Source organism: Ranitomeya variabilis, chromosome 1 (genome assembly GCF_051348905.1).
Source record: "Ranitomeya variabilis isolate aRanVar5 chromosome 1, aRanVar5.hap1, whole genome shotgun sequence".
NCBI lineage: Eukaryota > Metazoa > Chordata > Amphibia > Anura > Dendrobatidae > Ranitomeya > Ranitomeya variabilis.
In genome coordinates, this window is record NC_135232.1 from 499,597,414 (window position 1) to 499,741,592 (window position 144,179).

The 144,179-nt window shown below is 45.0% G+C and overlaps 1 protein-coding gene across 1 annotated transcript; it reads right to left on the reverse strand.

Moving 5' to 3' along the window:
- Positions 1–48,093: 48,093 nt before the first annotated feature.
- Positions 48,094–102,879, reverse strand: ABHD8 (abhydrolase domain containing 8). Its single transcript, XM_077252191.1, has 5 exons — positions 102,598–102,879; positions 60,353–61,097; positions 57,212–57,382; positions 53,913–54,129; positions 48,094–49,006 (listed from the first exon to the last, which is right to left on the reverse strand). Exons 2-5 carry the CDS (start codon positions 61,087–61,089, stop codon positions 48,854–48,856), a joined length of 1,278 nt encoding a protein of 425 aa, XP_077108306.1. The 5' UTR covers positions 61,090–61,097; positions 102,598–102,879; the 3' UTR covers positions 48,094–48,853.
- Between the last annotated feature and the right edge of the window lie 41,300 nt (positions 102,880–144,179).

Sequence of the window (144,179 nt, forward strand, 5' to 3'; positions counted from 1 at the left end):
TTTTCAAGTTGCTGTGGCTGCAGGTCTGGTGGCTGATCGGCAACACATGCAGAGCTATCCGAGCACGTTCGCTGATCACTAGTGGCTACCATTAAAGGTGATGCGGTCCATTGCTGTTCCAGTCCATCTGGTATTTGCCAGATGGCTCGTTCAGCCTTGCATGGAGCTATTATATAGATTTGTTTTTTTAATTAACCATTTCCTCTATTTAGGAAGATCAAATAAGAATGTACGTAATTAATCATACAATTACTTTGTACAGAGTAGAAATAAATGTATTAAAGAATACAGTCATATTCAATTATGCAAAAATGAGAAATCAATTATAACAAGATAAAGGTCTTTAACTTTACATAAAAGTTTTAGTCTGTGCCTTAAGAAACACACCGTTACATAGGATTATTCATCTTACAAATTATGTTATACCATATAGAAAACAGTCTGAAATGTCTGAAATCAACCTAAATAACTCGAATAATATTGGCACATATCAAGTGCGCGTGATACAAGCTATACAATCTTCAGACAAATTTTATGCAAGTTGCAGAGTTCATAGTGTAAAATTTTACACTAAGTCTAGAACTCCAAAGATAATACAATTATGCAGTATCAGGAGAGAATGAGTATGATTTATGTAAGGGTAGTCCAGAAGAATAAAGCTTGTAAGAGTGTACAGATAGGCTAACCCATGACTAGGATTGGGGTACATCACAAGAGGACAGACACTGAATCTACACACATAGACAAAATTGTTGGTACCCTTCTGACAGAGTGAGAAAAGCCCACAATGGGCACTGAAATAACTTGAAACTGATAAGGTATTTTCAATTTAAATTTACTAAATATCAACTAATGAAATGCTTTTAAATTGTGGTTCAATAGATACCTTTTGCTTCAAGTGACCATCGTAGGCTTTTCTTACTTTAAAGGAAGCCTGTTACCAGAAATAACACTATTAACCTGCAGATATGGGGTTAATCTGCAGGTTAATAGCGTTACTAACCTGCCTGGCGCCTGCTCGTAGCCGAATTCTGAATGAGAAAATGAACTTTATTCTCCCTGGAGGCGTTTCAGTCAAAGGGGGTGGGGACGGAGCCGGTTCAGTCACTCCTCTGAGTATACAGAGCGGGGGCTGTAACAGCGCTCCCATCCCTGACTGACACTCGCTCTGCATGGGGACCGGCTGTCATTCAGGGCTTTGGGGAGCGGTTACAGCCACCGCTCAATACACTGAGAGGAGTGACTGTACCCGCAGTGGCGCCACTCCGTGACTGAAACTGGAACGCTGCCTTGGGGAGTAAAGTTCATTTTCTCCCTGCAGTGTAGGGACCCGGCAGGTTAGCAATGCAATTAACCGTCAGATTAACCCTATATCTGCACGTTAATAAAGTTGTTTTCTGGTGATAGGAGGCTACGTTTAACAGGAGGGTACAAACAATTTTGTTTATGTCTGTATCTGTTCTATTAGCTAAGAGATGGTCATTTAATTTTCCTGAGGGTCCACATGAGAGACCATCACTGTTGTGAAGGGCCAAACCAATAGGCTAAAATTAATTCTGCTCTATATTAATATAAACATGTTAATTGTAAACTCAGTACACTGACACACCCTTATGCACTGTATGAGATGCATACAACCCCTTTTATACAGTATGAGTCCACATACAGCCCCCCATATAGAGTATAAGCCCACACACAGTCCCACTAAATACAGTATGAGGCCACAAAGACGCCCTATATGCAGTGAGACCACACACAATCCCCCTTCATTCGGAATGTTTCCCCACATAAACCCCTATATACAGTATGATCTCCCATACAACCCCCTATATATACACCTACATTCACACATATATAAAGAAGAAAAACACATACGCACCTTGCTCCCTTTCCACCAGCGCTTTGCCTCCAATCTTTGTTATTTGTGAGTCACCCGTCAGGTCCTGGGGTACTTGGCACCGGGTCCGGTCACAATTAAAGGGGGGGTCACGGTGGCAGCGACCGGTCCATGTCCTGGGCACTCAAGAAAAGGGGAAAGGTCTTTAAGGGGTATTTTGGAATAAAGTCTATTCGTGACGCCACCTGTGGTTCTCAGTCAGAGGGGACTGACGCTGCTTAAAGAGGTCCTCTGGGGTGATGTTGCGGCAGCAAGATGGTGGCGCTTCCCACAGGTGAAGCAGGGTCCCCAGGGCTCCCAAGGTGTATGGCAAGGATGGTTGGTTGCCGGTAAATAACGGAAGACACAGGGTTGCAGTCATTATCTGGTATACTGAAGTAGTAGTCAGCCTCAGTCCAGGGTACCGGCAACAGGTGCAGAAGGAGTCCAGGCAGCCTGAAATCAAGTAGAAATCCCCTTGGCAGGTCAGGTTGGGAGCCTTCCACTATGCCCTGGTTTTCTGGTCACTTGCTATCTGTAGCTTGCTGGCAAGGCACCCCTATCTCCTGTCCTGGGACAGTACCTGCACAGTAGGCAACTTGAGCTGTTATCTTAGAGCCTGGAGTCACCGTGTCAGAGACCCTAACTCCTCCTGTACCTCAGGTTTAGTATGGGCAATTTACGTATAGTCCGGGCAATTTACGTATAGTCCTATGCCCTCCAGTCCTACTGTGGACCTTGCAGTTATCCACAATCTCAGGCTCCCGGTGCTTGGTTTCTGTGCTCTGGCTCACAGGAGGCCCAATCGCCGCCACCTTGAGCTCCTAATCACTCCTCTGAGCTCCTTTCCTGACTCTTGTCATACACAGACTGACTAACTCCTCCAGACCAGGATGGAATTCAGGTAAGTTCCCCTCAAACAGGGTTTTGAGCTCTCCCTTCTGGCCTGGAGTTAGAATGTGTTGTGAGCACAGTTTACCTGCCAAAGGGATCCCACTTGTCTCCAAGCATGGCACTACCCTCCCCGAGAGGAAGGCAGCACCACTGTGGTACCCGAACTCCTGGGGTGCCACATTTGCACTCACCCTCTGCCCAGCAGGCGCAATGTGGTGACATCTGCTGTCTGAGTCGCATACGCTGAATGCTGGAGGCTCCCTCCTTTACCATTATATTCACTGCTTTTTGCATCCTGAGGATAGCAATGATATCGAGATACCGAACATGGTGCGGCTTGTGGGTCAGTGTTTACAGCCCTTCAGCTTTCTCAGACTGTGGGCCAGACTGTAACAGCCAGAGGGATGGACTTTACCCAGGAATGTATCAGCTCCATCCCATTCTTCCCATCTATAACTTTTCCTACCTTTATTATATGCAGCTGTGATCTTCTGTCTGAAGCCCAGCCCAGTTCATGCGCTAATATGTAGACACAAAATCTCTTTCCTCTGAACCACAAGATGACATCCTCATCTATCAAGTCTCTTCTGTTGTATCTCAGATTCCTCCCTCCATTTCTTGCTGGAGTGCTGCTTCAATTATAGAATATCAGTGGTTGTGTTGATGATACAAGTCACATGATATCATAGAGATCAAATTACATTTATTATATGACCTTACAATTTTTATGACATAGAAAGTGGCATACCACAGATTCTAAATCTAAAACTACCTGTCTTGTTTCACTTGTACCTAAGAGATTATCCCCTTTACACCCGAAGGTGGTTTGCACATTAATGACCAGGCCAATTTTTACCATTCTTACCACTGTCAGTTTATGGGGAACCAAAAATAATCCAAAACAATGGACTGACAAATAATACTAGACACAAAGTATTCCAATAAAATTGCCTTTATTTCACAAAATGTGGCAAAGAGTGTTATTATTAAAAGACATGTGCACGTATTAAGAATGTGTGTATATATGGGAATACAAAAAATAAATAGAAGAAAAAATATATAGTGTATGTACATAATATGCTAAGAGTGACGGATCAAAAAGAAAGTAATTGATCACATAATAGATAAATTTAAGATAAATAATCGCAAAAGGAGCCATATGAAATTGATTAAAAATTAATGTCAAAATATACTAAGAAAAAATAATTAAAAAATAAAAACAAGAATAAATAGTAAATCACATCATCAAAAAAAGTGTGTACTCAAAAAAGTAAACAAGGAAAATAAACACATGAACATGTGAGGAGAGAACACTCTTCAGTGGAAATAATATAAAGTGCACAAGGGCAAAATCTGGAACTGGAGGGATCTATTCATAAATAATCAGATTAACCATGTGTGGTGAAAACACTCAATAATCAGAGCCATATAACATGCATAAGTGCCAAAATATACTCATAAAACTAATGCAGCATATAAAGTGCATAAGATACCAACATGAAAATGCTGATTCAATAGAGGGGCAATGGGGTGTCAAGTGACACCATTTTGGAAACTAGACCACTCAGGGGACTGATCTAGATGTGTGATAAGCACATTGAACCCTCAGATGCTTCACAGAAGTTTATAACCTTGAGTCATAAAAATAAAAAAAATCACAGTATGCCCATAAATATGTTTTTAGCCTCAAGTGTTGCATTTTTATAAAAGTAACAGGAGAAATTGCACCATCCAATTTGTAAAGCATTTTCTCCTGAGTATGCTGATACCCTATCAGAGGGAGAGAACTACTGTTTGGGAGCACGGCAGGGCTCGGAAGGGAAGGAGCGTCATTTGGCTTTTTGAATGTAACATTTCCTGGAATCATCAGCGGACGTCATGTCTCTTTTAGAGAGCCCCTGATGTGCCTAAACAATGGAAACCCCCTAAAAGTGACCCCATTTTGGAAACTAGACCCCTCAAGGAATGTATTTAGATGTGTGGTGAGCACCTTGAACACATAGTCCGGGCAATGGCACAGTTATGCAATCCTAAAAAGAAAGACACCACCGGATCACAGGTCAGACGGTGTCCACAGTGACTCCATCTGCCTCATTATAGGGAATCTTCCATCAAGGGTTCAGTCTGAATCATGTATTTCACAGATTTACAAGGGAACCCTGCTGTAAGCTGTCAGCGTAGAGCGCAGGTTAAATGTGCGCCTAGCCTTACTGTGATCTTTGGGAAGCAGAATGAAAAAATCAACACCAAGTGAGGAATTGTTTTTATTTATTTTTTTCGCCATTCCTAGTGCAGTATAAGTGATTAGATGACTTTATTCTATGGGTCAGTGGGATTACAGAGATGCCACATTTATAGTGGTTTTTTATGTTTGGCTGCTGTCACACACTAAGGCCTCTTTCACACGTCCATGAAGGGGTCTGTGCAAAGGTCAGTGTGTTTCCACTGACCGTGTGTCCATGGGCAAAACATGCTGATATGTCTGTTTTTTACCGTCAGCACAGAAGGCAAAACATCCTACACACATGCACACAGAGAACACACATTGATGTCCTCCGTGTGACACACATCGGCACCGGGGAACAAACGCTAAATAAAGCCCTGTTCCCCGGCGGAAGGTGCTGAAGCTAGCTCTCATCATTCTCCCCTGCTCTGCCGGTGATCTGCGGGAGCAGAGGATAATGATGAGAGTTACAGTGCCTTGCGAAAGTATTCGGCTCCCTGGAACTTTTCAACCTTTTCCCACATATTTGTATACATATTCCCCAAAACATATTATTTGATACAAATTGCATTGCATACGTATGCCTTTATATGCTAAATTGCATATTGCGAAAAAAAGCGACTCTAGAATATATGCTATACAGAAAAAAATTGAGTCTTGCTAGATAATAGAAGTATATATAAACACATTTTATTAGTTAAATAAATCACACAAAATATTGTTATAAAATGAGGCTTGAAAAGAGCACAAAAAATAGCCCAAAGTGTAACAGAGCAATAAATAAGTAACAAACAATGTAACAATATACCGGGTAAGTGACAAATAGTCCAAGTTAAATAGGAGCTGGGTACAACCTTAAGACGTATAGGGTAAATGCATATATAGCTAGTGATGTCGCTATTGCAGAGTCTCTGTCTGCAGATACAGAGAATGTCTCACCAATTATATCAAAGGGAGATATGTATCACCCCTGTGGTTACCAGTGACCACAGAGTTTGCCCCCCTTAATATAAATCCAATCGGCTCTAAGAGCACCTATACATACTGAGACCTGCACAGCACTAATAGTAAAGAGTTGAAAACTAAATTACCCATCATAACGTCCAGGCAGTTGCGCCGCAGCTCCTTCCCCAACGCACGTTTCGGAAATACGTTTTCCTTTTTCAAGGGGCGTGACTTGTGGGGTAAAAAGGTACTCCCTTTATACTGCATGTTGCTAACCACATGGTGGTAATAAACCTATGGAAGCCTGCCTATTGCGCACGCGCATCCCCGCCGAACCGCCAAGCGCCGCGCCCTCAGACACACCTCCCATCTGTCAGGTCACGTGGGGCGGCCGGCGCCTGGCCGTCACCAAGCAACAAAACAAGACAGGGGCGGTCCAAGCGCGCGGAGCAAATGACGGTCACGGCGAGGAAGCGCGCATGCGCATATCGGCACGGTGATCCCGAGACTAGAAGCGGACATAAGGAGCTGAATGGCATGGTAAAAATTGTCCTTAGATGGAGGATAAACGTATATAGTAAATCGGTTCCAAGTATCAGCGCTAGTATCAATAGATAATTTGTATAAATAATTTGTATAAATAAACACGGACATTGGAAACTGGATACCACAAATATACAAAACTAAAACTAAACTAAAAGGCCATATGTATGTCCTGACATTGATTTCACTAACAACATAATTGCAAATAAGCAAATAGTTAAAGCAGTCCACGGGGTGCTTAGTACCGGAACTAAGTCCAGGAACATAAACATTTCTTCTTTAGTCCTTTTCAGTCATAGGCCGATGGCAAGATGTTCATAGGGATAGTAGAGGCTGGTGTTAGCCATAGGAGGATATACATTGGACATATAAATGATGACAGATAAAGTCACTACAAAGGGGGAGAAAAACAAATGATTAAAAACAATAAAAGTCACGACATTTAAAACCATCAAGTGGCAAAACGGTGCAGGGACTTCTGAGGCAGAGGCATGAAAATGGTAATGGTGGTAAAGATATTACTGACAATGATAATAATGATAATAGAGGCATTTCCGATAGTATTAAAGAAAAGATGCAAATCCTTGAGACTCGTTAAGACCAATAGGGGACATCGTGTCCAAGATGGTAATCCACCTACATTCCTTCTGGGCAAGGAGCCGTTTTATGTCACCCCCACGGATGCCCCCCTGTATGTGCTGTATGCCTCTGACCATAAATGACTTAGGGTCACATTGGTGAAATAGTTTGTAATGCTTTGGTATTGTTTTCAAAGTCATAAGGTCTGTAGTTGTTGCTGCCGCAAGGATATCCCGCACATGTTCCCGTGTCCGTATACGTAATTGGCGCGATGTAAGGCCTATATATATTTTTTGACAACCACAAGTGGCATAATAAATCACTTGGGTCGTAGCACAAGTTATATGTTGCCTTATTGTAAATTGACGTGCACCATTAGAAGACAAAAAGGTAGAAGTGCGTAAGATATTCTTGCACGCTATACAGGTACCACATGGGAAGCATCCTTGTGGGGGGCCCCGAGTATTGAAGAACCTTTTTTCCAATTTTGGAACATAGTGACTCTGAACCAGAGTGTCTGACAGATTTTGTCCTCTCCTAGCTGTCATCAAGGGTGCTCTAGATAGAAATCCTGATAATACTGGGTCAGTCTGTAAAACATTCCAATGGCGTTTGAGGCATTGTCTCATTTGTGCCCATTGGCCGTTGAATGTAGATATAAATCTGACTGGTTGGTCATTTTGAGTTATTTGTTGTCCTTTTTTAATTTGAGGATGCAGGAGGGCAGTACGATCACTCCTCTTGGCCTGCATATAGCCCCTTCTGATGTTTCTACCACTGTACCCACGCATCCGAAATCTCTCCTTGAGGTCATTGGCCTGTTGTTCAAAATTTGCCTCAGATGAACATAGTCGCCTCATCCTCAGAAATTGGCCAACTGGGATGGCTCTGATGGTAGATGCAGGGTGACTAGAGCTAGCATGTAGTAAAGAGTTGACCGAGGTGGGCTTCCGGTATACATCAGTTTGTAGTTGGAAAAATTAATCAACTGATATTTTGATATCCAGGAAGTCCACCTCGGCCCTACTATATTTATATGTCAACTTGATATTAAATAAGTTGCAGCTCAAGTCATCCATGAATTTTTTAAGTTGTTGCTCACTCCCCTGCCACACAATAAATAAATCGTCGATGTATCGCAGCCAGCACTGCACATGGTCCGCGGCCTGGGCGCCCTCCCCCCCAAAAACCTCCCTCTCCCAAAAACCCAGAAAGAGGTTAGCAAAAGAGGGCGCTCAGGCCGCCCCCATGGCAGTGCCGCACTGCTGCAAATAAAAAACATCGCGAAAAACAAAAAAGTTGTGGGTTAGGATATAATGGAGTAACTCTAAAACTAGATCACATAATGAGCCATCCCAGTTGCTATTCATGAGGAAGAAGCGACAAGCTTCTAGTCCATCTTGGTGTCGGATGCATGTGTACAGCGATTCTACGTCAGCCGTAACAAGTAATGTGTCCTGATCTAATGTCATACCATCTATCCTGGCCAGGACGTCCATCGTGTCACGTGCAAAGGAGGGCAGGGCCTCAACCAGAGGTTTTAAATAGTAGTCTATGAATTTGCAAATTGGTTCACACATTCCCCCAATGCCGGACACGATGGGTCGTCCTGGCGGGTTCACTGGATCTTTATGGATTTTTGGTATGAAATATATTGTTGGAATTCTTGGATATTTAGTTAATAACCCCTCCAGGATCTTTTTAGGGATGATCCCTTTATCAAAGGCCTGATTTAAAATTAATTCCAATTCGGCCGAGAACGCCACAAGGGGGCTACAGTCAAGACGGCGGTATGTTTTTTTGTCCCTCAGCTGTCTTAGGGCTTCCCTCTCATATTGGTCCTGTGGCCAAATAACTATGTTCCCCCCCTTGTCAGCTGACTTTATGACGACATCATTATAACTTTGAAGCTCCCTCAGAGCCCTACGTTGATGACTCATGAGGTTGTCATTTTTATATGTCATAGGTATATGTTTAAAGTCATCCATCACTAACTTAGTGAATATCTCCACTGCTGGACATACTGACAAGGGGGGAAAACATTTAGACCGTGGATAGATGGACTGTGGGAACGTACCTGCCGGTAGTGAATCCTGTTCACTCAAGAGATCTTCAAGAGCCCGGAGTGCCTCTGCCTCAATTTGATCACTCTGGTCAGTCACACATGTTCCTTTTGTGTGTAGTTTTTTAAGGATTAGTTTCCTTGAAAACAGAAAGAGATCCTTTATAGCTGTGAAAGAATCGAAGTTATTAGTGGGTGAAAAATTCAGACCCATAGAGAGAACCTCTATCTGGGCCTCGGTGAGTACATGTGCAGATAAATTAATTACCTCAAGATGGCTGTTTTTATTTCTTTTATCCTGTCTGTAGAATTGTGTAATTTTACGTTTAACCACCTGAGTATCCTTATTTGGAATCATTTTGTGGGGGTCCGTATTTTTGTTCAGAGATTTAGAAGATTCCTCACTTGAGGCCTGTGATGTCATAGATATAGATACGGACGCAGATCTTCCCCTAGATCTCCTCACATAACTCCTTGATTTTCGATTCCATTTATACATTGTATTGGATTGTTTGTCACCAATATCTCTCTGAAATTTTGTGGTCTTAATTGTACAGATATCTTTCTCCCATTTCTGGAATTCAATATCGATATCTTGATTTAGTGTCCGTAACTCAATTTCTGAGAGTTCTTGTTTTAATGTATTTTGAACTATTTCGATCTCTTGGTCCAGGGTATCTATGGTGTTCTGATTGTGTTGTGCTAATAATTCCATGAATCCTCTGGAGCACACATTGGCACATTCTTCCCATTTTTGTTGGAAGATGATATCTTCCACTTCAAATGACGGAAAGACTTGGACACGAAGTCCCCTTGGTGTCAAACCTGTCTCAATATATTTAGTCAGAAATGCCCGATTCCACCAAACCTTAGTACGTTTGTGAAGTAAATCCTTAAGCCTCTTGGTTGCCTCATGAATGTCCCTACTACCGGTCGCCACCGATGTCTTGGATTTGTCACTGAACACCTCATTGATTCGAGTAAGCCAAACTTGCTCACGTGCTCTATAATCCATATTAGTTTTGGAGCTTGAAGCTGTGAGAAACACAGAAAGCATTAATTGTATACATATTCCCCAAAACATATTATTTGATACAAATTGCATTGCATACGTATGCCTTTATATGCTAAATTGCATATTGCGAAATAAAGCGACTCTAGAATATATGCTATACAGAAAAAAATTGAGTCTTGCTAGATAATAGAAGTATATATAAACACATTTTATTAGTTAAATAAATCACACAAAATATTGTTATAAAATGAGGCTTGAAAAGAGCACAAAAAATAGCCCAAAGTGTAACAGAGCAATAAATAAGTAACAAACAATGTAACAATATACCGGGTAAGTGACAAATAGTCCAAGTTAAATAGGAGCTGGGTACAACCTTAAGACGTATAGGGTAAATGCATATATAGCTAGTGATGTCGCTATTGCAGAGTCTCTGTCTGCAGATACAGAGAATGTCTCACCAATTATATCAAAGGGAGATATGTATCACCCCTGTGGTTACCAGTGACCACAGAGTTTGCCCCCCTTAATATAAATCCAATCGGCTCTAAGAGCACCTATACATACTGAGACCTGCACAGCACTAATAGTAAAGAGTTGAAAACTAAATTACCCATCATAACGTCCAGGCAGTTGCGCCGCAGCTCCTTCCCCAACGCACGTTTCGGAAATACGTTTTCCTTTTTCAAGGAGCCTCAACACCAAGTGAGGAATTGTTTTTATTTATTTTTTTCGCCATTCCTAGTGCAGTATAAGTGATTAGATGACTTTATTCTATGGGTCAGTGGGATTACAGAGATGCCACATTTATAGTGGTTTTTTATGTTTGGCTGCTGTCACACACTAAGGCCTCTTTCACACGTCCATGAAGGGGTCTGTGCAAAGGTCAGTGTGTTTCCACTGACCGTGTGTCCATGGGCAAAACATGCTGATATGTCTGTTTTTTACCGTCAGCACAGAAGGCAAAACATCCTACACACATGCACACAGAGAACACACATTGATGTCCTCCGTGTGACACACATCGGCACCGGGGAACAAACGCTAAATAAAGCCCTGTTCCCCGGCGGAAGGTGCTGAAGCTAGCTCTCATCATTCTCCCCTGCTCTGCCGGTGATCTGCGGGAGCAGAGGATAATGATGAGAGTTACAGTGCCTTGCGAAAGTATTCGGCTCCCTGGAACTTTTCAACCTTTTCCCACATATCCTGCTTCAAACATAAAGTTACCAAATGTAAATTTTTTGTGAAGAATCAAAAACAAGTGGGACACAATTGTGAAGTTGAATGAAATTTATTGATTATTTTAAATTTTTGTGGAAATTCAAAAACTGAAAAGTGGGTTGTGCAATATTATTTGGCCCCTTTACTTTCAGTGCAGCAAACTCACTCCAGTTCATTGTGAATCTCTGAATGATCCAATGTTGTCCTAAGTGCCTAATGATGAGAAATATAATCCACCTGTGTGTAATCAAGTCTACGTATAAATGCACCTGCTCTGTGATAGTCTCAGGGTTCTGTTTGAAGCACAGAGAGCATCATGAAGACCAAGGAACACAACAGGCAGGTCCGTGATACTGATGTGGAGAAGTTTAAAGCTGGATTAAAACTTTAAACATCCCAAGGAGCACTGTGCAAGTGATCATATTGAAATGGAAGGAGTATCATACTGCTACGGCTGCGACCGTACATGCGGCCGAGTCGACGCCTCCACGTCGCCAAACATAACAAGAGGCGAGCGTCCCTAGTGGGAACAGAATGTGGACCCACTGGACCACATAGAGTTACCTGGACCTACCCAGACTAGGGAAGGGCAGTGAGCAGCGTCTGTGGCAGCTGAGCATGTGGAAAAGATGGCGATATGCAGAACTATATTACACCGCACAACTTCAGGTATGAAGAAACAAAGTTTACTCAAATGAAAACACTACATAACAAAACATAATGTCAGGATCCCAATTCCACACATCAGTATAGGGTACACGTCTCAGCATAACAGACGAAGGCAGGAGGACATCACGGGTTGATGAAGTCCAGGGTTATCTGGCATAGGCATGCTAGGACGGCCTCTCTCTCTCTCATGCCTCAGGCGCAGCACAGGCTCAGCAGGAGAACATCAGACACTGACCTCAGACGGACTTCTGACGATGGCAAGGGTCATCACGGGTTGATGCAGTCCAGGGTCATCTGGCACGGGCTTACTAGAATGGCCTTCTCAGACCTCAGGCATAGCACTGGCTCAGCAGGAGAACATCAGACACCGACCCAGGACAGACGTCATCACAGGGTGGACCCCAGGGAACCAGTGGAACATCGGGTCACAGGCAGAACATCAGGACATCAGACAGGCTGGACATCAGGACATCGGACACAAGCTGGACATCAGGATATCGGACACAGGTTGGACATCAGGACATTGGACACAGGCTGGACATCAGGACATCGGACACAGGCTGGACATCTGGGACACTGGCGTTGCAGCCCGGGTCATCGGCTGGGACACTGGCGTGGCAGCCCAGGGCATCAGGATATTGGACACAGGAAGGACATCAGGACATCAGACACAGGCTGGACATCAGGACATCGGACACAAGCTGGACATCAGGACATCGGACACAGGCTGGACATAAGGACATTGGACACAGGCTGGTCATCAGACACAGCATAGACATCTGGGACACTGGCGTGGCAGCCCAGGTCATCGGGTCATCGGACACAGGAAGGACATCAGGATATCAGACACAGGCTGGACATCAGGAATACCAGATAGACATCTGGGACACTGGCATGGCAGCCCAGATCATTGGCTGGGACATGGATGGCACAGGACCAGGTAGCGGTGGTCATCAGATTCCTAGCTACGGCTGTCAGGCTCTGGGCATCGGACCTAGGAAGGAACTAAAGCGTGATGGTGCAAGCACCGCCGGACTGGAACTGGGCCAGACGGGGTTAGCACCGCATTGACAGACGTCATCACAGGGTGGACCCCAGGGAACCGGTGGAACATCTGGTCACAGGCAGGACATCAGGACATCAGACACAGGCTGGACATCAGGACATTGGACACAGGCTGGACATCAGGACATCGGACACAGGCTGGACATCAGGACAACGGAAACAGGCTGGACATCAGGACATCGGACACAGCATAGACATCTGGGACACTGGCGTGGCAGCCCAGGTCATCGGCTGGGACTCTGGCGTGGCAGCCCAGGACATCAGGATATTGGACACAGGAAGGACATCAGGACATCAGACACAGGCTGGACATCAGGACATCAGACACAAGCTGGACATCAGACACAGGATGGACATCAGGACATCAGACACAGGCTGGACATCAGGTCATCGGACACAGCATAGACATCTGGGACACTGGTGTGGCAGCCCAGGTCATCAGGTCATCAGACACAGGAAGGACATCAGGATATCAGACACAGGCTGAACATCAGGAATACCGGATAGACATCTGGGACACTGGCATGGCAGCCCAGGTCATTGGCTGGGACACTGGCGTGGCAGCCCAGGGAATCAGGTCATCGGACACAGGAAGGACATCAGGACATCAGACAAAGGCTGGACATCAGGAATACCGGATAGACATCTGGGACACTGGCATGGCAGCCCAGATCATTGGCTGGGACATGGATGGCACAGGACCAGGTAGCGGTGGTCATCAGGTTCCTAGCTACAGCCGTCAGGCTCGGAGCATCAGACCTAGGAAGGAACTAAAGAGTGATGGTGCAAGCACCGCCAGACTGGAACTGGGCCAGATGGGGTTAGCACCGCATGGAAGACTGAGCACAGCATAGTAGGAGCTCAGCAAGAACACCGGACTCCATCTTTAAAAGATGAGCCCTGAAAGTTCAGTCACTGGGTGTGGGGTGTCAGACACAAAAGGACTTCAGGAACATAACACAATGGACACAGTTCAGACAGGATCAGGTACTAGATATGCAGCCACCAGAATAGGCAGGTCTGGGTACTCTGCCCCCAGATTAGGCAGAAAAACAAAACACAAATGGATCTGGATATGCAGCCTCCAGGATAGGTGGGTCTGGGTACTCTGCCCCAGATTAGGGGGAAAACCAAAACACAAACGGATCTGGATATGCAGCCTCCAGGATAGGCGGGTCTGGGTACTCTGACCCCAGATTAGGCGGAAAAACAAAACACGAATAGATCAGGATATTCAGCCTCCAGGATAGGCGATCTGGGTACTCTGCCCCCAGAACAGGCGGAAGACAGGTATCAGCTCACCCAGAACATACTGCAGACAGAACAGGAGCTGGATACCTTAATCACAAGGTAAGACACAGAAACGCAATGCAATGCTCTGGCAACGCCCAAAAGGAAAGAGGGAGTTTATATAGAAGCTGCCCCTCAGCGATAGGCTGAGGAAAGCAACACAGGTGCACACTCAAACCCTGATAAAAGCAGGGTAGGTGTGGCCGTGCGTACCCTAAGCACAAACAGAAACCATTACAGCACAGATAGAACAGGAACTGTGGCTTAGGGCACCTGGCAGTGACTGGACTGGATGAACTGCAGAGATCGACAGCTGAGGTGGGACAGTCTGTCCATAGGACAACAATCAGTTGTACACTGGACAAATCTGGCCTTTATGGAAGAGTGGCAAGTTGAAAGCCGTTTCTCAAAGATATCCATAAAAAGTGTTGTCTAAAGTTTGCAACAAGCCACCTGGGAGACACACCAAACATGTGGAAGAAGGTGCTCTGGTCAGATGAAACCAAAATCGAACTTTTTGGCAACAATGCCAAACGATATGTTTGGTGTAAAGGCAACACAGCTCATCACCCTGAACACAGCATCCCCACTGTCACATATGGTGGTGGCAGCATCATGGTTTGGGCCTGCTTTTCTTCAGCAGGGACAGGAAAGATGGTTAAAATTGATGGGAAGATGGATGGAGCCAAATACAGGACCATTCTTGAAGAAAACCTGTTGGAGTCTGCAAAAGACCTGAGACTGGGACAGAGATTTGTCTTCCAACAAGACAATGATCCCAAACATAAAGCAAAATCTACAATGGAATGTTCACAAATAAATGTATCCAGGTGTTAGAATGGCCAAGTCAAAGTCCAGACCTCAATCCAATCGAGAATCTGTGGAAAGAGATGTAAACTGCTGTTCACAAACGATCCATTAAAAACCTCACTGAGCTCGAGCTGTTTGCCAAGGAAGAATTGGCAAGAATTTCAGTCTCTCAATGTACAAAACTGATAGAGAGATACCCCAAGTGACTTGCAGCTGTAATCGCAGCAAAAGGCGGCTCAACAAAGTATTAAGTTAAAGGGGCCGAATTATATTGCATGCCCTACTTTTCAGTTTTTGAATTGCCACAAAAATTTCAAATAACCAATAAATTTCGTTCAACTTCACAATTGTGTTCCACTTGTTGTTGATTCTTCACCAAAAATTTTCAATTAGTATTTTTATGTTTGAAGCATATGTGGGAAAAAGTTGAAAAATTCGAGGGAGCCAAATACTTTCGCAAGGCACTGTATAATAAAGTCCGAACGATGACAGCAGGTGGGTGTTTTTGGGACTCTTGCTCCCATCGTCCAACACCTGACGCCGCTAATAATAATGACAGTAGGAGCGGATGATCGGGGTATCCCTCAGCTGTTGCCTGCGATCTAACAAAATAAATTAATGAAAACCCTGATTTTCTCGAACCAACCAGGCAAACCCCCCAGCTGTCAGCTTCAGCAAAGGTTGGTTATCAAGAATAGAGGGGTCCCCACGTTGTTTATTTAATTATTTATATAAATAATTTAAAAAAACGGCGTGGGGTCCCCCCAATTTTTGATAACCAGCCTTGATAAAGCTCACAGCTGAAAGCTGGTATTCTCAGGCTGGTAAGGGGCCATGGATATTATGGCCTAAAAACAGCAGCCAGCAGCTCCCAGAAAAGGCGTATCTATTAAGCAGGTTGTGGGATGCAGTGACAGACAAGAGGCAGAGCAAGGGTTAACAAGATGTAACAATTTAATGAACAAGGTATTCACTCCTCGCAGGGAGGTTAAGGTTAAAAGAAGGATTATAAGGATAACAGTTTTATTACCGCTATCTGTAAAACAATAGCAGTCCAACGAAAGAACTCATCATGTCCTGTATGGTCCTTTGCAGCAGATGATCCCGCAGGAGGGAAGGTTGTAGAACTGGCAGCGGCCGGGCAATGTCCTCAGATGGGGTCCTTTAAGTGATGGTCCGTCTTCTGGCTGCAGCGGTTGGTCTCTGGTACCTTCTGCTGAGCCCCTAGTCCTTAAGCACCTGCGGCCGAAACAATCAAGGCCATGGCACTCTCAGAGTCAAACATAAGCAGGAGGGAAGCAAGTGGCAGGCTAGGCCGCAAAAGTCTTTCTGATACTTGGCCTTCTCTCTTCTGCACGGGCGCGGTACTCACAGTCACTGAGCGCACGGCACTTCTGTCTCTGGCAGCTACTGAGAGCACGGTACTTCTCTCTACAGCTAATGAGCGCATGCTACCACTCTCTACAGCGGTCCCGCTGGAGGCAGCGGGGCTCAAACAACGCAGCTCATCACCGCGCCAGTGCTCAGAGGACAGAGCACGCTGCTCACCCGGCTGCGCACTGCTGCAGATGCACGCCAAACTCCCCCCCCCCAGCTGCACAGCATTTCTTTTTAAGCTGCCCCTCCTACCCGGGTAATGAGGTTGGTCCTGCTTTCTCATTCCTTCCTCCAGACAAAAAGGGAGTCAGCCTCAACAGTTCCGGACCCGGCTCAGTACAGGTACCCAGGGTCCAGTCTTCCTCCTTATGCGGCGCCCCCACTGCCGCAGGGCCGAGGGGTACCCGGTACCGGGCCTGCGAGTCTCTGCTCTGGGGTTGTCACGGCGGCTAGGCCCAGTCCGTGACCCTGCCGTGGGGCGCGCAGTGAAAGATATGATGGATAATGGTGGTGGTAGTGATGTTGTAGCAGTGAGGCTGTGGTGGTGCGGTACAGTAAATAACGAGGACACCAAGTTGCAGTCTCTTTACCTCTTTACTGAAGATCTCTGGGTCCTCAGTCCGGAACACGGTTCACCAGGCTGCGCAAGTCCGGCCGGTCCAATGGCACCTCCAGAGTTCTCTTCACAGGTGGAAATCGGTGCCTTCCTTCTAGCGCTATGTGTTGTGGTCCTTCCCTGCTGTGCTTACGGAAAGTCCCCCACAACTGTTGTGTCTGTTTCTTAAGTTCTCTCACAACTCGATTAGATGATGTTCTGCTAATCCTCTGTCCCTCCCTGGTGTTCTGGTTGGGACGGCACCCGTTTGACGGGTAGGCTCGGAGCTCTTCCGGGACCCTAGAGTCGCCCCTCTCCACAAGTTGCCCCCCAAGACTGCATAGGTGATATGTGTTAGACAGCCCGCCTTAGATTGACTGTCCTGCCGCTGTTTGGAGTATTGCTTGAAGCTGAATGTTATTCTACTCCCTCGGCGTTCCGGCCACCGGTAGTGCGCCTCAGTAGGATGTTGCTTCGGTCTTACAGCACGACTCCTACTGGTATTTCTCCTTTGCGTGATCTCGTTTCTCACTCAGCACAATCTATCTCTCTTCTAATCCTTTCTTGGGCACCGCCGCTACCCGGAGCAGGCACGGTCCCGTTACGTTCGTTCTTGTTGCCAAGCCTCTGTCAGGATCCCACCCCTGACAGAGACCCTACTGTATCTTCCCCTACAACACCCTCTGCCACAAGGTGTTGCCTGGTTCCAACCCAGTCAGCTTTCTGATCTAACTTCCTGCCTGACCCCCAGTTTACCCACTATGGTGGGGAGTGGCCTAATGAATAGCACCCTTAGCTCCCCCCGGAGGCCCAGCTGTGAAATGTATTGGTGTCTGTGATACCTGATCAGATGAACTCCTTCAGTGCCATCAGACGCACCATAGCTCCCCATAGTGGCGGAGCCACAGTACTGCAACGACCAGGACTCTGGGGCGCTGCACTTACACTCCCCCTCTCGTTTAGCGCGCCATTCGACGGGTGAGAGTTCTTGTAGCCTCTCAAATGATCCGCTGCCAAATAAACTGGTCTTGCTCGTATTGTTTGGGAGGTATTCCAGCTGTTGTTCATTCTGTGTGGCGTGAGAGAGGCTGGGTAGTTGAGTCAGGTGGGACAGTTGAGGACGGGGAAGCGTCCGGGTTCGATGGAGCAGCCATATCGGGAGTTTCAGGTCCTCGCACTTCCTCTGTGTCAGTGGGTAACAGACCGTCGAGATCAGAGGGTAAGGCAGATTCTTCTTCTTCCTCACAATCGAGGGTTGCTGGAATGGGCACTTCGGGAACACTTTGCGCTCCTCCTTCCCTTTTGGGATCTCGTGACAGGCACGGGCGTAGCATGCTTCGATGGACTACCCAGGTAGAACCCCTTCTTTTCTCTCAGACTGGACTTCACAGACGGGTCCATCAATTCCAATTCGGTGTTTCACTTGCTACGGAGTTTGTTCCCAATGATGCTCTAACTTGCCTCGAGGTTGCTTGTCTCGACCAATACTTGGTTCCCAGCCTTGAGAGCTGTCCCTCGCAGAGGCATCGTCTCATGGTGCTCAAGTTCCCGAAACCTGGTCTGTACTAGTTGATGCAGAGTCTGCGAGCGATGGCGATATTCATGGACCCAGGTGGACATCCGCCTCCGTGGGTAGTCCTCCTCTGGGTCTAACTCCAGCTCGGTAATCTTTCATCCTTTTTGGCTGAACAGCAGGGTGTATGGTGTGTATCCAGTTGTACTGTGCACTCGGTTGTTGTACACCTAGACCAACTCAGCTACATACTCGGGCCAACAGACTTTTCTGTCTTCCTCCAACGTTCTGAACATCTGAATCAATGTCCAGTTTAAAGGTTCACAGGCTCCGTTCCTCTGCGGATGGTAAGGTGTCATTCTGGACTTTTCAATCTGATACAGGCAGTGAAGCTCTTCCATCACTCGACCTTGAAAGCAGAAGCCTTGATCGGAATGAATTATTTTCAGGCAACCGTACACCCGGATGAAATCGTGGCAGATGACCTGCGCCGCTGACTCAGCTGTCTGATCCCGGGTCAGAGTCACCACAGTGAACTTCATGAAGTGGTCGGTCATCACAAGGCAATGTTCGTATCCGAGATGAGAGGGACCTACAGTCAAGTAGTTGATCATTAACTGTTCTAGAGGTGTAGAGGTCACGATGGTCTGCGTAGGAGCCCTGTGTTCAGGAGGTTTGGCTAATTCACAACTTTGGCATTGTTTTCAGGCTTCCTCCACCGCAGTCTTCAAACGGGGATGATAGACCAACTTCTGCAGCCACTGGAACATCTTCTCCAGGCCAAAGTCAGCCCCTCTTTCATGAGCTTCTGTGGCAACTTCACTAATCAACTTTTCTGGGAGCACCACTTGCCAGGTGACTCCCAACTCTCGTACCAACTGCACTTTCCGATACAGCAAGCCATCTTCCAATTGGAGCCTCTCCCACTGCTGCATTCACAGGGATAAGGTGTCTCTTTCACGTCAGCTGGGAAGTTGTTTCAAAGCCACCCATTGCCTCAACTGAGCAAGCTCTCTATCTTTCTGCTGGAGCCGTACACAAGTCATCACCAGGTCATCCTAGCATGTGATGCCGCTCCAATCTGTCCCTGCATTGCCGCCAATGTCCTGGTGAGGTTTTGAATTCTGGGGATCTCTTCTGCCTCCAACTTTTCATCTCGGTTAAGTCCAGGTCGCTTGTGAGTCACTCTGAACAAAACATCGGCATGTGTATTCTCAGATCCTCTTCGATATGCGATCTTGTATCGGTATTTCGCCATACGGGCCACCCATCCCTGCTTCAGAGCCCCGAGTTTCACATTTTCTAGGTGGGCCAGAGGATTGTTATGGGTGCGTACCAAGACTTCGGACCCTGATAGGAACCCAGCGAATTTCTCGGACATCGCCCACACTAGCGCCAGTAGTTCCAGCTTGAAAGAACTGTGGTTACCTGGATTTCTTTCTGAGTCATGGAAAGATCAGCTCGCATAGGCAATCACTCGATCTTTTCCATCCTGCACCTGTGAGAGCACAGCTGCTAGTCCATGTAAACTTCCATTGGTGTGAATGATGAAAGGTTGAGAGAAGTCTGCATAGGCCTGCATGGGTGCTTCAGTCAAGGCCATCTTTATTGCTCAGAAAGCTTCTTACTGGCTGTCTCCCCACTGGATGATCGGATTCTTTGCACCTGACGGCACACCCTTCAAGAACTCCAGCAGCAGGTTAGCAATACGAGTGAAGTTTTTCACGAACTGTCAATAGTATCCAGTAAGTCCCAGAAAGGCCCGGACATCCTTCAGTCTTCGGGGTGGGCCAGTCCTGCACTGCCGCTATCTTTTCTCGCGCAGGTCGCACCTCCTTGGCAGATACAACATGCCCCAGACATTCAATTTGCTTACGGTAGAGGTAGTTGCATAGACAATGATGTCATCCAGATAAATAAGGGTGGCTTCGAAGTTCAGGTCTCCCAAAGATCTTTCCATTAGTCATAACCCCTTCATGACCTTGGGATAACTTTTTTATTTTCCCGTCAGTATGGCCATGTGAGGGCTCATTTTTTGTGGGTCGAGTTGTACTTTTGAACAACGTCATTGATTTTACCATGACGTGTACTAGAAAATGGGAAAAAAATTCCAAGTGCGGTGAAATTGCAAAAAAGTGCAATCCCATGCGTGTTTTGTGTTTGGCTTTTCTGCTAGGTTCACTAAATGCTAATACTGACCTGCCATGATGATTCTCCTGGTCATTATGAGTTCATAGACCCCAAACACGGCTAGGTTATTTTTTATCTAAGTGGTGAAAAAAAATTCCAAACTTTGCTAAAAAAAATTAAAAAAAATTGCGCCAATCTTCGATACCCGTAGCGTCTCCATTTTTCGTGATCTAGGGTCGGGTGAGGGCTTACTTTATGTGTGCCAAGCTGACGTTTTTAGTGATACTATTTTGGTGCAGATACGCTCTTTTGATCGCCCGTTATTGCATTTTAATGCAATGTGACAGCGACCAAAAAAATGTAATTTTGGCGTTTTGAATTTTTTTCTTGCTACGCCGTTTAGCAATCAGGTTAATCCTTTTTTTTATTGATAGATCGGGCAACTCTGAACGCGGCGATACCAAATATGTGTATATTTTATTTTATTTTTATTGTTTTATTTTGAATGGGGCAAAACATTTTATTTATTTCATATTTTTTTAAATTTTTTTTTACTTTTGCCATACTTCAATAGCCTCCATGGGAGGCTAGAAGCTGGCATAGCCTGATCGGCTCTGCTACATAGCAGCGATCATCAGATCGCTCCTGTGTAGCTGAATTACAGGCTTGCTATGAGCGCCGTCCACAGGGTGGTGCTCACAGCAAGCCAGCATCAGTAACCATAGAGGTCTCAAGGACCTCTATGGTTACTATCCTGATGCATCGCTGACCCCCGATCATGTGACGGGGTCGGCGATGCTCGCATTCCCGGCCACGCGGCCGGGAGCGGTAGTTAAATGCCACTGTCAGCGTTTGACAGGGGATCTGACCTCGGACGTACTATCCCATCCGAGGTCAGAAAGGGGTTAAAGGTCCCAGGGGCATTGGTAAGACCAAAGGGCATCCGACTGAATCCAAACAATCCCATGAGTAGGATGAATGCCGTCTTTGATCGATCATGTTCAACCATGGGCACCTGCCAATATCCACTGGCTAGATCTAGGGACGAGAAATACTTTGCTTTCCCCAAGGCAGACAATGATTCTTGCAGCGTGCAGGCATTCAGTCACCTATAATCGACACAGAAACACAGGGTCCCGTCCTTCTTCTGCATCAGCACGATGGGAGCTGCTCACAGACTTTGACTTTCCCAAATGACTCCACTCTGCAGCATATGTGATAACATTTGTTTCACCTCCAGATCCATCTGAGGCTGAATCTGGCAGTATCTTTCCCAGATCGGTGCGGCACTTCCTGTGGGTACCTTGTGAGTTATGGCGATGACATCCTGGTAACGCTCTAGCACAGCTTCCACTTGTTGTACCTGTTGTGGGGAGAGCCCCGACAGTTCAGCTCGCATTTCTTCCAGGATTCGACACCCCTCTTTTGTGCTTCCAGGCGAGTACTCTGGGGCCAGGGTCACAGATACAGTCCATGGATCTCCTTGTCTCACTGATAACTGGACAGCCTCTGGTTGCATCAGTTCTTCGGGCATGCCCAGCACCTATGCCTCTTCACTCTTGGGCGAGAGGGTGAGGCTGTCTCCCCCTAAGTTGACACAACGCACCACTACATTACCGTCACAGACTATGGCTAAGGTTCGAGCAATGAGGAGTCCCGGGGGTATTTGATCCACTACGGTAGGCTCAATCTGGACTTTCACTCCTTCAAGCGGTGTGTAGGCCCGTACAGGCAGCGTGAGTACAGTCTGACCGGACGGTTAGGACAAGTTTAGCAGAGGCGGGGACTACCACCTTCCCCAAGACCTTCCCTGCACTGGATGTCTCTTGGGCCTGGGCAACTCATATCAGTTATTGAAACACTTGCCCATTGGCCGAGAAAATCTTCTGACAACTCACTGAGTGAGTGCCCTCATCTGGGCGTGAGGGGTGGGGACAACAAAAAACAACTTGCGCAGATTGAAACAAAATGGATAGTCATGTTGGATTGTATGACTCCTAAAGGACTCAATGAATCCTTGAGCTTTGCTCCGTACCTTTAGCCATCTATTATCTTTGGGCTTTTTCTATATGGGTTCCCATCATTAACCTGCCAGATAAATTTCCTTGTTTTTAAAATTATTTTTAACTATTGTTGTCTTTGTTTCTGTGTTATCAGTAATTATCTTTACCTGCGGGTTTTTCTGCTGACTGCTGCCTCTCTCCTCCTCCGGTCATTTGGATTTGTCATCTCAGTGCTTCCATTGTCCTTTGGGACACGGCCATCTACGTGAACAGAAGCTGGTTATTGTGCTATTTGTACATTATTAAAGGACTCATTTGATTGCCATCTATGTCGCAGGATATAATTATATTATGGCATTTAAACATGTTTGTACCGTTGTATAAGATGTTATTAATTTTTTTTATTTATTTTTTTCTTTTCAATCTTCTTTTTTCACTTTGAATAATGTAATTGCTATTTTGCTATGATCTTTATGGGAATCTATCTCCTTATCCACGTAACATCATTATATAGTACACACCAGCAGCTCTCCCCTATTTGGGATTTGGTTTAGTTATGCCATATCTTTTGTTAGGACATATGGGGATATTTTGGTCCGGTTTCCGGCCAGTACCTTTGCAGCGCCCCAGAGTCCTGGTCGTTGCAGTACTGTGGGTCCGCCACTAAGGGGAGCTATGGTACGTCTGATGGCACTGAAGGAGTTCATCTGACCAGGTATCACAGACACCAATACATTTCACAGTCGGGCCTCCAGGGGGAGCTAAGGGTTCTATTCATTAGGCCACTCCTCACATACTGGTAAAACTGGGGGTCAGGCAGGAAGTTAGGAGAGAAAGCTGACTGGGTTGGAACCAGGCAACACCTTGTGGCAGAGGGTGTTGTGGGGGAAGATTCGGTAGGGCCCCTGTCGGGGGTGGGATCCTGACAGAGGTCTGGCAACTTGAGAGAACGTCACGGGACCGTGCCTGCTCAGCATAGCGGCGGTGCCCAAGGAAGGATTAGAAGCGAGATAGATTGTGCTGAGTGAGAAACGAAATCAAGGCAATAAGGAGATTACCAGTAGGAGTCGTGCTGTAAGACCGAGGCAACATCCTACTGAGGCGCACAACCGGCGGCCGGAACGCCGAGGAAGTATTCATACATCTAGCTTCAAGCAATACTTCAAACCAACGGCAGGACAGTCAGTCATAGGCGGGCTGTCTCACCTAAATCACCTACGAAGACATAGGGGGCAACTTGTGGAGAGGGGCGACTCTAGGGTCCCGGAAGAGCTCCGAGCCTACACGTCATACGGGTGCCGTCCTAACCGTAACATCAGGGAGGGACGGAAGATTAGCAGAACATCATCTAATCGAGTTGTGAGGGAACTTAAGAAACAGACACAACAGTTGTGGGGACTTTCCGTAAGCACAGCAGGGAAGGACCACAACACATAGCGCTAGCAGGAAGGCACAGATTTCCACCTGCAAAGAGAACTCTGGAAGTGCCATTGGACCGGCCGGACTTGCGCAGCCTGGTTAACCGTATTCTGGATTGAGGACCCAGAGATCTTCAGTAAAGAGGTAAAGAGACTGCAACCTGGTGTCCTCGTTATTTACTGCACCGCACCACCACCACATCCATCACATCTATTACTGTACGCCCCTCAGCAGGGTCACGGACCGGGTCTAGCCACCGTGACAACCCCAGAGCAGAGACTCAGAGGCCCGGTACCGGGTACCCCTCGGCCCTGCGGCAGTGGGGGCGCTACACCTTTGACAGTATTTACTGTCTCTTCACGATGTACTTCCTTTAGTGGCCGTGCGCATCGCCCGGCTGATGGGCGGCCCCTTCATGTGGGATATTTTCCGGCGCGTGCGCACTGAGCCTGACGCTCTGCCTCCATGGAGGACCTTTCTGTCGCCGTGCGCATGCGCCGCTAGCGCCACTGCTATTGGCCGGACATGGACATGTGATGGAGGTCAGGCAGGTTATTAGCAGGTCCTGCTTGCCCCTTACTCTATACTTCCTTGAAGAAGCGGCGTGTTTTAGCCGCGAAACGCGCGTCGGGGACGTCACTCTGGCGGGATCCCTCTCCTCTTTCTCCCCTTCGATTTGGTAAGCTGACCTAGGTTTACTTGTGACTCCAATACATTGATTTGTGGTCTTGGCACCTTATTATTTGATTAGCTTGCCGCTGCATTAGGTTACACCTTATGGTAGGGGCTCATTGTATATTCCCCTCCCAGGGTTATCATGCAGCATGGGGGGTTTTTGAGGGGTGGGTTCTCCCTCTATCTATGCTAGTCATGGGACTACTATGCACTTTAAAGTATTACTGATTAATGTTTTTAAATCTTTGTATCAATAAAAGCAGTTTTTTATATATCATGCTCCGGGTTCTCCTATCTTTGATCAGAAGAGTTCCAAGATCCTTTAGTACATTCATCCCAAAAGTCACGGCGGGGCCATTGCCGGAGTCTCCAGCAGTTAATACAATTCCTTTTTGGCCCACATCTTTGCCACACACGGTAACCTGCATCCAGACCACCCCTGCGAACGGGGAGTTAATCATTGGGCCCCACTCAGGCCGTGTCACCTCCAAAAAATGACGTCTGGAGTAAGTTTATGGCATGGTAGTCACTTAGGAGCTGGTGTCAACTAGACAGCGGACAGCCCGACCATCCATTTCAGCCCATATGAGAGGAATCAGGAAAATCAAACTTGTGGGACTGCCTTCTCTCCTTCTTGGCTGCTCAGGCTCCGGGTGGTGTCCTCCAGCCATGGAGCCCACTAGTTTAACGACTGGCGAGTAAGAGGCTTACCCGTCGGGTGCATTCTCGGGCATAATGTCCAGTGTCGCCGCATCTAAAGCAAATCAGCCATCTCTCTGATAGGGATTGTCCCATTCCCTGATGGAGCTCGGGGTCGGTTTTGCCTTTGGCGGAGTCTGGAATCACCAGGGGTCTTTTTTTAAGTCAGTCCACTCTTCCTGCATGTCCTGGATATCCTACCAAATTTCTCTCACCCAACCTGGTTCAGCTGCAGGCAGAGCGGATACCTCCCTGCTCCGGCCCTTCCCTGACGAGGCCGCCATTCCCTTCTCTTGCTCGCGCGCATGTGCTTCCATCCCAACTTCCAGAAAAGACATACGTGGATTGGCTCACAAGTGCTCTTGCAGAGCCTGTTTAAGCAGCGCATGCCTCAAGCCTGCTACGAGTTGGTCCCTCAATATTACATTGGGGGACCAACACCCATATCATCCTGCTTAACGATCACGGCGTAGATCTCCTGTAGCGCGTTCATATATTGGGTCACAGACTCCCCCTCCCTTTGGACACGGCTAAACAAGCGCATTCACAATTCACCAATGGTCCGTCTTCTGGTGGCAGCGGTCGGTCTCCGGTACCTTCCCCTGAGCCTCTAGTCCATAAGCACGTGCGGCCAAAACAATCAAGGCCACAGCACTCTCAGAGTGAAACATAAGCAGGAGGGAAGCAAGTGGCAGGCTAGGCCGCAAAAGTCTGTCGGTACTCGGCCTTCTCTTCTCTGAACAGGCATAGTACTCACAGTCACCGAGCGCATGGCAATTCTGTCTCTGGCAGTTACTGAGCGCACAGTACTTCTCTCTACAGCTACTAAGCATGTAATAAAGGGCAGACTAGTAGTTGTGGCTGAACATTTAAGGCTTGTGTCACGGATCCCAGGGATACCTTAATCATCCCCACCGCTCACACCAATTTGTCATGAACCGGGGTTGTTTGGAACATGCAGCCCTCTGGGGCCCCCCTTACCCTCAGGTCAGACAAGGTACTGCATTAGGATAATTAGTCACCAGAAAGGCTGCCTTACTTTGTACTGGCTAATGGGCACACTACAGCGAGGGTGATATAACTACTCCCACTCAGGCGAGAACAATAATTATCAACGCTGTCCATCGCTACAAAGTCTCCCAAATGCACAGGACAAATCCGCTGCCACCAGCTCCGATTTCTTAATTAATAACGGGTCTGGAGCCAATCCAAATTAGTAGAGGATGTGACAGTACGTTATAGAGCAAGTAGGGACGAAGCTAGTAATTTTATATATATTACGCCAAAAAGGTAGGCAGTGTTTACAGAAGTATAAAAAGATATTATAAAAGTAGACAAGTATCATTTGTACAGTACAATTACAAATAAAATGGGATTAAAGTTGAAAACCACTTACAGTTCGTTATGTCATTTCATCTCATGGCAGACCATGTGGCTCGGGCGACACATCCAGATGCATTACAGATGGGTCTCGCAGCTAGACCCTAGACAAAAGACTAGTGAAGACTGATGCCTCACTCACTTATCTCTGTGCCCAAAACCAAGGCACACCCCCTGTGGTGACCTCACTCAGAGGCTGAATACTCCCCTTTCTAGAGTTATGACAAGCCATTTCTATACATAACTCGCTGTATGAACCTCGGAGACGAATGGCACAATGATCATGAAGCTCACCACGTCATGGAGTTTCTTTTAAGTATAAACAAGGCGTAGATATATGACCCGCTTATGGAGAAATCCATTCCTTGCATTTCATTGGCTTAGATCCTAGCGATTTCAGTGAGTTATAGATTTCTCGGTGGATATTCGGAATATGTAACCCTTATATTTCTATCTCTGATCGGTGCCATTATACATAACTTTTCAAGAACAAAAGAGTTCCATGCGGTTTGAAAGTTGCTGCACTAGTTATAGCTGGTATTAGGCGGCAGGGGGGATGAGGGGTTTAGACAGCAGACTGACACAAAGCCATAAAAATTCCTCAGTGATTCTAGTGAGTGTTGCTGGCATGCTGGTCTCACATTACAGCTGTTGTGAATTTGGTTTTTGGGCTCCCCCGGTGGTCACTGGTGGGACTGGACTTGTGTGCTTCACTTTCTCTGTTCACCTGTTTCCATCAGGATATGGGAGTATCCTATTTAGCCTTGCTGCTCAGTTATTCTAGTGCCGGCCATCAATGTAACCAGAGCCTTTCTGTTGTATGTTCCTGCTTCTAGACTACTATCAGCTAAGTTGGACTCTTAGTCCTAAGTTTGTTTTGCATTTTTGTTCCAGTTCACAGTTATGTTATTTTTCTGTAGCTGGAAGCTCTTGTGGGCCGAAATTGCCACTCCGGTGTCATGAGTTGACACATGAGTCTTAAAGTAATTTCGGGATGGTATTTTAATAGGGTTTTCAGCTGACCGTGAAGTTCCCTATTGTATCTTCTTGCTACCTAGTAAGCGGACCTCGCTTTGCTGAACCTACCTTCATACTGCGTATGTCTTTTCCTCTGAACTCACCGTCAATATATGTGGGGGGCTTCTGTCTCCTTTTTGGGGGAATTTCCCTAGAGGTAAGCCAGGTCTTTCTTTTCCTCTATTAGGGTTAGTTAGTCCTCCGGCTGGCGCTGGGCGTCTAGGGATAAAACGTAGGTACGTCACCCGGCCACTGTTAGTTGTGTGATAGGTTTAGCTCACGGTCAGCTCGAGATTCCATCACCCAAGAGCTGTTCTGTTATTTATGTTCTCTGACGTCCCCTTGCCATTGGGAACCATGACAGTATGGCCGGCCAAGGGTTAAAACCGTTGGCAGAAGAAAGGAGAGAAAAAGAAGTCTGCAGATTTTTTTTTTTTTTTTTTTCCCTCTTAGCTTGCTCTATAGTTGACTTAGTTGCATTTCTGCTCTAATTGCAGCCTTTGTCTCTCTCTCTCCTTCTAATCCTTGAATGGCTCTGATCTCACCTGATTAAAATGGATCCTCAGAGTTTGGCTACAGGTTTGAATAATCTTGCTACGAAGGTTCAAAATTTACAGGATTTTGTTATTCATGCTCCTATATCTGAACCTAGAATTCCTATACCAGAATTTTTCTCCGGGGATAGATCTCGTTTCCTGAATTTCAAAAATAATTGTAAATTATTTCTTTCCCTGAGATCTCGCTCCGCTGGAGATCCCGCACAGCAGGTTAGGATAGTAATTTCCTTGCTGCGGGGTGACCCTCAAGACTGGGCATTTGCATTGGCACCCGGGGATCCTGCGTTGCTCAATGTGGATGCGTTTTTTCTGGCTTTGGGGTTGCTTTATGAGGAACCTAACTTAGAGATTCAGGCTGAAAAAGCCTTGATGGCCCTATCTCAAGGGCAAGATGAAGCTGAAATATACTGCCAAAAATTTCGTAAATGGTCTGTGCTTACTCAGTGGAATGAGTGCGCCCTGGCGGCGAATTTCAGAGAGGGTCTCTCTGATGCCATTAAAGATGTTATGGTGGGGTTCCCTGCACCTACAGGTCTGAATGAGTCCATGACAATGGCTATTCAGATTGATCGGCGTTTGCGGGAGCGCAAACCTGTGCACCATTTGGCGGTGTCTTCTGAGAAGGCTCCAGAAAATATGCAATGTGATAGAATTCTGTCCAGAAGCGAACGGCAGAATTTTAGGTGAAAAAATGGGTTGTGCTTCTATTGTGGTGATTCAACTCATGTTATATCAGCATGCTCTAAACGTACAAAAAAGGTTGATAAGTCTATTTCAATTGGCACTTTACAGTCTAAGTTTATTCTGTCTGTGACCTTGATTTGTTCATTATCGTCAATTACCGCGGATGCCTATGTCGACTCTGGCGCCGCTTTGAGTCTAATGGATTGGTCCTTTGCCAGGCGCTGTGGGTTTGATCTAGAGCCTCTGGAAGTTCCTATACCTCTGAAGGGTATTGACTCTACACCATTGGCTAGTAATAAACCACAATACTGGACACAAGTGACTATGCGTATGAATCCAGACCATCAGGAGATGATTCGCTTCCTTGTGTTGTACAATCTACATGACGTTTTGGTGCTCGGATTACCATGGTTACAATCTCATAACCCAGTCCTTGACTGGAAAGCAATGTCTGTGTTAAGCTGGGGATGTCAGGGGGCTCATGGGGACGTACCTTTGGTTTCCATTTCGTCATCTATTCCCTCTGAGATTCCGGAATTTTTATCTGATTATCGTGATGTTTTTGAGGAGCCTAAGCTTGGTTCACTACCTCCTCACAGAGATTGCGATTGTGCCATAGATCTGATTCCGGGCAGTAAATTTCCAAAGGGTCGTTTATTTAATCTATCTGTACCTAAACATGCTGCTATGCGAGAATATATTAAGGAGTCCCTGGAAAAGGGACATATTCGTCCTTCTTCATCTCCCTTAGGAGCCGGTTTTTTCTTTGTATCTAAAAAAGATGGCTCTTTGAGGCCGTGTATTGATTATCGACTCTTGAATAAAATTACCGTCAAATATCAGTATCCTCTGCCACTGCTTACTGATTTGTTTGCTCGAATAAAAGGGGCTAAGTGGTTCTCTAAGATTGATCTCCGTGGGGCGTATAATTTGGTGCGAATTAAGCAGGGGGATGAGTGGAAAACCGCATTTAATACGCCCGAGGGCCATTTTGAGTATTTAGTAATGCCTTTTGGTCTTTCAAATGCCCCTTCAGTCTTTCAGTCCTTTATGCATGACATTTTCCATGAATATTTGGATTAATTTATGATCGTGTATCTGGATGATATTTTGATTTTTTCGGATGACTGGGATTCTCATGTCCAACAGGTCAGGAGGGTTTTTCAGGTTTTGCGGGCTAATTCCTTGTGTGTGAAGGGTTCTAAGTGTATTTTTGGGGTTCAAAAGATTTCTTTTTTGGGGTACATTTTTTCCCCCTCTTCCATTGAGATGGATCCTGTCAAGGTTCGGGCTATTTGTGATTGGACGCAACCTTCTTCTCTTAAGAGCCTTCAGAAATTTTTGGGCTTTGCTAATTTTTATCGTCGATTTATAACTGGTTTTTCTGATGTTGCTAAACCTTTGACTGATTTGACCAAAAAGGGTGCTGATGTTGCTGATTGGTCCCCTGCTGCTGTGGAGGCCTTTCGGGAGCTTAAGCGCCGCTTTTCTTCCGCCCCTGTGTTGCGTCAGCCTGATGTTACTCTTCCTTTTCAGGTTGAGGTCGATGCTTCCGAGATCGGAGCTGGGGCGGTCTTGTCGCAGAAAAGTTCCGACTGCTCCGTGATGAGACCTTGTGCGTTCTTTTCTCGAAAATTTTCGCCCGCCGAGCGAAATTATGATATTGGTAATCGGGAGCTTTTGGCTATGAAGTGGGCTTTTGAGGAGTGGCGTCATTGGCTTGAGGGGGCTAGACATCAGGTGGTGGTATTGACCGATCACAAGAATTTGATTTATCTTGGGTCTGCCAGGCGCCTGAATCCTAGACAGGCGCGCTGGTCGTTGTTTTTCTCTCGGTTTAATTTTGTGGTCTCATACTTACCAGGTTCTAAAAATGTGAAGGCGGATGCCCTTTCTAGGAGTTTTGAGCCTGATTCCCCTGGTGATTCTGAACCTACAGGTATCCTTAAGGATGGGGTGATATTATCTGCTGTTTCCCCAGACCTGCGACGGGCTTTGCAGGAGTTTCAGGCGGATAGACCTGATCGTTGCCCGCCTGGTAGACTGTTTGTTCCTGATGATTGGACCAGTAGAGTCATCTCGGAGGTTCATTCTTCTGTGTTGGCAGGTCATCCCGGGATCTTTGGTACCAGGGATTTGGTGGCTAGGTCCTTCTGGTGGCCTTCCCTGTCTCGAGATGTACGAGTTTTTGTGCAGTCTTGTGATGTTTGTGCTCGGGCCAAACCTTGTTGTTCTCGGGCTAGCGGATTGTTGTTATCTTTGCCTATTCCGAAGAGGCCTTGGACTCACATCTCTATGGATTTTATTTCTGATCTCCCTGTTTCTCAGAAAATGTCTGTCATCTGGGTGGTGTGTGACCGTTTTTCAAAGATGGTTCATTTGGTGCCCTTGCCTAAGTTGCCTTCCTCATCCGAGTTGGTTCCTCTGTTTTTTCAAAATGTGGTTCGCTTGCATGGTATTCCGGAGAATATCGTTTCTGACAGGGGGACCCAGTTCGTGTCTAGATTTTGGCGGGCATTCTGTGCTAGGATGGGCATTGATTTGTCTTTTTCGTCTGCGTTCCATCCTCAGACTAATGGCCAGACTGAGCGAACTAATCAGACCTTGGAGACTTATTTGAGGTGTTTTGTGTCTGCAGATCAGGATGACTGGGTTGCCTTTTTGCCGTTGGCGGAGTTTGCCCTCAATAATCGGGCTAGTTCTGCCACTTTGGTTTCTCCTTTCTTTTGCAATTCGGGGTTTCATCCTCGTTTTTCTTCCGGTCAGGTGGAGTCTTCGGATTGTCCTGGAGTGGATACTGTGGTGGATAGGTTGCATCGGATTTGGGGACAGGTGGTGGACAATTTGGAGTTGTCCCAGGAAAAGACTCGGCATTTTGCTAACCGCCGTCGTCGTGTTGGTCCTCGTCTTCGTGTTGGGGACTTGGTGTGGTTGTCTTCTCGTTTTGTCCCTATGAGGGTTTCTTCTCCTAAGTTTAAGCCTCGGTTCATCGGCCCGTATAAGATTTTGGAGATTCTTAACCCCGTGTCCTTTCGATTGGACCTCCCAGCATCTTTTTCTATCCATAATGTCTTCCATCGGTCATTATTGCGCAGGTATGAGGTACCGGTTGTGCCTTCCGTTGAGCCTCCCGCTCCGGTGTTGGTTGAGGGTGAATTGGAGTACGTTGTGGAGAAGATCGTGGACTCCCGTGTTTCCAGACGGAAACTTCAGTATCTGGTCAAGTGGAAGGGCTACGGTCAGGAGGATAATTCTTGGGTGACAGCCTCTGATGTTCATGCCTCTGATTTGGTCCGTGCCTTTCATAGGGCTCATCCTGATCGCCCTGGTGGTTCTTGTGAGGGTTCGGTGCCCCCTCCTTGAGGGGGGGGTACTGTTGTGAATTTGGTTTTTGGGCTCCCCCGGTGGTCACTGGTGGGACTGGACTTGTGTGCTTCACTTTCTCTGTTCACCTGTTTCCATCAGGATATGGGAGTATCCTATTTAGCCTTGCTGCTCAGTTATTCTAGTGCCGGCCATCAATGTAACCAGAGCCTTTCTGTTGTATGTTCCTGCTTCTAGACTACTATCAGCTAAGTTGGACTCTTAGTCCTAAGTTTGTTTTGCATTTTTGTTCCAGTTCACAGTTATGTTATTTTTCTGTAGCTGGAAGCTCTTGTGGGCCGAAATTGCCACTCCGGTGTCATGAGTTGACACATGAGTCTTAAAGTAATTTCGGGATGGTATTTTAATAGGGTTTTCAGCTGACCGTGAAGTTCCCTATTGTATCTTCTTGCTATCTAGTAAGCGGACCTCGCTTTGCTGAACTTACCTTCATACTGCGTATGTCTTTTCCTCTGAACTCACCGTCAATATATGTGGGGGGCTTCTGTCTCCTTTTTGGGGGAATTTCCCTAGAGGTAAGCCAGGTCTGTCTTTTCCTCTATTAGGGTTAGTTAGTCCTCCGGCTGGCGCTGGGCGTCTAGGGATAAAACGTAGGTACGTCACCCGGCCACTGTTAGTTGTGTGATAGGTTTAGCTCACGGTCAGCTCGAGATTCCATCACCCAAGAGCTGTTCTGTTATTTATGTTCTCTGACGTCCCCTTGCCATTGGGAACCATGACATACAGCCATATAGCAGGGGGGAGGGAGGAAGAGTGGCTTAGAATTCCAGCCTCATGCGGGCAGGCAGAGGAAACTGCAGCTGAGAGCCCTGTATGTGTAATTGAAGTAATGAGAACTTCTTCCTATTTCCTGACAGCTTAGCACACCCAGGCCATACTGCACTGTCCCTATCAAAATGTAGTGTGACATACAATACAGCAGCATGAGATATATGAAAACACGCAAACAATGGTGTATAGTGTATATATATATATATATATATATATATATATATATATATATATATAACTATCAACAACAGCAGGAGAGTTTAAAGGGGTAAAACACTCAACCCCTTACAAGCGCATGGTATCTCTCTCTACATCGGTCCCACTGGAGGGGGGCAGGGCCCAAACCAAGCAGCCCGTTATGGCACCGGTGCTCAGAGGACAGAGGTTACGGCACCGGTGCTCAAAGGACAGAGCACACTGCTCACCCGGCTGTGCGCTGCTGCAGATTCGCGCCAAACTCCCCACAGCTTCGCATGCTTTTCTTTTTAAGCTGCCCCTCCTACCCGGGTCATAAGGTCGGTCCGGCTCCTCATTCCTTCCCCCAGTCAACAAGGGAGGCAGCCTCAATAGCTCCGAACCTGGCTCTGTACAGGTACTCGCGGTCTGGTCTTCCTCCTTACAGGTGCACTCCTAACTGCCTGAATACTTGAAAAGAGTTCCGCTGCATGAGCCAGCCTGATAGGCTTACGTATGTGGCATCACAACTGTGCACCAGATTACTATGGTAACTAGCGATGAGCGAATATACTTGTTACTTGAGATTTCCCGAGCACGCTGGGGTGACCTCCGAGTATTTTTTAGTGCTTGGAGATTTAGTTTTCATCGCCGCAGCTGAATGATTTACATCTGTTAGCCAGCATAAGTACATGTGGGGGTTGCCTGGTTGCTAGGGAATCCCCACATGTAATGAAGCTGGCTAAGAGATGTAAATCATTCAGCTGAGGTGAGGAAAACTAAATCTCCCAGCACTAAAAAATACTCAGAGGTCACCCGAGCGTGCTCGGGAAATCTCAAGTAACGAGTATATTCGGTCATCACTAATGGTAACCCAACAAGCAGTGGAGCAGAGGGAGTTGGCTGCTGGAGAAGGACAACAAAAAGCTCAAAGCTAGAGCCAGTTCTGGTGATTACAGGTATACATATATAGTGAAATGACTCATTCGACAGGAATGTACTGTGAAGCCTTTGAGAACAGATGCTACCATCTAGTGATTAGAGGTAGGAACCAAAAAGGACACAAGAACTAAATGGAGGAGGACTGTGTCAAGGGGATGAAAGGAGATACTAGATGCACAGGGGGTCATGTGATCTGGTGTGACGCAGCAGAAAAATCTAAAAGCCACAGGGGGCAGGACAGGAGTTCAGTCATCTCATGGATTTTTAACAAGTCACCTCTGGAGCAAGGCCTGTGCTGGCTTACAGCCCAACCTTGAAGAAGCATAGTCGGAAATGCATAACCAGTATCGGAAGTCGGTGAAACAAGAGGCGAAGAGTCATTCCAGAAAATAAGAAAATCTGAATGAGGAGACCTAGTTAAATGGACGGAACCTCGACTGTGAGTAGAGGCTTGGTTAAAGCGTTGGAATCTTGATTGTATGAGCAGAGGCCTGGTTTAAGGGATGGAATCTTGATCGTGTAAGCAGGAGGCTCTGTGAAATTAATGAAGCCTCGATTGAGTCAGCAGATAGGGACGTGGGTTGTCTCTTAGGAACTGAAGACAACGGGAACAGGTGTGTGTCAGATGTAATTGTCCGCAGCCTGCAGACTTGCAGCCTAGTAGGAGTACATAGTACGGCCTGGAAAGGTGACCAACATTAGAAACTAAAGCCGCCAGGAGAAGGCCCCTACGGATTCAACTCGGACACTAATGGTTGGCAGTCCAGTGTATCCTTGATATTATAATCTAGTGTATATTCATACTAAAGTTATACTGTATATAAAGAATACTGATGCTATGGTTGTAATTGCATACAATATATGCTCCTAGTGAGTAGCTCTGTAGGAGTATAACTGAGTCACGCAAGGTGTATTAACTTGACAGTGCTAATTTGTATTATGGAAAGTTAAGGAAATCTAGTCACACTGGTGTCACACTTCTTAGTGCGGTAATGCCAGGATTATTATTTTATAACGCAGTGGTCAGGACACCAGGGTCAGAATTAGGAACAGACGGTAACCACTAGGCCAAGAAAGATTGCAGGATTTGTGCTGTATTTTTTGCATTTTTATTAATATACAAACTGCCAATTTTTTGTTATTGCACGTTGTCTTGTTAAACTTGTACATAGGTAACTACTGAATAACTTGTTTAATTGTACCACTGAGCCTGCGTTCTTTGTGCTGCTGTATTCCTGCACCTGTTAACACTGGTACATTAGGAAATATTGCATCAGGTGATCCCCTTATAATTAAAGTGCAGTGAGAGCCTCTATCTTTGCCTAACAGCAGCACCCGAAGCTGTGCTGTTAACAATTTAAATGGCGAAATTATGGCAGGACACTGAGGGGTTACCATAGCCGACGGGGGAATGCTGAAGATGCCAGTTCTGCTATACTGGTATTCCTGTGAAGCTTAGCTTCATAGGAGACTGCAATTTTCACTACATACTGCAATATTGTGGTATTACAGTATATAGTATGAACAATCAAATGATTGCTGGTTTGTGTCTTAAGCGGACTAAAAAAATAAAATAAAAATGGCAACAATTTGACTCTCATTTTCTGCTATTAAAAATAAAAAAATCATATTTGGTACAACCGAGCACATAAAAGTCCAGTCAATCAAAATATAAAATTAATTAACCAGTATGGTAAATGCCATGAAGAGGACAAACATAAAAACTCTAAAATTACATGTTTTTTTGGGTCACCTACCCATAAATTCAAGCTTCAGCCTAGGAGAGTATTAACATTAAATAGGTTCCCAGCAACCGGAGATCACCTTGTTGGCTGCTGGACATGCATGAATTGGCCAAATTATGTGCTAAGCATCTCCATTTTTTCTCATTATCTAGAGCAGTAATGCAATTCAAATTTCATATATTTCATGTTAACATGTAGTAGCACTACAGAGTGCAACTTTATTTGTTACTATTAGTTTGTACCTGTACACACCAGCTTTTTATTTGGAAGTGACAGTCAGTATTTTGTTATTTGCATATTGGCTCTCTGACAAAGCACTCCACCCACCAGCATCTCTTGGTTTTAATTGCAGAAGGATCCTACCTACCCATAAATGCAAACTTCAGCCTAGGTTCCCAGCAACTGGAGATCGCCTTGTTGTTGGCTGCTGGGCACACATTAACCCCTTCAAGTCGCGGCCCTTTTTCATTTTTGCGTTTTCGTTTTTCACTCCCCTCCTTCCCAGAGCCATAACTTTTTTATTTTTCCGTCAATATGGCCATGTGAGGGCTTATTTTTTGCGGGACGAGTTGTAATTTTGAACGACACCATTGGTTTTACCATGTCTTTTACTATAAAATGGGAAAAAAATTCCAAGTGCGGTGAAATTGCAAAAAAAGTGCAATCCCACACTTGTTTTTTGTTTGGCTTTTTTGCTAGGTTCAATAAATGCTAAAACTGACCTGCTATTGTGATTCTCTAGGTCATTACGAGTTCATAGACACCTAATATGTCTAGGTTATTTTTTATCCAAGTGGTGAAAAAAAATTCAAAACTTTGCTTAAAAAAAAAAAGTGCAATTTTCCGATACCCGAAGCGTCTCCATTTTTCGTGATCTGGGATCGGGTGAGGGCTTATTTTTTGAGTGCCGAGCTGACGTTTTTAATAATATCACGTTTGTGCAGATACATTTTTTTGATCGCCCATTATTGCATTTTAATGCAATGTCACGGCGACCAAAAAAACTTAATTCTGGCATTTTTAATGTTTTTCTCGCTACGCTGTTTAGCGATCAGGTTAATGCTTTTTTTTTATTGATAGATCGGGCGATTCTGAACGTGGCGATACCAAATACGTGTAGGTTTGATTTTTTTTATTGTTTTATTTAGGATGGGGCGAAAGGGGGGTGATTTAAACTTTTATGTTTTTTACATTTTTTTCATATTTTTAAAAACATTTTTTTTTTACCTGTGCCATGCTCAATAGCCTCCATGGGAGGCTAGAAGCTGGCACAACTCGATCGGCTCAGCTACATAGCAGCGATCATCAGATCGCTGCTATGTAGCTGAAATGCAGGTGTGCTGTGAGCGCCGACCACAGGGGGGCGCTCACAGCAGGCCGGCATCAGTAACCATAGAGGTCTCAAGGACCTCTATGGTTACTGTCCTGACACATCGCCGACCCCGATCATGTGACAGGGGTCGGCGATGACGTCATTTCCGGCCGCCCGGCCGGAAGCTTTAGTTAAATGCCGCTGTCTGCGTTTGACATCGGCATTTAACAGGTTAATAGCGGCGGGTGAATAGCGATTTCACCCGCCGCTATTGCGCGCACATGTCAGCTGTACAGCTGACATGTCGCGACTTTGATGTGGGCTCAGCGCCGGAGCCCACATCAAAGGGGGATTCACGGCATGCGCAGTACATGTACGGCGCATGTCGTGAAAGGCTAAATTGGCCAAATTACAAGCTAAGCATTTCCATTTTTTCTTATCTGTAGTAATGATGGAAATCAAATTTCATACATCAAATATCATATATTTTATGATTACATGCTATAGCACTACCGAGTTCAACTTTGTTTGTTATGTATAGAGATGGCTACTCTTAGTTTGTACCTGTACACACCAGTTTTTTTGATTTGGAAGTGCCAGTCAGTCTTTTGCTATTTGGCTCTCTGACCGAGCACTCAGCATGTTACATAGTTACATAGTTATTAAGGTTGAAGGAAGACTGTAAGTCCATCTAGTTCAACCCATAGCCTAACCTAACATGCCCTAACATGTTGATCCAGAGGAAGGCAAAAAAAAACCATGTGGCAAAGAGTAACTCCACCATGGGGAAAAAAATTCCTTCCCGACTCCACATACGGCAATCAGAATAGTTCCCTGGATCAACGTCTTATCAAGGAATCTAGTGTATATACCCTGTAACATTATACTTTTCCAGAAAGGTATCCAGTCCCCTCTTAAATTTAAGTAATGAATCACTCATTACAACATCATACGGCAGAGAGTTCCATAGTCTCACTGCTCTTACAGTAAAGAATCCGCGTCTGTTATTATGCTTAAACCTTCTTTCCTCCAGACGTAGAGGATGCCCCCTTGTCCCTGTCAGCGGTCTATGATTAAAAAGATCATCAGAAAGGTCTTTGTACTGTCCCCTCATATATTTATACATTAAAATAAGATCACCCCTTAGTCTTCGTTTTTCCAAACTAAATAGCCCCAAGTGTAATAACCTATCTTGGTATTGCAGACCCCCCAGTCCTCTAATAACCTTGGTCGCTCTTCTCTGCACCCGCTCCAGTTCAGCTATGTCTTTCTTATACACCGGAGACCAGAACTGTGCACAGTATTCTAAGTGTGGTCTAACTAGTGACTTGTATAGAGGTAAAATTATGTTCTCCTCATGAGCATCTATGCCTCTTTTAATACATCCCATTATTTTATTTGCCTTTGTAGCAGCTGCCTGACACTGGCCACTGAATATGAGTTTGTCATCCACCCATACACCCAGGTCTTTTTCATTGACGGTTTTGCCCAGAGTTTTAGAATTAAGCATATAGTTATACATCTTATTACTTCTACCCAAGTGCATGACCTTACATTTATCCCCATTAAAGCTCATTTGCCATTTATCAGCCCAAGCTTCTAGTTTACATAAATCATCCTGTAATATAAAATTGTCCTCCCCTGTATTGATTACCCTGCAGAGTTTAGTGTCATCTGCAAATATTGAAATTCTACTCTGAATGCCCCCTACAAGGTCATTAATAAATATGTTAAAAAGAAGAGGGCCCAATACTGACCCCTGTGGTACCCCACTGCTAACCGCGACCCAGTCCGAGTGTGCTCCATTAATAACCACCCTTTGTTTCCTATCCCTGAGCCAGCTCTCAACCCACTTACACATATTTTCCCCTATCCCCATTACTCTCATTTTATGTAACAACCTTTTGTGTGGCACCGTATCAAAAGCTTTGGAAAAGTCCATATACACTACGTCCACTGGGTTCCCTTTGTCCAGTCCGGAACTTACCTCTTCATAGAAGCTGATCAAATTAGTCTGACATGAACGGTCCCTAGTAAACCCGTGCTGATACTGGGTCATAAGGTTATTCCTCTTCAGATACTCCAGTATAGTATCCCTTAGAATGCCCTCCAGGATTTTACCCACAGTAGAGGTTAAGCTTACTGGCCTATAATTACCAAGTTCAGTTTTTGCCCCTTTTTTGAATATTGGCACCACATTTGCTATACGCCAGTCCTGTGGTACAGACCCTGTTATTATGGAGTCTTTAAAGATTAAAAATAATGGTCTATCAATGACTGTACTTAGTTCCTGCAGTACTCGGGGGTGTATCCCATCCGGGCCCGGAGATTTGTCAATTTTAGTTATTTTTAGACGCCGCTGTACTTCCTGCTGGGTTAAGCAGGTGACATTTAATGGGGAATATTTATCACTAGTCATTTTGTCTGCCATGGGATTTTCTTTTGTAAATACTGATGAAAAAAAGTCATTTAGCATATTGGCTTTTTCCTCATCCTCATCCACCATTTCCCCCAGATTATTTTTAAGGGGGCCAACACTGTCATTTTTTAGTTTCTTACTATTTATATAGTTAAAGAATATTTTGGGATTATTTTTACTCTCTCTGGCAATGAGTCTCTCTGTCTCAATCTTTGCTGCCTTGATTTGCTTTTTACAGAATTTATTTAATTTTCTGTATTTATTTAATGCCTCTTCACTACCTACTTCCTTTAATTCTCTAAATGCTTTCTTTTTGTCCCTTATTGCGCCCCTTACAGCTCTATTTAGCCATATTGGTTTCCTCCTATTTCTAGTATGTTTATTCCCATACGGTATATACTGTGCACAGGTCCTATCCAGGATGCTAATAAACGTCTCCCATTTTCTTTGTGTATTTTTGTGTCTCAGGATATCGTCCCAGTTAATTGCACCAAGATCCTCTCTCATCCGTTGGAAATTTGCCCTCCTGAAGTTTAGTGTCCTTGTCACCCCTCTACTACACATCTTATTAAAGGAGACATGAAAACTTATTATTTTGTGATCACTATTCCCCAAGTGACCCCCAACCCTTATATTTGATATGCGGTCTGGCCTGTTGGTTAATATTAGGTCTAGCAGTGCCCCCCTCCTTGTTGGGTCCTGAACCAGTTGTGAAAGGTAATTGTCTCTCATAGTTGTCAAAAACTGATTACCTTTGCTGGAACTGCAGGTTTCTGTTCCCCAATCTATTTCAGGGTAGTTGAAGTCCCATATAATAATGACTTCTCCTTGAGTCGCAGCTTCATCTATTTGCTTTACGAGGATATTCTCCATTGCTTCCATTAGTTTTGGAGATTTATAACAAACCCCTATCAGTAATTTATTATTTTTTCCCCCTCCCCTTATCTCCACCCACAGGGACTCTACATTTTCATTAAATTCACCTATATTATCATGCAGGATGGGTTTTAAGGAAGATTTTACATATAGACACACCCCTCCCCCTCGCTTATCCGTACGGTCATTTCTGAACAGGCTATAGCCCTGCAAGTTAACAGCCCAGTCATGGCTCTCATCCAGCCATGTTTCAAATATCCCCACCATGTCATAATTATGCTCCAACAACATTAGTTCTAATTCATCCATTTTGTTGGCGAGGCTTCTGGCATTAGTATACATGCACTTGATGTTACTCTCTGTACCTCTATTCTTTCTTAAATTACTAACTGTTCTAACCCCACCCCCCATGCCACCGCCATCCCCAACTTCCTTATTTGTGCCCAGGTCTCTATCTGCACTATCTTCCCCTCCTATAAAATGAATACCCTCCCCCCCAATCCCTAGTTTAAACACTCCTCCAACCTTCTAACCATTTTCTCCCCCAGCACAGCTGCACCTTCCCCATTGAGGTGCAGCCCGTCCCTAGCATAGAGCCTGTAGCCAACTGAGAAGTCGGCCCAGTTCTGCAGGAACCCAAACCCCTCCTTCCTACACCAATTCTTGAGCCACTTATTAACCTCCCTAATCTCCCGTTGCCTCTCTGGCGTGGCACGTGGTACAGGCAGTATTTCGGAAAATACCACGTTGGAGGTCCTTGCTTTCAGCTTGCAGCCTAATTCCCTGAAATCATCTTTAAGGACCTTCCACCTACCTCTAACTTTGTCATTTGTGCCAATGTGCACCATGACCGCTGGGTTCTCACCAGCCCCTCCCAGTAATCTGTCCACCCGATCAGCGATGTGTCGGACTCGAGCGCCAGGTAGGCAGCACACCGTCCGACGATCCCTGTCTTTGTGACAGATTGCCCTATCTGTTCCCCTAATAATTGAGTCCCCCACTACCAGCACCTGTCTGGCCTGCCCTGCTCTCCTATTTCCCTCCTTACTGGAGCAGTCACTCCTCCGGCTTTCAGAGGACATGCCTGGCTGCAGCAGTGCTACCCCTGTACTGGCACCCCCCTCATCTGCCAACTTAGCAAACTTATTGGGGTGTGCCAGATCAGGACTAGCCTCCCTGGCACTCTTCCCTCTACCCCGCCTTCTATCTGTCACCCAGCTAACTGCCACACTGTCCTGCAGCTCCATCCTACCATCCCCCTCCTCATCTATCCCATTGAGCGTCTGCTCTGTGAGCAGAAGACTCCTCTCCATATTGTCTATGGATCTCAGTGTTGCCAGCTGCACATTTAGATCCAGTATCTGGGTTTCCAAATGCACAATGTGCTCACATCTCGCACAGCAGTATGCACCCTCGACCGGCTGGTCAAGGACTGCATACATGTGGCAAGATGTGCACTGGATGGCATTAACAATTGTGGAGCACATTTCCTAATGGGGATTGCACCACACAGAAATGTTAATTAAAAATAAATACAAAGTATTAATTAAAAAAAACAACAACAAAAAAAAAACAGAAGCAATTCCTCCCTTGGAAACTCCCTGATTCCAAAGTCACTGAATCACAAGTCACACACTTACCGCCGTTCACACTTACGCTCAGGTCACACTCAGCTCATTCACACTCGCTGTGCTGAAGATTTATAGTTTTTTTTTTCTCTCTATCTCCCCTCAACAGCAATCAACCTTGCTGTTCAGATGCACTTCCAAAAAGTGGTGGTTTTAATTACAGCAGAAATCTATCTACCCAAAGATGCAGGATTCAGCCTAGGATAGGATTCACATTAGGTTCCAGCAACCCAAGATCGCCTTGTCGTTGGCTGCTGGACACGCATTAATTGGCCAAATTAATAAGAAACTCCATTTTTTCTTATTATCTATAGCAAAAATGCAAATCAAATTTCACATATTTCATGATTACATACTGTAGCACTACAGAATTCAACTTTATTTGTTTGTTATGTATAGAGATGGCTAATCTTAGTTTGCACCAGTACACACCAGTTTTTCTGTTTGGAAGTGACAGTCAGTCTTTTGTTATCCGTATATTGTCTCTCTGCCTGAGCATTCCACCCACGAGCCAGTGGTGGTTTTACTTGCAGCAGGGACCTGCCTACCTATAAATGCAGGCTGCAGCCTAGGAGAGGATTCACATTAGATAGGCTCCCAGCAAATGGAGATCACCTTGTCATTGGCTGCTGGGCACACATGAGTTGGCCAAATTATATGCTAAGCATCACCATTGTTTCTTATTATCAATAGCAGTAATGCAATTCAAATGTCAAATATTTCATGTTTACATGCTATAACACTGCAGTGTGCAACTTTATTTTTTCTAAAGTCTGAAGTGGGCTTCATCAGTGAAAATAACTTCACCCCAATCTTCTGCAATCCTATCCCTCTACTTCCTGCAGAATGTCAGTCTGCCCTTGATGTTTTCCTTGGAGAGAAATGGCCATCAATTTCTACATGATAAAATTTTTTCAAATGAAATGTAAAAATGTCTAATTTTCAACTTCTGATACATTCTGTTGTGAATAAAATATGGCTATAAGAGATTTCCAAATCATTGCATTTTTGTTTTCTTTACATTTTTCCCAGCGTCCCAACTTTTTTTAAATTGGGGTTGTCACTAATTTAGCTTTGACCATAGCAAAATAGGAAAAAAATATTGATGTTGTAAGCTTGGATTTACCCAGGGAGCCTGAATAATCTGTATCAGTAAAGCCTGTGGGACTCAATGGAAATTCATCGTTCCTAGAATCCTTACGTTTTATGTTGGAGGACATTCCTCCAGTATCCCATAGACAGTTTTTGAACATAACAACATCATGTCGCCTGTAACTCATGCAGCGAATCTTAATAATTTGTGTGCCCAACTGCATTCAGCTTGGCAGAATATTCCTTACACAACCACTAATAACTAGTGATGAGCAAGTATACTCGTTTGCTCGGGTTTTCCCCAGCACGCTTGGGTGACCTCCAAGTATTTGTTATTGCTCGGAGATATAGTTTTCATCGCCTCAGTTGCATGATTTATGGCTTCCAGTTACGCTGAATACATGTGAGGAATGCCTGTTTGATAGGAAATTCTCACATGTATTCAGCGTATCTGGAAGCCGTAAATCATACAACTGAGGCGATGAAAACTAACTCTCCGAGCAATAACAAATAAACGGAGGTCACCCGAGCGTGCTGGGGAAAACCCGAGCAACGAGTATACTCGCTCATCACTAATAATAACCTCAATGATCTCATGCCAAGGCATGTAAGTGCGTGTATTTCACTGCACATACTTGATACTGAATAAACTGAAATTTCTTGAAAATTCTGTTTCCATAATTTAAATATCATAAACATATTTATCGATCTACTGATTCCCATAATTCCACAACCTTGCCTTCTTGTTATTGCAATTTCACTGTTGAGTGGAGTGTGTGTGTATACAGTATACGTATTGTACTACGCAAGAAATGCTGCACAATGAGAATGCTTTCAAAAATAGAAGTGTTAATATTTTATCTTTAGCAATTAACAAAATGCAGAGTAAATAAATGAAAAAGAAATGTAATTAAATCAATATTTTGTACGACCACTCTTTGTCTTATATACAGCATCAACTATGTTAGTCACACAAGGTCAGGGATTTTGGAGGATTTTAGTCAGCTGTATGAGTAATCATTTTTACCAAAGAGGTGATAATGATCATTATTTTCATATGTAGTACAATCGTTAACTGAAACAAAAACAGCTGTGTGGGAAGCATAAAACTGGATGAGTATCATAGGTCATTCAACAAGGCAAAACTGGCAAAACTGATCACATTATAGAAAACACATGGTAGTCATACTGCAAAAGCAAGGCCTCTCCCAGGCAAAGATTTCAAAGCAGGCAGCAGTGAAGCACGGTGGAGGTTCCTTGCAAGTTTGGAACTTCATTTCAGCAAATGGAGTTAGGGATTTGCTCAGAATTAATGATGTCCTCAATGCTGAGAAATACATGCAGATAACTATACACTGCTCAAAAAATAAAGGGAACACTAAAACAACAGAATATTACTGTTAGACAATCAATTTCACATGCTGATGTGCAAATGGAATAGACAACAGATGGAAATTATTGGCAATTATCAAGACACACTCAATAAAGGAGTGGTTCTGCAGGTGGGGACCACAGACCACATCTCAGTACCAATGCTTTCTGGCTGATGTTTTGGTTACTTTTGAATGTTGGTTGTGCTTTCACACTCGTGGTAGCATGAGACGGACTCTACAACCCACACAAGTGGCTCAGGTAGTGCAGCTCACCCAGGATGGCACATTAATGCGAGCTGTGGCAAGAAGGTTTGCTGTGTCTGTCAGCGTAGTGTCCAGAGACTGGAGGCGCTCCCAGGAGACAGGCCAGTACACCAGGAGACGTAGGAGGGCAACAACCCAACAGCAGGATAGCTACCTCAGCCTTTGTGCAAGGAGGAACAGGAGGAGCACTGCCAGAGCATTGCAAAATAACTTCCAGCAGGCCACAAATGTGCATGTGTCTGCACAAACGGTTAGAAACCAACTCCATGAGGATGGTCTGAGTGCCCGATGTCCACAGATGGGGGTTGTGGTCACAGCCCAACACCGTGCAGGATGCTTGGCATTTGCCACAGAACACCAGGATTGGCAAATTCGCCACTGGCGCTCTGTGCTCTTCACAGATGAAAGCAGGTTCACACTGAGCACATGTGACAGATGTGACAGTCTGGAGACACCTCGGAGAGCGAACTGCTGCCTGCAACATCCTTCAGCATGACCGGTTTGGCAGTGGGTCAGTAATGGTGTGGGGTGGCATTTCTTTGGAGGGCCACACAGCCCTCCATGTGCTCGCCAGAGGTAGCCTGACTGCCATTAGATGCCGAGATGAGATCCTCAGACCCTTTGTGAGACCATATGCTGGTGCGGATGGCCCTGGATTCCTCCTAATGCAGGACAATGCCAGACCTCATGTGGCTGGAGGGTGTCAGCAGTTCCTGCAAGATGAAGGCATTGAAGCTATGGACTGGCCCACCCGTTCCCCAGACCTGAATCCGATGGAACACATCTGGGACATCATGTCTTGCACCATCCACCAACGTCACGTTGCACCACAGACTGTCCAGGAGTTGGCGGATGCTTTAGTCCAGGTCTGGGAGGAGATCCACTGAAGTTGGACCAGCCTGTAACTTCATTTTCCACTTTGATTTTGAGCATCATTCCAACTCCAGACCTCAGTGGGATATTAGTTGTGATTTACGTTGATCATTTTTAGGTTTTATTGTTCTCAACACATTTCACTATGTAATGAATAAAGATTTACAACTGGAATATTTCATTCAGTGATATCTAGGATGTGGGATTTTAGTGTTCCCTTTATTTTTTTGAACAGTTTACATCATGCCATATCATCAGAGAGATGTCTGATTGTTTCCAAACATATAGCCTATGTCATTAACCAGTTCACGCTGAGGCCATTTTCTGTTTGAAGGCTTGTTTTTTTGCGGGACGAGTTGTACGTTTGAATGACACTCCTGATTTTACGATATAATGTACTGGAAAATGGGAAAAAAATTCCAAGTGCGGTGGAATTGCAAAAAAGCAATTCCACAATTGTTTTTTTTTTTTTTTTTTATCATGTTCTCTAAATGCTAAAACTGACCTGGCAATATGATTCTCCAGATCATTACGAGTTCATGGACACCAAACTTGTATAGGTTCTTTTTTATTTAAGTGGTGAAAAAAAAATCCAAAGTTTGTTGAAGAAAAATACAATAAATAAATTGCGTCATTTTCCAAGACCCATAGCGTCTTTATTTTTTGAGATCTTAGGCTGGGTGAGGGCTTATTTTTTGCGCGCCAAGAAGATGCTTTTATTGATGCCATTTTGGGGTAGATGCGATCTTTTGATCGCCAGTTTTTGCATGTTAATGCAATGTTGCAGCGACCAAAAATAAGTAATTCTGGCATTTTGATTTTTCTTTCTTGTTAAGCCATTTACCGATCAGATTAATTCTTTTTATATATTGATAGAGTGGATGATTCTGAACTTGGTGATACCAAATGTGTTGGGGGGGGGGGTAATTGTTTTATTTTGAATGGGGCGAATGGTGCGAATGGTGGTGATTTAGACATTTTTTTTTTTTTTCTTTCTATTACTAGCTTCAATAGTTCCCATGGGAGACTAGAAGCTGCGATCATCCCGTTGCCTGTTCTACACATAGCAGGGTTTTGTGTAGCTAAAATGAACACCTACTATGAGTGCCCAATGCTGGGGCGCTCATAGCTGTCCAGCTATGACAACTACAGGGGTCTCCTGCTGACACCGGGCTGTCATGCCAAGCCATCGGCAACCCGTGGTCATGTGACATGGGTGCCGATGGATGGAGTTTCATAGATTGACAGCAGCATTTAACATGTTAACAGCTGTGGGTTGATCGCGATTAAACCCGCGGCTGTTAGGGGCACAAGTCAGCTGATGAAATCACTTGACATGTGCCAGAAAAGATGCAGGCTCATCTCCGGAGACCACATCAAAGGGGGAGACCCGACATGTGCCGTACATGTACACCAGATGTCATTAAGGGGTTAAGAACTATCTTCATCGTAAAGAAGGAGAAGCCCTGCAAATAATGATATAGCCCCCACAGAGTCTTAATCTCAACATCATCAAGTCCATCTGGGATTACATGAAGAGACAGAAGGATATCCATAAGTCTACATCTACAGAAGATCTGTGGTTAGTTCTCCAAGGTGTACTTAGAAGAGTTGTCAAAGGGCCGTCACACCTAATGTTGATTTGACTTAGATTTGTTTTGTTCATTCACTTTGAATTTTGTTGATTGATCAAAATAAATTATTATCAGTATTTTTTAAACCATTTTTACTTTCTTTATCATACCTGCCTAAGACTTTTGTACAGTATTATGTGCATATCTTTAGATCACTGTATAGTATTGTAGTTTGACGTGTAAGCATTCATTGACAATGCCCTGGCTAATTCTGATTTGCAGCCCTTTTATGAAGTCATGGAGTCAGAGGGCACATTTGATGCCCCACAATATATCGGGTTGATCAATGCTGGTCTGAGATTGATGAGCCAATCATATGTAATCACACCACAATTATTTTCAGAGTCTTAAAGAATGAAAAGTCAGAAACGTTTTATAAATGACATATTTACTTTGATTTAATACTGCCTTCAAACATCATCCATTTTTACAACAGAAGAAGGAAAAGGACAAGGCAGTCATCTTAAATAAGAGCCACAGAAAATACTTTATCAACATAATTTATATCTCTTTACTTATCTTCTATGTGATTTATGCAATTTCTACAAGTAGTCTCTTATTATCCATTGGACCTGACACAAATATACACCATTACTTAACCATTGTTCTGCCAGAGATTGAGTTTGGCAAAAAAGGCATAAGTAGCCATCTGCCTTCACGATTACTTTACAGATGGATTATATCATGATATCTTTTAGTATAAATCTGCATTCTCAGCTTATACCAATGCTCAGCATTTGAAACCATTCCTCTTATACGACCTGTGACCAGCAAGGTTCTCTAAAAGGTAACATACCACAATTCTACAATATTGGTCAATCTGATGTGTTACCCACAAGGGACCTTCAACAACCACTATTCGTCCTGCAAATTATTATGGCTGAATAGGAGGTCGAATGGTGGGGGACCTCTTTTAAAATTGTATTATCTACATTTCCTGAATTGTCAGCAGCAATATTCTCCCTGGACACCATCTGTGCTGTGAACCAAAGTCTAAAACCTTGGCCAGTTGCTTGCGACCATCGGACGTCTCATCCAAACGAAGACTTTTAGCTTCGATAGCTTTTCGAGCTATCACCAGAAAAGTCTCTTCTGTTTCTCCTTAAGTTCAACAATGACTTTCCTCTTCACTCGTTCACAGCTTCTTCTGCACTTGTGTTCTGTGCCTCTGGCTCCCATAAGAAGAACTCATGAAGCAAAGTGTTAACGGTTTCTGGACACTCCAACATGACCATGTGACTTCCCTCTTCTATGATCTTTAGAAAGCTGACTAGAAGGATCTGGGGGTGTGAATAAAGGAAATGTGTCATCAAAACAAAAACACAAAATCGTCTAAGAGAGACAAAGTTTTTTATTTACATGCTTCATTACAAATGAATCCTGAGTCTCAGATACAGTGCCTACAAGTAGTATTCAACCCCCTGCAGATTTAGCAGGTTTACACGTTTGGAATTAACTTGGCATTGTGACATTTGGACTGTAGATCAGCCTGGAAGTGTGAAATGCACTGCAGCAAAAAAGAATGTTATTTCTTTGTTTATTTTTTTTTTTTAAATTGTGAAAAGTCTTTTTAGAGGGTCATTTATTATTCAACCCCTCAACCCACCAGAATTCTGTTTGGTTCCCCTAAAGTATTAAGAAGTAGTTCAGGCACAAAGAACAATAAGCTTAACATGTTTGGATTAATTATCTCTTTTTCCAGCCTTTTCTGACTATTTAAGACCCTCCCCAAACTTGTGAACAGCACTCAAACATGGTCAACATGGGAAAGACAAAGGAGCATTCCAAGGCCATCAGAGACAAGATCGTGGAGGGTCACAAGGCTGGCAAGGGGTACAAAACCCCTTCCAAGGAGTTGGGCCTACCTGTCTCCACTGTTGGGAGCATCATCCGGAAGTGGAAGGCTTATGGAACTACTGTTAGCCTTCCACGGCCTGGACAGCCTTTGAAAGTTTCCTCCCGTGCCGAGGCCAGGCTTGTCCGAAGAGTCGAGGCTAACCCATGGACAACAAGGAAGGAGCTCCGGGAAGATCTCATGGCAGTGGGGACATTGGTTTCAGTCAATACCATAAGTAACGTACTCCACTGCAATGGTCTCCGTTCCAGACGAGCCCGTAAGGTACCTTTACTTTCAAAGCGTCATGTCAAGGCTCGTCTACAGTTTGCTCATGATCACTTGGAGGACTCTGAGACTGACTGGTTCAAGGTTCTCTGGTCTGATGAGACCAAGATCGAGATCTTTGGTGCCAACCACACACGTGACGTTTGGAGACTGGATGGCACTGCATACGACCCCAAGAATACCATCCCTACAGTCAAGCATGGTGGTGGCAGCATCATGCTGTGGGGCTGTTTCTCAGCCAAGGGGCCTGGCCATCTGTTCCGCATCCATGGGAAGATGGATAGCACAGCCTACCTGGAGATTTTGGCCAAGAACCTCCGCTCCTCCATCAAAGATCTTAAGATGGGTCGTCATTTCATCTTCCAACAAGACAACGACCCAAAGCACACAGCCAAGAAAACCAAGGCCTGGTTCAAGAGGCAAAAAATCAAGGTGTTGCAGTGGCCTAGTCAGTCTCCTGACCTTAACCCAATTGAAAACTTGTGGAAGGAGCTCAAGATTAAAGTCCACATGAGACACCCAAAGAACCTAGATAACTTGGAGAAGATCTGCATGGAGGAGTGGGCCAAGATAACTCCAGAGACCTGTGCCGGCCTGATCAGGTCTTATAAAAGACGATTATTAGCTGTAATTGCAAACAAAGGTTATTCCATAAAATATTAAACCTAGGGGTTGAATAATAATTGACCCACACTTTTATGTTTAAAATTTATAAAAATTTAACTGAGCAACAAAACTTTTTGGTTTGTAAGATTTATGCATCTGTTAATAAATCCTGCTCTTGTTTGAAGTTTGAAGGCTCTAACTTATTTGCATCTTATTAAACCTGCTAACTCTGCAGGGGGTTGAATACTACTTGTAGGCACTGTATATGAGTATCAATATACTGCAGTAAAGAGAATCTAAGCATCGTACAAGAAATGAACAGTAGGCCCCGATTCATCATTTGGGAGGTTACATCCTTCTTTTGTCTTGTCCGTCTTTCCTTTGCTGAAGAATTTTGCACCAAATTCACTAAAATGATGCGGAATGTTCAACGCACAAATTCAAAAATGCCCTTGTTTTTCATTTCTGCTTATTTTGCACTTTTTAGAGTAAAAAAGTCACAAGACCTTTTAAAATTTTGCATACTGGTCTGCAAGAAGTAAAAAAAAAAAGTTTGGAGTAAGTTTGCGCAAAAAAAGATAGTGATTTTTTTACGTCACAAAAGATTTAATCAAGGCATTAGGAAGAAAAAAGTGTCAGCAAGCTTAAAAAAAGATGCAAAGTAAATAATGATTTAGGCAAAAAAAATAGCAAAAAGGAGAAAATGACTTAAAAAAAATTCAAAACTCAATGATGAGTCAATCCCCAGGACAGTAAAGAATCTGCAGTCCAGTGTTTGTATAAGGTACTTCTAGCTTTAACCACAAGGAGTCTCTAACGTTACATGATGAATAGCGTGAACTGTAGCAACTCAGGGCTTCATTTCTCAAACCTGTGTCTCTATTTCAAGCTTCGTGCAGAAAACCTTTCCCAACATGTCTTTTATATCATCTAATGGTAAAAAAAATGCTTGGCCAGACATTTCTGACCTGACCGCTATGTAGATTTAAAGTGATCCTGTCAGCTGACACATGCTGCCCAATCCGTTTCATAGAAAAACATATGTTAAAAGCCATCGGGGACAGAGATCACACTGTAGACTAGTCAGATAAGTGAATCTCCCCAACAGCTTCTCTACACCCACTGCCCTGGATTGACAGGACTCTACCAGTATGCACATTTAGGGGAAGACCTGTTACTCCAGGACAGCAGGTGGGGAGAAACCGCAGGTGACCCGCCTGTCTGACTAGTCTATAGCGCAAATACAACTCAGAATGGGCAGTAAGTTATACCGCCACCAAAATGCAAGTGAACCATCAATAAATTAAAATAATTATTTTTTGTTGAAAAGAATTAAAAATTGTATAAACAGGTCACATATCCATTACGCACATAAACGTACCCCAAGGAGGAAAACACTAACGGACCAAATAGTAACAGATAACATTCAATTATATTTAAGGAGATAGTAAACATATAAATTGCAATTTCAACAGGTTCACTAGTTGCTAAAAGCATCCATTTTGTTAATTTGGCAATTAATATATATTCCTATTGAATCCAAGTGTAAACATTTAAACAAAGTATGATTCAATCTTCAAATCAAATTAATGAAGTAGGGTAACCGTTAATGCAAAATCATAATAACCCCTATAAAAACAGATTTATATAGGTGTGACCTTTGTTTAGATATAAGGGATCCTTTAGTTTGGTATCTGGGTAGAGGGACCCAATTGGTTCCGCAGGGTATATCTACGGACCCTAGGGCAAGCCATCGTTGAGCGGGGGTGCCACATCGTCCCCCTGGGGTGCCAATCCCCGCAGTCAGGAAGGTAACAGTATAGGCACCATTCTAGGGAATTATATTCAAATTATCCCCAATACCAGTTTTTGTTCAAGGTGTTCGTAGTTTTGTGTGGTATGGCCACAGGTTGGTGGCATTTTAACATTAATGAATAAAATCTGTTTTTATAGGGTTTATTATGATTTTGCAAAGTATGATTCAAACATTCCGCCCCCGGAACAATAAAAAGGGCGAAACATGCGTCGGGGCACGGAGGGTCACCATCAGACCACGGACATCACTTTTTACATAGTTTAAGGAGGTAATGTTACCCATGTATTTCCAATACGGATTTTTTTGAATAGGCTATTTTCTCTTCAATGTTTGAATCATACTTTGTTTAAATGATTACACTTGGATTCAGTAGGAATATATATATTAATTGCCAAATTAACAAAATGGATGCTTTTGGCACCTAGTGAACCGGTTGATATTGCAATTTATATGTGTATGTATAGATGGTATCTCAGAAGTGACTAGCTGGATGTACAATAGTTTATTATCTCCTTAAATATAATTGAATGTTACCTGGTACTATTTGGCCCGTTAGTGTTTCCCTCCTTGGGGTACGTTTATGTGCATAATGGACATGTGGCCTGTTTATACAATTTTTTATTCTTTTCAATAAAAAATAATTATTTTTAATTTATTGATGGTTCGCTTCATTTTGGTGGCGGTATAACTTTCTGCCCCTTCTGAGTTGTATTTGTCATTTAGAAGTGCCATTTGGTATATTTTGGGACAATGATTAAAATAGTCTATAGCGCAGTCTAGATTCCCGGCAGCTTTTAATGTACGGTATGTTTTTCTCTGAAATGCTGCAGAGATTCAGAGTGTGAGATGCACGGATTGGGCAGCATGTATCAGCTGCACGTTCACTTTAAAGGGAACCGGTCACCCTCAAAATCGAAGTTGAGCTAAGCCCACCGGCATCAGGGGCTTATCTACAGCATTCTGTAATGCTGTAGATAAGCCTCCAATGTATCCTTGAAAGACAAGAAAAAGAGGTTAGATTATACTCACCCAGGGGCAGTCCCGGCCCAATGGGCACCGCGGTCCGAGTCCGGCGCCTCCCATCTTCATAGGATGACGTCCTCTTCTTGTCTTCACGCTGCGGCTCCGGCGCAGGCGTACTTTGTCTGCCCTGTTGAGGGCAGAGTAAAGTACTGCAGTGTGCAGGCGCCAGGCCTCCCTGACCTTTCCCGGCGCCAGCACACTGCAGTACTTTTCTCTGCCCTCAACAGGGCAGACAAAGTACGCCTGCACCGGAGCCGCAGCGTGAATACAAGAAGAGGACGTCATCGTAAGAAGATGGGAGGCCCCGGAGCGTGACGCCCATCGGACCGGACCGCCTCCCCAAGTGAGTATAATCTAACCTCTTTTTCTCATCTTTCAGGTTACATCAGGGGATTATCTACAGCATTACAGAATGCTGTAGATAAGCCCCTGATGCCGGGGGGCTTAGCTCATCTTTGATTTTGGGGGTGACAGGTTCCCTTTAAAGATTAGAGTCCATTTTACAAAATTTGTTACACAAGCATTTTCTGTGGCTACTATAGGCAAGAGATACCAGTGATGACATACAATCCAAAAGTATGACCTTCATTACAAGTGTAGCAATTTTGAATCAATTTACCTCTGCCATCCTTTGGTCCTCGTCTAGTGGAACAAACTTGTCATGCATGCCATGAACCAGCAGGATTGGGACAGTTAATTCTGCATGGTAAACCTCATCTCCCTCTGGCCAGTACTGGCCGCTCATCATGGCTCGTAGTACAAAGGATGACACATTGAAGGCATTACCCTCTCGTAAGAGCTGCTTCTCTTTGGCACCTTGTCGAGCAAAGCCAGCCCTAGCATAAGATAAAGAAGGGATTATAAAGACAATTCACATTCAGTGATCCAATCATTTTACTATATCTTATTGTGCACTCTTTTCTTTTGTATAGGCACTTTTCAATTTCTTAAAGATGCCACTTTCTAAAACAATATGCTGATAAGAAATAACTAATAGTATTTTGCCCATATATTATGAAAGTCAATGAACATTGTTTTATTCATTTAAATAGCTGTTCCTATTAGATCATCTGAAGGATTAATTGCTTGTGTAGATTTATACGGTCTGAGAATCAGCTGTTAGACCACCACCTATTTCACACAAACTATTTATTACTTGTGATAAATATTATTTATGCAGAACACTTTTTGAAGGGGTTGCCCGCTACTAGGACAACCCGTTCTTGATCTAAATGTTTGGCACCAATAAAATAAAAAAAGCCTATACTCACCTCCCGTGCCAATGCTGTTCCAGCTGGGTAGGCACTCGCGCTCCCAAAGTGTTACAACACGTGAGCCTGGCCCAATCAGCGCTGGTGTCATTGTCTCTGCCTTCAAACATCAAGAGGAAGTGAGAGCAGCCCTGTCTTCCTCATGATGTTCAATTTGTCTGAAGGCGAGGCCAGTAACGCCAGCACTGATTGGGTGCCTGCCTCACGTGTTATAACCGCACAAGGGCCCCGGGAACACGAGTGCTGACACTGGTGGAACGGCACTGGCACGTGAGGTGAGTATAAGCTTTTTTATTTTATCGGGGCCAAGCCTGGGGTATGACAATGGGTTGTCCTAGTAGTGGACAACTTCTTTCATTATTATTTGAAATGACCACGTAATTTAGTTGCCTTTTCCACCTTGTTGATCAGCAAGATTCCCTGCTGAAACTTCTGCCCATCACTATGACACTAGTATAGTAGGTAATTGGACACCATAACGCTTTTGCAACATGATGCCTATAATGGAGACTCCTGATGAGCTGCAGTGTGGTCACTACTATACAAATTTAGAAAGGATCACTGTATTAGGAATTAGAAATGCTAGAGTAGTTTTTTAAGATTCTGTCACTTGGAACTATTTTTTTTAAATCAGGAAAATAAATCTTAAAGAAAATGTTACATCTTAAACAACCCTAAACTATCATACTATTATTCCGTGAAGTAATTTCCATTCACCCTCCAGTAGACCTGCAAAAAGTCTGTGCATTGCATTATATTACCTGGACTCCTAAGCTCAGGCAAGCAGGGCAGGACTCCTGGATGCCTCATTAGCATAGAGAGTACACTTTACTACAGGGATGTAAACGTGAGTACAGGGAAGAAGAACTTGTCAAGTACTTCATGCTGTCCAAACCACGGGCAGCATGAATCAGAGCTTGGCTGAATGATTGCAGGCAGGCATATTTTCTTAGAAACGTTCTGGTATTTCAGAGAAAATCTAATTAGAGGATCTGTACAGACACCATAACCAGAGTCCAGACTAGTCCAGGGCCGCCCCAACTGGATTTTTACTAGCGCTGCTAGCGGTGATTGCAAAGTCTCTCAATATGTGAGAATTCGGTCAATTACCTACGGAGGTTATAATAGTCTCATCTCCTGCTGTAGTGCCCGGTTGGCTTTTCTAAATTTATTTAGTTACAAGATCTAAAACACCCTGGTGTTTCAGAGAAGAATAACATTCAGCCAAACTCAGATTCACGCTGACCATGGTTCCTCTTAAAAAGCCTTTCTGGACACAGATAAATAACAATCACTCGAGGAAAACCTCTACCATTTTCTAATAAACTTTAGCCCAATTTCATAAATGGAAATCTATCAGCAGGATTTCAGACCCCAACCTATTAATATCCACATTTAGTTCTTTCAAAGACAAGTCCAGCAATACCTATACATGGCCAGATTGTAACAAGGCCATCTCCTCCTCCTTGACTGACAGTTCCTTTGCCTGAAGTCACACAGCATACAGGCTGATGGTGAAGCAGGAGGAGGTGATGCCGGGTGAGGAATAGAGCTGCAGTGATATAGACTTTCAGATCTTCAGCCTCATTTGTATATCAATTTAAATGCTGACTTCTCAGTAACCGAGGAACAGACTGGCCATAGAAAGGTATTGCTGGACTTGTGTTTGAAAGCGCTACATGCACATATAAATAGTTTGGGGTGTGAAATCCTACCAATAGATTCCCTTTAAGAATGACATTTTGTACACTAGTCTAAGGGTGCTTTCATATTGTATTTAGGCACCCGTTTAGTAGCTCACATCGGAGCTTGCGTCTGAGCCCCTGCAAAATGGGATTTCAACGTACGCGACGACAGGGCCTTAGACTATAATGGTGTTGGCACAGCGAATGTGCACTGTGACGTACATCATTTTCAGGTATGTACACCTACCATTATAGTCGATGGCCCCATCAGAGCATACGTCCGAATCCCGTTATGCGGGAGGTTCAGACATAAGCCCCAACGGGGCCACCGAACAGGTTCCTGTACGCAATGTGATGAATGGAGCGCCAGAGCATAAGCCTGTGCATAAACATGTGCATCTTTAATTCATTTGATGTATATTTTTACTGTCTTGGGCAACCATTTCCGTGTTGTAAATTTTGATTAGCCATGCCCAGATCCACCTGAACTCCGCCAACGTTTCCAAAAGTTGGTGGGGCTGGCTGATATTGGCATAAAATTGGCAAAAATCACAATATTAATGTGCAACATGAATTTGCACCAAAAAATTATGACATTTCAAGCATTTTTAAGTCAAAATTCCAGCAAAAACGGGTTCATGAATTGGCTCATTGTGATAAAGTTTCTTACCAGTTTGCTGTCTATGAGTGAGAACTCTCGTTTACAACCAGAGGAAGCAAACCTGCTCATAAGAAGCGGACCACATTGTCTCCTGTCCAGGCAATACTCTCTAAGATAAAGAACATTGACTCAAGACTGAGACATTGAAACAAACGATGTAAACCAGGTACTCTCACACCGCTGGTTGTGATATTGAAGAGTGTCTCCCCAAGGAAGAAACTGAAGTTAAGAAATGTATAATTTGGTAGTGAGCTAGGAAAGAAAGGTCACAGTAGGTACTAAATGATTCAATTCTACTCACTTGAGGAAGCTCCACGCAAGGCAAGGAGACAGACAATGCAACACACAAGTCGGCATGTTGAAGATGGAACAGAGGCTGGGTTCAAGAGCTGTGGGACCACCACCATTTATCATGACCACCTTGTGGACCAAATCAGGAAACTCATGGGCCAAGAAAGTGCAAAAGGAGACTCTGTAAGCCGGAAAAATGAGAATGTTGAAGTGTTACCCCAACTAAATAATCTGAATGCTTCACTATGTATATCACCATCAGTGATTTAGTACAAGAATAGCATAAAAATATTGTCATACATAACACACTACAGTAATACATTCCAATGGTAGCAAGGTGATTAGCAGTTAACACATGCTTATCATATCCATGCCTGTGCATTAACTTTGCCACGTGCATACTGGTAGTAAATGCAATGAATGGTCTGTTTGTATTTTTTGTTTCACACATAGCCATAGTCATCTATGTATGATTCATTCTCATTACTCTGCACAAGTAGGATCCGACAAATCATACTGCATCATCACAAATGCAAACCATGTGATCTTTCATTCATGTTTGTGAAATACAATGATGCTCATAATGGGAACTAGCAGAACGGATGCCATATGTATAGCTGTCATTGTCCTTAAACACTTGGCTGGATTTCATCATTTTCACCCAGTATAATGCTTTTAATAGACAACCCAATAAAAACCGATGATCTTTGTGTTATTCTTTCATAACAGATAATCCTTTATTTTTAAGCAATATATTTGCAGAATGCTTTTCAATGAAAATAGACTTTACCATTTCCTAACCAATAATAGATTCTTACTGCATTTAGTGTAAAACACTAAGTTCCCATTTATTTTATGAAATAATGTATAACTTGTCCTAGTTAGGATGATCCTTTTACAACGGAATGGAGGAGTTAAACTTTCCATGAATTATTAGCTTTTATTATTTCTCAACCCCCGATTCATCATTGTTGATTCTCCACTTTTCTGGAGTAATTTACTAATTTTGGCTTTTGTATTTGCGCCTTATTCTTTATATGTTTCACTCCACTTTTAGGGTATGTGTACACGTCAGGATTTCTTGCAGAAATTTTCCTGACAAAAATCTGGACATTTCTGCCAGAAATCCGCATGCATTTTTTTTGCGCATTTTTTATGCGTTTTTTGTGCCTTTTTTTTTGCGGAATTTTTGCGTTTTTTTCCTGACACTCCAATTTAATGGGAAATCCGCAAAAAATCCGCAAAAATAATGAACATGTTGCTTCTTTTTCCGGAATGCGTTTTTTTCCGCAAACATTTGCACAAAAAATGCGGAATGCATTCTAAATGATAGGATGCATAATGTATGCGTTTTTTATGCGGTATTATAGCATTTTTATTGGGGAAATCCGCAAAAAAACGCAAAAAATCCTGAAGAAATCCTGATGTGTGCACATACCCTAAAACTTGTCTTTCTTTTTTTAGCCTTTTTTGTTTTTCCTCAACAGCTTTATTTATCCAGGTATTTTAAACAGATTGACGAAATTAGACTTTTACCAAATGTCATGTTTTTTGGCACATATCACTCCAAACTCTCCTTGGAGTATAGAAGGTTCCGGAGGAGTTTTCATTGTAGCATATTTTTTCTACATTTTGATGCTGAAAGGTTTCAAAAACCATTTTAAGACTAAACAAAAGGGAATTTTTTGCATGGAATTCATGAACTGGATCCATCATTTTTAAGAGTTTGGCGGAAACACAAGACAAAAAAAAGTGACTTCAATGAATCACAAATGATGAATAATGCCGCATGTCAATAAATACATTTTGTGAAAATGATTAGCAAATATCTAAGCAACCCATTCATTTACATGGGTACTGTGTAATGCTAGTATATTCCTGTTTCTTTCAATATAGTAAAATATAAAACACATCATAAATTTGGCATGGTCATAGCTACGCACAGAATAAATTAAATATATAAACTTAACACTGTAAATGTCGTAAAAACAACATAAAAAAACAATTGTGAAATTCCTATTTTTGTTTTTCAGTTCCACCCTACAAAGAGTGTTTTCTTAGACAGTTATGTTGATGAGAATTTTAAATATAATGGCACTAGGAAGGCAGGGAAGAAAAATAAAATAAAAACCTGAAAACTGTGTACATTCTCAAGGGGATAAGTTACAGGAGTAAATGATGCCTGAAAATTAGAGCAGTGCTTGGCTGAGTTAACACAGTTCTGGATCTAGCAGATGAATCACATAGATAAATGATGACGTGGTACTACTGCATTCACAGCAATTCCGAGTTATCACCTAAAAGATGGCAGAAATTGTAAAAAAATGCATCTATACTTTCTGCTACTTAGTCAAAAGTCTTAGAAATCTGACTGTGACATCAAAAAAGATTGTGCAGTCAGTACAAACCAAAAATGTTAAAGTGGCGTCCAGTGAAGATAAATTATATCCTATTCGCAGGAGAGATGATAGTTTGCTAATTGGCAGTTTTATCCCGTTATCCCCATTTAGAATAGAGGGCAATGCATATGCCCAGCAGACACTTCATTCATTCCCTGTGAGTCTGCCGAGCATTCTACTCAACTTTTTCTGGCAGCCCCAGGAAGAGTGAATGGATCGACGGTTGGCTATGCACGTTGCCGCGTTATTGTAAAGTGCGTAATGGGGATAAAGGCATCCAAATCTGCCGATCTGGCGGGTCACCCACTGATCTATAAGTAAGGGCTTGTTTCCATTTGCGAGAAACACGTCCGTGTCTCGCATGTGGAAACCAAGCTCTGGCGCCGGCACTTGGCAGCAGAGCGTGCGGCCGCATAGGAACACATGGAGCCGCACGCTCCGCTCTGGAGTGCCGGCGCCAGAGCTTGGTTTCCACATGCGAGACACGGACGTGTTTCTCGCAAATGGAAACAAGCCCTAATTGCCTAACTTCTAGATCGGTGATAACTTATCTTCACTGGACAACCTCCTTAAACTATGTTAAAATCTAATGCTTTCAAATATAGATTTGAAGAAATGCATCAAGTACATTATATACGATCCTTGAAAAACATGCTATTGATGTGTCCCAAAGTAAGTATAATACGAACAATGAAAGCAAATGAACACATTCACAAGAAAATCTAAAAATGGATTTTAGTTTTCTATCTTACCCATACGAATGTCCCACCAAGATATTTCTCTTCTTGCCATAGCGCTTGAACACACATTTCATGTCCTCAGCAAGAGCATAAAAGGTATAAGCAGCACCTATCTGTGGTGCTGCACTTGAACCATGTCCCACCAAATCAGGTGCTACAACTTCATACCCAAGTTTTGAGAAGAAATCAAGTTGCTCTTTCCATATGTCAAGAGAGCCTCCAACACCATGAATGAAGAACAGAACTACATCGGAATGTGTGCCTTTGCAGCTAGTAACACGTCTTTGGCAGTCAACCTGCACCACTTTCTTCGGCTTACGTTTCTTGCGCCTCCCAGGTGGTAATTCATTCTCTTTTCCTGCAGCACTTTCATTACCTGTGCTGGTATAATCTGAAAGCTCCACTTCCAATGTTCCAGCTGGTTCAGTATTCCCATTGCGGCAGTGCAAGATCTCAGAACGAAGAGCGGTACCAAGATTTTCTATCACGAGCTGCCCATTGCGATAGACAGTTATTCGACGCTTGCATTGGATCTGTCCACGGCCTGGTTTCTTCACTTCCTCTATGTCCTCCTCCGCTCCAGCTCCTGATCGAGAGGGCAAGATGTGTCGTACTCTTAAAACACGGCCTGGCTTTACCTCGACAAAATCGAAACCATCGCTGGTTTCGGAAATGTCTGCAGGACCCACAGAATTTGGTGTTTTGCCTGTTAGGCAGTACATTATACGTTCTGCTATGCTGGTCAACATGGTGTGTCCTATAATGAAAAAAAATAAGGCATCAATTGTGATCTCTGACGATTACCATCAGATTTGGAACAGTGTTGAAATACTTGATTGTTTCTGTAGAAGCATAGACTAAAATAATGAATTTAAATCATTAGTCAAAAAGGGGTCACACTGTGGCTTGGTGGTTTTCATTGTTGTCTTTGGTCGTAGTTTTGTATCTGACCAACTTGGACTACATCTGCATGGAATTTCTATGTTCTCTGTATGTTTACATACAGTTGGCATTCTCCAGCTTGATCCCACAGTCTAAAAGCAAATGTGTAGGTCATGTGGCCTCTTGTGAAATTGGCTGTAGTGTGTGTCCATCTCTGAGATAACAAAATTGGTTTGGATACGGGGACTGGGAGTAGTGAGAATCATTTTATAGCACAATGGAATGGGTATATTATATAAGAAATGTGTATACTGAATTAGAAATAATAATAAATATGAAAAAAGGAACAACTAGCATCTGCTTTGAGAGTTGCTACCTCAGTGTTGTAACAATAAAGGCCTGGGCTGCCTGATACGTGCAAAAAAAAAAATACAGTAGCTGTACGCACTGTACTTGACTTTCAATAACAGTGGTCTTCAACCTTTGGCTTCCAGCAGTCACATGCTGCCAGTTGCAGTTGTTTGAAAGCTATACATTAGGAACTACTTTTCTGTATGATGGATCTGTCCCATGAATAGCTTTAATCAATCATCAGCTTTCCACTGTTCAGTCTGATTTTCCTGTTTGCAGTTGACAAGAACAGTAGAACAATTGTCCAGAAAAGAACCAGAATTATATGCAATAAATACAGCCTATTATCTAGGACAAGCAACACTGTTCAAAGATATTTAATGAGCTTCAACTCAATCCACAAAAAATGGCACCACACAGGTCCATCATCTGTCAATGGAAATATAGGGGGCTTCCACGTTACTAGTAGCACAAAAGCTCTGGAAAAGTGAAATGGCTCTTTGCCCCCCAAAACAAATTCAGCAAATTCTGCGCGCTCCCAACTCCAAATGCCCCCTCCCTTGTGATCTCCATAGTGTGCCTAAACCACATTTAGCATCCACATGTTTGTAGCGAAGAGAGCCCACCTAATTTACAGGTGTGTGTTTCTAAAACCATGAGCTGGGCATAATGTACTGGTCACTACAATGGCAGTTTGCAATTTTCATTCATCAACATCCACTGCTGCTTGTTTCTGGAAAACACCCATGGAGTCAAAATCGTCACTACACCTGTAGATAAATTCTCAAAGGGGTATAATTTCTAAAATAGGGTCTCTTGAGGGGGGATTCTGCTCTTCTGGCACTTAGAGACTCTGTATATGGAGTTTGCAAACAATTGTAGGAAAATCTGTGCTCCAGGAGGCAAATAGCGCTCCGTCCCTCCCGCATCGTATGGCTAAGCAGTACTGCACAGCCATATATAGGTATGTCTACATTAACCCCTAACCGACATCGGGTGTAATAGTACGTTGATGTCGGTATCCCACCCTTTGATGTGGGCTCCGGCGGTGAGCCCACATCTTTCCCGGGACATGTCAGCTGTTCAAAACAGCAATAACCACGGGTGGAATTGCGATCCATCTGCAGCTATTAACTAGTTAAATGCCGCTGTCAAACTCTGACAGCAGCATTTAAATGGCGCTTCCGGCAATCGTGCTGGAAATACGCACACCGGTGACCTGCGTTACGTGATCGTGGGTCACCGGTGTGTCGGCATGACAACCCGAGGTCTCCTGAAGACCTCTATGGTTGTCAGCGCCAGATTGCTGTGAGCGCCACACAGTGGTCAGTGCTCATAGCAACTCAGCAATTCTACTACATAGAAGCGATCTGACCATCGCCTCTATGTAGCAGAGGGGATAGAGTTGTGCCAGCTTCTAGTCTCCTATGGAGACTATTGAAGCATGGCAAAAGTAAAAAAAAAAAAATGTTTTTAAAAATATAAAAGACATTAAAAAATATAAAAGTTCAAATCACCCCCCTTTCGCCCCATTCAAAATAAAACAGTAAAAATTAAATCAAACATACAAATATCTGGTATCGACACGTTCAGAATTGCCTGATCTATAAAAAAAAAAAAGGATTAACCTGATCGCTAAATGGCGTAGCGAGAAAAAAGTCAAAATGCCCAAATTACTTTTTTTGGTCACCGCGACATTGCATTAAAATGCAATAATAGGAAATCAAAAGATCGTATCTGCACCAAAATGATATAATTAAAAATGTCAGCTCAGCATGCAAAAAATAAGCCCTCACCTACCCCGAGATAACGAAAAATAAAGACGCTACGGGTTTTGGAAAATGGCGCAATTTTTTTTTTACAAAGTTTGGAATTTTTTTCACCACTTAATTAAAAAAAGAACCTAGACATGTTTAGTGTCTATGAACTCGTAATGACCTGGAGAATCATAATGGCAGGTCAGTTTTGCATTTAGTGAACCTAGCAAAAAAGCCAAACAAAAAACAAGTCTGGGATTGCACTTTTTTTGCAATTTCACCGCATTTGAAATTTTTTCCCGCTTTCTAGCACACGACATGGTAAAACCAATGTTGTTCAAAAGTACAACTCCCGCAAAAAAGGAGCCCTCACATGGCCAGATTGACGGAAAAATAAAAAAGTTATGACTCTGGGAAGAAGGGGAGCGAAAAACGAAAAAACAAAACTGAAAAAAGATCCAGGGGGTGAAGGGGTAAACAGAAATTGTGGGACAAATTTTGGTGCCATTTTTCCCATTTCTCAGTGTGAAAAAGTAAAATCTGGGGCTAAAAGAAAATTTTGGTGGTAAAAATTTATTTATTTTTTTCTTCACTGCCCAATGGTATAAAATTCTGTCACCCACCTGTTATGTCAATATGATTACTGCATCTAGATGAAATCATTGAGAGGTGTAGTTTGTAAAATGGTGTCTCTGCTGTTTTGGCAACTCAGGGGCTATGCCAATGTGACATGGCACCGTCAAACCAGTGCAGCAAAATCTGAACTCCAATATGATGCTTCTTCCCTTCTGAGCTTTGCACTGTGCCTCAAAAGTACCGTATATACTTGAGTATAAGCCGAGAATTTCAGCCCATTTTTTAGGCTGAAATTGCCCCTCTCGGCTTATACTCGAGTTATACCCAGGTGTCGGCAGGGTAGGGGGAGCGGTAGCTGTGTAATCATACTCACCTGCTCCTGGCGCGGTGTCCCTGTTTCTCCGATGCCGGCAGCTTCTTCCTGTATTGAGCGGTCACATGGTATCGCTCATTACAGTAATGAATATGGACCTGACTACACTCCTATAAGGGTGGAGCCGCATATTCATTACAGTAATGAGCGGTACCATGTGACCGCTCAATACAGGAAGAAGCTGCCGGCGCCAGAGAACCAGGGAAACCGCGCCAGGAGCAGGTGAGTATAACGCAGTGCGCGATATTCACCTGCTCCCCATTCCACCATCGGCGCCGCTGCGTCTTCGTGTCCTCTGCAGTGACGCTTAGGTCAGAGGGCGTGGTGACGCGATTAGTGTGCGTGCCGCCCTCTGCCTGAACAGTCAGTGCAGAGGACGGGGAAGACACAGCGGCGCCGATGGTGGAACGTGGAGCAGGTGAATATAGCAAGTGACGGGGGCCTGAGAGGTGAGTATGTGATTTTTTTTTTTTTAATCGCAGCAACAGCATATGGGGCAAATGTCTGTATGGAGCATCTTATGGGGCCATGTGCAGCATTATATTGGGCAATTATCTGTATGGGGCCATGTGCAGCATTATATGGGGCAAATATCTGTATGGGGCCATGTGCAGCATTATATGGGGCAAATATCTGTATGGGGTCATGTGCAGCATTATATGGGGCAAATATCTGTATGGAGCATTTTATGGGGCCATGTGCAGCATTATATGGGGCAAATATCTGTATGGAGCATCTTATGGGGCCATAATCAGCATTTGTGGAGCATTATATGGGGCAAATGTGTCTATGGAGCATCTTATGGGGCCATAATCAGCATTTGTGCAGCATTATATGGGGCAAATGTGTCTATGGAGCATCTTATGGGGCCATATTCAGCATTTGTGGAGCATTATATGGGGCAAATGTGTCTATGGAGCATCTTATGGGGCCATAATCAACATTTGTGCAGCATTATATGGGGTATATTTTAATATGGAGCATCTTATGGGGCCCATCATAAACTGTATGGAGCATAATATGGGGCGTATTTTGTATGGAGCATCTTATGGGGCCCATCATGAACTGTATGGAGCATTATATGGGGCTCCTGATTCAATATGGATATTCAAAAACACTTAACCTACTGATGTCTCAATTAATTTTACTTTTATTGGTATCTATTTTTATTTTTGAAATTAACCAGTAGCTGCTGCATTTTCCACCCTAGGCTTATACTCGAGTCATTAAGTTTTCCCAGTTTTTTGGGGCAAAATTAGGGGTCTCGGCTTATACTCGGGTCGGCTTATACTCGAGTATATACGGTAGTTTTCAACCACATATTTGGGGTATCGGAGTACTCAGGAGAAATTTCACAACAAATTCTGGATTTTCCTCCACATATTGGGTAGGGGCGTACTCAAGAGAAATTGCATCATAACTTGTATGGTACAATTTCCCCTGTTACCCTTATGAAAAGGAAAATTTGAGGCTAAAAAAAATTTTCACAGCTCAATGTTACAAACTTCTGCGAAGCACATCAGGGGCTTTCCAAACACAACATGGCATCCACTAATAATTACAGCAAATTTTGCATTCAAAAAGTCTAATGGGGTGCTCCTTCTGAGCCATGCCATGCACTCAAACAGTGGTTTTGCCCAAAATATAGGGTATCTGCATACTCATGAGAAATTGCAGAACAAATTTTGGGGTCCATTTTTCCTGTTACCCTTATGAAAATAAAAAAAAATTGGGTCTAAATTTAAATTTTTGTGGGAATTTTGTGAAAAATTCATTTTTTCCTTCCACATTCTAAAGATTAACTTCTTGAATGTGGTTTTGAGCACAATGAGGGGTGCAGTTTTTAAAATGGTGTCACTTTTCGGCATTTTCTATCATATAGACCCCTCAAAGTGACTTCAAATGTGATGGTGTCCCTAAAGAAAAGGTTTTGTTAATTTTGTTGAAAACATGAGAAATCACTTTTCATCAATTTTTAACCCTTATAATTTCCTAACAAAAAAAAAAGTTTCAAAACTGTGCTGATGTAAAGTAGACATGTGGGAAATGTTATCTATTAACTATTTTGTGTGACATATCTCTCTAATTTAAGGGCATAAATATTAAAAAGTTTGAAAATCGCTAAATTTACAAAGTTTTCACCAAGTTTCAGTTTTTTTCACAAATAAACGCAAGTTATATCGAAATTTTTTTACTATTATAATGAAGTACAAATTAGACTAGACCACCAGTCCAAAGATTCACTAGAACTACTGGTATAGTCATTTTGACTACTTTCACTTTTTATTTCTCTTCTGTGACTACATTTTTCGGAATTCCGGCTTGAGACTCGGTGACTTTTCCTAAAATAGGATGTTATAAAAGATTTTGTGACAATAAATAATTTTGGTGAAAAAATTGCGCGTTTTTTTCACAATTTACCTTAACTACTAAAGGTAGTCATTTTGACTACCTACTATATTTTGCTGTCCTTTTGTCACTAAATGTTGCTGTAAAGTTTTGTGCATAATTTTTTCACTGTATCTTATTTACCCTGATATTCATATAGATGTAGTTCAATTCAGATGGCAACTTTTCACATTTTCCTTGTGTTAGGCTACTTTCACACTAGCGTCGGTACGGACCCGTCGCTGTGCGTCTTTGGTTATTAGTTGGTTGAAGCATTCACCTATGTTGTTTTGCTGTGTCTTTAGTGTACTTATTTTCTTGGTGTATTTCATCTGTACTTTTTAACAATTTTCAATTAAAGGTTAAATTTTAACTTATTATTCCCACCCTGCTTAATATACAATAATCTTTGGACTGGTGGTCATAGTCTAATTAGTTTTTCTTGTAAGTGGCATGGCTGGATTCTTGACTAAGGGGATAAATACAGATACATGAGTGGCTGAGGCCAAAGAGGTCTTCTCAGACAAGAATTTTGTACAACCCAAATATACACCATCTTATAATAATGCTTGCAAAGAATTGACTAAAGTGTATAAGAATCAGATTTGTAGTTGGTGGGAGGTCCAAAGACTGGAAAACTACTTAAAGGGGTTGTCCACTACTTTCAATTAACCCCCCAATGTACCCCCCCGGGGCCCCTAATGAATTGTGCCATTACCTTCTGTTGACGTTTTCGCCTGTGAGCGGCGCTATTCCTCCTGCTGAGTCCGGGTCACATGACCCCCAGACTGCAGCCGCCGCTCATTTCCGCCGACGTCACGTCAATTTCCAGGCTCTGAAAATTGACGTGACGTCAGCAGCAGGCGTGACCAGCCCCCACAGTCAGCAGTCACTCAGCAAGAGTGACTGGGCTGTGGGCGGTGCTGGGGGCTGCCTGCAGGGCTGTGCTGGGGGCGGGCGGGGCTGTGTGTGCTCACTGCTCAGTGCTGGGATCATGATGTGTGGCTGGGCTGTGCTTCGGTCGCCGGGGGTCTGCCGGTGTTTCTGCCCGCCGGTGCATGTGCCCGCCGGCGCCGGTGCTTGTGCCCGCCGGCGCCGGTGCTTGTGACCGCCGGTGCTTCTGCCCGCCGGCGCTGTGTGTGTGTGTGTGTGTGTGCCGGCGCTGTGTGTGCGTGTGTGCCGGCGCTGTGTGTGCGTGTGCCGACGCTGTGCGTGTGTGTGTGTGTGCCGGCGCTGTGCGTGTGTGTGCAGGCATCGTCCGATGGGACTACAAGTCCCATCGGGCTCTGCCTGCTACACTGACAGTGAGTGACACATTAGCCAATGATGGGACAGTAGTAGTCCCATCATCCGGCTAATGTGTTGAATGTAAAAAAAAAAAAAAAACACAGTACATACATACATACAACACCATGCGACGACATGCACCATGCGACGACATGCGACAACATGCACCATGCGACGACATGCACCATGCGACGACATGCACCATGCGGCGACATGCGACATGCGACACATGCACCATGCGGCGACATGCACCATTCGACGACATGCACCATGCGACCACATGCACCATGCGACGACATGCACCATGCGACGACATGCACCATGCAACACATGCACCATGCGGCGACATGCACCATTCGACGACATGCACCATGCGACCACATGCACCATGCGACGACATGCACCATGCGACGACATGCACCATGTGACATGCACCATGCGACGACATGCGACATGACCATGTGACGATATGCACCATGCAATGACATGCGGCATGCAACGACATGCGCCATGCGACGACATGCACCATGCGACGACATGCACCATGCGGCGACCTGCACCATGTGATGACATGCGCCATGCGACGACATGCACCATGCGACAACATGCACCATGCGACAACATGCACCATGCGACGACATGCAACAACATGCACCATGCGGCGACATGCACCATGCGACGACATGCACCATGCGACGACATGCACATGCGTCAACATGCGACATGCACCATGCGTCGACATGCGCCATGCGTCAACATGCACCATGCGTCAACATGAGACATGCACCATGCGACGACATGCAACACGCACCATGCGACGACATGCACCATGCGTCGACATGCACCATGCGTCGACATGCACCATGCGTCGACATGCACCATGCGACAACATGCGACATGCACCATGCGACGACATGCAACATGTGACATGCGACATGAAACATGCCACATACAGTACGTACATACAACAGACATACAGTACATATAACATAGATTACATACTCACCATCACTTGTCACTTTGATCCCCGAAGCCATTGTCATCTGTAAAAAATATTAAAATAATAAACAACCAATATACTCCCTGATCCGCAGAAATCCAATTAAAACAAGTGTCCCACGACGATCTCCCGTGGAGAGCAGGAGCCTCTGCTGATGCAACCACTCTCCAGGGGCTCCAGGAACACAATGAGGGGAGGAAGGTATCCTTCCACAATGTATTCCCCACAATGTATTCCTACACCCCTGTGAGAAAATAGTCCCTAGTCTCACTTTATGGCATGCTGTATGAGAAAGTTCCCACGCAGCTTTTTGCCATAAAGTGAGACCAGTGAACTTTAGTAACCTCAGTGATGCACTACAGGAGCCATTGTCTTCTGTCAGTGTGTCACTGAGGGTCCTATAGAGCAGTGACACCACCCAATGTCACTGTTCTATAGGGGAGATCGTCGTGGGACACTCGTTATTAATTGGACTACAGCGGACAGGTAGTATACGGTTTATTATTTTACTTTTTTGCAGGTGCTGGAGTATGGTAAGTATGGTTAAATGAAGAATATTAAAATACTTTTTCCTAATGTGTGTGTGTTTCATTAACCCTTTTTTAGTATTGGATTAATAATGGATAGGCGTCTTATTGACGCCTCTCCGTTATTAACCCGGCTTAATGTCACCTTACAATAGCAAGGTGACATTAACCCCTTATTACCCCATATCCCACCGCTACACGGGAGTGGGACTGAAATACATGGCACTTTAATACGTGGCACTGAAATACGTGGCACGTGGCAGTTACGTACGTGGCACTGAAATATGTGGCACGTGGCACTGAAATACGTGGCACTTACATAGGTGGCATTTAAATCCGTGGCACTTAAATCCGTGGCACTTACATACATCGCACTTGCATACATGGCACTTAAATACGTGGCACGTGGCACTTACATACGTGGCACTTATATACGTGGCACGTGGCACTTATATACGTGGCACTGAAATAGGTGGCACTTAAATCCGTGGCACTGAAATACGTGTCACGTGGCACATACGTGGCACTTACATACGTGGCACTTACATACGTGGCACTTACATACGTGGCACTTAAATCCGTGGCACTTAAATCCGTGGCACTTACATACGTGGCACTTACATACGTGGCACTTACATACGTGGCACGTGGCACTTACATACGTGGCACTTAAATCCGTGGCACTTAAATCCGTGGCACTTACATACGTGGCACTTACATACGTGGCACGTGGCACTTACATACGTGGCACTGAAATACGTGTCACGTGGCACATACGTGGCACTTACATACGTGGCACTTACATACGTGGCACTTACATACGTGGCACTTACATACGTGGCACTTACATACGTGGCACTTACATACGTGGCACTTACATACGTGGCACTTAAATCCGTGGCACTTACATACGTGGCACTTACATACGTGGCACTTACATACGTGGCACGTGGCACTTACATACGTGGCACTTAAATACGTGGCACTTACATACGTGGCACTTACATACGTGGCACTTACATACGTGGCACGTGGCACGTAGCACTTACATACGTGGCACGTGGCACTTACATACGTGGCACTTATATACGTGGCACTTATATACGTGGCACTGAAATACGTGGCACTGAAATACGTGGCACTGAAATATCGTGGCACTATGTCAGAAAATGTTCATTAAACGGTTAGGGGTGAGGTTAGGGGTAGGGTTAGGGTTTGGATCCCTTTATCACCGTGATGGTGGTGGGTGTTTTTTCAGTTTTTTTTCTATAAAAACGCATCATCGGTGAGGGTGGAAGATATGGTTATCGCAATCCCAGTGATGACATAACCAAAGTAAAGACCATAAATATAAAGTAATGAACAAGTACTGAACAATCCCTTTAATATATGATACTAAAACTGTTTTGAATCTATAAAATGCACAGTGTAGACTACAGTCTACAAATCTGTAATTTCTCAGTGTGAATGCAGATTTTTGGTTACTCATATTACACTCAGAGTGAATACAAGGATGTGATTTGAATACTCCCAATGTTGTCACCACGGTTTCTCTCACGGAGAATTTGTGTCAGTGTCATTATGTGAACCCTGTGGACAATCAGTGGCTGCTTCACTGTCTTCGCCTTAGGAAGAAGTGGCTTACATTTGGTAATTCTTAAAAAAAATGCAGCAACACTCACTTCCTACAGATATGAGTTTGCTTAGAAGGTGGTGAGAGTGATGCGGCCACTGATTGACCACAGGTACAATCGCTGCGAGACACCGCGCCGACACTATTGGAACGTGCAGGCACTGGAATCTAGTAAACATACAGACTGAGAGGGGGTTGTTAGAATAGTGGACAAACCCTTCAAAGTTCTATATGTATGTATATATCACTGCAACAAAATATTAAAGTGTATGTATATGAATCAATAATTTATTCCATACATACACATAGAAGTATATATTGGTGTGTATATAAAAGGTGTGATCGCATATTGGTGCAATCTGTGCAGCTAAAATGCAATGGGGGCCATTTCTACCTCGAAAGCAGGTGGAATTGTGACTTAGGATGAGCTGTTATTTCTGCAAATGGCCCATATATTGTTTCTGAAACTGGGGCCTCTCCTGTATATGAGCACAAATAGTGTAAAATAAGAACACACATAATATATATACATGCACACAAGCGTATGTAGATGGACACATATAACCACACATGTACTGTGTAATTTACATATCTAAGACATATACGCAGTAGGATCTCTTTACAGTATATCATATGTATACTAAACTATATATACTATGAAATAGATGAGAAAGAAAAAAAGCTCAAAGCTTGATCACCATGGTTGTGCAGTTCTTGGTGCTGCTTTACAGCTTGTGACCAAGATGTGACCTCTCCTCATCAGCCTGAAGAGAGAGGAGGGAGAGGAGGGAGGGGTTTGGGTGTGTTTTGGAGTGGGTGTGCTAAGTTCGGGCTTAGAGGACAGTGCAAAGCATCATGGAACTTGTAGTATTAGGGCACAATAAGGAAGTAGTCGATTAACCCCATGAGAGCTGAATCCAGCACTGAAGATGTGCTGCTACAGCATGATAACAGGTAATATTGTTAAAATAAACACAGTAGATGTTTTCATTGGCACATAATAGCAAGATTTATGAAAAAAAAAAAAAAACTTTATAGTAGTGGACAACTTCTTTAAAGGCAGGTATAGTTCCCTGACACTTAAGATTCAATTTACAGCCTGGTTTTAGATATAGGAACTCCGTCTTAAGTGAAAAGTGGGAAATGGAAGCCACCTTGAGCTCCTTGAGATTTATGAACCTCCTATTGGAAGAGGAGAAGAAGACATTAATCACCCTGGGGGAAAACCTCAAGGAACAAATAGAAATAACTAAAACATTCTCAGGTGAAACAGATTTTGCAGCAAAGGAGACTACCTTACAAAATTCTATTGAGAGATATCAGTTCCATTTAAAGGAAAGGAAACATAGAAATTTTGTGAGAGACTTACAAGAGTTCAAAGACAACAAGGCATACCAACTTCCATCTAATAGACATCCTGTAAGAGTTTTCGAAACAGACATTTCCTCAACAGACACGGACCTTTCCGACTCAGACACACGCCCAAAAAATACGAGAGGGAGACAGAGGGGGAGGGGCAACCAGAGGGGGTGCCCTAACGATAGGACAGGAAACACACGTTTTTTTAGATCGGGACTACTCTCTGCGAAACAGGCCCAACCCGAACAACAATTAAAATCTTTTTCAGCCCCCCCAGATTATTAACCTCTCCTCTAGAAATTTAAATGATGACACAAATTCTGAATAAAGGTTTGAATTTTGTGCCCACATCAAATTTTCAATTATTTGAAAGCATAAAAGACCTACATCTTTTCACAAGGAAATTAAAGTGGAATTTTTTTTTTGTAAAAGAGGACGAACGTATTTGTAAGGAAATGGACATCCCAGATTCTCTTCTGGGAGATGTCAGATTCCTATATGTCTTTGGCTATTAGTTGGTTGAAGCATTCACCTACGTTGTTTTGTTGTGTCTTTAGTGTACTTATTTTCTTGGTGTATTTCATCTGTACTTTTTAACAATTTTCAATTAAAGGTTAAATTTTAACTTATTAGTCCCACCCTGCTTAATATTCTAATGAAGTACAATATGTCGCAAAAAACAATCTCAGTATCAGTGAGATCCGTTAAAGCGTTCCAGAGTTATTATCTCAAAGTGACCGTGGTCAGAATTGTAAACTTTGGCCTGGTCATAAAGGTGAAAGCAGGTTTGAAGGGGTTAACCTTACTTTTATGGGCTATGGGTAAAAAAATGTTCAATGAAACCGAGTCTCACCAAAATTTTGGAAACCGCTCTTGTGTTCAGTGAGACATTGATTAAAATCTTACCTATCAACATGGCATAAATGATATAAATGGTACATATGGCACTTATCCTTATGTTTTTCATTTAGCTGTAATCTTCAATTACGCTGTTTCTAGGTGTCACTTAAAATGTAAGAATCTTTCACCTCCTCCACAATACACAATGTTCAGACTTTTCCCATTTGCAATTTAAACCCATCTAGAATCAGTCTGCATTTCTGGCAGATACTGTATTCACAGCTTATTATATTAAAAGAAATATCAACTAGAACACGTGTTATATTTCTCAGATACTTAAAGATTCGTAGAAACACTTTTACAAGAGACAAGTCAACAACATTGGACCAACTATACACCTTGGGCAAGTTTGCTGTACAATTTAGAACATTACAAGAAAAATAATTACTGCACTTTCTACATGATAGTAAGGTACATGAAACTTACCTGGGTGGACTCCATCATAGAGCCAGACTGTAGCCACTGCAGTGTGCCTTAAGGCCCCGTCTCACATAGCGAGATCGCTAGCGAGATCGCTGCTGAGTCACTAGTTTTGTGACGCAACAGCGACCTCCATAGCGATCTCGCTATGTGTGACACGTACCAGCGATCAGGCCCCTGCTGTGAGATCGCTGGTCGTGTCAGAATGGCCTGGACCTTTTTTTGGTCGTTGAGGTCCCGCTGACAGCGCTGAATCGGTGTGTGTGACACCGATCCAGCGATGTCTTCACTGGTAACCAGGGTAAACATCGGGTTACTAAGCGCAGGGCCGCGCTTAGTAACCCGATGTTTACCGTGGTTACCAGCGTAAATGTAAAAAAAAAAAAACAGTACATACTCACCATCTGTTGCCCGTCAGGTCCCTTGGCGTCTGCTTCCTGCTCTGACTGACTGCCGGCCGGAAAGTGAGAGCACAGCAGTGACGTCACCGCTGCGCTCTGCTCTCACTGTACGGCGGCTCAGTCAGAGCAGGAAGCAGACGGCAAGGGACACCGAAAGGCGAGTATGTACTGTTTGTTTTTTTTTGTAACCAGGGTAAACATCGGGTTACTAAGCGCGGCCCTGCACTTAGTAACCCGATGTTTACCCTGGTTACCCGGGTGCTGCAGGGGGACTTCGGCATCGTTGAAGACAGTTTCAACGATGCCGAAGTCGTTCCCCTGATCGTTGGTCGCTGGAGAGAGCTGTCTGTGTGACAGCTCCCCAGCGACCACACAGCGACTTACCAACGATCACGGCCAGGTCGTATCGCTGGTCGTGATCGTTGGTAAATCGCTATGTGAGACGGGGCCTTTATGCAAGGGAGATGTAGCTGTCAGCCTGCATTTCTGTGCTCAATCAATACTTACTGAACACTATGCAAACATAAGCTCACCATGAGAGTGCTAGGCATAGCATGAGCTCTCTCACTTAGTGCCTGCATTGGTGACCTTGGATCCACATAAGCTTAACCATCAGAATTTTCAGTATAGTGCATCATTTTGTACACAACCAGTCTACTGTGTGAACTTAAGTACTGACCTTTGTTTCTAACCTTGTTCCACACTTACTAATTGCCACTGATATTGAACAGTTCCAATTAAACTGGTGTTGTGATAGGTCAAAATAGGTGAAAATTGTGCCCAATGCATGGAAATTGTGTTTTTCTCTTTTCCTAGGTATCCATCTTGTACAGTTTTGGTTCAGTTCCTTAACGATACACCCCTGACTTTAGCTTTCAAAGGCCGGATCCACAGTTATAGTATGTTAGCTTTCATTGCTGCATCTGGATAAGCGGTTGTACTTGAATGTCAGTGGACACAAACAGTTCATTCAAAGATCAACTAGCATGGAGGCTTCTACTCAAATGTAATCATGCCAAAAATAAATGAACTGATTCTATTATATAACATTAAAATAACCAGATAACCAGATTGGAAGTGTTTCCGCACTCTCTGGAAATATGACACGAGTTATAATAGATAACATTGCAGGTTTATTGTCGACACATTTCAGAGTTCCCCGACACTTTCCCCAGGACAACCATACAAACCATACAAAAATAGTCTATTGACTATTTTTGGATGGTTGTCCAGAGGAAGGCGTTCATTTACTCTGAAACGCATTGACAATAAGCCTGCAATTGTATCTACTATAACTTGTCTCATAATTCCAGAGGGCACGGAAACACTTCCAATCCGATTACTTTAATTGATATTCTATGGAAGCTTCTGCATCTGGTCTTTAGGTCCTTTAAATATTTTGTCTCACACAACTTTACAAGGTGAGCAGTTTTACTTTTCGTTCATCAAACTTTTAACCAGGATAGGATCCTATTGCGCTCTTGCAATTCTTTATACACTGCTCAAAAAAATAAAGTGAACACTAAAATACCACATCCTTGATATCACTGAATGAAATATTTCAGTTACAAATCTTTATTCATTACATAGTGGAATGTGTTGAGAACAATAAAACATAAAAATGATCAATGTAAATCAAAATGAATATCCCATGGAGGTCTGGATTTGGAATGATACTCAAAATCAAAGTAGAAAATCAAATTACAGGCTGATCTAACTTCAGTAGAAATGCCTCAAGACAAGGAAATGACGCTCAGTAGTGTGTGTGGCCTCCACATGCCTGTATGACCTCCCTACAATGCCTGGGCATGCTCCTGATGAGGCGGCGGATAGTCTCCTGAGGGATCTCCTCCCAGACCTAGACTAAAGCATCCGCCAACTCCTGGACAGTCTGTGGTGCAACATGACGTTGGTGGATGGTGCGAGACATGATGTCCCAGATGTGTTCAATCGGATTCAGGTCTGGGGAACGGGGGTCTGAGAATCTCATCTTGGTACCTAATAGTAGTCAGGCTACCATTGGCGAGCACATGGAAGGCAGTGCGGCCCTCCAAAGAAGTGCCACCCCACACCATTACTGATCCACTGCCAAACCGGTCATGCTGAAAGATGATGCAGGCAGCAGATCGCTCTCCACTGCGTCTCGAGACTCTGTTACATCTGTCACATGTGCTCAGTGTGAACCTGCTTTCATCTGTGAAGAGCACAGGGCGTCAGTGGCGAATTTGCCAATCCCAGTGTTCGGTGGCAAATGTCAAGCATACTGCACAGTGTTGAGCTGTGAGCACAACTGTTGTGAATTTGCTTTTTGCTCCCTCTAGTGGTTACTAGTTTTTTGACTCTGGTTTTTCTGTCATTCCTTTTATCCGCACCTGGGTCGTTAGTTAGGGGTGTTGCTATATAAGCTCCCTGGACCTTCAGTTCAATGCCTGGCAACGTAGTTATCAGAGCTAGTCTGCTGTGCTCTTGTCTACTGATCCTGGTTCCAGTTATATCAGCTAAGTCTGCCTTTTGCTTTTTGCTTTTTGTTTTGGTTTTGTATTTTTGTCCAGCTTGTTCCAAATCTATATCCTGACCTTTGCTGGAAGCTCTAGGGGGGCTGGTGTTCTCCCCCCGGACCGTTAGACGGTTCGGGGGTTCTTGAATTTCCAGTGTGGATTTTGATAGGGTTTTTGTTGACCATATAAGTTACCTTTCTTTATTCTGCTATCAGTAAGCGGGCCTCTCTGTGCTAAACCTGGTTCATTTCTGTGTTTGTCATTTCCTCTTACCTAACCGTCATTATTTGTGGGGGGCTTCTATCCAGCTTTGGGGTCCCCTTCTCTGGAGGCAAGAAAGGTCTTTGTTTTCCTCTACTAGGGGTAGCTAGATTCTCCGGCTGGCGCGTGTCATCTAGAATCAACGTAGGAATGATCCCCGGCTACTTCTAGTGTTGGCGTTAGGAGTAGATATATGGTCAACCCAGTTACCACTGCCCTATGAGCTGGATTTTTGTACTCTGCAGACTTCCACGTTCCTCTGAGACCCTCGCCATTGGGGTCATAACAGTTTGCCAGGCCAGTATTAAATGTTTAATGCATTGCAGAAGAGGGATTATAAGAAAGAAGATTCTGAGTTTTTTTTTTGTTTTTTTTCTCCTTCCCCTTTACCTCAGAGTGGCTATGCTTGCTGCAGACATGAATGTCCAGACCTTGATTACAAGTGTGGACCAGCTGGCTACTCGTGTGCAGGGCATACAAGACTATGTTATCAGAAATCCTAGGTCAGAACCTAAAATACCGATTCCTGAACTGTTTTCCGGAGACAGGTTTAAGTTTAGGAATTTCGTGAATAATTGTAAATTGTTTTTGTCCCTGAGACCCTGTTCATCTGGAGATTCTGCTCAGCAAGTAAAAATTGTTATTTCGTTCTTACGGGGCGACCCTCAGGATTGGGCTTTTTCGCTGGCGCCAGGAGATCCGGCATTGGCTGATCTTGATGCGTTTTTTCTGGCGCTCGGTTTACTTTATGAGGAACCCAATCTTGAGATTCAGGCAGAAAAGGCCTTGCTGGCTATGGCTCAGGGGCAGGACGAGGCTGAAGTGTATTGCCAAAAATTTCGGAAGTGGTCCGTGCTGACACATTGGAACGAGTGTGCACTGGCCGCTAATTTTAGAAATGGCCTTTCTGAAGCCATTAAGAATGTTATGGTGGGTTTTCCCATTCCCACAGGTCTGAATGATACTATGGCACTGGCTATTCAAATTGACCGGCGGTTGCGGGAGCGCAAAACCGCAAATTCCCTCATGGTGTTGTCTGAACAGACACCTAATTCGGTGCAATGTGATAGAAAAACCGCAAATTCCCTCATGGTGTTGTCTGAACAGACACCTGATTTAATGCAATGTGATAGAATCCTGACTAGAAATGAGCGGAAAATTCATAGACGCCGGAATGGCTTGTGCTACTACTGTGGTGATTCTACACATGTTATCTCAGCATGCTCTAAACGTATAGCTAAGGTTGTTAGTCCTGTCACCGTTGGTAATTTGCAACCTAAATTTATTCTGTCTGTAACTTTGATTTGCTCACTGTCATCTTATCCTGTCATGGCGTTTGTAGATTCAGGTGCTGCCCTGAGTCTCATGGATCTCTCATTTGCTAAGCGCTGTGGTTTTACTCTTGAACCATTAGAAAATCCTATTCCTCTTAGGGGTATTGATGCTACACCATTGGCAGCAAATAAACCGCAGTATTGGACACAGGTTACCATGTGCATGACTCCTGAACACCGCGAGGTGATACGTTTCCTGGTTTTACATAAAATGCATGATTTGGTTGTTTTAGGGCTGCCATGGTTACAGACCCATAATCCAGTCCTGGACTGGAAGGCTATGTCAGTCTCAAGTTGGGGCTGTCGTGGTATTCATGGGGATTCCCTGCCTGTGTCTATTGCTTCTTCTACGCCTTCGGAAGTTCCGGAGTATTTGTCTGATTATCAGGATGTCTTCAGTGAGTCTGAGTCCAGTGCACTGCCTCCTCATAGGGACTGTGACTGTGCTATAGATTTGATCCCAGGCAGTAAATTTCCTAAGGGAAGACTGTTTAATCTGTCGGTACCTGAACATACCGCTATGCGTTCATATATCAAGGAGTCTCTGGAGAAAGGACATATTCGTCCGTCTTCTTCCCCCTCTTGGTGCGGGATTCTTTTTTGTGGCAAAAAAGGACGGATCTTTGAGACCTTGTATTGATTATCGGCTTTTAAATAAGATCACTGTCAAATTTCAGTATCCTTTACCGCTGTTGTCTGACTTGTTTGCCCGGATTAAGGGTGCCAAGTGGTTCACCAAGATAGACCTTCGTGGTGCGTACAACCTTGTGCGCATTAAGCAAGGTGATGAATGGAAAACCGCATTCAATACGCCCGAAGGTCATTTTGAGTACTTGGTGATGCCTTTTGGGCTCTCCAATGCGCCTTCAGTTTTTCAGTCCTTTATGCATGACATTTTCCGGAAGTATCTGGATAAATTTTTGATTGTTTATCTGGATGATATTTTGGTTTTTTCTGATAATTGGGATTCGCATGTGGAGCAGGTCAGGTTGGTCTTTAAAATTTTGCGTGAAAATTCTTTGTTTGTCAAGGGCTCAAAGTGTCTCTTTGGTGTACAGAAGGTTCCCTTTTTGGGGTTCATTTTTTCCCCTTCTGCTGTGGAGATGGACCCAGTCAAGGTCCGAGCTATTCTTGATTGGACTTAGCCCTCGTCAGTTAAGAGTCTTCAGAAGTTCTTGGGCTTCGCTAACTTCTACCGTCGTTTTATCGCTAATTTTTCTAGCATTGTGAAACCTTTGACGGATATGACCAAGAAGGGCTCCGATGTAGCTAACTGGGCTCCTGCTGCCGTGGAGGCTTTCCAGGAGTTGAAACGCCGGTTTACTTCGGCGCCTGTTTTGTGCCAGCCTGACGTCTCACTTCCCTTTCAGGTTGAGGTGGATGCTTCGGAGATTGGGGCAGGGGCCGTTTTGTCGCAGAGAGGCCCTGGTTGCTCTGTTATGAAACCTTGTGCCTTTTTCTCTAGGAAGTTTTCGCCTGCCGAGCGAAATTATGATGTGGGCAATCGGGAGTTGTTGGCCATGAAATGGGCATTTGAGGAGTGGCGTCATTGGCTCGAGGGTGCTAAGCATCGTGTGGTGGTCTTGACTGATCACAAAAATCTGATGTATCTCGAGTCTGCTAAACGCCTTAATCCGAGACAGGCCCGCTGGTCATTGTTTTTCTCCCGCTTTGATTTTGTTGTCTCGTATTTACCAGGTTCAAAGAATGTGAAGGCCGATGCTCTTTCTAGGAGCTTTGTGCCTGATGCTCCTGGAGTCGCTGATCCTGTTGGTATTCTTAAAGATGGAGTTATCTTGTCAGCTATTTCTCCGGATCTGCGACGTGTGTTGCAGAGATTTCAGGCTGATAGGCCTGAGTCTTGTCCACCTGACAGACTGTTTGTCCCGGATAAGTGGACCAGCAGAGTCATTTCCGAGGTTCATTCCTCGGTGTTGGCAGGTCACCCGGGAATTTTTGGCACCAGAGATCTGGTGGCCAGGTCCTTTTGGTGGCCTTCCTTGTCAAGGGATGTGCGGTCATTTGTGCAGTCCTGTGGGACTTGTGCTCGAGCTAAGCCTTGCTGTTCTCGTGCCAGCGGTTTGCTCTTGCCCTTGCCTGTCCCGAAGAGACCTTGGACACATATCTCCATGGATTTCATTTCTGATCTTCCGCTATCTCAGGGCATGTCCGTTATCTGGGTGATATGTGATCGCTTCTCCAAGATGGTCCATTTGGTTCCTTTGCCTAAGCTGCCTTCCTCTTCCGATCTGGTTCCTGTGTTTTTCCAGAACGTGGTTCGTTTGCACGGCATCCCTGAGAATATTGTGTCAGACAGAGGATCCCAGTTCGTTTCCAGGTTCTGGCGATCCTTTTGTAGTAGGATGGGCATTGATTTGTCGTTTTCGTCTGCTTTCCATCCTCAGACTAATGGACAGACGGAGCGAACCAATCAGACTTTGGAGGCTTATTTGAGGTGTTTTGTCTCTGCTGATCAGGACGATTGGGTGACATTCTTGCCGTTGGCTGAGTTTGCCCTTAATAATCGGGCTAGTTCCGCCACCTTGGTTTCGCCTTTTTTCTGCAACTCTGGTTTCCATCCTCGCTTTTCTTCGGGTCATGTGGAGCCTTCTGACTGTCCTGGGGTGGATTCTGTGGTGGATAGGTTGCAGCAGATCTGGAATCATGTGGTGGACAACTTGAAGTTGTCACAGGAGAAGGCTCAGCGCTTTGCCAACCGCCGCCGCGGTGTGGGTCCCCGACTACGCGTTGGGGATTTGGTATGGCTTTCTTCCCGCTTTGTTCCTATGAAGGTCTCCTCTCCCAAATTTAAACCTCGTTTTATTGGGCCTTACAAGATATTGGAAATCCTTAATCCTGTATCTTTTCGTCTGGATCTTCCTGTGTCGTTTGCTATTCACAATGTATTTCATAGGTCCTTGTTGCGGCGGTACATTGTGCCTGTAGTTCCTTCTGCTGAGCCTCCTGCTCCGGTGTTGGTTGAGGGCGAGTTGGAGTACGTGGTGGAGAAGATCTTGGATTCTCGCCTCTCCAGGCGGAGGCTTCAGTACCTGGTCAAGTGGAAGGGCTATGGTCAGGAGGATAATTCCTGGGTGATCGCCTCTGATGTTCATGCGGCCGATTTAGTTCGTGCCTTTCATTCCGCTCATCCTGATCGCCCTGGTGGTCGTGGTGAGGGTTCGGTGACCCCTCACTAAGGGGGGGGTACTGTTGTGAATTTGCTTTTTGCTCCCTCTAGTGGTTACTAGTTTTTTGACTCTGGTTTTTCTGTCATTCCTTTTATCCGCACCTGGGTCGTTAGTTAGGGGTGTTGCTATATAAGCTCCCTGGACCTTCAGTTCAATGCCTGGCAACGTAGTTATCAGAGCTAGTCTGCTGTGCTCTTGTCTACTGATCCTGGTTCCAGTTATATCAGCTAAGTCTGCCTTTTGCTTTTTGCTTTTTGTTTTGGTTTTGTATTTTTGTCCAGCTTGTTCCAAATCTATATCCTGACCTTTGCTGGAAGCTCTAGGGGGGCTGGTGTTCTCCCCCCGGACCGTTAGACGGTTCGGGGGTTCTTGAATTTCCAGTGTGGATTTTGATAGGGTTTTTGTTGACCATATAAGTTACCTTTCTTTATTCTGCTATCAGTAAGCGGGCCTCTCTGTGCTAAACCTGGTTCATTTCTGTGTTTGTCATTTCCTCTTACCTAACCGTCATTATTTGTGGGGGGCTTCTATCCAGCTTTGGGGTCCCCTTCTCTGGAGGCAAGAAAGGTCTTTGTTTTCCTCTACTAGGGGTAGCTAGATTCTCCGGCTGGCGCGTGTCATCTAGAATCAACGTAGGAATGATCCCCGGCTACTTCTAGTGTTGGCGTTAGGAGTAGATATATGGTCAACCCAGTTACCACTGCCCTATGAGCTGGATTTTTGTACTCTGCAGACTTCCACGTTCCTCTGAGACCCTCGCCATTGGGGTCATAACACACAACCCCCTGTTAGGGCTAGCGGAACGCACCGAGTAAATAGAGATGTTTTTATTGATATTGGTGCGCTCGCAGCCTGGGGTCCACCGTGCAGGAGTACCTGCTGCTAGCAAATGGCGGCACTATATGGCGGTATGGACTAACTCAGTTAATTCCCTGAGTAGCCGTGAAAGCAAAGCACTGTGCCCTGCTAGACTTCACAGAGGTACAGGCTAACTGCCCAAACAGAGAGCAGTCAGTGGTCACGCATGCACACAAAACTCCTCGCTGGAGGTGCCAGCATTCTAGGGGCTTATTTCAGCCAGGTCCCTGAATACATACAAACACAAACTCCTCGCCGGAGGTGCCAGCATCTAGGGGCTTATTTCAGCCGGGTCCCTGAACACACTCTCACGTGACCACACTGGCGCAAAGCACATAACAAAGAACAATACTAGCACGGCCATGCGAGCCTTAAATAGTTGCAGCACGTACAGGACCTTCCTAGAAGGACCAATGAGAGGCTGCCACAGATCGTGAGCACCTACAAGACCTTCCTGAAGGACCAATGGCCTTAGCTGCAGTATCTGATCATGTGACCCTCGATCTCCACTGAGAGATCTTACTCTGGGCATGCTCAGAACGAGAAAAGCAGGACTTAGTCCCAGAAGCGTCTGCTCGCCGCTGCCCAGCACTGACTTCAATGGCAGAAGCAGGAAAGGCAGCAGTAACTCTTTGTACAGAGTCACACTGAGCGAGACACTGGGACCGACGTCTCCGCTGAGTAGGCTCCACTGCGGCAGGAGAAGAATGGGAGACCGCAGCAGAGATGGCCCGAGATTCCCCCTGTGCAGAGGCGGGAACTCGACCCCTAACATTACCCCCCCCTCCTAGGGCCCCCCTCCTTGGGCCTCGCTACGTTCGAAGGCAGCAATGAGCTGCAGAGCCCGAATGTGCTCCGCAGGCTCCCAGGACCTATCCTCAGAACCGTAACCCTTCCAGTCCACCAAATAAAATTTTTTGCCACGAACCACCTTGCACCCCAAAATAGCGTTCACCTCGTAATCGTCCGTAGATGAAAACGATGTCCCAGCAGATGACTCAGAAAACCGGGGACATGTATACGGGCTTAAGGAGGGACACATGAAAGGTGTCGGTGATACCTAGGCGTGGACGAAGGGCTAGACGGTAGACCACAGGATTAACCTGTTCGAGGACCTTGAAGGGACCCAAGTAGCGAGGAGCAAACTTAGTGGATTCAACACGCAGCCTGATGTTACGAGCGGAGAGCCACACTAAGTCGCCAGGAGCAAAGGTCGGGGCAGGGCGCCGATGTGCATCGGCAGAGGACCTCATTCTCTCCTTGGAGGCCCGGATGGCATCCTGAGTGCGGTCCCAAATGTCTCGTGCCTCCACTGCCCAGTCTGCCACCCTGGAGTCAGCAGAGGACACGGGCATAAGCACAGGAACCCGCGGATGCTGGCCGTAATTAAGGAGGAAAGGAGTCTGACCGGTGGAGTCGGCTACAGCGTTGTTAAGGGCAAACTCTGCCCACGGTAACAAAGATGCCCAGTCATCCTGCCTGGCAGAAACAAAATGTTGTAAATAAGTGACCAGAGTCTGATTGGCTCTCTCAACCAACCCATTCGTCTCGGGATGATAAGCCGAGGAGAGATTTAACTCAATACTGAGTAGACGACAAAGCTCCCTCCAGAATCGAGATGCAAACTGGGGACCCCGGTCACTGACAATCTTGTCCGGCATACCGTGTAAGCGAAAGATATGCTTGATGAACAAGGCTGCCAGAGCCCGTGCAGAAGGTAGCCGTGGAAGAGGCACCAAATGAACCATTTTGGAAAAATGGTCGGTGATCACCCAGATAATGGTGCAACTACGAGACTTGGGTAAGCCCACCACAAAGTCCATCCCGACCATCTCCCAGGGCCTGTCCACCAGAGGCAGAGGGTAAAGCAACCCAGCTGGCCGTTGCCGAGGGGACTTGTTCTTGGCGCAAGAGACACACGCCCGAACATAATCTGCGACATCACGAGCCATATGCGGCCACCAGTATGTCCTCGCCAGTAACTCAGATGTCCTTTTGGAACCAAAATGTCGACCCACCCTAGACGAGTATGCCCAAGAGAGAACCTCCGGTCGCAAACTGGATGGTACAAAAGTCTTGCCCGGAGGCACAGACTCTAGCGAAACCGGAGCCACAGTTCTCAGGCTCTCGGTGGGGACAATAAGCCGAGGCTCCTCTTCCTCCTCAACAGATGACACAACGGAGTGAGAGAGAGCGTTGGCACGAATGTTCTTCTCCCCAGAAAGAAAATGGAGGGTGAAATGAAACCGGGAGAAGAACAAGGACCATCTGGCCTGGCGAGAATTTAACCGTTGGGCTGTCTGCAGGTACACAACATTTTTATGATCTGTGAAGACTTGGAAGGGAAAACGAGCTCCTTCCAAGAGATGTCTCCACTCCGAGAACTCCAACTTCATGGCTAGCAACTCCCTGTCCCCGATGGAATAATTCCTCTCTGCTGGTGAGAAGGTCTTAGAAAAGAAGAAGTAAGGATGCTTCCGACCTTGAGCATCCTTTTGGAAGAGGACTGCTCCAGCACCAACAGATGAGGCATCCACCTCCATGATAAATGGCTTATCTACATCGGGGCGTTGTAGGATGGGAGAGCTAGCAAAGTGTGACTTTATGGAGTTAAAGGCCTTGGAGACCTCCTCAGACCACAATTTGGGATTTGCCCCTTCTTGGTGAGGGCAACTAAGGGAGCTACCAAAGTTGAGAAGTGCGGAATGAACTGGCGATAATAATTAATGAACCCCATAAAGAGCTGCACCGCTTTAAGAGAATGGGGTTCCTGCCAGTCCCTCACAGCCTGTAGTTTGGCAGGATCCATAGCCAATCCCTGGGCGGAGATGATATAGCCTAGGAAAGGTAAGGACTCCTGCTCGAACATACACTTCTCCAACTTGGCATAGAGGGAGTTTGCCCATAGGAGGTCGAAGACTTTGCGAACATCTCTCCGGTGGGAGTCAATATCTGGAGAGTAGATGAGAATATCATCTAGATAGACTACGACCGAGGTGGTGAGCATATCCCAGAAGATGTCGTTCACAAAGTCTTGGAAAACGGCTGGGGCATTAAAGAGCCCGAAGGGCATTACCAGATATTCACAGTGCCCTCCCTGGTGTTAAAAGCCATCTTCCATTCGTCCCCCTCACGGATGCGAATCAGGTTGTAAGCACCCCGCAGATCTAGTTTAGTAAACACCCTTGCTCCCCGAAGCCTATCGAAGAGCTCAGATATCAAGGGCAAAGGGTACTTATTCTTAACGGTGATGGCGTTAAGACCCCTGTAGTCTATACATGGACGCAGTTCCCCATTCTTCTTCTGCACAAAGAAGAACCCAGCCCCAGCAGGTGACACTGACTTCCTGATGAACCCTCTTGCCAGATTCTCTTGAATGTACTGAGACATTGCCTCTGTCTCCGGGAGAGATAACGGATAAACTCGACCCCGGGGAGGCTCAGCACCAGGCAAGAGATCAATAGGACAGTCATAGGGGCGATGGGGCGGAAGGGTCTCCGCCGCCTTTTTGGAGAACACGTCTGCATAAGACCAATATTGCTTGGGGAGAGAGGATAGATCTGCGGGTACCTCTGTAGTCGCAACCTGAGCGCACTCCCTCTGACACCTACCCCCACAAGATTCACCCCATCCCAGAATTCTGCCTGAGGACCACTCAATATGAGGAGAGTGGTACCATAGCCAAGGTATCCCCAACAGGACCTCATCAATTCCCTCAGGAATGACGAGCAGAGATATAATCTCCTGATGGGATGGCGACATGGACAGAGTAAGAGGGATGGTCTGGTGTGTTATCTGTGAGGGCAGTGTCGACCCATTCACCACTCGTACCGTTACTGGTTGAGCTAGCATAACCAGGGGTATTGCGTGACGTTGGGCGAAGGCAGAAAACATAAAATTGCCCTCCGCCCCAGAATCCACGCAGAGCTCTACCGATTGGGAGGATGAGCCTATAATAATTGTCCCCTTAATGGACAATTTGGAGGCAAACGTCGCCGTGTCTAGTGTACCTCCACCTACTACCACTAGACGCTGATGTTTCCTCGACCGCTGGGGACATCAGGTGGCAAGATGTCCTGACTGCTGGCAAACATGACAGACCTTGAGTGCACGAGCGGTCCGGGACTCAGATCCCGCTCGTGACACCTCCATGGCCTCATGTGACTCAGGAACCAGAACCGGAGATTCCAGAGGTTTGGCGAAGGTGGGAGCCAGCCGAAACCTCTGCCTACACTGGGCTCGCTCTAACCTCCGCTCGTTAAAATGGAGGTCAATTCGAGTAGAGACAGTTATTAACTCCTTCAGTGTGGCAGGAATCTCCCTAGTGGCCAGAGCGTCCTTAACGTGATCAGCCAGGCCCCTCCAAAATATGGGGATAAGGGCTTTATCCGACCACTCCAGCTCAGAAGCTAAAGTACGAAAGCGGACGGCAAAATGGCTGACCAAGGACTCACCCTGAGTTAATGCCAGCAGTTGGAGCGCCGTGTCATGGGTGACTTGAGGTCGTCCTAAAAAGACCTGTTTCAGAGTGCTCAGGAACAGCGGAGCACTCTGCACCACATGATCGCCACGCTCCCACAGCGGCGTAGCCCATTCCAACGTCCTGTCCGACAAGAGAGACAGAATAAATCCCACCTTAGCCCGCTCAGTGGGAAAACGTGCAGCCAGGAGCTCGAGGTGAATAGAGCACTGACTCACGAACCACAGCTGAGGTTGAGCTCTCGAGAGCCGCCAGCCTACCAGCTGCTGGATATACCGCAAGGATTGCTGAATGTCCGCCATTTACTAGCCAGACCCTGGTGCTAGTATTCTGTTAGGGCTAGCGGAACGCACCAAGTAAATAGAGATGTTTTTATTGATATTGGTGCGTTCGCAGCCCAGGGTCCACCATGCAGGAGTACCTGCTGTTAGCAAACGGCGGCACTATATGGCGGTATGGACTAACTCAGTTAATTCCCTGAGTAGCTGTGAAAGCAAAGCACTGTGCCCTGTTAGACTTCACAGAGGCATAGGCTAACTGTCCAAACAGAGAGCAGTCAGTGGTCACGCATGCACACAAAACTCCTCGCTGGAGGTGCCAGCATTCTAGGGGCTTATTTCAGCCAGGTCCCTGAATACATACAAACACAAACTCCTCGCCAGAGGTGCCAGCATTCTAGGGGCTTATTTCAGCCGGTTCCCTGAACACACTCTCACGTGACCACACTGGCGCAAAGCACATAACAAAGAACAATACTAGCGCATGGCCGTGCGGCCATGCGAGCCTTAAAATAGTTGCAGCATGTACAGGACCTTCCTAGAAGGACCAATGAGAGGCTGCCACAGAGCGTGAGCACCTACAGGACCTTCCTGAAGGACCAATGGCCTTAGCTGCAGTATCTGATCATGTGACACTCGAACTCCACTGAGAGATCTTATTCTGGGCATGCTCAGAACGAGAAAAGCAGGACGTAGTCCCAGAAGCGTCTGCTCGCCGCTGCCCAGCACTGACTTCAATGGCAGAAGCAGGAAAGGCAGCAGTAACTCTTTGTACAGAGTCACACTGAGCGAGACGCTGGGACCGACGCCTCCGCTGAGCAGGCTCCACTGCGGCAGGAGAAGAATGGGAGACCACAGCAGAGATGGCCTGAGATCCCCCCTGTGCAGAGGCGGGAACTCAACCCCTAACATCCCCCATCTGTGGACTCAGACCATCCTCATGGAGTCAGTTTCTAACCATTTGTGCAGACACATGCACATTTGTGACCTGCTGGAGGTCATTTTGCAGGGCTCTGGCAATACTCCTCCTGTTCCTCCTTGCACAAAGGCTGAGGTAGTGGTCCTGCTGCTGGGTTGTTGCCCTCCTAAGGCTCCCTCCACGTCTCCTGGTGTACTAGTCTGTTTCCTAGTAGCTCCTCCAGCCTCTGGACACTACGCTGACAGCCACAGCTCGCAATGATGTGCCATCCTGGATGAGCTGCACTACCTGAGCCGCTTGTGTGGGTTTTAGAGTCTGTCTCATGCTAGCACGAGTGTGAAAGCACAACCAACATTCAAAAGTGACCAAAACATCAGCCAGAAAGCATTGGTACTGAGATGTGGTCTGTGATCCCCACCTGCAGAACCACTCCTTTATTGAATGTGTCTTGATAATTGTCAATAATTTCCATCTGTTGTCTATTCCATTTGCACAACAGCATATGAAATAGATTGTCAAACAGTGTTGCTTCGTAAGTGGACAGTTTGATTTCACAGAAGTTTGATTTACTTGGAGTTATAATTCTGTTGTTTAAGCGTTCCCTTTATTTTTTTGAGCAGTGTATATTATATAACATTGACTCACATAAACTAGATGCATCTGTTTCAAATTCTTCATGCCCATCCTATTATAATTCCTTCCCTTTACTGCTCCCTACATCACCGCAATCTCCCAGCAGATCCCACGTTTGCTCAACGACTCTCAGCTTTACGGGCATGCTCACTGAATTTGGTGTATGTCCCATCTTCATATCCTACGTGCGCCTGCTCCAGAGCCACTGACAGTCAGTGGCCACATCAGCCACTGTCTCCCCACTCACTGCTGACTCTTAGCGGCTCCAGACCATGTGCACATAGGATATAAAGCTGGGATGTACACCAGATACAGTGCGCATGCCCAGAAAGCTGAGAGTCATTGCGCAAGTGCAGAATTTGCTGAGAGATTGCAGTGACGTACGGAGCAGTGAAGGGAAGGAATTATAATACGATGGACATGGAGAAGTTGAAAAAACATTTGACTGGCCGTGACTGGAAAGCTACAGATCCCCATCCTATAACTGAAACAGAAGGTATGTAGGGCAATCATCAAAGACTAATAAGTGAGTTTTGCTATAAATACTGGGACATTTTGCTTAAGAAAAACATGTTAGTGATGCAATTTACATCACTAACAAGACATTCGGAGCAGTTTAATAGCAAAAAAGGATGTGACGGGTTCCCTTAAATATAGTACTGTAACATTATCAGGTCTGAGTAGTTGACCAATGTTCGCGTAATTCTCTCCCATGCTCTCTTAGGGCATGTGTGCATTTATAAGCATCTTACAGGCATCACAGAAAATGTAAAATACACGTGATGCCAATTTATGTTTTTTACACCATCCAGACTATCCTGCGCTGCAACCTGTCATCAATTTTTTCTCTGCCGTCCACGAAGACGGTCCAATACACACAGATGAAATAAATATATGTATAACAAAACATGTGTAATTGCAATAATTTTCTGGGATAAATGCTTAATTTCTAGAACAATTTCAGGGTGCTAACACTTTTGGCCTTTTTTTTTTTGCTGTGTGACAAAAAACCTGCGTTATTTTTGTTAAATATTCACTTTCTAGCTAGCCAATGCAATACATGTGTTTACTTTGAATTCATTTAGCAGGCATTCAGCAGAAAGATGCCCTTTATATAACTAATGACAAGAAAATTGAAACACATGTGGATGGATCCTGATGGAAAAAAAGGTGTTGCCATAGTGACAGAATGCAGTAGCTATGGATACAGTTTCCATGATGTAAGGACCACTTGGTCTGAACTGTTTTTTTTTGTGACCTACTTTATGTCAGCACCAGAAACATTTTAACTCACGACTGAATAGTATAAAAAGCATGCAATTATAAATTATTACTCTCTTAGCTACCACAATATAACAAGAAGATGCAGAGACCTCATACAATAAACTGGTAAGAAGATAAAGTCAAGATCTGTATGTCATAATGTCATACAATTATTTTCTGTCACTTGCTTCTTACCAATAGTCTAAAAATATGCCACTACGCTCACATATACTATTCGTAAAAAAGTATTAACCTTTAGCCTGTTGGAAAAAGTAACTGGATAAATCTAAAATGTCATAAAGCAAAAGGAAAAAAAACCTCTAATGAGGTTTTATCTTCAGTAATTGTCTAGTGCCAAGATTTATTTTTTAGACATAAGGTAGTCTCAGATATGTCACAGCTGCATGTGGAAAAACTAATAATACCAGTTAGGAAAATAACAGAATGCATAGCAAACTAAAATAAAATACATACAGAACCAGTCAACAGTTTGAGCACATCTGTTCATAGAATGGTTTTCCTTGTTCTTATTGGAATGTGTACATTGTAGATTCAGACTAAAGGCAGCGAAACCACAAAGGAATATATCTCAAAGTATTGCCTTTAACCCTGACAACAGCTTTACAAGCCCTTGACATTCTCTCGAATAGAAATCAAATGGCATGGCTTTCAGTGACCAGGTCAAGAGTTAATTTGATGAATCACTTGCCTTCTGAAAGTGTTTCTGACTATCGGGATTGTTTTGTAAATGCAGTGCTGGTACACAATTCCATACATTGCTGAGCCCTATTTCAGAATACATTAAAAAATCACTCAACTAAGTGAAGAGAAATGACATTCCATCATTATATTAATGCATGAAGGTCAATCAATCTGGAAAAACTGTTAGATCCTTGAAGCTATCCTCAAGTGCAATCATGAAAACCATCAAAAGCGATGACAAAATTACCTCTGCTGCAGAGGATAAGTTCATCAGCATTACCAGCCTCAGAAACCACAAATGGACAGCACCTCACATAACAACCTTAAAAAATTATTCACATACATCAAGTTTCAGACACATCTCAATTTCAGTTGTCTAGAGGACACTGCTATGAGCAGTCCTTTATAGTTAAATTGCTGCAAAGAAGCCCCTACTGAGTAAGACTAGTTTGGGCGAAGCAACACAAGGACTGGACATAAGATCATTGAAAATCTGTACTGTGGTTGGATGTGTCAAAATGGAGTGTGGATGCTTTTCAGGTGACATTGTTGGTGATTATTCCAAATGTAAAGCACATTAACACAGCTGTTGTGAACTCTATTTTTGGGCTCCCTCTAGTGGTCACAAGCGGTACTGTGTAGTGTTGTCTTTTTGCAGGTTGCAGCATCAGCTGGTTCGTTATCCTTGGTTGGTTTCCTATTTTAGCTCACCTGGATACTCAGTTCCTTGCCTGCTATCAATGTATTCAGTGCTCTTCAGATTCCTTGTGTCTACCTTGCTCCCAGTCTCTCCAAGACAAGCTAAGTTTTTGTTTGATCATTTTTTGATTATCAGTGTTCATTATGTTTTTAGTCCAGCTCGCTAAAATGTGATTTCCTCGCTTGCTGGTTGCTCTAGGGGACTGAGTTTCTCCCCCCACACCGTGAGTTGGTGTGGGGGTTCTTGAAATCTCAGTGTGGATATTTTGTAAGGGTTTTTTACTGACCGCATAGATTCCCTTTTCTATTTTCTGCTATCTAGTATTAGTGGGCCTCATTTGCTGAATCTGCTTTCACCCCTGTGTATGTGCCTTCCTCTTACCTCACCGTTATTATCTGTTGGGGGCTTCTATATCTTTGGGGATTATTTCTCTGGAGGCAAGAGAGGTCTTTCTTTCTCTCTAGGGGTAGTTAGTTCCTCAGGCTGGCTCGAGACGTCTAGGATTTTTAGGCACGTTCATCGGCTACTTCTAGTGTGTTTGGATAGGTTCAGATTTGCGGTCAGTCCAGTTTGCCACCTCCCTAGAGCTTGTCCTACGTTTGTTACTTAGCTGGAGTAATTTGTGATCCTCAACCACTAAGGATCATAACAGTATAGCAGGACAAAAAGGTGTTTAATGCATCGCAGAAGTGGGATAAAAAGAAGACCTGAGTACATTTTTTTTTTTTTCCTCCCGCTTTTCCTTTGCTGCAGTCTGTTTAGCTTCTTTCATCCCCTTGAACTCTGGGTGGTTTTGAGCTCAGCTGCAGACATGAATGTTCAGACTCTGACTTCTAGTGTGGATCATCTTACTGCACGGGTGCAAAGTATTCAGGATTTTGTTATTCGTAGCCCTATGTCAGAACCAAAGATACCCATTCCTGAGCTGTTTTCTGGAGATAGATCTAGGTTTCAAAATTTTAAGAATAATTGTAAGTTATTTCTATCTCTGAGACCTCATTCCTCTGGTGATTCCGCTCAGCAAGTTAAAATTGTTATCTCCTTGTTGCGTGGCGACCCTCAAGATTGGGCTTTCTCTCTGGCGCCAGGAGATCCTGCTTTGCTTAATGTAGATGCATTTTTTCTGGCTCTTGGACTGCTTTATGAGGAGCCTAATCTTGAGAATCAGGCAGAAAAAGTGTTGCTGGCTATCTCTCAAGGTCAGGATGAAGCAGAGGTGTATTGTCAAAAATTTCGGAAATGGTCGGTGCTTACTCAATGGAATGAGTGTGCCCTGGCTGCAAATTTCAGAGAAGGTCTTTCTGAGGCCGTTAAGAATGTTATGGTGGGGTTTCCCACCCCTACAAGTCTGAGTGATTCTATGGCTTTAGCCATTCAGGTTGATCGGCGTTTGCGGGAACGCAAATCTGCTCATCCTTTGGCGGTATTTTCTGGACAGAGACCTGAGTCTATGCAATGTGACCGAACTCTGACCAGAATTGAGCGACAAAGTCATAGACGTCAAAATGGGTTGTGCTTTTACTGTGGTGATTCTACTCATGTTATCTCAGCATGCTCTAAACGCTTAAAAAAAATCGCTAAACCTGTCACCATTGGTACTATACAGCCTAAATTTATTTTGTCTGTTACTTTGATTTGTTCTTTGTCGTCCTACCCGGTTATGGCTTTTGTGGATTCGGGTGCTGCCCTGAATCTGATGGATTTGTCGTTTGCCAGGCGCTGTGGTTTTGTCCTGGAGCCTTTGGAATTTCCTATTCCTCTGAGGGGAATTGATGCTACGCCATTGGCTGAGAATAAGCCTCAGTATTGGACGCAAATGACCATGTGCATGACTCCCATACATCAGGAGGTGATTCGCTTTCTCGTTCTGCATAATTTGCATGATGTTGTCGTTTTGGGTCTGCCATGGCTGCAAGCTCATAATCCAGTTTTAGATTGGAAAGCTATGTCTGTGTCAAGTTGGGGTTGTCAGGGAATTCATGGCGATACTCCGTTGGTGTCTATTGCTTCTTCCACTCCTTCTGAGGTCCCTGAGTTTTTGTCTGACTACCAGGATGTATTTGATGAGCCCAGGTCCAGTGCCCTGCCCCCTCATAGGGATTGTGACTGTGCTATAAATTTAATTCCTGGTAGTAAATTCCCTAAGGGACGACTTTTTAATTTGTCTATACCAGAGCATGCCGCGATGCGGAGTTATATAAAGGAGTCTTTGGAGAAGGGACATATTCACCCATCCTCTTCCCCTCTTGGTGCAGGATTTTTTTTTGTGGCCAAGAAAGACGGTTCTTTGAGACCTTGTATAGATTATCATCTTCTGAATAAAATTACAGTCAAATTTCAGTATCCTTTGCCACTATTGTCTGATTTGTTTGCTCGGATTAAGGGTGCCAGTTGGTTCACCAAGATAGATCTCCGTGGTGCGTATAACCTTGTGCGCATTAAGCAGGGAGATGAATGGAAAACAGCATTTAATACGCCCGAAGGCCATTTTGAGTACTTGGTGATGCCTTTTGGACTCTCTAATGCTCCTTCTGTGTTTCAGTCCTTCATGCATGACATCTTCCGAGAATATATGGATAAATTTATGATTGTTTATTTGGATGACATTTTGGTCTTTTCTGATGATTGGGAGTCCCATGTGAAGCAGGTCAGGATGGTGTTTCAGGTCCTGCGTGCTAATGCTTTATTTGTGAAGGGCTCAAAATGCCTCTTCGGAGTACAGAAGGTCTCCTTTTTAGGTTTTATTTTTTCTCCTTCTACTGTGGAGATGGACCCAGTCAAGGTCCAGGCTATTCATGACTGGACTCAGCCCACGTCTGTTAAGAGTCTTCAGAAGTTCTTGGGTTTTGCTAATTTTTACCGTCGTTTCATCGCTAATTTTTCTAGCGTGGTTAAACCTTTGACGGATTTGACCAAGAAGGGTTCTGATGTGACTAATTGGTCTCCTGCAGCCGTGGAGGCTTTTCGGGAGCTGAAGCACCGGTTTTCTTCAGCTCCAGTCTTATGTCAGCCAGATGTCTCTCTTCCCTTCCAGGTCGAGGTTGATGCTTCTGAGATTGGAGCAGGGGCTGTTTTGTCGCAGAGAAGCTCTGATGGCTCTGTGATGAAGCCATGTGCTTTCTTTTCAAGAAAGTTTTCGCCTGCCGAGCGGAATTATGATGTTGGTAATCGGGAGTTGTTGGCTATGAAGTGGGCATTTGAGGAGTGGCGACATTGGCTCGAAGGAGCTAAACATCGTGTGGTGGTCTTGACTGATCACAAAAATCTGATTTACCTTGAATCTGCCAAGTGCCTGAATCCTAGACAGGCTCGTTGGTCGTTGTTTTTCTCCTGTTTCAACTTCGTGGTCTCATACCTGCCTGGTCCGAAGAACATGAAAGCTGATGCACTTTCTAGGAGTTTTGTGCCTGACTCTCCGGGAGTTTCTGAGCCGGCTGGTATTCTCAGAGAGGGAGTGATTTTGTCTGCCATTTCCCCAGATTTGCGACGAGTGCTGCAGAAATTTCAGGCGGATAGACCTGACCGTTGTCCACAAGAGAGACTGTTTGTCCCGGATAGATGGACCAGCAGAGTTATTTCCGAGGTTCATTCTTCGGTGTTGGCGGGTCATCCTGGGATTTTTGGTACCAGAGATTTGGTGGCTAGGTCCTTCTGGTGGCCTTCCTTGTCGCGGGATGTGCGTTCCTTTGTGCAGTCTTGTGGGATTTGTGCTCGGGCTAAGCCTTGCTGTTCTCGTGCCAGCAGTTTGCTTTTGCCTTTGCCTGTTCCGAAAAGGCCTTGGACGCACATTTCCATGGATTTTATTTCAGATCTTCCAGTATCTCAGAAAATGTCTGTCATCTGGGTGGTGTGTGATCGTTTTTCCAAGATGGTCCATTTGGTGCCCTTGCCTAAGTTGCCTTCTTCCTCCGATTTGGTTCCTCTATTTTTTCAGAATGTGGTTCGCTTGCACGGCATTCCTGAAAATATTGTGTCTGATAGAGGATCCCAGTTTGTGTCCAGGTTTTGGCGGACTTTTTGTGCTAAGATGGGCATTGATTTGTCTTTTTCGTCGGCCTTCCATCCTCAGACTAATGGCCAAACAGAGCAAACTAATCAGACGTTGGAAACTTATTTGAGATGTTTTGTTTCTGCTGATCAGGATGATTGGGTGACTTTTTTGCCTTTGGCCGAGTTTGCCCTTAATAATCGGGATAGTTCTGCTACTTTGGTTTCACCTTTTTTCTGCAATTCTGGTTTCCATCCTCGTTTTTCCTCGGGTCAGGTTGAGTCTTCTGACTGTCCTGGGGTGGATTCGGTGGTGGATAGGTTGCAGAAGATTTGGAACCATGTGGTGGACAATTTGAGGTTGTCACAGGAGCAGGCTCAGCGCTTTTCCAACCGCCACCGCGGTGTGGGTCCCCGACTTCGTGTTGGGGATTTGGTGTGGCTGTCTTCTCGGTATGTTCCTATGAAGGTCTCCTCTCCTAAATTCAAGCCTCGCTTCATCGGTCCTTATAAGATCTTGGAAATCCTTAACCCGGTGTCTTTTCGTTTGGATCTCCCAGCATTGTTTGCCATTCATAATGTGTTCCATAGGTCTTTGTTGCGGAGGTATGTGGTACCTGTGGTTCCTTCTGTTGAGCCTCCTGCTCCGGTGCTGGTCGAGGGCGAATTGGAGTACGTGGTGGAGAAGATTTTGGATTCTCGTATCTCTAGACGGAGGCTTCAGTATTTGGTTAAGTGGAAGGGCTATGGTCAGGAGGATAATTCCTGGGTTGTCGCCTCTGATGTTCATGCGGCCGATTTGGTTCGTGCCTTCCACGCGGCTCATCCTGATCGCCCTGGGGGTCTTGATGAGGGTTCGGTGACCCCTCCTCAAGGGGGGGGTACTGTTGTGAACTCTATTTTTGGGCTCCCTCTAGTGGTCACAAGCGGTACTGTGTAGTGTTGTCTTTCTGCAGGTTGCAGCATCAGCTGGTTCGTTATCCTTGGTTGGTTTCCTATTTTAGCTCACCTGGATACTCAGTTCCTTGCCTGCTATCAATATATTCAGTGCTCTTCAGATTCCTTGTGTCTACCTTGCTCCCAGTCTCTCCAAGACAAGCTAAGTTTTTGTTTGATCATTTTTTGATTATCAGTGTTCATTATGTTTTTAGTCCAGCTCGCTAAAATGTGATTTCCTCGCTTGCTGGTTGCTCTAGGGGACTGAGTTTCTCCCCCCACACCGTGAGTTGGTGTGGGGGTTCTTGAAATCTCAGTGTGGATATTTTGTAAGGGTTTTTTACTGACCGCATAGATTCCCTTTTCTATTTTCTGCTATCTAGTATTAGTGGGCCTCATTTGCTGAATCTGCTTTCACCCCTGTGTATGTGCCTTCCTCTTACCTCACCGTTATTATCTGTTGGGGGCTTCTATATCTTTGGGGATTATTTCTCTGGAGGCAAGAGAGGTCTTTCTTTCTCTCTAGGGGTAGTTAGTTCCTCAGGCTGGCTCGAGACGTCTAGGATTTTTAGGCACGTTCACCGGCTACTTCTAGTGTGTTTGGATAGGTTCAGATTTGCGGTCAGTCCAGTTTGCCACCTCCCTAGAGCTTGTCCTACGTTTGTTACTTAGCTGGAGTAATTTGTGATCCTCAACCACTAAGGATCATAACACACAGCATGGCCATTAAAGAATTCTGATATGCTATCCATCTGGTTTGGACTTAGTGGGACATCTAAAGAGGAGAGGGATGAATGCTGCATCATTTAACATTTTCTTCACAATCAACAAACTTCAACATAAGTGAGATAGTTTGGGATGTGTTGGATCCCAGAGTGAATGCAAAGCAGACAATTGCCCATCCACTCTGGGAACTCCTTCAAGACTATGGTAAAGCCATTCCAGGTGACTATCTAAAGCTGCTTGAGAAAATGCCAAGGGTGTGTAAAACTGCTATCAGTGTAAAAGAGGGGTTCTTTTAGGTATCTAATGTTTCACAGCTATTCCGGTTTGTTTCACATGTTTTCTTTACTCTTTTTCACATGTTGTTTTGTAGTTTCAATTCTTCAATGTGCATCTTCTAATAAAAACAAGAAAAACCACTGCATGAACAGGTGTGTCCAAAACTTTGAGTGCTACTTTCCCGATTCTAAATATTGCAATCAGAATTAAATCCCTGGATCAACGTATCATCTCCACTAATCTAGAACTTATCATTGTCATGATTAAGACTTCTTCATAGTATGTTTGTTTCCAAACTACAAATCATATAAAAAATTATGGAATCACCATACTGAGAAGACGTTCAACCAGATTTGTTTACTTTGTGGTTAATGCACAAATCACACAAATGTTCCCGCATCACCTCTTTGGCCATTGCAGATTCCTGATTCATCATTGAATATCTCTAGGATTGCTTCTCTAGTCCACTGTTTAATATTTGCTACGACATGAGTCAACAGCCTCTATGTGTGGTGATTGCATCATCTTTGCCTATTTTGACTATCGGAGTGCTGTCATCCACTCAATAATTTGACCATTAATAGACTTAGTTTTGTATTCAAATAATACCAATAATCTTTATTAGATTAATAAGCAGAATAAGCAGTTATAACAACAGTACACTAAGAAGTCACTTTCATATATTTCTTTAATTCTACTAATAAAACCAATGAGGCAGCTAGCTTTCTTCTGGAAGGGTGATAACTATTAGCGTGCTCTTGTTCTTCCCTGTAGGTGCCCTGCCACTCCATTAGTCTATGACACTTGCCTAAATTAGCAGAGCACAGCACTGCGCTACGCTATCTTCTGATATTTTCAGTGCCAGGGCACAGCTTTGTCCTGCTACTCTATTAACCTGTTTCTGGCCACAGGCTTTCGGCTAGAGAAGAATAAGAGACAGAAGCCCCCATTCTGACGATAAGTGGGGCTCCTCCCAGTTATCACCCATAGCAATCCAGTTTTTAGGCCGGTATACTACTTTTAGCCAAATTATCAGTTAGTGGACGGCTTCCCAGAAACAGACCTCATGTCTACAATAAAGACCAACTAACGGAAAAAGGCATAAGGATGAACAAGTTTCATTCCCCCATAATCTTACATCAACATGTTATAACTCTAATGATCCCCAATCATGCCATTTTTACTTTGTTGTTTTAACGTTTTCTAACCTGGTTATATTTTCTATATATTCTATATACACAGGTATGTGAATACTGCAGTCACAATCAAAATGATTCAAACTCCACTGCAAGTTAGGTTTATTAGAAAATTGTACAATCTTTTCTACAATAAACCAATAAAACCAAAAATCTCTTGACTTTTAGGGTCCGGTTATACAGACCGACCAGCAGCACGACACGAGCGCCGATTGGTAAACATTTACCGATCGGCAGTGGTTTCAATGCCTGTTTACACAGGCAGGCCAAAGTAGACGATCCATACTAGATTCTAGATCTGTATTAGATCTATACTAGATCGCTCAGTGCCATTTTTCTCAGCAGTGTGAGTCCCATTAAATATGACGATGTAAAAACAAGAACGGTGATCTTTTACACTGCATTAAAGATCATTTCACGATGAGCGAGCATTTTGCTCATTCATCTGGTGATTGGCAATCTATTTACACAGCAAAATACCGTAATCGTGAAATGAGCAGTTTGAACAATTATTTTGCAGTGCACATGTCCCTTTCTCCAAGGGATAATGTTTCTCCTTGAGGAGAGTGACATGCCAAGGTGAAGAGACGTTTAAGCCTGCAATGCTCCTCTGTGAAATATGCAAATTGTCTCTTCCACAAACCCATAGCCAGTTCAGGATTTTAATGTGTTTTAGTTCAAGCTTACCTTTTGCGACTAATGAAGCCCTTGATTAATTGCATCACGTGTACTTGAGCCAACACCTGCCCTGCAGATATGTGCTCTTATGGGGGATTCTCTTCAAGAGGTTGGAGAATTCTGAGACTGCAATACTACGGCATTGTGTAGGGAATCTAGAAAACCCAGTTGTTACATTAGTTGTGTTGACTTCTCGAAATTGTTCTTCCTTCATTGGTTTCTTGCAAGCAGCAGAAACTTTGCAAACTTTTGCTAATAAACCTCACTTTCAGTGGGGGTTGAATAATTTTGATTGCAATGGTATATTTGTTATAAGTGTTTTCCTTCTGACCCTCCACATGCATGCTTGTCTGGCCAAGGGTGCAATAGGGAGAGGGTAATAAGTCACTGTCAGACATGTCTGAAGGCAATCATGTTTTCCCTGAACATCTTCCATCAGCGCTGAGTGGTTACACGCCCATAAACATTACATGGTAGGTCTGTCCTGCTGAAATAGGTGGACTTGACCAACACTGCCTCATGTGTATGGGCACATTAACCCTTCATTGGAATCCTGTTAGATGGTAACATGGCAAATTAGGGAAAAAAAATAAAAAAGTAATTTTCTGAAACACTCCCAAGAATCACTTCACCATTAAATGTACATACTTTACAGGAAAATCCATCCCGAAATAGATAACAGCACTGAGCAAACGCATTTATTTTGATGGAGATGAATAGGAGTGGGATTTGGGGAAAAATTAAGCCAGATATCCAGAATAATGTTCATTGTTCATTGTTATACTTGACTTTTTGTAAGCAGAAAACAGTGTTGATTTAGAAAAAAGCATGTCATTTGTGTTGCCAGGGAGTGAGCCGTGTGGGATGTGATGATTCACCTACATATAATCACTGCTCCCAGACATAGGACTGACCTACTTATTGAAAAAGAGGTTATGCAGTAAAACGGACGGGTTTGCATAACACATCAATATGTCTTGATATCTATTTTTCTCATATCTGCCCCTCTTCCTCACACCTAATATCTTCTATTTATTTATCTATCTATCCATCTATCCATTCATCTATCTATCTATCTATCTATCTATCCATCCATCTATGTATCTATCCTTCTATCCTTCCATCTATCTATCTATCTATCTATCTATCTATCCATCCATCCATGTATCTATCCATCCATCTATCTATCTATTATCTATCCTTCTATCCATCCATCCATCTATGTATCTATCCTTCTGTCCATTATTCTATCTATCCATCCATCCATGTATCTGTCCTTCTATCCATCCATCTATCTATCCATCCATCCATCTATGTATCTATCCTTCTATCCATCCATCCATCTATGTATCTATCCTTCTATCCATCCACCCATTTATCTATCTATCTATTATCTATCCTTCTATCCATCTATGTATCTATCCTTCTATCTATCTATGCATCCATCCATCTATGTATCTATCCATCCATCCATCTATTATCTATCCTTCTATCCATCCATCCATCTATTATCTATCGTTCTATCCATCCATCCATCCATCTATCTATGTATCTATCCTTCTATCCATCCACCCATCTATCTATCTATTATCTATCCTTCTATCCATCCATCCATCTATCCATCTATGTATCTATCCTTCTATCCATCTATCTATCTATCTATCTATCTATCTATCTATCTATCCTTCTATCTATCTATCCTTCTATCCATCTATCTATCTATCTTTATATTTGTCTATTCTTCTATCTATCTATCCATCTATCTATCTATCCTTCTCTATCTATCCTTCTGTCTATCCATATCTATATCTATCTATCTATCTATAGATCTATCTATCATCTATCTATTATCTATCTATCTATAGATCTATCTATCATCTATCTATTATCTATCTATAGATCTATCTATCATCTATCTATCTATTATCTATCTATCTATAGATCTATCTATCACCTATCTATTACCTATCTATTATCTATCTATAGATCTATCTATCATCTATCTATTATCTATCATCTATCTGTCTATTATCTATCTATCTATAGATTTATCTATCATCTATCTATTATCTATCTATAGATCTATCCATCTATCTATTTAGCTATCTATCTATTTGTATCTATCTATATATCTATTTCATTCATATCTGTCTTAAACCTTATATTCAACACTGTTATATAACGTCTATAAGTGACTAATCTCAGACAAGTCCTTGTCTTCCATCCAATTTCCATATTTAGTCAGAAGAGGCCATCACCTGCTGCCCAAGGTGAGCTATGGGGTTTTACATACTTAAGTACATCATGTAATGAACTAGACAACTTCCAAAAGAATAATTGGTGTAAAGTTTCAAAGATCCTACTGGGCTGATCCCAAATAGTCCTAACACTATTAGAGCATTTCTAGCTAGAATTCCATATTTGTTCCTACAATGCCACTCCTTGATATACCACAACTCAAGCCTCGCACTGACATCTGATGCACAGACAGTACTAACTAATCTGCATCTATATACCAAAATAAGTGAGAATGTGCACTGACCCTCGGCAATCAGATGTCATATTTACATTGCTGCAGTCTAGTCTTCATTTGCACATGGTGACCCTATCGTTGCCATCTGACCTGATACCATCCTTTACCAAAGGTCTGTAACATGAAAGCATTTGTCTTGTCATTTATTGTACCCCATTGTTGTTCTCATCTGTCCTTGCTGTTCTGCAAAGCCCCCCTTACGGCCTGCAGCACAGCCTTACAGAGCAATTTTCAGTCTTTCCTTCCCAGCCAACTACTTCTGCTGCACAACAACCTGCCCACATTCCCCCAATAGCTATACAGATGCTTGCGTCTGCTTTTTCTACAGAAGTTATAGTAATGATAACTATGTCCTTGCTATATCCATGTCTCTGGCGTACCTGTATGTAGCCTGCGGAGTAGTGCCATGTTATTTTTTTCGCATTATTGCAGAAATCCCCTTTAGTGGCCTGCATATTAAATGAGTGTGCAGTCTATTTACTCTGTATATGATGTATTGTTCTCCAAAATATAGCCACCTGGAGCTATGACGGGTATAGATGCCTTCTTATATAATAGTGGGGGTGAGTAGAGCCCCCTCAGTGTCTGCAGCACTCTCCAATAAACACATTGAATATGTAAACTGCAACATGCTGAGACCAAGGATAAAAGCACAATAGTCTGCAGGGCCAAAATGTATTACCCAGAAAGATGAACCCCCCCCTTTAACACTAGTGTGATGATAGTACAGTGAATAATACACAATAACACAACAATAACAGTAGAATAAGATCAGGAGCTGCAAACTGTCATAATAGGCATGATTAGCCAGGGTGGCATTTGTTATGGAACGTGAGACTGTGTGAGGACAGGGTTAACGCTGGCGATGATCCAGCTAAATGACAACAATCAGCACCATTCTTGTGCCTGTGGGAGCACTGATAGAAGCTAATAGAAACATGGATGGGGATCGCTTACCTCATTTATTGTCACGATTTTTGGTGCTTCTGAATTGGATTTGTTTGCAGACAAGGATCAGGATGAGCGATGGATAAAGAGAGAAAATCCTGCAGCGCCAATCTGCTCCTGAGGCTAATTCCCTTATCCTGCACCCAATGCCTGTGTCTACAGCCACATGGTGACCTGATCAGCTGCAGGCAGCAGCCTGGAGACTTGCTGCTTGGTCCCCATCTACACCCCCTACAGATGTAACCCTTCTCCTGCCCCCCTACATGCTGTTGCCATACAGAATCCCACTGCACCCCTCCTTAGAGGTGTGTGCACAGCAGGGCCCAGAGGATGAGGCTCCTATCAGAAAGCACTGCAGGCAGGAGACCTCCTCCAATAGGAGAAGGACAGGAGAGTAACCTAGTAACAGGGCTGCGTCCTGTCATCACAATGGGATGTGACAGTTAACTCTTCCACTGCTTACCTGTGTCTTTTCCAGATATATGGACCACAGCACAATTATTCTTTTGATTGCTTGCAACTATCATCTTATAATAACTAATGACCCAGGTGGCAAGCAATACTGAGGAGATCAGTAACCCCATGATGGCTACTTTTACTGAAAGCAATATAGCATTGTTAATCCATTGTAATTGATAACCAGGTCTCCTAACCATCAATGCAATAAACTATCATTGGATGTGGCTACAATTACAGTAGAAAACAAACCTCATGGAAACTCACAGAAGGGTCAAGCATGTCATTCCATGTTTTAAAAGAGCATTGGAGAAGGGAAATCAACCAACATGTGCCCGAAAATCTCCAAAAATAGGCTTAGCTAGGGAAAAGTGAGGCAAGCAGTAAAAGCAACAAATAACCAGCAGTATCGTGCATGATGCATGAATAGCACAACGTAACGGTCAACGGTCGCGGCGTATCAAACACAGATGTCAAATTGGATGTCGAAATCTATGGTGCTCCACGTGAGCCCATTTGAACACATATTACATGTGCGTGGGGCATCAAAGCCCAAATAATGGCGTACACACCCTCCTAAACATGCCTGGAAAACAGGTACTAGAATATGATTATGTTATACAAATTAAAAAATTCCATTTTAAATATTTTTGGAATAAAAGAAGTTTTTATCTTTAATATTTTCTGAGCTGGATCTTCTCTTCAATCGTATTACTTTAAGAGTGCTGGAGCAGCAGCACTTTCCGTGCTCGGATTTTTCAAGGACTATGAGGAAATGTTTCCTGAAGGGTAAGCTGAAATATTGTTCTTTTGTTGTTTCTTAGTAACCAACATTAACCCGTTCCCGACATTGGACATATCCATATGCAGCCCTGATGGTGCACGTCAAGAAGAAGGATGGGACCTTCCGGTTCTGTGTAGATTACAGGAAACTCAATGCCTGCACTGTTCGAGACTCGTATCCATTGCCCCGCATCGAGGAATCCTTGACAGCATTTGGGAAAGCTAAGTACTTCTCCAACCTGGGCATAGCAAGCGGATACTGGCAAGTAGCCCCTATGGGGCTGTTCGAGTTTAACCGGATGCCCTTCGGGCTCTCCAATGCGCTGGGTGCGTTTCAACAGCTGATGGAAAAGTGTTTGGGAGACTTAAATTTTGAGGCTACCCTGATCTATCTGGATGACATCATTGTGTTTTCGGCCTCATTCGAAGAACACCTTGCCCGGCTTTGACAGGTACTCAGAAAACTGCGGGCTCATAACCTGAAGGTGAAGCCAAAGAAGTGCCACCTCTTCAAGAGAAAGATCGAGTACCTGGGCCACATAGTGTCACAAGATGGGGTTCTACCCTCGCCAGAAAAAGTGGCTGCTATCCAGAAGTGGCCAGTCCCTCGAACAGTGAGAGAACTCCAGTCCTTTCTGGGGCTCGCCGGGTACTACCCCGGTTTGTTAAAGACTTTGCGAATTCAATGAGCTGCTGAGGGTGACCGCTGGAGTGCCGAAGACCCAGTACATCCCTTGGGCCCAAAGACAAGACGAGGCCTTCCAGGCTATAAAGAATGCCCTTCCTCAGCCCCGATTTTGGCCTACGCAGATTTCGTTCAACCGTTCCTGTTGTACACAGATGGAAGCCTTCGTGGACTCGGTGCAGTACTTTCTCAGATACAGGATGGACATGAGAGAGTCATCGGGTATGCCAGCAGGTCCCTGCGAGACAGCAAAAGAAACCCTCACAATTACAGCTCCTTTCCGGTTAGAGCTCCTGGCCCTGGTGTGGGCCATGACAAAGACGTTTGCAGGCTTCCTGACAGGTATCAAGATTCAAGTTCAAACAGACAATAATCCCCTGGCCCACCTTGAGAACGCTAAATTAGGGGCCTTAGAACAACAGTGGGTGGCTCGCCTAGCCAAATTTGACTTTACCATCTGTTATCGCTCTGCTACCGAAAACACAAATGCTGATGGGCTGTCAAGAGTGACTGTGGAGACTCCAGCAGGGGATCTCGATGGGCAACTCTAAGAGGAGGAAACCCCAGAATTTCGTAAGTTTAAGCCCCCAGTGGTTGCGGCCCAGTCAAGAAGGGAGGCCTGCGCATTACCCCAGTCCCTGAGGAGAACCAATGAGGAATGGGGACATGTTCAGGATGAAGACGAAGGGCTGAGACAGATGAAATGGTGGATAACTCAGAAGCGGAAGCCTAGCAAACAAGAGAGAGATGATCTGGACTCTGAAATGAAGAGTGTGTTACACCAGTGGGATAGACTGGAAGTGCGAGAGTCAGTGCTATATTGTAAGAGACAACAGCCAAAGGATATGGAAGTAAGGTGGCAGGTGGTCATCCCAGGAAGAATGGCTCAAGAAGTAGCTAAAGAAGCCCACGAATTTGGAGCTTACTTCGGCCCCACAAAGACCTACCAATGGTTACAGCGGTATGTGTATTGCCCCCGGTTCGAGTCTGTGGTGGAAGAGGTTTTCAAGCAATGTCGAGTATGTGACCTCATTAAGAGTACCGAACAGAGGGCACCCATCCAGACCATACAAACTAAGGAACCGCTAGAAGTCTTGATGATTGACTATCTCTTCATGGGACACTTGGCCCGGGGGTTACAGTAGTGTTTGGTGATGACCGATCATTTCTCTAAGTTCGCAGTAGTCACCCCGACTAGAGATCAGACTGCGGAATCGGTGGCGCGAGCCATCTGTCAAGACTTCATCCGGGTGTATGGGTGCCCAAAGCGCATCCACTCCGACCAAGGCGCATGTTTCCAAGGCAAGGTGATGGAAGAACTGTATCGTGTGTATGGCATCGAGCGGTCCCAGACCACCCCTTACCACCCTGAAGGTAACGGAGCATGTGAACGCTTCAACCGAACCTTACTTCAAATGCTGAGAACGTTGGAGGACGATAAGAAGGCATGTTGGCCAGACTACCTACCAGAGTTCGTCGGGACCTACAACAATCGGGTCCTCTCCACCACGGTTATACCCCCTATCTACTGCTGTTTGGAAGAGCTTGACGAGAGATCATTGAGCTGAATTTGGAACAGCCAGAGGAGCTGATGGAGCGAACTGTCACCTCATTGGTGAAAAAGCATCTGCAATGATTACAAACGATACGGCGGTTGGCAGGTCAGCAGTTGCAAGAAATAGAACATACGGGCCGCAAACCGACTCAAGAGTAACCGTTCCAACCCAGAGACCCGAGTATTAGTCAGAGAGAAACGCCCCAAGAGAAAACTAAGTGAGAGATGGGAAGTACAGCCTTGCGAGTGTATGCTAACGGCCCTGTCTACAAGGTGTAGATTGAGAGTGTGGCGCCCGCCCCTAGAGTACTTTACAGAAATATGAAGACATCGGAAAGAGAAAAAAAAAAGAAGAGATAGAGGGTACCCCCAACCTATTTTAAATTCAGCACTAGAACAGGCAAAAGAAGAAAATGTTAGTAGAACGAAGGAAGGGACTAAAAAGGATAAAAAATTTGTTTTCTGTTTTAAATACGGACCAATGGATACACAAATAAGAACCGCAATCCGTAAAAATTGGCAGATTCTTGGCCAGGATCCCGTCTTAAAAGAAATGACAGAAAAAGGTCCCTTATTTGCCTGTCGCCGTAGCAGAGATATAGGAGATTCCTTAGTTCGCAATCGAGTAGTCTCCCCTCGTCAAAATTGGTTACAAACCGCAGCCCCCAAAGGCAATTTTAGATGCGGACATTGCAACTACTGCAGTTATCATTTAACGGGTACCTCCTTAAAAATTGGCACAATAATACACGCAATACGTGATTTTATCTCTTGCAGAACAACACATGTGGTGTACATCTTATATTGCCCATGTGGTTTCTTCTACATCGGTAAAACAATTCGCCCATTGTTTGTGCGTTTTAGAGAACATTTAAACTCAATACGTACAGGAAAAGGGGTTCCCCGCCTAATAAAACATATAAATGAGCAGCATAGAGGTGATGCTCAAACATTACGCATTGCAGGAATAGAAAAAGTTTCCCTATCACAAGACGGTGGGGACTTACATCGCATGTTGTTACGTAATGAAGCTAAATGGGTCTTGCGTGCAAACGCATCTGGACCAATAGGGTTCAATGAAAAAATAGATATGTCTGTCTTTTTGTAAAAAGCCCTGTTTGAATGTGATTCATACTTCTTGTAGATGTATTGCTTGCTTTACATTATTGTTTTTAACCTTTTAAGTTATTTCATTGTTTCACTCACTGTTTCCCGGATAGTGGCCATCTGTCCACTAAGACGTAGAAGAAGGAGGGAGGGGCTGCAAGCTCTCGTAGCTAAAAAGCCCAACCCCCCTCCCCTTCGTCATTGGACCTGTTGAAGTGCTTGATAGCACGAAACGGCTGTCGTCCGCATGTGCTCACCACCCTCCCTGCACCGCATAATTATATGTGAATAAATCGCTTTCGTTCATTACCGGTGAGTGCGCTTTCATTTTTCTCTTTCCGATGTCTTCATATGAACTGTTTTTTCAAAGCGGCACCCAGGTAGAACGTTTATAGCGATCATTTTTTATTTGACTAAAGGGCTTACACGGTACACCCACTTCTGAGGCAAAAAGGGTCTAACTGATAGCGGCAGTGCGGCTGTTATATTTTCTTTATTGTGGACTTACTTTACAGAAATATGCTGCAGCCCTGCCGGCCTGAGGTCTGTTCTACGCTATTGTCGCCTGAAGGCGCTACTCCACTTCCTGAATCTGTCATGCCTGATGGTGAAATCGATGACGAGTGGTGGACTGTCCCTGACACAGTAGGGGGTCCTCAGCCGCACAGAGACGGTAATCCCATGGATGTACCAGTACCGCCACGCGAGGACGAGACCAGACAGGAACCCATGATGACTCCTACAGCAAGTGTTCCTCTGGAAGATAGTCAAGCCTTGCCTGACAGCCAAGAGCTTCGGCGATCCCAGAGGTGTAATGCAGGGGTTCCAACAGTCCAATATGTCGAACAGTGTGCTCTGTCTGTTTTTACAACTTTGTTGCCTCCTCTATAGGTGCTGTTTCCGCATTGCACATTCCTTCATTACACTTTGACCTTGATGCTGTGATGGCCGAGGACGACCATCATTAAAAAGGGAGGCATGTAGGAGGGTAGTGCTGTTATGGACAGTAAGGAACACGCTGTTACTTTAAGAGACTTCACCCCCTTTTCTGGCAGGATCGAATGTTCTGCTTCTTCCCTGCAATAGACTGTGTGAATGAACTGGACTGTGCAGATCGCAGGGGTGGAGCCTGAACAGCGTGTGTGAGCTGAGGCTGCTGCAGAGAGAACTTTGTGCTAATAGCTGCAAGAGAGGAGAACTGTGTCCTGATATACCTGCAAGAGAGGACCCCCAGCCTGTAACGGAGTGGACTTGTGAGATTTGACAGACTTTTCCGGGTGCAGCGAGGGTGGCTGTCCTGTGTTAGTTCGAGGAGCCACGAAAATACAGAGAAAGGGATTTACAGTTTCCAGGAGCACCTCCAGGACCCAGAAGCAAGGAGAAGACCACGTTTCACGGAGCTGACAGAAAGCCGTTCACACCAACGTACTAGACTGTGGGGAGCCCACTGGGACTGGATCTGAGTCCCCAACATCACCATGAGTTTGTTCCTGTTTTGTGCACATGTCAGGGCCTAGTGTAGGCTTCAATAGTGAGAACAAGGCAGCCGTGAGGTTATACATAGAGTAGCATCATTCTTTGTTTATTGTTTGAATTTACTTGTGTGACATATATTGAGTCTGTAACAGTTGGAGCACCGTGCTATTTTACTGACAAGCTAAAGAATATAATTCTTGTAAATTATCTTTTGCCATTGCATGCCCCTGTTTGCATCTTTCTCATCCACTTCATTCCTTGCCTTCCAATAAATCTACCCTTTGTTGTTTGCACCTCATCTTGTGTACAGTAGTCTTCCTGCGCCGTGGTGGTCCCCCGGCCATCGCTTCACCAGGTCAGAACTAGGAGAGCAGTCAAGGTACAAAATCATAAGGCAAAGCACTAGTCAGGAAACTGGCAATGGTCAGACAACTGGAATACCAACAAGCTAAGCGACACTCAGCACCTCCACTGATCAGCTGTTAACTTTGTCAGGGGTCGAATGTAAACAATGAACGAAACTCAACAGCTAAGCCATTTAAGAAAAATTGTGTAGACGTTCTACCTAAAATTGCTCTTCATTTGTGCAAATGCAAAAACAGGAGATGTGGATGCCAGCTTGTGCGGTACTATTACCAAGGCAACTGTACACCAGCAAAAGCCTTTCTTCCAGAGGCTTCGCGTGTTGTACAGTCCCCATGGCAAGCGCTTGGATCAATCTAGCAACGTTTCCAGTCAAAGAATAAAAGTAAAGAATATAAAAAGGTGGTGCCAAAGGTCTCTATATTCACAGACACCCAAAAAAAACAGAAACTATTGTGTCTGTAATATATTTTAAATATTTAACACATGTCCCACATTTTTAACAATATAGGCTGCTAGACAATTGAACAATAATCCAATATTTTTTTTTTGTAAACAGCTGTATACCCTTTCTAGCTGCATAACAAAAACACAAAAAGATTCTAGCTTAATTAAAATGATGTTTTTTATTAATATATATTAAAATAAAAAACAAACGAAAACGAATTAGCACGAGTCAGCATTACAACAACATGGTGGAAGAAAACGTGACCACACGTCTCCACGTACTAACAGATAGGTCTGCCCCGGTTATCTTCTGAGTCTCCAAATTGGACACATATCCTGAGCTTGCCCTTTATGCCTTGGAGGTGCTGGTCTGCCCTGCGGCAGCTGTCATGGCGGAATGTGTGTTTAGCATGGTAGTGGGTATTATCACAGACAGGCGCATCCTGTCCAGATCCAGTGTGGGGAAGCTAACATTGAACCAAACATGGATCCCACAGGACTTGGCCATACCTTTGGATGACTCCACAACTATAGCTGCCACACCCAGTCAATGTTCAACTCTGTTTGCCTCATCCCCCATCAAAAAGCCCATAAAACTGTGTTGGCTATCTCTTCCTCTGCCTCTTCCACCTACACCACCATGTCCACCTTCCTCCTCCAGTTGGACTGTGGCCCTTTGGTTGTAGCTTGTTAGTTTATTTTGGGTTCATTCTATGTTCTTTGAAGTCATTTCCCTAAAAAAAAAAAAAAAAAGAAACAGTGTTGGATTACTCTTCACTTGCCTCTTCCACCCATACAACCACATCCACATCTACATCTTCCTCCACTGGACCTACACCTCGTGGTTCTAGATAGTTTTAGTTTTGCAAATTCAAGGTTATTTTACATGAGTTACATGACAAAAACATGAAAAAGTGTTGGATTAGTCCTCCCTTGTATTGTTATTTTACTCACTTATATAGCGACATTAATCCCACAGTGCGGTACAGATATTATCGGCATTGTCCCCATTGGGGCTCACAATCTAATTTGCCTATCAGTATGTCTTTGGACTGTGGGAGGAAACCAGATTACCTGAAGGAAGCCCACACAAACACGGGGAAAAGATAAAATCTCCTTGCAGATGTTTTTGGTTGGATATGAACCCAGGACCCTAGTGCTGCAAAGCTGCAGTGCTAACCACTGAGTCACCATACTGACTTGCCACTTCCATCTGTACTGCCATGTCCATCTCCTACTCCACTGGGACCTGTACCTGCTGTTACAAGATTCTTGTTTTTTATTTCTACTCTGCTTAATGTAGGGACAGGTTGCAGATGTATTGATTGACCGTGTTTATTTTTCTACTTTCATGCAACCATGTCTGTGATAGTACTGTGCCTAAAGCCGCTGTGTGTATTCTTTAACTCACATCTGTGGAAGTGGAGCGCCCCCACCGCCGCAGGGCCGAGGGGTACCCGATACCGGGCCTCTGTGTCTGCTCTGGGGTTGTCACGGCGGCTAGGCCCCGGTCCGTGACCCTGCCGTGGGGCGCACAGTGAATAACAGGAGTGGATGAGGGTGACGCTGTGGTGGTGCAGTGCAGTAAATAACGAGGACACCAGGTTGCAGCCTCTTTACCTCTTTACTGAAGATCTCTGGGTCCTCAGTCCAGAATACGGTTTACCAGGCTGCGCAAGTCCGGCCGGTCCGATGGCACCTCCAGAGTTCTCTTCACAGGTGGAAATCGGTGCCTTCCTTCTAGCGCTATGTGTTGTGGTCCTTCCCTGCTGTGCTTACGGAAAGTCCCCCACAACTGTTGTGTCTGTTTCTTAAGTTCCCTCACAACTCGATTAGATGATGTTCTGCTAATCCTCCGTCCCTCCCTGATGTTCTGGTTGGGACGGCACCCGTTTGACGGGTAGGCTCGGAGCTCTTCTGGGACCCTAGAGTCGCCCCTCTCCACAAGTTGCCCCCCAAGACTGCATAGGTGATTTAAGGTGAGACAGCCCGCCTTAGACTGACTGTCCTGCCGCTGTTTGGAGTATTGCTTGAAGCTGAATGTTATGATACTCCCTCGGCGTTCCGGCCACCGGTAGTGCGCCTCAGTAGGATGTTGCTTCGGTCTTACAGCACGACTCCTACTGGTATTTCTCCTTTGCGTGATCTCGTTTCTCACTCAGCACAATCTATCTCGCTTCTAATCCTTTCTTGGGTACCGCCGCTACCCGGAGCAGGCACGGTCCCGTTACGTTCTTTCTTGTTGCCAAGCCTCTGTCAGGATCCCACCCCTGACAGAGACCCTACTGTATCTTCCCCTACAACACCCTCTGCCACAAGGTGTTGCCTGGTTCCAACCCAGTCAGCTTTCTGATCTAACTTCCTGCCTGACCCCCAGTTTACCCACTATGGTGGGGAGTGGCCTAATGAATAGTACCCTTAGCTCCCCCCCGGAGGCCCAGCTGTGAAATGTATTGGTGTCTGTGATACCTGATCAGATGAACTCCTTCAGTGCCATCAGACGCACCATAGCTCCCCATAGTGGCGGAGCCACAGTACTGCAACGACCAGGACTCTGGGGCGCTGCACTCCCCCCTGGTTAAACACAGTACTCCGGGACTGGGAAGAAAACAACAATACAAGTTAGCAAAAAGACATACAGTTTGGTTGAGTGTAATAACAATAAGTATATTTGAACAGGCTTCCCTTTATGGGAGGTGAGGACACTTGAACGTTACAAACATGGTTAAATATCATAGCAACATGCTATAATTAACTTTTCTTACCCAACCGGGTATTCTACTAAGTGCAAAATTGTTGGACAATAATTTAACATCGCCTTTAAGGACATACACTCTAAATCCACTAAAGACCTTCCTATAATCACATTATAAGGTAATTTAACTTTCTCATTCTCCTTCTTTAAATCTGCAGGACCGCCTGTCCTATCGGCACCAGACCTACTGCCTCTCCTTTCGGTTACAGGACCGCCCCGTTCAGCCAGGGCCTACTGCCTTTTCAACTACTATACACAGTATAGAACATAACATTACTTTCAGTTTAAGAGCACTGAGCCATCTCTACATGACTCCTATGAGGACTCAGGGTTTACCTTCTATCCTAACTATCTATCAACATTATCAAAACATTTTCTATTGAACATTAAGCCTTCTCATTATCTTTCTTCCTATCATGCATGCTGGACACCACGTCTATCCCTATGGGCCCACTGCATCCTTCCTCTATCTTTCACCTTTTTCTTCTCAGAGAACATCGTCAGTATTTCTTCACAATTAACTAGTCAAATACATATAACTTACTCATGTAAACATTATCATCACTTTCTTTGGTCAAGACATTATTGCTTCCAATCTTAAAGCAATATCACGGTTTAAGCGCAACAAATGAACATCCCCTTTAAGAGGGGACCAAGTCTCTATGAGGTAGCACGCCTTCTCAAGCTACCAGTCCATACTCAGCAAAGGTTCCAGTGTGGTATCTTCACAAAGAGTCTTTCTTTAAGTAAAACCAGTAGGGAGCGCCTTTAATAAGGTGCAAACTATTTACAAGAAGTTCGGATCATGCACTGTTCATGATTTCAGCAGTTCTTTTCAACTATAAACTTGTACCAAAACTTAGAAAAATCAACAAAAGCAAAACAATAGGGATCCCAGGTCCACAGAAGGATCCCCTTAAGAGTTAACCCTGGACGGGTTCAGCAGCAAAAATCAGGAAACAAACAGTTAAAAACTATGTACATCTTTAAAGCATTATGCTTACTCGTTTTTCGGGGAGGAAGGTGGTCTCCTCCCGGGCATCACCAGGCCAACGAGTCGTCCTGCTGGTTCAAGGATCGGGTCCCGCCCCAACAACGACAGGATCCCTCGCCGGGATGTTCTTTTCACCGAAGCTCCGGCACGCCCCCAAGGTACACGGTGAGTCCGGGTGCTCCGCTGTTCCACAGGATCAGGTTCTGTGGTCTTTTCGGCAGGAGGTTCATCTTCGGGAGTTGCAGCGGCGGCCTGGAGCGCGACGCACCGCTGGACGCCCCGCGCCATCCAGCCTGCTTCGCCGGTTGCTCTCCTCCACCTGGTGTAAGTGACGGCATCACCCGGCTCCAGGTCGCGATCAAACCTTCCACTGCAAGGTTCCACCTCCTCTCGGTCCACGTGGACTTGTAGCGGCTCCCCGATCTCCTGGATAACCCCGCGTCCATGTCGGGGGTTGAAGGAGACCACTACACCCCAGTGGGACAAGGGGGGTTCCGCAACGGTGGTTAGATCCACCTGGGTCGCCGGTTGTGGTCGGGCTCGCCATGCAGCCATCAGGCGCCGCAGGTGTTCGGCCTCAGGCATAAGCTTCAGGCCCTGTATCTGCAGCGCACTTTCAGCCGCGACCGGGTCGGGAGGAGCAGGGGACACTGGAGCCAAGCGGACCTCCGTGGGCTGGCCCAGCCGAGCAATTACGCGGGCATCGGCCTCCAGGCGGGCAGCGATCCGCCGGGCTTCGGCTGCGGCCATACGCTCTTCCGACGGCGGCTGGGGAGGTCGGCCCATCGTTGGCTCTGTAAGGGTCAGCTCTCGCAGTGACGGCGTACCCTGGGCCACCTCGGGCTGTCCAGCCTCTCTCCGGGTTCGACCATTCCCGCGCAGTGCCTCCGGCGTCGCCATCTTTGTCTCCTCTCCAATGTCTTCTTCCCGCGGTCTCTTTTGTGGGCGGCCCCGTCTCCATGGTCTCCACCCTCCAAACAGGATCAGGAGGCGGACCTCAGCTGTTGACGGACACGTCCTCAGGACACAGAAATATTTAGACTGGGCGGCCATGGCTTTTCGCGCTCTCCAGCTTGCCCACGCCTACTCCACGCCCCTCCTCTTCTCCTGCGCTCTCCTCAGCGCTGCAATGGCGGCGGATTTTGGCGGTAAATGGCGCAGCACACAGTCTCTCAATAAAGTACAGTCCAAGCACAGTAAATCACAGTTCCAAGGCACACATGACCTGACTCTTCAGGCTTAAGTAGATCCTGTTCGTGACACCAAGTTGGAGCGCCCCCACCGCCGCAGGGCCGAGGGGTACCCGATACCGGGACTCTAAGTCTCTGCTCTGGGGTTGTCACGGCGGCTAGGCCCCGGTCCGTGACCCTGCCGTGGGGCGCACAGTGAATAACAGGGGTGGATGAGGGTGACGCTGTGGTGGTGCAGTGCAGTAAATAACGAGGACACCAGGTTGCAGTCTCTTTACCTCTTTACTGAAGATCTCTGGGTCCTCAGTCCAGAATACGGTTTACCAGGCTGCGCAAGTCCAGCCGGTCCGATGGCACCTCCAGAGTTCTCTTCACAGGTGGAAATCGGTGCCTTCCTTCTAGCGCTATGTGTTGTGGTCCTTCCCTGCTGTGCTTACGGAAAGTCCCCCACAACTGTTGTGTCTGTTTCTTAAGTTCCCTCACAACTCGATTAGATGATGTTCTGCTAATCCTCCGTCCCTCCCTGATGTTCTGGTTGGGACGGCACCCGTTTGACGGGTAGGCTCGGAGCTCTTCCGGGACCCTAGAGTCGCCCCTCTCCACAAGTTGCCCCCCAAGACTGCATAGGTGATTTAAGGTGAGACAGCCCGCCTTAGACTGACTGTCCTGCCGCTGTTTGGAGTATTGCTTGAAGCTGAATGTTATGATACTCCCTCGGCGTTCCGGCCACCGGTAGTGCGCCTCAGTAGGATGTTGCTTCGGTCTTACAGCACGACTCCTACTGGTAATTCTCCTTTGCGTGATCTCGTTTCTCACTCAGCACAATCTATCTCGCTTCTAATCCTTTCTTGGGTACCGCCGCTACCCGGAGCAGGCACGGTCCCGTTACGTTCTTTCTTGTTGCCAAGCCTCTGTCAGGATCCCACCCCTGACAGAGACCCTACTGTATCTTCCCCTACAACACCCTCTGCCGCAAGGTGTTGCCTGGTTCCAACCCAGTCAGCTTTCTGATCTAACTTCCTGCCTGACCCCCAGTTTACCCACTATGGTGGGGAGTGGCCTAATGAATAGCACCCTTAGCTCCCCCCGGAGGCCCAGCTGTGAAATGTATTGGTGTCTGTGATACCTGATCAGATGAACTCCTTCAGTGCCATCAGACGCACCATAGCTCCCCATAGTGGCGGAGCCACAGTACTGCAACGACCAGGACTCTGGGGCGCTGCACTAGTACTGTTACTTTAAGCCATTGTGTATACTCTGCAACCCTGCTTGTGGGGGTACAGTACCCCATTCTCTGGGTGTGACATTTTCAATCAGCTTTCTCAGGGAAATGTGTAAACAGGCTCTGTGGATAAAATGTTTTATCAGCTTCGTGGGGGAAATGTGGAAACGTGCTCTGTGGGTGAAATTTGTAATCAGCTTCTGTGGGTGAAATGTGGAAACATTCTCTGTGGGTGAAATTTGTTGTTATCTTCAGTGGGGGTACTGTGTTCAAAAGCCCCTGTGTACTCTGCAGCTGTGTCTGTATGAGTATTGTGCCTAAAAATGAATTTTACTCTACTTTTGTGGCTTGGCCTAATGTTCATTACAGGATTTAACTACTCATTCCAATTACAGAGCCTCTAAATGGTTATATATGGCTGTTCTGTCTCACTTTATCAATTGTTGACTTAGTTGAGAAGTGGTTAATTAGCTTGACTGCTGCTTTCCTTGCATGTGGTACACGTTCGTCATGTTGACTCTCCAGAAATTGAAACCTGATTCTCCGTTACTGATGTGTACGCTGCAACCCTGCCTGTGGGCAGTTTGAGATTGGATGAGAGTGTCTCCAGTTCCTTCACTTTGTGTTCCACCGGGACCCCTCTAAGGGTACTGTCACACTCTGCAACTTTCCAACGATCACGACCAGCGATACGACCTGGCCGTGATCGTTGGAAAGTCGTTCTGTGGTCGCTGGGGAGCTGTCACACAGACAGCTCTCCAGCGACCAACGATGCCGAAGGCCCCGGGTAACCAGGGTAAACATCGGGTTACTAAGCGCAGGGCCGCGCTTAGTAACCCGATGTTTACCCTGGTTACCATCGTAAAAGTAAAAAAAAAAGAAACGGTACATACTCACATTCCGGTGTCCGTCAGGTCCCTCGCAGTCTGCTTCCCGCTCTGACTGAGTGCCGCCGTAAAGTGAAAGCACAGCACAGCGGTGACGTCACCGCTGTGCTCTGCTCTTACTTTACGGCCGGCAGTCAGTCAGAGCAGGAAGCAGACTGCGAGGGACGTGACACCGGAATGTGAGTATGTACTGTTTGTTTTTTTTTACTTTTACGATGGTAACCAGGGTAAACATCGGGTTACTAAGCGCGGCCCTGCGCTTAGTAACCCGATGTTTACCCTGGTTACAAGCGAACGCATCGTTGGATCGGTGTCACACACCGATCCAACGATGACAGCAGGAGATCCAGCGACGAAAGAAAGTTCCAAACGATCTGCTACAACGTACGATTCTCAGCAGGGTCCCTGATCGCTGCTGCGTGTCAGACACAGCGATATCGTATGGATATCGCTGGAACGTCACGGATCGTACCGTCGTAGCGACAAAAGTGCCACTGTGAGACAGTACCCCTAATCATGGCCCCAGTTTGAACAAACAAGATAATAGAAACGGAGTACAATTCCATTATACCTAACTGAAGTATTCAGATGTGGTGGGCTGCTTTGAACATTAATTTTTTCAAGAAAAACACTTTGGGCCCCCAGGACCATAAAGCAACATAATTGGGGTGACATGCCAAGGCAAAGGGGCTGGGACTGGCGGTAGCAAGCCTCGCGGCTGACCACATGCTCGATTCAAGATCATGCTACCAGCTTTTTGTCAGCAGATGCTTGTATGCTACTGGAGGTGAAATTTCAGAGCTGTGGGAGAAATGTGAAAACATGCTCTGTGTGGGAAATTTTTTAGTAAGATTCTGTGGGGTACTCTTGACCATGCTCTGTGGGTGAATTTTTAAGAAGATTCTAAGGGGATACTCTGGCCCATGCTCTGTGGGAGAAATTTTAAGCAGCTTCTCTCTGGGTACTGTGCGCCATGCTGTGTGACATTTTTACTAGGATTCTGTGGGGGTACTGTGAACCATGCTCTGTGGGTAACATTTTTAAGAAGATTATATGGGGGTACTCTGGTCTATGCTCTGTGGGTGAAATTTTTCAGCAGCTTCTTTGGGGGTAGAGGGCACCATGCTCTGTGGGTGAATGTTTTAGCAGCTTCTGTGGGATAAATGTGGAAACATGCTCTGTGAGTGAAATTTATAACTGGACTGCCGGTAGCAAGACTTGCTGTGGACCTACAGCTCAATCCAAGATCTTACTATCAGTTTTCATCGGCGGCATTTGTAACATACGTTACTGGAGCAGACATTTTGGAGCTGTGGGGGTTCTGTGTCCCATGCTCTATGGGTAAAATTTGTTATCAGCTTCTATGGGGGAAATATGGAAACATGATCTGTGGGTGAAATCTTTAACTGGACTGGTGGTAGCAAGTCTCAGTCTCTGTGAGGGCACTGTTGAAATGTCAATGTTATTCACTTTTCTTTGCAGGGCAATTGTCGTGCTCTCACCCCCATTTTTCTTCCTTTTGCAGACCCCTAGCCCTTACTCCAACCATTTTAAAGCCATTTTACAGCACTGAAGTTCAAGTCTCCATTGACTTATATGAGGTTTGATGTCCAGGGTCAAGTTCAGGTCCCAAACCAGACTTTTTAAAAAGTCCGTCCAAACCCAAACATCCACGGGTTTGCTCATCACTAGTTGTGATCTTTGCAAAAGTTTGGGAAAAAAAATCAGGTTGTCAAATACTAAAAGATTTTTGATTGCAGATAAAAGCTAGAAATAATGTATAAATAGAAGTAATCAGGTTGATAGAACAAATAATAGCATTCAGCCATGTACCCATGTGTTTCATTGTCTCTCAGCAGAATGTCATGTTCAGCCTGCTACGTTGGTCATACCCCTTGCCATGTGCTGCTGAATGACTCCTTGTGCTCATACACGCACTGATTAGAAAGCAGAGCAGTGTGGTGATGACATTACATGTCTACAAAGGCTTTTAAAAACAGAACATCATTATGATTGTCTGGATTGCATTATACGAATATCCTGTAGTATGCCCGCCTCTTCACTTTCTAGGCTCTAGTGTTCATTGTTGAAGGATTTCTGTTTATAGATATTGCTGAAGGGCTTGAGCACATACAATCATGGTTCTGAGTTGTGTCTATATCTTTTTCAACTAATTTGTTCTTTGTTTTACAATGATAATATGTTACACCCGGTCCGGTTCCTGTACCTTCGCGGGGTCCCTGCCGGGACTTTTGTTCAGTGCCGGCTCCACGCTGTCCAGACGGGACCTCTGCTTCTCCTCCCTCCTCTGCTCCCTGGCATGCAGCCAGCAGGTCGTCGCGCTGTGTGCTTAGGTCGCGCTCCGCTTGCTCCTGGTCTCTTAAAGAGATAGCGCGCATTTTCCAAAAGGTGCTTCTGACCAATGGCGAATGTGTGAATGATTGCTATTTCTAGTCCCTCCACCATAGGGAGGGTGCCGGAGCAACAAGTATCCTCAGTTGCTAACTTCCTGTTCCTGCTAGCATGTGCTTCGGTTCTAAAGTCTCTGTCAGTGCTTCGCTTACACTGTTTGTTTCCACAGACTATCTGCTACCTGTTACCTGGCTTTTCTGGACGATCTCCAACCTCCTTACTCCAGTTCCGTCTCATCCTGCCATTCAGTCACCTGAACCTCAGGACAACATTGGTACCACTGGAACCAGCATCTACACGTACTCATGGTATTGGAGCACCCCCAGACACAGGGCCGTGGGACACTCGGTACCGGGCCTCTCTGTCTCAGTTCTGGGGTTGTCACGGTGGCTAGACCCAGTCCGTAACCCTGCTAAGGGGCATCCAATGAAAGTTGTAAGTGGTGGTGCGAGGTGCAGGTCGCGATGAATAACGAGGACACAGGGTTGCAGTCTCTTTACCTCTTTACTGAAGGCTTCAAGGTCCTCAATCCAGAGAACGGTTAACAGGGCCGTAAGAGACCGGCCGGTCCGATGGCACCTCCAGAGTTCCCTTTGCAGGTGGAAATCTGTGCCTACCTTCTAGCGCCTGTGTGTTGTAGTACTTCCCTGCTGAGCACCACGGGATAGTCCTCACAACTGTTGTGTCTGGTTCTGATATTATTTCCCACAACTTATGTCTGTTCTGATGTTCTTCTCCGTCCCCCAGATGATATGTATAGGATGCACCCATATGACGGGAAGGCCTGGAGTTCTTCCGGGACCCTAGCGTCGCCCCTCTCCCACAATTGCCCCCTATGTCTTCTTAGGTGATTTTGGTGAGACAGCCAACCCAAAATCAACTGTCCTGCCTCTGTTTGAAGTATTGCTTGGAGCCTAATACTTCCTCAGCGTTCTGGCCACCGGCTACACGCCTCAATAGGACGTTGCCTCGATCTTACAGCACGACTCCTATTGGTGTTATCTCCTTTTTGCTTTGATCTCGTTTCTCACTCTCCACAATAAACCTCGCTTCTTGTCCTTTCTTGAGATACCGCCGCGATGTAGTGCAGGCGTGGTTCCTTAACGCTCTTTTCTGTTCGCTAGGCCTCTGTCAGGATCCCACCCTGTTATGATTACCTGGTGGTTAGGAGCACTAGGAATGACCTGATGAGCAAACTAGTAATACAGGACAAGCTCTGGGAAGTGGGAGCTCTGCTGACTGCAACCCCTAATCCTATCACAACAACTAGAAATAGCCGTGGAGCGTACCTGACTCTGCCTAGACGCCTCTTCACAGCCTAAGAGCTAACTACCCCTAAAGATAGAAAATAAGGCCTAACTTGCCTCAGAGAAATTCTCCAAAGAAATAGGCAGCCCCCCACACGTATTAACTGTGAGTTAAGCTGGAAGTCACAAACACAGGAATGAAATAGGTTTCAGCAAAGGAGGCCAGACTTAACTAAACAGACTTGAGGATAGAAAAGGTATCTTTGCGGTCAGCATAAAAAACTACCAAAAAACCACGCAGAGTGTGCAAAAGAGACCCCACACCGACTCACGGCGTGGAGGTGCCACTCTGCATCCCAGAGCTTCCAGCTAGCCAGGCAAAATCATGATAGCAAGCTGGACAAAAAAACAGTGGTAAACAAATAAGCTAGCAGGGACTTAGCTTTTGCTGGAGTAGACAGGTCATCTGAAAGATCCAAGAGCAAACTGAACCAGTACTAGGACATTGACAGCTGGCATCCAGCAACGATCTAAGTGGAGTTAAATAGAGCAGCCAGCCTAGGACTAAACGAGGTCAGCTGAGGAAAGAACCTCAGAACCAGCAGCTCCACTCACAGCCACCAGAGGGAGTCCATGGACAGAACTCGCCGAAGTACCATTCATAACCACCGGAGGGAGTTCGGGAACAGAATTCACAACAGTACCTCCCCCTTGAGGAGGGGTCACCGAACCCTCACCAGAGCCCCCAGGCCGATCAGGACGAGCCAAATGAAAGGCACGAACAAGATCGGCAGCATGAACATCAGAGGCAACCACCCAGGAATTATCCTCCTGACCATAACCTTTCCACTTGACTAGGTACTGAAGTTTCCGTCTCGAAATACGAGAATCCAAAATCTTCTCCACCACATACTTCAACTCCCCCTCAACCAACACCGGGGCAGGAGGGTCGACGGAGGGAACCATAGGAGCCACATATCTCCGCAGTAACGACCTATGGAACACATTATGGATGGCGAAAGAAGCTGGAAGGCCCAAACGAAATGACACAGGATTAAGAATTTCAGAAATCTTATAAGGACCAATGAAACGAGGCTTAAACTTAGGAGACGAAACCTTCATAGGAACATAACGAGACGATAACCAAACCAAATCCCCAACACGAAGTCGGGGACCAACACAGCGACGGCGGTTAGCGAAACGTTGAGCCTTCTCCTGGGACAATGTCAAATTGTCCACCACATGAGTCCAAATCTGCTGCAACCTGTCCACCACAGAATCCACACCAGGACAGTCCGAAGGCTCAACCTGTCCTGAAGAAAAACGAGGGTGGAAACCAGAATTACAGAAAAAAGGCGAAACCAAAGTGGCTGAGCTGGCCCGATTATTAAGGGCGAACTCAGCCAAAGGCAAGAAGGACACCCGATCATCCTGATCAGCAGACACAAAGCATCTCAGATATGTCTCCAAAGTCTGATTGGTTCGTTCGGTTTGGCCATTTGTCTGAGGATGGAAAGCTGAAGAAAAAGACAAATCAATGCCCATCTTAGCACAAAAGGACCGCCAAAACCTCGAAACAAACTGGGAACCTCTGTCCAACACAATGTTCTCCGGAATGCCATGTAAACGAACCACGTGCTGGAAAAACAATGGAACCAAATCAGAGGAGGAAGGCAATTTAGGCAAAGGTAACAAATGGACCATCTTAGAGAAGCGATCACAAACCACCCAGATAACCGACATCCTTTGAGAGACAGGGAGATCTGAAATAAAATCCATGGAAATATGCGTCCAGGGCCTTTTCGGGACCAGCAAGGGCAAAAGCAACCCACTGGCACGAGAACAGCAGGGCTTAGCCCGAGCACAAGTCCCACAGGACTGCACAAAAGAACGCACATCCCGTGACAAGGAAGGCCACCAAAAGGATCTAGCCACCAAATCCCTGGTACCAAAGATTCCAGGATGACCAGCCAACACAGAACAATGAACCTCAGAGATAACTCTACTAGTCCATCTATCAGGGACAAACAGTTTCTCCGCTGGGCAACGGTCAGGTCTATCAGCCTGAAACTCCTGCAGCACCCGCCGCAAATCAGGTGAGATGGCAGACAGGATTACCCCCTCTTTGAGAATACCAGCCGGCTCAGGAACTCCCGGAGAATCAGGCACAAAACTCCTTGAAAGGGCATCAGCCTTCACATTCTTAGAACCCGGAAGGTACGAAACCACAAAATCGAAGCGGGAGAAAAACAGCGACCATCGAGCCTGTCTAGGATTCAACCGCTTGGCAGACTAGAGATAAGTCAAATTCTTGTGATCCGTCAAGACCACCACGCGATGCTTGGCTCCTTCAAGCCAATGTCGCCACTCCTCGAACGCCCACTTCATAGCCAACAACTCTCGATTGCCCACATCATAATTGCGCTCAGCAGGCGAAAACTTTCTAGAAAAGAAAGCACATGGCTTCATCACCGAGCCATCAGAACCTCTTTGAGATAGAACAGCCCCTGCTCCAATCTCAGAAGCATCCACCTCGACCTGAAACGGGAGCGAAACATTTGGCTGACACAACACAGGGGCAGAAGAAAAACGATGCTTCAACTCCTGAAAAGCCTCAACGGCCGAAGAGGACCAATTGACCACATCCGCACCTTTCTTGGTTAAATCAGTCAATGGTTTAACAACACTAGAAAAATTAGCGATGAAGCGACGGTAAAATTAGCAAAGCCCAGGAATTTCTGCAGGCTCTTCACAGAAGTAGGCTGAGTCCAATCATAAATGGCCTGAACTTTCATTTCAGATCTCCCGGTGTCTCAGGGCATGTCTGTCATCTGGGTGGTATGTGATCGCTTTTCTAAAATGGTCCATTTGGTGCCTTTGCCTAAGCTGCCTTCCTCTTCCGATCTGGTTCCTGTGTTCTTTCAGAATGTGGTTCGTTTACACGGCATTCCTGAGAATATTGTGTCTAACAGAAGATCCCAGTTTGTTTCCAGGTTCTGGCGATCCTTTTGTGCTAGGATGGGCATTGATTTGTCGTTTTCGTCTGCCTTTCATCCTCAGACTAATGGACAAACGGAGCGAACTAATCAGACTCTGGAGGCTTATTTGAGGTGTTTTGTTTCGGCAGATCAGGATGATTGGGTGACCTTCTTGCCGTTGGCTGAGTTTGCCCTTAATAATCGGGCTAGTTCCGCTACTTTGGTTTCGCCATTTTTCTGCAACTCTGGTTTCCATCCTCGTTTTTCCTCGGGACATGTGGAGCCTTCTGACTGTCCTGGGGTAGATTATGTGGTGGATAGGTTGCAGCAGATCTGGAATCATGTGGTGGACAACTTAAAGTTGTCACAGGGGAAGGCTCAGCGTTTTGCCAACCGCCGCCGCGGTGTGGGTCCCCGACTTCGTGTTGGGGATTTGGTATGGCTGTCTTCTCGATTTGTTCCTATGAAGGTCTCCTCTCCTAAATTTAAGCCTCGCTTCATCGGTCCTTACAAGATATTGGAAATCCTTAATCCTGTGTCCTTTCGCTTGGATCTTCCGGTGTCGTTTGCCATTCACAACGTGTTCCATAGGTCTTTGTTGCGGCGGTACGTTGTACCTGTGGTTCCTTCTGTTGAGCCTCCTGCTCCGGTGTTGGTTGAGGGCGAGTTGGAGTACGTGGTGGAGAAGATCTTGGATTCTCGTCTCTCCAGACGGAGGCTTCAGTATCTGGTCAAGTGGAAGGGCTATGGTCAGGAGGATAATTCCTGGGTGGTTGCTTCTGATGTGCATGCGGCCGATTTAGTTCGTGCCTTTCACGCTGCTCATCCTGATCGCCCTGGTGGTCTTGGTGAGGGTTCGGTGACCCCTCCTTAAGGGGGGGGTACTGTTGTGAATTAGACTTTTTGGCTCCCTCTTGTGGTTACTAGTGATATGACTCTGGGATTGTCTTTCCTCAGTTTGGCACCCACCTGGGTCGTTAGTCCAGGGGTGTTGCTATATAAACTTCCTGGATCCTTAGTCCAGTGCCTGGCATCGTTGTAATCAGATCCTTTCTGTTTGCTCCTGTCTGCTGATCCTGGTTCGTGCAAAATTAAGCTAAGTCCTGCTTCTTTGTTTTTTGGTTATTTGCTTTGCTCTTATTTTTGTCCAGCTTGTACTAAATGTGACTCCTGACTTTGCTGGAAGCTCTAGGGGGCTGGTGTTCTCCCCCCGGGCCGTTAGACGGTTCGGGGGTTCTTGAATATCCAGCGTGGATATTTTGATAGGGTTTTTGCTGACCATATAAGTCATCTTACTATATTCTGCTATTAGCTAGTGGGCCTCTCTTTGCTAAATACCTAGCTCATTCTTACGTTTGTCTTTTCCTCTTACCTCACCGTTATTATTTGTTGGGGGCTTGTATCCAACCTTTGGGGTTTTTTCTCTGGAGGCAAGAAAGGTCTTTCTTTTCCCTTGTAGGGTTAGTTAGTTCTCCGGCTGGCGCGAGACGTCTAGAACCAACGTAGGCACGTTCCCCGGCTGCTGCTATTTGTGGTGATAGGATTAGATATATGGTCAGCTCAGTTACCACTGCCCTATGAGCTGGTTTTTGGTGTTTGCAGACTTAGTAATTATTTCTGAGACCCTCTGCCATTGGGGTCATAACACCTGGGCTTCTATAACACCTCAGCAGTGCCACAGACTGATCACCTTCATGCCACGCCGCATTGATGCAGTAATTGATGCAAAAGGAGCCTCGACCAAGTATTGAATGCATTTACTGAACATACATTTCAGTAGGCCAACATTTCGGATGTTAACCCCTTCATGACCCAGCCTATTTTGGCCTTAATGACCTTGCCGTTTTTTGCAATTCTGACCAGTGTCCCTTTATGAGGTAATAACTCAGGAATAGGGTTGAGCGAAACGGGTCGATCATTTTCAAAAGTCGCCGACTTTTGGCTAAGTCGGCGTCTCATGAAACCCGATCCGACCCCTGTGCTTGTCGGCCATGCGGTACGCGACTTTCGCGCCAAAGTCGCGTTTCAATGACGCGAAAAGCGCCATTTCTCAGCCAATGAAGGTGAACGCAGAGTGTGGGCAGCGTGATGACATAGATCCTGGTCCCCACCATCTTAGAGAAGGGCATTGCAGTGATTGGCTTGCTGTCTGCGGCGTCACAGGGGCTATAAAGGGGCGTTCCCGCCGACCGCCATCTTACTGCTGCTGATCTGAGCTTAGGGAGAGGTTGCTGCCGCTTCGTCAGAAGCAGGGAGAGCGTTAGGCAGGGTCCACTAACCACCAAACCGCTTGTGCTGTAGCGATTTCCACTGTCCAACACCACCTTCGGTGTGCAGGAACAGTGGAAGCTATTTTTTTTTTTTTTTTCCTCAGCGTTGTAGCTCATTGGGCTGCCCTAGAAGGCTCCGTGATAGCTGTATTGCTGTGTGTACGCCACTGTGCAAACCAACTGCTTTTTTCAAAGCACATATCCTCTTGTTCCTTTCTGCACAGCTATCTTTTTTGTTTGTCCACACTTTTTATTTAATTTGTGCATCAGTCCACTCCTATTGCTGCCTGCCATACCTGGCTTAGATTACTGCAGGGAGATAGTAATTGTAGGACAGTCCCTGTTTTTTTTTTTTTTTGTGGGAGATTAAGATTGGCATTTCTGCTACAGTGCCATCCCTGTGTGTGCCATCTCTCACTGAGTGGGCCATAGAAAGCCTATTTATTTTTTCCGTGATTTGTGTTCTAAATTCTACCTCAACACAAAAACACTACATCAATCAGTGGTAGAAAAATATTGGCCTCAGTCAGGGCTTGTGTGCCACTGCTGTGTGTGCTATCTCTCATTCAGTGGGCTATAGAAAGCCTATTTATTTATTTATTTTTTTTCTTATTATTTGGTTTCTAAAGTCTCCCTGAAAAAAAAAAAAAAAAAAAAAAAAACAGTGGGAGAGTAATATTGCCCTTTCAGCTTGTGTGCCAGTCTTGACTCCTGGGTGTGCCACCTCTCTCTCATTCAGTGGGCCATAGAAAGCCTATTTATTTTTTTGTTTTTTTTAATATTATTTGGTTTCTAAAGTCTCCCTGAAAATAAAAAAAAAAAACTTAAAAAAACAGTGGGAGAGTAATATTGCCCTTTCAGCTTGTGTGCCAGTCTTGACTCCTGGGTGTGCCACCTCTCTCATTCAGTGGGCCATAGAAAGCCTATTTATTTTTTTTTTAAAATATTATTGGGTTTCTAAAGTCTCCCTTAAAAAACAAAAAATACATAAAAAAACAGTGGGAGAGTAATATTGCCCTTTCAGCTTGCGTGCCAGTCTTGACTCCTGGGTGTGCCACCTCTCTCATTCAGTGGGCCATAGAAAGCATTTTTTTTTTTCCTTGATTTGTGTTCTAAAATCTACCTCAACACAAAAACACTACATCAATCAGTGGTAGAAAAATATTGGCCTCAGTCAGGGCTTGTGTGCCACTGCTGTGTGTGCTATCTCTCATTCAGTGGGCTATAGAAAGCCTATTTATTTATTTTTTTTTTTTCTTATTATTTGGTTTCTAAAGTCTCCCTGAAAAAAAAAAAAAAAAAAAAAACAGTGGGAGAGTAATATTGCCCTTTCAGCTTGTGTGCCAGTCTTGACTCCTGGGTGTGCCACCTCTCTCTCATTCAGTGGGCCATAGAAAGCCTATTTATTTTTTTGGTTTTTTTAATATTATTTGGTTTCTAAAGTCTCCCTGAAAATAATAAAAAAAAAACTTAAAAAAACAGTGGGAGAGTAATATTGCCCTTTCAGCTTGTGTGCCAGTCTTGACTCCTGGGTGTGCCACCTCTCTCATTCAGTGGGCCATAGAAAGCCTATTTATTTTTTTGGGTTTTTTAATATTATTTGGTTTCTAAAGTCTCCCTGAAAATAAAAATAAAAAACTTAAAAAAACAGTGGGAGAGTAATATTGCCCTTTCAGCTTGTGTGCCAGTCTTGACTCCTGGGTGTGCCACCTCTCTCATTCAGTGGGCCATAGAAAGCCTATTTATTTATTTTTTTAAATATTATTGGGATTCTAAAGTCTCCCTTAAAAAACAAAAAATACATAAAAAAACAGTGGGAGAGTAATATTGCCCTTTCAGCTTGTGTGCCAGTCTTGACTCCTGGGTGTGCCACCTCTCTCATTCAGTGGGCCATAGAAAGCATTTTTTTTTTTTCCTTGATTTGTGTTCTAAAATCTACCTCAACACAAAAACACTACATCAATCAGTGGGAGAAAAATATTGGCCTCAGTCAGGGCTTGTGTGCCACTGCTGTGTGTGCTATCTCTCATTCAGTGGGCTATAGAAAGCCTATTTATTTATTTATTTTTTTTCTTATTATTTGGTTTCTAAAGTCTCCCTGAAAAAAAAAAAAAAAAAAAAAAAACAGTGGGAGAGTAATATTGCCCTTTCAGCTTGTGTGCCAGTCTTGACTCCTGGGTGTGCCACCTCTCTCTCATTCAGTGGGCCATAGAAAGCCTATTTATTTTTTTGGTTTTTTTAATATTATTTGGTTTCTAAAGTCTCCCTGAAAATAAAAAAAAAAAAACTTAAAAAAACAGTGGGAGAGTAATATTGCCCTTTCAGCTTGTGTGCCAGTCTTGACTCCTGGGTGTGCCACCTCTCTCATTCAGTGGGCCATAGAAAGCCTATTTATTTTTTTGGTTTTTTTAATATTATTTGGTTTCTAAAGTCTCCCTGAAAATAAAAAAAAAAAAACTTAAAAAAACAGTGGGAGAGTAATATTGCCCTTTCAGCTTGTGTGCCAGTCTTGACTCCTGGGTGTGCCACCTCTCTCATTCAGTGGGCCATAGAAAGCCTATTTATTTATTTTTTAAATATTATTGGGTTTCTAAAGTCTCCCTTAAAAAACAAAAAATACATAAAAAAACAGTGGGAGAGTAATATTGCCCTTTCAGCTTGTGTGCCAGTCTTGACTCCTGGGTGTGCCACCTCTCTCATTCAGTGGGCCATAGAAAGTCTATTTATTTTTTTTTTTAAATATTATTGGGATTCTAAAGTCTCCCTTAAAAAACAAAAAATACATAAAAAAACAGTGGGAGAGTAATATTGCCCTTTCAGCTTGTGTGCCAGTCTTGACTCCTGGGTGTGCCACCTCTCTCATTCAGTGGGCCATAGAAAGCATTTTTTTTTTTTCCTTGATTTGTGTTCTAAAATCTACCTCAACACAAAAACACTACATCAATCAGTGGGAGAAAAATATTGGCCTCAGTCAGGGCTTGTGTGCCACTGCTGTGTGTGCTATCTCTCATTCAGTGGGCTATAGAAAGCCTATTTATTTATTTATTTTTTTTCTTATTATTTGGTTTCTAAAGTCTCCCTGAAAAAAAAAAAAAAAAAAAAAACAACAGTGGGAGAGTAATATTGCCCTTTCAGCTTGTGTGCCAGTCTTGACTCCTGGGTGTGCCACCTCTCTCTCATTCAGTGGGCCATAGAAAGCCTATTTATTTTTTTGGTTTTTTTAATATTATTTGGTTTCTAAAGTCTCCCTGAAAATAAAAAAAAAAAAACTTAAAAAAACAGTGGGAGAGTAATATTGCCCTTTCAGCTTGTGTGCCAGTCTTGACTCCTGGGTGTGCCACCTCTCTCATTCAGTGGGCCATAGAAAGCCTATTTATTTTTTTGGTTTTTTTAATATTATTTGGTTTCTAAAGTCTCCCTGAAAATAAAAAAAAAAAAAACTTAAAAAAACAGTGGGAGAGTAATATTGCCCTTTCAGCTTGTGTGCCAGTCTTGACTCCTGGGTGTGCCACCTCTCTCATTCAGTGGGCCATAGAAAGCCTATTTATTTTTTTTTTAAATATTATTGGGTTTCTAAAGTCTCCCTTAAAAAACAAAAAATACATAAAAAAACAGTGGGAGAGTAATATTGCCCTTTCAGCTTGTGTGCCAGTCTTGACTCCTGGGTGTGCCACCTCTCTCATTCAGTGGGCCATAGAAAGTCTATTTATTTTTTTTTTTAAATATTATTGGGATTCTAAAGTCTCCCTTAAAAAACAAAAAATACATAAAAAAACAGTGGGAGAGTAATATTGCCCTTTCAGCTTGTGTGCCAGTCTTGACTCCTGGGTGTGCCACCTCTCTCATTCAGTGGGCCATAGAAAGCATTTTTTTTTTTTCCTTGATTTGTGTTCTAAAATCTACCTCAACACAAAAACACTACATCAATCAGTGGGAGAAAAATATTGGCCTCAGTCAGGGCTTGTGTGCCACTGCTGTGTGTGCTATCTCTCATTCAGTGGGCTATAGAAAGCCTATTTATTTATTTTTTTTTTTTCTTATTATTTGGTTTCTAAAGTCTCCCTGAAAAAAAAAAAAAAAAAAAAAAACAGTGGGAGAGTAATATTGCCCTTTCAGCTTGTGTGCCAGTCTTGACTCCTGGGTGTGCCACCTCTCTCTCATTCAGTGGGCCATAGAAAGCCTATTTATTTTTTTGGTTTTTTTAATATTATTTGGTTTCTAAAGTCTCCCTGAAAATAAAAAAAAAAAAAACTTAAAAAAACAGTGGGAGAGTAATATTGCCCTTTCAGCTTGTGCGCCAGTCTTGACTCCTGGGTGTGCCACCTCTCTCTCTCTAATTGTGGGCCATAGAAAGGCTATTTATTTTTTTGGTTTTTTTAATATTATTTGGTTTCTAAAGTCTCCCTGAAAAAAAAAAATAAATAAATTAGGTGGGAGATTAATATTGACATTAGTGCTTGAGTGACAGTCCTGCGTGTGTGTCATCTCTGTGATTTTGTGCCACAGAAAACAGAGTGTGTAACATTGTGCCTGATTTTCCTTGTGGTCTCACCAACCTGTTAAGGGATATTGAAATCATACTGAAGTTATAGCTCACCGTGTAAGTTGTTTGACAGCAACAAATAAAGTTACTTTGGTTAAGATTTTAAAACAATGAGGAAGTCTGGTGCAAGAGGTCGTCGTGGGCGTTCATTGTCAGCTGGTAATGATGGTAGTGGTAGTGGAGCATCAGGTGGTCGTGGGGATAAAAATATTCCACCTAAGTCTGGAGCTGTGGAGCCAGTTTCGTCGTCAGGCTACACAAGGCCTCGAACGCTCTCTTTTCTGGGAGTAGGAAAACCGCTTTTAAAGGCGGAGCAGCAACAGCAAGTTTTGGCTTACATTGCAGACTCAGCCTCTAGCTCTTTTGCCTCCTCTTCCGAAACTGGTAAATGTAAAAGCAGCGCGTCGCTTGTGGATGTTCACGGTCAGGGACAAGTCGCTTCCTTGTCCTCCTCAGCAAAAACTACAACAAGAGAGAAGGATGCAGCAGGCGACACAACGGGTCACTCCATGGAGCTCTTTACACATACCGTCCCTGGCTTAGAAAGTGAAACATTTAACAGGCCATGCCCATTACAAGTAGATTCTGACATGGAGTGCACTGATGCACAGCCACAGCCAGAGTACTATGCTGCTCCTTTGACTCAGACCACCACATTGCCCTCTCAGGGTACAGATCCACAATCAGACCCTGATGAGACTATGTTGCCCCGCCACGAACGCTATACCACCGACCGACACAGTGACACAGACGAAGTTGCACACGAGCTCGAAGAGGAGGTAATAGATGACCCAGTTATTGACCCCGATTGGCAGCCATTGGGGGAACAGGGTGCAGGCGGCAGTAGTTCAGAAGCGGAGGTGGAGGAGGGGCCGCAGCAGGCATCAACATCGCAACAGGTTCCATCTGCCGGGCCCGTATCTGGCCCAAAACGCGTGTCAAAGCCAAAACCTGTTGGAGGACAGCGTGGCCATCCGGATAAAGCTCAGTCTGCAATCCCTGAAAAGGGATCCGAGTCTAGGAAGAGTGCAGTCTGGCATTTTTTTAAACAACATCCAACTGATCAGCGCAAAGTCATCTGTCAAAAATGTTCAACTAGCTTAAAGGGAACCTATCACCCCGTTTTTTTCGGTATGAGATAAAAATACTGTTAAATATGGCCTGAGCTGTGCATTACAATAGTGTAGTTTGTGGACCCCGATTCCCCACCTATGCTGCCGAAATACGTTACCAAAGTAGTCATTTTCGCCTGTCAATCAGGCTGGTCAGGTCGGATGGGCGTGGCTTCTTCCCCCAGATATTGCGTAGTTTTCCGTTGGTGGCGTAGTGGTGTGCGCATGTCCAACGTCCCCAATCCTGCACGGGGGGGTGAAAATAGCAGCGATGTCCGTTATTCCATTGGTGGTCGGTGGGCGCGGCCATCTTCCTTTGGCCGCGCGTGCGCAGAAGCGGCGCTCTGCTGGCCGCGGCTTCAGGAAAATGGCTGCCGCGATCTCCATCTGCGCACGCGCGGCATCCCGCAGCCATTTTCCTGAAGCCGCGGCCAGCAGAGCGCCGCTTCTGCGCACGCGCGGCCAAAGGAAGATGGCCGCGCCCACCGACCACCAATGGAATAACGGACATCGCTGCTATTTTCACCCCCCCGTGCAGGATTGGGGACCTTGGACATGCGCACACCACTACGCCACCAACGGAAAACTACGCAATATCTGGGGGAAGAAGCCACGCCCATCCGACCTGACCAGCCTGATTGACAGGCGAAAATGACTACTTTGGTAACGTATTTCGGCAGCATAGGTGGGGAATCGGGGTCCACAAACTACACTATTGTAATGCACAGCTCAGGCCCTATTTAACAGTATTTTTATCTCATACCGAAAAAAACGGGGTGATAGGTTCCCTTTAAGCAGAGGTCAGAATCTGAAAAGTCTAAATACTAGTTGCATGCATAGACACTTAACCACCATGCATTTTCAAGCCTGGACTAACTACCAAACGTCCCTTAAGGTTGTAGCACCCTCGGCCAATGAAGCTAGTCAGCAACGCAACATCCCTTCCGTCACTGTAAGGCCACCATTTTCCGCACCACCGGCAGTATCTGTGCAGGTTTCTTTGCCAGCCAAAAGCAGTCAGGGTCAGGGAACCACCAGTTTTGTAGGAGGAAATATTGCATCTAGGGCACCGGCGGAAACAATACCGTCTCCAACCGTCTCTCAGTCTGCCATGTACACCGGCACACCCGAAAGTTCCACGATCTCCAGCTCTCCAGTCCAGCTCACCCTACATGAGACTCTGGTTAGAAAAAGGAAGTACTTATCCTCGCATCCGCGTACACAGTGTTTTAACGCCCACATAGCTAGACTAATCTTGTTAGAGATGATGCCCTACCGGTTAGTTGAAAGCGAAGCTTTCAAAGCCCTGATGGAGTACGCTGAACCACGATACGAGCTACCCAGTCGACACTTTTTTTCCAGAAAAGCCATCCCAGCCCTGCACCAGCATGTTAAACAGCGCATCGTCCATGCACTCAGGCAATCTGTGAGTACAAAGGTGCACCTGACTACAGATGCATGGACCAGTAGGCATGGCCAGGGACGTTATGTGTCCATCACGGCACACTGGGTGAATGTGGTGGATGCAGGGTCCACAGGCGACATCAATTTAGGGACAGTTGTGCCTAGCCCACGGTCTAGGAAACAGTTGGCTGTAGGCGTTCGCACCCCCTCCTCCTCCTCCTCCTCGTCCTCCTGCAGAAGCTACAGCTCTTCCACAGAACGCAGTCTGCCAACCACTCCATCGGCAGATGACACTGTTGCACACCAGTTGTCCCATTATGGGCCAGCTACTGCCAAGCGTCAGCAGGCTGTATTGGCTATGAAGTGTTTGGGCGACAACAGACACACCGCGGAAGTTCTATCCGAGTTCTTGCAACAAGAAACACAGTCGTGGCTGGGCACAGTAGATCTTGAGGCAGGCAAGGTAGTGAGTGATAACGGAAGGAATTTCATGGCTGCCATCTCCCTTTCCCAACTGAAACACATTCCTTGCCTGGCTCACACCTTAAACCTGGTGGTGCAGTGCTTATTGAAAACTTATCCTGGGTTCTCCGACCTGCTCCTCAAAGTGCGTGCACTTTGCTCACATATCCGACGTTCGCCTGTACACGCCAGCCGTATGCAGACCTATCAGTGGTCTTTGAACCTTCCCCAGCATCGCCTAATCATAGACGTTGCAACAAGGTGGAACTCAACACTGCACATGCTTCAGAGACTGTGCGAACAGAGGCGTGCTGTTATTTATTTGTGGGAGGATACACGGGCAGGCAGTAGGATGGCAGACATGGAGTTGTCAGGTGTGCAGTGGTCTAAGATACAAGACATGTGTCAAGTCCTTCAGTGTTTTGAGGAATGCACACGGCTGGTTAGTGCAGACAACGCCGTAATAAGCATGAGCATCCCCCTAATGCGTCTGCTGATGCAAAGTTTGACGCACATAAAGGAGCAGGCGTCTGCACCAGAGGAAGAGGAAAGCCTTGATGACAGTCAGCCATTGTCTGGTCAGGGCAGTGTACAGGACGAGGTAGCGGGCGAAGAGGAAGTGGAGGACGAGGAGGATGATGGGGATGAGTATATTTTTAATGCCGAACCTTTCCCGGGGGCACAGGAAATTGGTTGCGTGTCACGGCCGGGTTCTGGTTTTTTGAGGGACACAAGTGACGTAGATTTGCCTGCAACTGCCCCTCAACCAATCACAACCGGAGATTTGACAACTGGAACTTTGGCCCACATGGCGGATTATGCCTTACGTATCCTAAAAAGGGACACACGCATTACGAAAATGATGAACGATGACGATTACTGGTTGGCCTGCCTCCTTGATCCACGCTATAAAGGCAAATTGCAAAATATTATGCCACATGAGAACTTGGAACTAATATTAGCAACCAAACAATCAACTCTTGTTGACCGTTTGCTTCAGGCATTCCCAGCACACAGCGCACGTGATCGTTCTCACACGAGCTCCAGGGGGCAGCAGACTAGGAGTGTTAGGGGTGCACACATCAGAAGTGGCGTTGGACAGAGGGGTTTTCTGACCAGGTTGTGGAGTGATTTTGCTATGACCGCAGACAGGACAGGTACTGCTGCATCAATTGAAAGTGACAGGAGACAACATTTGTCCAGTATGGTTACTAACTATTTTTCATCCCTTATCGATGTTCTCCCTCAACCGTCATTCCCATTTGATTACTGGGCCTCCAAATTAGACACCTGGCCAGAATTGGCAGAATATGCATTGCAGGAGCTTGCTTGCCCGGCAGCAAGTGTCCTATCAGAAAGAGTATTCAGTGCTGCAGGTTCAATATTAACCGAAAAAAGGACTCGTCTGGCTACCCAAAATGTTGACGATCTAACATTCATTAAAATGAACCACAACTGGATTTCGAAATCTTTTGCCCCACCTTGCCCGGCCGACACCTAGCTTTCCTATGAAAAGCTCTTGCCTGTGAATTACTTTTCTAATGTCTAATTTGCTGCAGCTGATTGTACAGCATACGACATGTTTACACCTCCCTAAATGGCAAAACTCCCCACACGGGGCCGTGGTATCGCGACTTGGCGCAAGCACCCGTGAGACTGCTGTTTGTCTGAAGAGGTGGGTGTGCTCGCTTTTGGTTGACGGCATTGCTACTGGGTCCCTCATAGTACAATGTAGTGTCTCTGGCGGTGGTGGTGCGCACCCAACGTCAGACACCGTTGTAACATGAGGGGCCCTGGGGCGGTCCCGCCGGCCTCAAGAGAGTTCCCCCCTACCCCAGCTCAAAATGTGCTCTACCACGTGCAAAATTATGTCGCACAGCTCCACCAATCTTTAGTCTATTCGCTGACATCATTCAATGTCTGGCACTGACAATACAAATTTGTAGACATCTATGATGCAACTTAAAGTAGTCTGTGTCTGTGTCCTATATTGGCACCATTAAATAGTTACTGCCAAATTACTATGTCAGAAACTCAGTAGATGAGCCCACCCCTGTACCTAAGTATGCCACCTTTTTTTTTGTTTTGGTTGTTTTGCGAGACATTAACATCTATTTATATTTTGGGAGTACTGGGACAGACACTCCTTGCACTACTCCTCCACTCACCACCAAGCTGCCTGTGTATCCATGTAACCGCTGTAAAGCTGCCATGAGCCTATTGTTTGTTATTTTAGGCCTTTGATAGCCTGTCTGCGGTCCCTACTTTAAATACTCCTCCACTCATCACCAGCTGCCTGCCCGTGTATCCATGTAACCGCTGTAAAGCTGCCATGAGCCTATTGTTTGTTATTTTAGGCCTTTGATAGCCTGTCTGCGGTCCCTACTTTAAATACTCCTCCACTCACCACCAAGCTGCCTGTGTATCCATGTAACCGCTGTAAAGCTGCCATGAGCCTATTGTTTGTTATTTTAGGCCTTTGATAGCCTGTCTGCGGTCCCTACTTTAAATACTCCTCCACTCACCACCAAGCTGCCTGTGTATCCATGTAACCGCTGTAAAGCTGCCATGAGCCTATTGTTTGTTATTTTAGGCCTTTGATAGCCTGTCTGCGGTCCCTACTTTAAATACTCCTCCACTGACCACCAAGCTGCCTGCCCGTGTATCCATGTAACCGCTGTAAAACTGCCATGAGCCTATTGTTTGTTATTTTAGGCCTTTGATAGCCTGTCTGCGGTCCCTACTTTAAATACTCCTCCACTCACCACCAAGCTGCCTGTGTATCCATGTAACCGCTGTAAAGCTGCCATGAGCCTATTGTTTGTTATTTTAGGCCTTTGATAGCCTGTCTGCGGTCCCTACTTTAAATACTCCTCCACTGACCACCAAGCTGCCTGCCCGTGTATCCATGTAACCGCTGTAAAACTGCCATGAGCCTATTGTTTGTTATTTTAGGCCTTTGATAGCCTGTCTGCGGTCCCTACTTTAAATACTCCTCCACTCACCACCAAGCTGCCTGTGTATCCATGTAACCGCTGTAAAGCTGCCATGAGCCTATTGTTTGTTATTTTAGGCCTTTGATAGCCTGTCTGCGGTCCCTACTTTAAATACTCCTCCACTCACCACCAAGCTGCCCGTGTATCCATGTAACCGCTGTAAAGCTGCCATGAGCCTATTGTTTGTTATTTTAGGCCTTTGATAGCCTGTCTGCGGTCCCTACTTTAAATACTCCTCCACTGACCACCAAGCTGCCTGCCCGTGTATCCATGTAACCGCTGTAAAACTGCCATGAGCCTATTGTTTGTTATTTTAGGCCTTTGATAGCCTGTCTGCGGTCCCTACTTTAAATACTCCTCCACTCACCACCAAGCTGCCTGTGTATCCATGTAACCGCTGTAAAGCTGCCATGAGCCTATTGTTTGTTATTTTAGGCCTTTGATAGCCTGTCTGCGGTCCCTACTTTAAATACTCCTCCACTCACCACCAAGCTGCCTGTGTATCCATGTAACCGCTGTAAAGCTGCCATGAGCCTATTGTTTGTTATTTTAGGCCTTTGATAGCCTGTCTGCGGTCCCTACTTTAAATACTCCTCCACTGACCACCAAGCTGCCTGCCCGTGTATCCATGTAACCGCTGTAAAACTGCCATGAGCCTATTGTTTGTTATTTTAGGCCTTTGATAGCCTGTCTGCGGTCCCTACTTTAAATACTCCTCCACTCACCACCAAGCTGCCTGTGTATCCATGTAACCGCTGTAAAGCTGCCATGAGCCTATTGTTTGTTATTTTAGGCCTTTGATAGCCTGTCTGCGGTCCCTACTTTAAATACTCCTCCACTGACCACCAAGCTGCCTGCCCGTGTATCCATGTAACCGCTGTAAAGCTGCCATGAGCCTATTGTTTGTTATTTTAGGCCTTTGATAGCCTGTCTGCGGTCCCTACTTTAAATACTCCTCCACTCACCACCAAGCTGCCCGTGTATCCATGTAACCGCTGTAAAGCTGCCATGAGCCTATTGTTTGTTATTTTAGGCCTTTGATAGCCTGTCTGCGGTCCCTACTTTAAATACTCCTCCACTCACCACCAAGCTGCCCGTGTATCCATGTAACCGCTGTAAAACTGCCATGAGCCTATTGTTTGTTATTTTAGGCCTTCGAAGCCTGTCTGCGGTCCCTCCTTCCACTAGGCCTCCACTGACCAGACCACTGCTGCCCGTGTACCCCTGGAACCAATTTTAAAGTGCCTACAGCCAGCCCATTTTATTGTGTTAGGCCTTCGAAGCCTGTCTGCGGTCCCTCCTTCCACTAGGCCTCCACTGACCAGACCACTGCTGCCCGTGTACCCCTGGAACCAATTTTAAAGTGCCTACAGCCAGCCCATTTTATTGTGTTAGGCCTTCGAAGCCTGTCTGCGGTCCCTCCTTCCACTAGGCCTCCACTCACCTGACCACTGCTGCCCGTGTACCCCTGGAACCAATAATAAAGTGCCTACAGCCAGCCCATTTTATTATGTTAGGCCTTTGAAGCCTGTCTGCGGTCCCTCCTTCCACTAGGCCTCCACTGACCAGACCACTGCTGCCCGTGTACCCCTGGAACCAATAATAAAGTGCCTACCGCCAGCCCATTTTATTATGTTAGGCCTTCGAAGCCTGTCTAAGGTCCCTCCTTCCACTAGGCCTCCACTCACCTGACCACTGCTGCCCGTGTACCCCTTGAACCAATAATAAAGTGCCTAGAGCCTATTTTTTTATTTAATTTAATATTAATAAAGCCAGGATGAACTACGATATACCACGCTATGAGCTACCCAGTTGACAATTCTTTTGCGAGAAAAGCCATCCCACCCCTCCACCTGCATGTTAAAGACCGCATTGTCCTTGCATTCTGTCAATTTGTCAGTCCAAAGGTATACCTGACAACAGACACATGGACCTGTAGGCCTGGCCACGGAAGGTTACGTGTCCTTTGTGGCTAAATGGGTTAATGTATTGGATGCATGGTCCACACAGGGGACAGCCTGCAAAGTCTGTCTGCAGTCCCTAGTTCAAGTTGTCCTCAACTGAATAAAGCTGAGCTTCTACCTTCTGGCTCTGATTAACTGCTGTTTTTAAAAAAAATTGGCTGTTCCGTCCTTCTAAAGGTGTCTGCCCCTGCCTGGTGTTGTCCTCAACTGAATAAAGCTGAGCTTCAACCTTCAGTTCCAAACATACAACAGAAAACTGGTACAATACAAAAAGTGGCCTCCAGCTACAAAAACTTTCTCCTACAAGTAGTTAACTGACAGTTTTTTTTCCAGTGAAAACACAGATATGGCATCCAACGAGTGTTGTCCTGTCTCGTCTTCTTTATATTATTGCCAAGAAGCTGCAACTGAATAAAGCTGAGCTTCAACCTTCAGTTCCAAATTACCATTTTTAAAAAAGCAATTGGCTGTTCCGGCCTACTAAAGGTGTCTGTCTGCCCCTGCCTGGTGTTGTCCTCAACTGAATAAAGCTGAGCTTCTACCTTCTGCCTCTTACTAACTGCTGTTTTTTTAAAAAATTGGCTGTTCCGGCCTACTAAAGGTGTCTGTCTGCCCCTGCCTGGTGTTGTCCTCAACTGAATAAAGCTGAGCTTCAACCTTCTGTTCCAAATTACCATTTTTAAAAATGCAATTGGCTGTTCCGGCCTACTAAAGGTGAATGTCTGCCCCTGCCTGGTGTTGTCCTCAACTGAATAAAGCTGAGCTTCAACCTTCTGTTCCAAATTACCATTTTTAAAAATGCAATTGGCTGTTCCGGCCTACTAAAGGTGTCTGTCTGCCCCTGCCTGGTGTTGTCCTCAACTGAATAAAGCTGAGCTTCAACCTTCAGTTCCAAATTACCATTTTTAAAAATGCAATTGGCTGTTCCGGCCTACTAAAGGTGTCTGTCTGCCCCTGCCTGGTGTTGTCCTCAACTGAATAAAGCTGAGCTTCAACCTTCTGTTCCAAATTACCATTTTTAAAAATGCAATTGGCTGTTCCGGCCTACTAAAGGTGTCTGTCTGCCCCTGCCTGGTGTTGTCCTCAACTGAATAAAGCTGAGCTTCTACCTTCTGCCTCTTACTAACTGCTGTTTTTTTAAAAAATTGGCTGTTCCGGCCTACTAAAGGTGAATGTCTGCCCCTGCCTGGTGTTGTCCTCAACTGAATAAAGCTGAGCTTCAACCTTCTGTTCCAAATTACCATTTTTAAAAATGCAATTGGCTGTTCCGGCCTACTAAAGGTGTCTGTCTGCCCCTGCCTGGTGTTGTCCTCAACTGAATAAAGCTGAGCTTCAACCTTCAGTTCCAAATTACCATTTTTAAAAATGCAATTGGCTGTTCCGGCCTACTAAAGGTGTCTGTCTGCCCCTGCCTGGTGTTGTCCTCAACTGAATAAAGCTGAGCTTCAACCTTCTGTTCCAAATTACCATTTTTAAAAATGCAATTGGCTGTTCCGGCCTACTAAAGGTGAATGTCTGCCCCTGCCTGGTGTTGTCCTCAACTGAATAAAGCTGAGCTTCAACCTTCTGTTCCAAATTACCATTTTTAAAAATGCAATTGGCTGTTCCGGCCTACTAAAGGTGTCTGTCTGCCCCTGCCTGGTGTTGTCCTCAACTGAATAAAGCTGAGCTTCAACCTTCAGTTCCAAATTACCATTTTTAAAAATGCAATTGGCTGTTCCGGCCTACTAAAGGTGTCTGTCTGCCCCTGCCTGGTGTTGTCCTCAACTGAATAAAGCTGAGCTTCAACCTTCTGTTCCAAATTACCATTTTTAAAAATGCAATTGGCTGTTCCGGCCTACTAAAGGTGTCTGTCTGCCCCTGCCTGGTGTTGTCCTCAACTGAATAAAGCTGAGCTTCTACCTTCTGCCTCTTACTAACTGCTGTTTTTTTTAAAAATTGGCTGTTCCGGCCTACTAAAGGTGTCTGTCTGCCCCTGCCTGGTGTTGTCCTCAACTGAATAAAGCTGAGCTTCAACCTTCTGTTCCAAATTACCATTTTTAAAAATGCAATTGGCTGTTCCGGCCTACTAAAGGTGTCTGTCTGCCCCTGCCTGGTGTTGTCCTCAACTGAATAAAGCTGAGCTTCTACCTTCTGCCTCTTACTAACTGCTGTTTTTTTTTAAAATTGGCTGTTCCGGCCTACTAAAGGTGTCTGTCTGCCCCTGCCTGGTGTTGTCCTCAACTGAATAAAGCTGAGCTTCAACCTTCTGTTCCAAATTACCATTTTTAAAAATGCAATTGGCTGTTCCGGCTTACTAAAGGTGTCTGTTTGCCCCTGCCTGGTGTTGTCCTCAACTGAATAAAGCTGAGCCTCAACCTTCTGTTCCAAATTACCATTTTTAAAAATGCAATTGGCTGTTCCGGCCTACTAAAGGTGAATGTCTGCCCCTGCCTGGTGTTGTCCTCAACTGAATAAAGCTGAGCTTCAACCTTCAGTTCCAAATTACCATTTTTAAAAATGCCATTGGCTGTTCCGGCCTACTAAAGGTGTCTGTCTGCCCCTGCCTGGTGTTGTCCTCAACTGAATAAAGCTGAGCTTCTACCTTCTGCCTCTTACTAACTGCTGTTTTTTTTAAAAAATTGGCTGTTCCGGCCTACTAAAGGTGTCTGTCTGCCCCTGCCTGGTGTTGTCCTCAACTGAATAAAGCTGAGCTTCAACCTTCTGTTCCAAATTACCATTTTTAAAAATGCAATTGGCTGTTCCGGCCTACTAAAGGTGAATGTCTGCCCCTGCCTGGTGTTGTCCTCAACTGAATAAAGCTGAGCTTCAACCTTCAGTTCCAAATTACCATTTTTAAAAATGCCATTGGCTGTTCCGGCCTACTAAAGGTGTCTGTCTGCCCCTGCCTGGTGTTGTCCTCAACTGAATAAAGCTGAGCTTCAACCTTCTGTTCCAAATTACCATTTTTAAAAATGCCATTGGCTGTTCCGGCCTACTAAAGGTGTCTGTCTGCCCCTGCCTGGTGTTGTCCTCAACTGAATAAAGCTGAGCTTCAACCTTCTGTTCCAAATTACCATTTTTAAAAATGCAATTGGCTGTTCCGGCCTACTAAAGGTGTCTGTCTGCCCCTGCCTGGTGTTGTCCTCAACTGAATAAAGCTGAGCTTCTACCTTCTGCCTCTTACTAACTGCTGTTTTTTTAAAAAATTGGCTGTTCCGGCCTACTAAAGGTGTCTGTCTGCCCCTGCCTGGTGTTGTCCTCAACTGAATAAAGCTGAGCTTCAACCTTCTGTTCCAAATTACCATTTTTAAAAATGCAATTGGCTGTTCCGGCCTACTAAAGGTGTCTGTCTGCCCCTGCCTGGTGTTGTCCTCAACTGAATAAAGCTGAGCTTCAACCTTCTGTTCCAAATTACCATTTTTAAAAATGCAATTGGCTCTTCCGGCCTACTAAAGGTGTCTGTCTGCCCCTGCCTGGTGTTGTCCTCAACTGAATAAAGCTGAGCTTCTACCTTCTGCCTCTTACTAACTGCTGTTTTTTTAAAAAATTGGCTGTTCCGGCCTACTAAAGGTGTCTGTCTGCCCCTGCCTGGTGTTGTCCTCAACTGAATAAAGCTGAGCTTCAACCTTCTGTTCCAAATTACCATTTTTAAAAATGCAATTGGCTGTTCCGGCCTACTAAAGGTGTCTGTCTGCCCCTGCCTGGTGTTGTCCTCAACTGAATAAAGCTGAGCTTCTACCTTCTGCCTCTTACTAACTGCTGTTTTTTTTAAAAATTGGCTGTTCCGGCCTACTAAAGGTGTCTGTCTGCCCCTGCCTGGTGTTGTCCTCAACTGAATAAAGCTGAGCTTCAACCTTCAGTTCCAAATTACCATTTTTAAAAATGCCATTGGCTGTTCCGGCCTACTAAAGGTGTCTGTCTGCCCCTGCCTGGTGTTGTCCTCAACTGAATAAAGCTGAGCTTCTACCTTCTGCCTCTTACTAACTGCTGTTTTTTTAAAAAATTGGCTGTTCCGGCCTACTAAAGGTGTCTGTCTGCCCCTGCCTGGTGTTGTCCTCAACTGAATAAAGCTGAGCTTCAACCTTCTGTTCCAAATTACCATTTTTAAAAATGCAATTGGCTGTTCCGGCCTACTAAAGGTGTCTGTCTGCCCCTGCCTGGTGTTGTCCTCAACTGAATAAAGCTGAGCTTCTACCTTCTGCCTCTTACTAACTGCTGTTTTTTTAAAAAATTGGCTGTTCCGGCCTACTAAAGGTGTCTGTCTGCCCCTGCCTGGTGTTGTCCTCAACTGAATAAAGCTGAGCTTCAACCTTCTGTTCCAAATTACCATTTTTAAAAATGCAATTGGCTGTTCCGGCCTACTAAAGGTGTCTGTCTGCCCCTGCCTGGTGTCCTCAACTGAATAAAGCTGAGCTTCTACCTTCTGCCTCTTACTAACTGCTGTTTTTTTTAAAAATTGGCTGTTCCGGCCTACTAAAGGTGTCTGTCTGCCAATGCCTGGTGTTGTCCTCAACTGAATAAAGCTGAGCCTCAACCTTCTGTTCCAAATTACCATTTTTAAAAATGCAATTGGCTGTTCCGGCCTACTAAAGGTGAATGTCTGCCCCTGCCTGGTGTTGTCCTCAACTGAATAAAGCTGAGCTTCAACCTTCAGTTCCAAATTACCATTTTTAAAAATGCCATTGGCTGTTCCGGCCTACTAAAGGTGTCTGTCTGCCCCTGCCTGGTGTTGTCCTCAACTGAATAAAGCTGAGCTTCAACCTTCTGTTCCAAATTACCATTTTTAAAAATGCAATTGGCTGTTCCGGCCTACTAAAGGTGAATGTCTGCCCCTGCCTGGTGTTGTCCTCAACTGAATAAAGCTGAGCTTCAACCTTCAGTTCCAAATTACCATTTTTAAAAATGCAATTGGCTGTTCCGGCCTACTAAAGGTGTCTGTCTGCCCCTGCCTGGTGTTGTCCTCAACTGAATAAAGCTGAGCCTCAACCTTCTGTTCCAAATTACCATTTTTAAAAATGCAATTGGCTGTTCCGGCCTACTAAAGGTGAATGTCTGCCCCTGCCTGGTGTTGTCCTCAACTGAATAAAGCTGAGCCTCAACCTTCTGTTCAAAATTACCATTTTTAAAAATGCAATTGGCTGTTCCGGCCTACTAAAGGTGAATGTCTGCCCCTGCCTGGTGTTGTCCTCAACTGAATAAAGCTGAGCTTCAACCTTCAGTTCCAAATTACCATTTTTAAAAATGCCATTGGCTGTTCCGGCCTACTAAAGGTGTCTGTCTGCCCCTGCCTGGTGTTGTCCTCAACTGAATAAAGCTGAGCTTCAACCTTCTGTTCCAAATTACCATTTTTAAAAATGCAATTGGCTGTTCCGGCCTACTAAAGGTGAATGTCTGCCCCTGCCTGGTGTTGTCCTCAACTGAATAAAGCTGAGCTTCAACCTTCAGTTCCAAATTACCATTTTTAAAAATGCAATTGGCTGTTCCGGCCTACTAAAGGTGTCTGTCTGCCCCTGCCTGGTGTTGTCCTCAACTGAATAAAGCTGAGCTTCAACCTTCAGTTCCAAATTACCATTTTTAAAAATGCAATTGGCTGTTCCGGCCTACTAAAGGTGTCTGTCTGCCCCTGCCTGGTGTTGTCCTCAACTGAACAAAGCTGAGCTTCCACATTCTGGCTTTCGCCCTATACTATCAGATATTAAACTGCATTTGGCCTACTAGTGTGGTTATGCCCTTGAAACAGTGTCTGCTGCTCTTGGGTTTGCTACTCCACTGAACAAAGCAATGCCGCCTGTTTAGTCCTGTTACCAATTTTGAACTGCATTTAGCCTACTTTATTCTTTGGCCCTATATCTGTTTCCTCCTCATCCTGCCCATTGCCCAGCCACTGCTAGATGAGTCTGCTGGTACATTGACCTAGACCACTACATTCCCCTTATACTCTACACAGCCAGAATCTGACCCTGCTGAAAGTAAGGTTCCCCTTCCCGCATGTTATACCACCTTACACAGGGACAGAGAGGAAGGTGCAGATGAAAGTGCAGGTTCCTTCATCAGGTGGGGGGGCATACTCGTTGGCGACGTCACTGGCACAGGGCCCCTCAGAGTACGCAAAAGTGTCGCTGCTGGTGGGAGGCGCCCCCGCCATGCAAACACACATCGCTGTACTTTGAGGGGCCCTGTGCCAGTGCCAATGCGAACGAGTGGGCCCCCCCTGCTTGCTCAGGATCACAGCACTTGCAACGTTGAAATACTTACCTTTCCCTGCAACACCGCCGTGACGTAGTCCGCATTTCCTGGGCCC

What these genes read in the sequence shown, in the direction of transcription:
- ABHD8 (XM_077252191.1), bottom strand. Translation starts at nt 61,089, where the DNA reads ATGTTGACCAGCATAGCAGAACGTATAATGTACTGCCTAACAGGCAAA. An exon ending in TTGGTGGGACATTCGTATGG is followed by an intron (nt 57,383 to 60,352) that starts GTAAGATAGAAA and finishes TCCGGCTTACAG; the next exon opens with AGTCTCCTTTTGCACTTTCT. An exon ending in AGGACCAAAGGATGGCAGAG is followed by an intron (nt 49,007 to 53,912) that starts GTAAATTGATTC and finishes TCACACCCCCAG; the next exon opens with ATCCTTCTAGTCAGCTTTCT.